This window comes from Populus trichocarpa, chromosome 5 (assembly GCF_000002775.5).
Source record: "Populus trichocarpa isolate Nisqually-1 chromosome 5, P.trichocarpa_v4.1, whole genome shotgun sequence".
Lineage (NCBI taxonomy): Eukaryota > Viridiplantae > Streptophyta > Magnoliopsida > Malpighiales > Salicaceae > Populus > Populus trichocarpa.
Genome location: NC_037289.2, coordinates 4009659 through 4133391, shown reverse-complemented (window position 1 = coordinate 4133391; position 123733 = coordinate 4009659). Strand labels below are relative to the sequence as shown.

General features: G+C 33.7%; 13 protein-coding genes, 1 long non-coding RNA gene and 2 pseudogenes across 20 annotated transcripts; 5 read left to right on the top strand and 11 right to left on the bottom strand.

The window, feature by feature from the left end:
• Positions 1-7640: 7640 nt before the first annotated feature.
• LOC7466848 (2-oxoisovalerate dehydrogenase subunit alpha 2, mitochondrial) lies at positions 7641-11754 on the top strand. Its single transcript, XM_024601610.2, has 9 exons — positions 7641-8023; positions 8814-8950; positions 9089-9266; positions 9584-9741; positions 9815-9914; positions 10076-10187; positions 10277-10416; positions 10518-10703; positions 11259-11754. Exons 1-9 carry the CDS (start codon positions 7766-7768, stop codon positions 11424-11426), a joined length of 1437 nt encoding a protein of 478 aa, XP_024457378.2. The 5' UTR covers positions 7641-7765; the 3' UTR covers positions 11427-11754.
• A 417-nt stretch (positions 11755-12171) lies between these two features.
• Positions 12172-16649, bottom strand: LOC7479141 (SAL1 phosphatase). The gene is made up of 8 exons (XM_002306217.4): positions 16259-16649; positions 14681-14756; positions 13986-14059; positions 13675-13880; positions 13209-13422; positions 13021-13119; positions 12759-12912; positions 12172-12523 (listed from the first exon to the last, which is right to left on the bottom strand). Exons 1-8 carry the CDS (start codon positions 16460-16462, stop codon positions 12360-12362), a joined length of 1191 nt encoding a protein of 396 aa, XP_002306253.2. The 5' UTR covers positions 16463-16649; the 3' UTR covers positions 12172-12359.
• A 392-nt stretch (positions 16650-17041) lies between these two features.
• LOC112327491 (nuclear intron maturase 4, mitochondrial) lies at positions 17042-24704 on the bottom strand. Of its 2 annotated transcripts, XM_024600787.2 has the most exons (6): positions 24657-24704; positions 24328-24485; positions 21315-23868; positions 20962-21062; positions 20023-20085; positions 17042-19002 (listed from the first exon to the last, which is right to left on the bottom strand). In XM_024600787.2, the coding sequence occupies exons 2-3, from the start codon at positions 24434-24436 to the stop codon at positions 21566-21568; spliced, it is 2412 nt and encodes an 803-aa protein (XP_024456555.2). In that variant the 5' UTR covers positions 24437-24485; positions 24657-24704; the 3' UTR covers positions 17042-19002; positions 20023-20085; positions 20962-21062; positions 21315-21565. The 2 variants fall into 2 exon arrangements, with proteins under 2 accessions (XP_024456555.2, XP_024456556.2); XM_024600788.2 differs by lacking the exon at positions 20962-21062.
• Positions 17241-19174, top strand: LOC18099034 (cation/H(+) antiporter 15-like; annotated as a pseudogene).
• Positions 24705-32198: 7494 nt separating the features above from the next.
• Positions 32199-34182, top strand: LOC18099033 (U-box domain-containing protein 25). 3 transcript variants are annotated; one of them, XM_024601073.2, is made up of 2 exons: positions 32199-32594; positions 32978-34182. In XM_024601073.2, the coding sequence occupies exon 2, from the start codon at positions 32996-32998 to the stop codon at positions 33986-33988; it is 993 nt and encodes a 330-aa protein (XP_024456841.1). In that variant the 5' UTR covers positions 32199-32594; positions 32978-32995; the 3' UTR covers positions 33989-34182. The 3 variants fall into 3 exon arrangements, with proteins under 3 accessions (XP_024456841.1, XP_024456840.1, XP_006382863.1); XM_024601072.2 differs by having other exon boundaries at positions 32199-32610; XM_006382801.3 differs by having other exon boundaries at positions 32199-34182.
• A 5081-nt stretch (positions 34183-39263) lies between these two features.
• Positions 39264-43172, bottom strand: LOC7466845 (uncharacterized). The gene is made up of 3 exons (XM_002306215.4): positions 42777-43172; positions 39795-39933; positions 39264-39635 (listed from the first exon to the last, which is right to left on the bottom strand). The coding sequence occupies exons 1-3, from the start codon at positions 43143-43145 to the stop codon at positions 39451-39453; spliced, it is 693 nt and encodes a 230-aa protein (XP_002306251.1). The 5' UTR covers positions 43146-43172; the 3' UTR covers positions 39264-39450.
• A 2486-nt stretch (positions 43173-45658) lies between these two features.
• LOC7479139 (ras-related protein RABC1) lies at positions 45659-49497 on the bottom strand. Of its 2 annotated transcripts, none has more exons than XM_024600843.2 (7): positions 49339-49497; positions 48733-48948; positions 48055-48123; positions 47518-47637; positions 47213-47334; positions 46208-46336; positions 45659-45991 (listed from the first exon to the last, which is right to left on the bottom strand). In XM_024600843.2, the coding sequence occupies exons 2-7, from the start codon at positions 48866-48868 to the stop codon at positions 45884-45886; spliced, it is 684 nt and encodes a 227-aa protein (XP_024456611.2). In that variant the 5' UTR covers positions 48869-48948; positions 49339-49497; the 3' UTR covers positions 45659-45883. The 2 variants fall into 2 exon arrangements, with proteins under 2 accessions (XP_024456611.2, XP_002306250.3); XM_002306214.4 differs by having other exon boundaries at positions 47518-47583.
• Positions 49498-50969: 1472 nt separating this feature from the next.
• On the top strand, positions 50970-52278 carry LOC112327478 (uncharacterized). The gene is made up of 2 exons (XR_002981719.2): positions 50970-51680; positions 52055-52278. It is a non-coding gene; the product is annotated as an uncharacterized LOC112327478 (long non-coding RNA).
• A 2560-nt stretch (positions 52279-54838) lies between these two features.
• LOC7466844 (probable polygalacturonase) lies at positions 54839-59215 on the top strand. Its single transcript, XM_002306994.4, has 5 exons — positions 54839-55633; positions 56340-56460; positions 57235-57409; positions 57720-57790; positions 57913-59215. The coding sequence occupies exons 1-5, from the start codon at positions 55163-55165 to the stop codon at positions 58545-58547; spliced, it is 1473 nt and encodes a 490-aa protein (XP_002307030.2). The 5' UTR covers positions 54839-55162; the 3' UTR covers positions 58548-59215.
• Positions 59216-59713: 498 nt separating this feature from the next.
• On the bottom strand, positions 59714-60806 carry LOC7466843 (photosystem I reaction center subunit N, chloroplastic). The gene is made up of 3 exons (XM_002306213.4): positions 60328-60806; positions 60100-60225; positions 59714-60008 (listed from the first exon to the last, which is right to left on the bottom strand). The coding sequence occupies exons 1-3, from the start codon at positions 60628-60630 to the stop codon at positions 59919-59921; spliced, it is 519 nt and encodes a 172-aa protein (XP_002306249.1). The 5' UTR covers positions 60631-60806; the 3' UTR covers positions 59714-59918.
• Positions 60807-61415: 609 nt separating this feature from the next.
• Positions 61416-63544, bottom strand: LOC112327660 (uncharacterized; annotated as a pseudogene).
• A 4064-nt stretch (positions 63545-67608) lies between these two features.
• LOC7466841 (transcription factor MYB52) lies at positions 67609-69751 on the bottom strand. 2 transcript variants are annotated; one of them, XM_024601101.2, is made up of 3 exons: positions 69351-69723; positions 69016-69240; positions 67609-67882 (listed from the first exon to the last, which is right to left on the bottom strand). In XM_024601101.2, exons 1-3 carry the CDS (start codon positions 69718-69720, stop codon positions 67869-67871), a joined length of 609 nt encoding a protein of 202 aa, XP_024456869.1. In that variant the 5' UTR covers positions 69721-69723; the 3' UTR covers positions 67609-67868. The 2 variants fall into 2 exon arrangements, with proteins under 2 accessions (XP_024456869.1, XP_002306248.2); XM_002306212.4 differs by lacking the exon at positions 67609-67882 and having other exon boundaries at positions 67928-69240; positions 69351-69751.
• Positions 69752-80612: 10861 nt separating this feature from the next.
• Positions 80613-82468, bottom strand: LOC7466840 (probable gamma-secretase subunit PEN-2). Its single transcript, XM_002306211.4, has 2 exons — positions 82116-82468; positions 80613-80960 (listed from the first exon to the last, which is right to left on the bottom strand). The coding sequence occupies exons 1-2, from the start codon at positions 82375-82377 to the stop codon at positions 80800-80802; spliced, it is 423 nt and encodes a 140-aa protein (XP_002306247.3). The 5' UTR covers positions 82378-82468; the 3' UTR covers positions 80613-80799.
• Positions 82469-86971: 4503 nt separating this feature from the next.
• On the bottom strand, positions 86972-88804 carry LOC7466839 (protein ASPARTIC PROTEASE IN GUARD CELL 2). The gene has a single exon (XM_002306210.4). The coding sequence runs from the start codon at positions 88696-88698 to the stop codon at positions 87184-87186; it is 1515 nt and encodes a 504-aa protein (XP_002306246.3). The 5' UTR covers positions 88699-88804; the 3' UTR covers positions 86972-87183.
• A 13058-nt stretch (positions 88805-101862) lies between these two features.
• On the bottom strand, positions 101863-109870 carry LOC7466838 (GDP-mannose transporter GONST1). The gene is made up of 10 exons (XM_002306209.4): positions 109310-109870; positions 108248-108406; positions 107016-107253; positions 106716-106855; positions 104690-104819; positions 104000-104098; positions 103174-103328; positions 102585-102701; positions 102406-102503; positions 101863-102264 (listed from the first exon to the last, which is right to left on the bottom strand). The coding sequence occupies exons 1-10, from the start codon at positions 109318-109320 to the stop codon at positions 102212-102214; spliced, it is 1200 nt and encodes a 399-aa protein (XP_002306245.2). The 5' UTR covers positions 109321-109870; the 3' UTR covers positions 101863-102211.
• A 1494-nt stretch (positions 109871-111364) lies between these two features.
• On the bottom strand, positions 111365-119251 carry LOC7466837 (ABC transporter I family member 10). 2 transcript variants are annotated; one of them, XM_002306208.4, is made up of 6 exons: positions 119105-119251; positions 118799-118982; positions 118607-118693; positions 113371-113496; positions 113166-113288; positions 111365-111741 (listed from the first exon to the last, which is right to left on the bottom strand). In XM_002306208.4, the coding sequence occupies exons 1-6, from the start codon at positions 119176-119178 to the stop codon at positions 111532-111534; spliced, it is 804 nt and encodes a 267-aa protein (XP_002306244.3). In that variant the 5' UTR covers positions 119179-119251; the 3' UTR covers positions 111365-111531. The 2 variants fall into 2 exon arrangements, with proteins under 2 accessions (XP_002306244.3, XP_024456537.1); XM_024600769.2 differs by lacking the exon at positions 111365-111741 and adding an exon at positions 111742-112943.
• Positions 119252-123733: the final 4482 nt, after the last annotated feature.

Below are 123733 nucleotides of genomic sequence, written 5' to 3'. Positions count from 1 at the left end.
ATTTTAAACATTAGAATATATATATATATATACCTAAAAAATATTTATGTATATTTTTTAACGTCTTTCGACCCCTTATAAACATACGGTATTATGTGTACTAGAGCTCGACATTGTTGAAGGAAATGGAATGAGTGGTAAATCAAGAGGAAGATTGCTTACACACGCACCAGAACACCACTATATTGGGTAACTTTAAATATGGGCCCAATCCCAAAAATAATAAAAAGAAATGGCTAAGCTGATAGATGAAAAAAGATAGATTTTTTTAGGTTTTGTTTATTTATGATAGATTTTTTATTTTTTTTAATAAATATAAAATTAAAAAACACATTTATTAATTTAAAATAAAATATTCTTTATTGGAAATGTTTGTTCTTTAGTTCCTTGGTTTTCTAGAACCGAAAAACATCAAATCGAATAAAAATAATAATTTTGTTTGCTTTCTCAAGTATTTTATGGTCATTTCTTTTTATTATTTTTTATTTAAATCAAACAAGAACTTTGTCTTTTGTTTTGAAAATATATTTTTTTAAAAACATGTTTCTAAGTTTTTCTTAAAAATCTTTTTAGAATAAATAGAAAAATGAAAATAAAAACAAAAAAACGATTTTTTAAAAGTAAACACGATTATTTCCACACCATTTCAAAAGCCTTGGATCACACAAAAGCCTATTGAATTTGAAGCAATATTAATTTACATTGTGCGACCATTCCACGGCCTTATGCAGAAATTAATAATTTAACAATAATTAAATAGAATAAAAATTTTTATGTTTTGAATTAAATTAGATGAGATCTCAAGATATGATTTATATTATTCTCTAACACATCCCCTCAAGTAAAAACTCTTTGGGCTTAAAACTTGTATAGACTCACACTACCTTGTGCTTAATTTTAATCAAATAAATAAGAATGATAAGATTCGAACTGATGATTGCTTGATTATCAAAGCTCTGATACCATATTAAATAACCAATTTAACCCAATAATTTAAACTTATGAAATTCTAAAATATAATTTATATTATTCTTTCACACACGCTATATCATAGATAATAACAAAATTTTATCAAACAAAATCCAACTTACATACTCCCTAAATAATAAGTAGCCAATGAAAAAAATCAAATTATAATTTATTAATTTATAATTTATTTTTAAACTAGAGGAGGACATAAATTCTCTTATGCTCAATTTATAGAGAATTACAATTAAAACAAAATTGAAAGAAATATTTTTGGCATATTTTGAAACAAAATAGAAATAAATTCCACTTGGCTATCATTAATTATTTGTACTGGCCAGCCACTTACTTTGAATTCAGGAAAGAGCTAAATTTAAATGTCCAACCACCAAGTCGCCAACCACGTAAATTCTTACATATGTTAATGATTGAACAAATTATAAAGTGTTTTGTTGCTCTGATTATTGATTGGAAATTTATGAAAATTGGGTCTACCACAATAAAAAAAATCTTGTTTCTATATGTTTGGATTCAGATAATTATAATTAGGGATGCGTATATTGCCTGCTCCAAAGGGGGTGAAGACAATTAACATGTTGAAATAAAGTAGAAACAAACAAAAATAATATTCCAAGAAATTAATGACCAGAGACAAGATGTTTAATGTCCTCATGATATTGCCGGAGGAAAATCATCAAGAGAAGAAACAAAGTACTAAATAATTATATTTTAAAATTCACATGACAGTTTAAGATTTCATGAGATAGATTGAGATAGATATATAATGTGGTATTAGAGTTTTAATAATTAAATAATTAAGAATTTAAATTTTATTATTTTTATTTTATTTAATAAAAATTAAGTATAAAATAATATTAGTCTGTGCAATTTTTAAATTTGAAGAGTTTGTACTAGAAGAAATGTATTAGAAAATTATATAAATTATATCATGGGGTCTCCCCTAACAACTTAAATTTTTAAATTGAAATGGTTTTTTGACATAGAGAAATATTTTACTTCAATTACATTACTTTTCAAATTAAGATTAAAATCCACATACAAGCAAATTATAGTTGTTAAACACGGCTCGGTTTAACGAGTTTACCTAGAAAATTTAGGATCTAAAGGCTGATTTGTTATAGATTTTTAGTTGAATTGAACTAGACATTAACCTAAATAACTTGACCAGGATTTTAGTAATCTGGTTGACCTTACCAAACCTAATTCAAACCTAACCAAATCAACATTAAATAATTCTTTTTTAAAAGGAATATAACAATGTTTTAATGAAAATGATTGATTAAATTAACATGGTGATCAGCATGTTAACACAATAATTGAATAACCTATGTCATTTTCCAGGTTAGTGTTAGAGATTAGGTTTGATAACCATAAGAAGAACAGGCAGAACAACATAGTTAATTAGAATATGTGCAACAATGGTAAAGGACCTCATGAATCATGATGAACTAGCTAGCAAGCATATACATTTGTAAAACAAAGTTTTATGTCAAGATTTATGTACCTTTATTATATTTCATGAAGTGATGCATGCTGCTTCAGTTGGCGAAGAAGCCTTTGGTGGTCTGTAAAGGCATATCATCCTGTCTCTGTTTATTCTTGAACTTCTCATCTTCGAAACTGCCGTGTCGTGTGTTATAATTAATAGCCGACGTATCCTTTCTCCGATGCAATCAGGGTTTATTTCATCTTAAAATCTGATATGTATAGTCCAAAGTATATGTTTATAGACCGGATAAATAAGATGAAGCTATGAGAAAATCTAAACGTGTCAAACAAGCTTTTTAATAAAAACAATCACAAATTTTAATCTGATTGCCAAATTAGACTGAAATTTTATCAAAATGTTCTACAAGCCTTGTTTTTGAGAGGGTTAGCTCGCTTGCACTAGCTAAGATCAGAAACATGCCCAGATTTGACGCAAAAAATGCTGTTTTAAAATTATTATTTTTTGTTTTTCCTAGTTATTTTTTAATTTCTTTCTTTACTTTCCTAGTTGTTTTTGGATTGTTTTTCCTCTTAGCCTAGTTCGGTTTAACTTCTATTTAAGCAACTCTCTAAGTTATTTCAGATTTTCATATTATTTATAAAACATAATTTTTTTCAAAAACTATTTTCTATTTTAAGTATAAGCCGGGTCAAAATTCCAGACTTGGAACCGAGGATCTCACAGACATGCTCCCTTCAGGTATGCATGCACTGATATCGATACCACACTCTTTAACCCATTCATTATTGTCATAGTTTTCTCATCCATATCTATAATTCTGGGACATCTCGATTCTGATAAAAAAGAGCATAATCGCCCCCTTCAACTCAGCCAAGAACATTGCTTCTTCAATTTCCAAAGACTGTTTTCCGGAATCCATAAGGTGCTGATTGTTCGGTTTCAACATCAAGCTTGAGAATCACTTTTTTTCCGAAACAAACAAGGGCCCTATCCAGTGAAATACATTATTGATCAATACTCCTGGTTTCACCACTGGCAAACGGGTAGTGTTCTGTAAAACTTCCAGGATCCGGAATCGTAAGGATCCACCTTCAGGTATAGCGAGAATTTCACATCTGAAATCATAAATTGAAATTTCAGAATCCAAAAGGTGAACTAGTTTGTACTCTGTGATTGTATTCCTGATGTAATAACAGCTGCTTTGTACTTTTTAATGATCGGTTTCGGAGCAAGTTCACACAATATGATGAGAAGGAGATTTTGCTGTAGATTGCCATCCATTCTTTGCCTAGCCTAGCCTAGCAATCAGAAAATATAATGTTCTGTAGACAATTTCTCTATCTCTCTTTGTTATCGCTTTTTTTTGTCCTGCACATGTTATTCTTCTCTGTTCAGATTCGGCTTTTCGATTCCTCTTTGCCGTTCGGATTTTTAGAGTTCTGATTTCACCTTTTAGTTTTCAATATTGACTTAATCTCTGTGCTTCGAAGCTAATTTAGAAATCATCATGGATCTCTTTCTCCTCTACATTTAGAGATCCAGCCTGATTAGACCAGTTTATTAGTCAAAACCGATTGGATGGATTGATATTTTCGATGAGCTTTTTCAGGTTTCCTCAGCTATATATATTCTAATGTTTCAGACTGGTTTCTATAGTTCTCGCATTGAAAGTCATAGCTTTCCTTTCCCTTCTCCTTGCATGTTCAATGATATGTTTGATTACAGAGAAAACCAGAGAAAAGCAATGTCATTGAACGTGTCGAAGCCTTTAAACAGGCATCATTGAACATGCTTTGATTAGTTTTAAGAATTTCCAGACAACATTGTCTTGTTAATTGCTTGATTCCTGGTTTTAGTCATACCTGCACTTGTCCTGCAGCATGCTGCGCATGTATTCATTTCTTTCGAGACCAAAACTGAAATGGTGGTTGTGTCATCGGGTTTACCTTGGGGTGGGATGGGTAGTGCAGTGATCAAGTTTAATGACCGCACCTTTTGATTTACGCACAGGTTTTTTTCCTTGAAATATATATTGTTTATTTTTATTCATTTCTTGAGCTCAGAGTATATGCTTAAACATGTACTTTATTCCTTGTTATTGCTTTTCAGATTACTAACTAAAATCAAGCCTCTTGAAATGAGATTAAAATTCGGCACTGGTTTCGCAGAAGGATTCTGATAATGGAGGTGAATTTTCTGAACAAATTGATTCCAAAACGGTTAAGTAGGCTTATATCAATAACTTCAACGTGCATCTTGTTATCACTGTTTTTTTTTTAAGAATTTATTTTTTTTTTATTTTTCTATTCACTATTATTAGGCTTTTTTAGTTTTTTTATTTGAAGAAAATAATTTTTAGATCATTGATCGGCGCTATGTTGTGGGTCAGGTCAAATTTTTTTAACATAAAAAAAAATATTCACGCATTTTTGCTGATGTTTTTTCTAGTACAAAATTTTTTTAAACCGTGTGCAGACTAATTCAATGTGACTCAGTCAACTTGGTGGGTCTAAAGGCAACCCGGATAACATGCAAAAACATAGTTTGACTTAAAATAAATATTAAATATGAAATTTTTTTATAAATATTAAGACCCCATATATTGGATTAATTTGGGTCAACCTAGGTTAACTTGTCAATCTGCTTGCCAACTCATGAGACCATAATAAACTCATGAAAAATAAATCAAAATAAATTATGAAGCTCAATTTTTAATAAATCAAATATTAAATGATTAAATTTTAAAAAATCAATTAAAAATAGAACAAAAAATGACTTGATTCAGCCAGGGTTAACCTGTAACTTGGATCATGAGACCGAAATAACTTATAGAAAGAAAATTGAAATAAATTATGAAGAAAAATTTGAAATCAACTCAGTGTAGAAAGATAAAATTGAAAAAAGATTCAATTAAAAAAAAACATAAAAACGACTCAAGTTAACCCGTTAAATCATGACTCGAATCATGAGACAAAGATAACCTCATAAAAAGCAAACAGAAACAAATAATAAAGCTTAATTCTCAATAAACCTCAATATTGAAGGATGAAATTGAAAAAAAAAATCAATTAGAAAATTTGGAAAAAAAAAATCGAGTCAATTAAGTTAACTTGTCAAATTTGTGATCTAGGTTATGAAACTAAAATCACCCCATAAAAAATAAATTGAAAAACAGTATGATGTCCAGTCTCCAATAAATTTAATGTTGAGGGATGAAATTAAAATTAAAAAAATCAATTAAAAAAACAAAAAAAAAACAACTCAATTCAATCTTAAGCTAATTAGCCAAACTCATGAACAATGTCATGAGATGAGGATAACCTCATAAAAGTAAATTGAAATAAATCATGAAGTCTGATTTTCAATCAACTCAATATTAAAGGATAAATTAAAAAAAAAACAATTAGAAAAAAAAGAAAAAAAACTCGAGTCAATCGAGTTAGTCTGTCAAACTCGTGATCCAGGTTATAAGATTGAGATAACCTCATAAAAAGTAATTTAAAAATAATTATGAAACTCAATCTCTAATAAATCTAATATTGAAAGATAAAATTAAAAAAAAAATTATTCAAGTGAATAGTATTTTGTGAGGAGAGTAATAATAAAATCCATTCTCTTTTAATATTTTGTTAATATGATTTTTTAGTTATATTTACATAAAGAATTTCAAGAGATTTTTAGTAAGTGAGACTTGGAGACTTATTAAATGAATAAGCATCAAGTATTTTGAGATTCTCCTCATGATCATGATGCTTTTGTATCTTTCGTTCTCTCCTACATCAATCGGTATCAAAATATAACGATATTTTCTAGTAGTGGACACACAAAAGTATCGTTGATTTTTTTACTGGAAAGATTGATGCAAATTTTTTTTGAGAAAATAAATATTTTTCTTAATTATTTCTAAAAACTCTTATAGTTTTTTTTGTTTAAAGAAAATAGTTTTTTTCATTTTTAATTTTATATCCATTGTTAATAATAGGGTTTTCTTAGTAACCTTTTTGGCATATGAAGCTTTAATAAATAAACAACAAATATTTTAAAAATCATCCTATAATTATAATATTCCTGGTGTTCGAAGATCTTGACCTGTAATAAAACTCATTATCTCCGCCCGCCTCAAGTCGATATTCACCAATGCTGTCTTTCGAATGAAAAGATGCCTTCGGTGATTTGCCGAAGTTGGTGCGCGTGCTCGGATTACAATGCAGAGCATATTCTTTCCATGAAGAAAATTAACCAGAGCATGCCGTGAAGCCTTCTCCTTCAAAAGAAGTTTCTTTTCTTTTCTCTGAGCAAACGAGGGGGAATATGCCGGCACAGAGTCATGATTCCTCTGCCGGCACCGATGTTTACCCTTGTGAGAGTAGTCTGAATTGAACACGGATTTTCCCTCATGTGCTTCATGTTTAGCGCAGACCTGAGCCTGCATATTTTGAGTTTTTACAGGATATTTGGGATGAGTTTTTATACAAACTCGGCTTCAAGGCACAGCGAAGAAAGAAAAAAATCATCAATTAAAAAATAACTTGAATTAAATTTTCATTAACAATTTATTATTAATATTATTGTTTTCGTACTAGTTATATAATAATTAAAAAATTTATTAAAATTTATAATATTATTTAATAACTATATTAAAACTGAAGAATAAATAAATCTTGAATACCATTTAAAAATAAAGAAAAAGACAGAAAAAAACCATGTCAAGAGTAGCCTTGTCCCTTAAAAAAAAAAGAGTAAAATTGAGACTATATTTACCATCCTGTTTGATTTTGCGTTTCAAAAGTATTTTAAAAAAAAATTAAAATTTTTTTATTTTTTTCTTTACTTCAAATTAATATTTGTTTTTGGTGTTTTTAGATCATTTTGATGTGCTAATATTAAAAATAATTTTTAAAAAATAAAAAAAATAATATTTTAATATATTTTTAAATAAAATGTATTTTGAACCGTAATGATATCTAAACAGAAGATGGGATGTTTTTGAGGTTTTTCTTTTTAAAAAATAAAAAAAGGAAAGAAAATTAATAGCATTAAAGTAAGGTTAAAGGATATACTTGATTGAAATTTCTTAAGACAAAAAGGACCATATTATTTAAAATCACAAAGTAGACAAACCAACATGGATTTTTTTAATCACTCACGTAACTGAATGGCTTTAGCTTACACGTAAGGCACAATTGTCATCAACTACCAACCATCTCCCTATCCTGTTTCCCTGGTCACTTCTCCTCCCTTTAATTACAACAATACTCCCAAGTCCCAAACCTCTCTCTCTCTCTCTTCTTTCTCTCTCTAACAACAACCGTACATTTCATTGGTTTCATGGCAGTGTGTGTGAGACAATCAAGAAACAATGTCATCAACCATGTCAAATCAAAGATGGGTTTGTTGGGTCTCACTAACTTGAGTTCTTCTTTGAACAATGATCACAGTACACTATCTACAGCTTCACTTGCTAAAGATTTGAGGAATCAAAGTTCGGTTTTTGAAAACAAACCGACCCTTTATAGGACTCGGCGTTTTGAGTCCACTAAACCTCATCAAAGGTCTGGGGTGCACAGTAATGGGGCCTACAGTCAGGTATTATAGACCATAATTGTTATGTGATTGTTGTGTTTGTTAGTTATGATGGATTTGTAGAAAGAGTAAATTTTTGGGAGATAATTATTGGAATGCATGGATTTGATGCTCATTTATGTCTTGCTTTTGTTTGTTGTTGAATTACTAGATTTATCTGGGAGTTGATTTTGAGTGATGATATGTAAGGAAATGTAATGTGATTGATGATATTGTGCAAAATGGCCTCAAATTTGTGAGGGGGGCAGTGGTTTTATGAGAAAGGATAGGGTACTCAATTTCTTAGCTAATTCTGATACTATCTTATTGGTTATGATTTTAATTTTTGATGACTGCTGGGTTTTGTAGCACAACAATTGCCAAGAAAGAAAATAAAAAAATATTAATATTTACATTTAATAACCAGCAGTAGTTAATGATTCATCATCTTTGTTGGAGATCATTTTCATCAAATCTCCACGTGTTTTTGCTATTAAGTTTTCAAAATAATCATTGTTAGACTACTGCCTCATGGGTGATGATTATTGTTAGATGCCCTGCAGCAGGAGGAAATGAAGTGGCATTTGATTGACGTAAGATGCATCGGTTAAAATTTTATTACTGCAATAACTTTCATATAGAACTCTTAACATATATTTTAGAACAGACTGAGAACAATAATGATGTAAATTACTTAGAATTAGGAGGTGTCTATGTAGTGCTTCGAATTAGGCTGCTGGCTGGGATGAGTATGATTGTGTGTTTGTGAGCACGAACATGTATATATACTCATGAAAGCTCCCTTTTATTGTAGTTTTTGGATTTCCCAGGGGGACAGGTTGCATTCACCCCTGAAATGAGATTTTTATCTGAATCTCCCAAGGAGCGGATTCCCTGCTACCGTGTTCTTGATGATGATGGTCAGCTGATACAGGGCAGCATCGATGTTGGGTAATTCTGTTTACCTCTTACCCTTCTCTTCCTGGTCCTCCCTCCTCTGGCAAAGGAATGGTGTTTTTGTTTTTTCCTTTTCATATCTTATTGGCTGGAAGGAAAGAGCCTCACAGGCTATTGTTTAAAATAGGTCAGTAAGGAAATTGCTGTAAAGATGTACAGTGACATGGCTACTCTTCAAATCATGGACACTATCTTCTATGAAGCCCAGAGGCAAGGAAGAATTTCATTCTATCTGACTACAATTGGAGAAGAGGCCATTAATATTGCATCAGCAGCAGCTCTTACCATTGATGATTTTGTTGTCCCACAGGTTACACGCACATCCGTACTTGTTTACTTCCTCACCATCTTCTCCAGCATCACCCCAACCCTCTTTTACTCGCACACACATAAACATACTCACTCTAACAATCAAAACATGTGCCTGCAAGCATAATATAGAACATGGAAGGTTTCTTTATACTTGTTAGGTTTTACAAATCTAGATTGAATTTGGCTGAGTTCTTTTCCTTCTTTTTCTAATGTGAATGTGAATCTCCATCCCCTTATAAGTGCTGGCAATTGCCTTAACTAGCAAGCCCAACACAATCTGGTAAAAGAAAATGACTCATTTTCTATACATTGCAGTACAGGGAACCTGGAGTCCTATTATGGCGTGGTTTTACCCTTCAACAATTTGCAAATCAGTGTTTCAGTAACAAAGATGATGATTGCAGAGGCAGGCAGATGCCTATCCATTATGGATCAAAAAAGCTTAATTACTTTACAGTAGCATCGACAATTGCGTAAGATAATAAAACTTTGGTGCTAGTTGTGTGACACTTTTCTGAGTAATTAATTTTTTCTTATTTCCATCAGTTCACAACTTCCGCATGCAGTCGGTGTTGCATATTCTCTTAAAATGGATGGAAAAGATGCATGTGCGGTGACTTATTTTGGTGATGGTGGCTCAAGTGAGGTTTGTGCCTTTTCATTTTAGGGGGGTTAGTATGATAGACTGCCACTACAAATGCTACAAAAGGGACAACAGAGTGATTCTTCTAAGAAATTGTGAATCTATTAATCCCAAGGGATTATGCTTTTGTTTGTCATTTTTCCTAACCGATCAAGCATTTTTAGGGAGATTTTCATGCCGCTTTAAATTTTGCGGCAGTCACGGAGGCCCCAGTTTTATTTATCTGTCGGAACAATGGATGGGCTATTAGTACTCCTACTTCAGACCAGTTCCGAAGTACTCTCCTTTTCTCAGAATTTGACTATTCAAAGCATAAACTGTTTCTATGTCTAAATGTTATCTTGTGTCACTCCACATTTTGGCAGGTGATGGTATTGTTGTCAGAGGGGAGGCTTATGGAGTGCGAAGTATACGTGTAGATGGTAATGATACTCTTGCCTTATATAGTACAGTTCGTGCTGCTCGTGAAATGGCTATACGTGAACAAAGACCAATCTTAGTTGAGGTAGAAGGACAACTGCTTTGCCACTTTTGAACCCCTTTTTTGGGTTTACTTTGAAATTTCTCTTGCAATTTCAGTGTTTCTTTTGATCCTTCTCTCATCAGGCTCTGACATATCGAGTGGGACACCACTCCACATCAGATGATTCCACCAAGTATCGCCCAGTTGATGAAATTGAGTTGTGGAGATCAGCAAGAGACCCTATTGCTAGATTCCGAAAATGGATAGAAAGCAATGGTTGGTGGAGTGGTGAAGCTGAGTCAGAGCTTCGAAGCAATGTGAGGAAGCAGGTAAAACTTGTTTGTTTGAACTGAAATAAAGTTGCTGAAACTCTAAACCGAACTACCATGTCAAAGTTTGCATATGTTTTCCAAGTTAATGAACTATCAGCAACTTAGCTGTTCACTTAGTGGCACAACAAAGCAGCATTTGTTCTTAACCCAAGAAATAGGATCAAGTGACAGTATTTCTTGGGATCATGGCGGTCCCAGAAGCATTCTTAAAAAGAATCTTGAAACTGGAGAACTTTGCAATTTAAATTCACCAATTTCAATTATCTGGGGAAACTAAGCTGACTCCTTACTCCTACAATTTTCCACAAAATGTGTTAGATATTATATACAGAATATAGAGCACCTAATGGTATGTGATGTATTCTTACTTTGTAAGATTTGCAATAATATTCATGTAAATTAGCTATACCACATCATTGAGAAAAATTGTATAACTTTTTTTCTTAAAGTCTTAAGGCTAGTCTCTTGGAACTTTAATAATTTTGTTGTTTGATATGAAAGTTTAAGCATTTCTCGATGATGTTTTCCCAACTCTTGACAATCTTGTAACAGCTATTAGATGCAATTCAAGTAGCAGAGAGAACAGAGAAACCTCCACTTGTGGACATTTTCACGGATGTGTATGATGTTCCCCCGTCCAACCTCAGCGAGCAAGAGAAATGGCTTAGAGAGACCATCAAGATACACCCACAAGATTACCCATCAGACTTTACTCTGTAAACTTGTTCAATTATGAAAGTTGCCCATCAACTGTGAATAAAACTGATCTTTCATTAGGGTTTGATTCTGCCCTTCAATTGATTAGTTAGTACAGCTATATAGTTATTAGATCTGGTGGTGTGGTGAAATGTAAGATCCACATGTCCGTGAGCTCGTCAATGGAGGCATGAATATGTTCAATCCGGTGAATGGTTTGTGGAATTATGTTTTGTTCAGAAAGGAACTCAAATCTTATGCTGATTCCATTTCCATTACGCAGGAAACTTGGATTTAAAGCAAGAATATTTGGCTTTTTGGGTTTGCAATAAAATTTTGCTTCACCGTCAAACCACAACTGTAATTAGAATAGCACAATTATCACTAATCAAACAACATTACATGTTGTTTAAAGAGGCTATTATGAGCAGCGTATCAGCTATCTAAGCATTGAGCTACCTCCTACTCGCAGCTGAAAAACATATATGCACGGGATTTCATGGTTCTGAGTGGCGTGGAGATAGATATGAGTTGACTATTTGCATAATGTTCGAAGGAAAGTATTGATGAATTCTTGTTTGCCCCGTCTCTGCAGGGAGCTCTATCTTGGAGGCTGCGATCGATATGAACCTGTTTAAATTCGGGGAAAAGCCTTTCATGTTTTCATAAGGAAAAATGGCTGGCATGCACAAATTCTAAAGAACGGTCATTTTGTCAAGGCCAAAAAATAGCTGACAAATATTCGTCAGTAAGCTCTTGGAACCCCAAGTTTTTCCAGCTTAGAAGCATCGCATTCATATAATTGCTAAGCATCAGATAATATATTTGGATTCTTAAATAGCAAGAGTTTCGTGCCCAGCAGACATTGGGCAAACATTGGAAGATTCAAGATGTAGAGATGATTCAACTTGCTAACCAACTTAGCAAAGGAAAAGGCAATCATTCATCAGGAAAGAATCACAACGATGAAATTTTCTCCTCAATGGATTCTCTAACAGCCTTTAAAAGTGATGGCATCAACTTCTGATTAGTAACAATGATGCCAGTGTCAAGATCCAGGTATCTTCCTTTTGAAAAATCTAAGGGGTTCCCTGCAGCATCAGTGACCACCCCCCCAGCTTCTGCAGATGTCATTTGACAACAACACAACGTAAACAAGATGTTGGTTCAAATTTTATCCAAAAATTCAAGCACTAAAGGCCTATAACAATATGAAATACCTACACAAATTAGGACATATATGTTAGAGGAAAGCAGTTATTCTGAAGTTCTACAAATTATGGCTACTTCTGTCCTTAAACCCGACTTTGGTGCGTGTGACCTTAAAAAATAATGGCAAGTGAATATTTTCTATACCTGCGACCACTATGTATCCAGCAGCATGATCCCATATTTTTTCACGGTAACCTTTATGTGGGAATCGCAGATAAATGACCCCATCTCCTCTGGACAGAGCGCCATACTTTGCTTGGCTATCAATTCTAACTGGTGGTGCTTTGACACCAAGTTTCTGTCCAGAAATTAAACATTCAGAATTTTGCAACTAAAATCTTTTTTTTTTTCTTTTTTTGGAAGAGTGATAGAGGGAGGGTTGTGGTAGCATGGAGAATGGTCATACTTTGGCAATAGAACTGGATAGATCATGCATGGAGTGTGCTGCTTCATATGATTCAAAGAATGAAGCTTCTTCAGGATTGTCAATAGAGCTGACTTGCACCTGCACGATACCAAGAAGACATTTGATACAAATCACAGACAACCATGGGAATACATGTCATCTGGAAATAATATATCTAGTGCACTGACCTTCACTGCTGAAGAGCTATCCAGTGAATGCATGTAAGTACCACCACCAGCTACAGAGAAGAAAAGGCAACCAACTTCACCAGGCAAAGAATGGTGAGAGCCACCACCAGCAATGGAAGTTATTGGAAGATTGGGACAAGCCAAGACACCCAACACTACTGTCCCTTCATCTAGCAATGCTAAAGCTATTGCATATTGATCTCCTCTTAAGAACCTATATAAAATTCCATTAGCATGATTTAATTTTCCATAGCGAGTTCATTGAGCAAATAAAAGAGGAAAATGACAGCCTTGCAAAAAAAAAAAGGTGCACATTCAATCAAAAGCATGTATGTTGTAGTTAAGAAGCACAACTTCATCCTATTATGGTGTCGTGGATGCCTACTTCTCACATTGCAAAAAATCATGGTAGCATATGCCTTCACAGCACAGTCATTCATTTCAAAAACCAAGTTTCAAAACTCACCCTTTAGTACCATCTATAGGATCCAGAACCCAGTGTCTGCCTCGTGAACCACCTTCAGATTTGCCACAGTCAATGGCCTTGACAACATCATCCGTGGATAAAATAGAATCACTATATGATCCATCACTAGCTAGAATATCATTAACAAGTTTTGTAATGCGCTCTTGAGTTTCCTGGGCACCATCCTTGCGGAGATCTTCCGAATCCTAGAAATATTCCCCAAAAGTTATGTTAGTGAATTTGATATATAAACAATGAAAGAGAAAAGCTTCTGCATGTCCTAGAAAAATTCTAAAATTCCAACCATTTACCTCCTCAGCCACTAATGAAAATAGTTCAGAAGGAAGCTCCCTCTGCAGAACATAACTAACTAGTGCTTGAGAGCCTAGAATCAAAGGAAAGTGTCAAAAAGGGTTATTAACTGCAGTTTCTTTTGCACCAACCTTAAAAGCTGAAAGAAATATATTAAGAAAATAAATTATCCACAGCATAAAGATCTAACAAAAAGCTTTGTTCCAAACACTGAAAAATGGAGAAAATTCAACTAAAACCCAATGCATTGAGACTGTAGAAGCAAGACATTCACATATTCACTAGAAGAGAATCGTTACAATTAAATGTGGTTCTCATTCACAATACAACTTCAAAACAGATAAGAAGTAGCATATGTCAAGGTGAAAAACCACTCATAGATAGTACACCACAACCATCCATAGTAATCAAGTGGATACATCCCAGCTCCTAAAATTGGCACATGAAAATAGAAAATAAACTTATTTATAGCTTGCCACTTGTCTTTTTGAAATTATAGACATAGCTTTAGCAAATATAACATCCTATGGTAAAAAGGAATAAAGAAAAAAGTCAACAGTATAAATCATCAGGCTATTGACTAAAAAGCATTTTTAAGCATGTGAGAAAAAAATTAATAGTCTATCAGTGGAAGGAAAAACAAAGGGTAATGCACATAAGCAACATAATTTCATAGGATTGTTTAGCAACAAACCATAATCAGCAACTGTGACGGGACTTTTATCTGATTTTGATTGGACATCCGATTGCAAAATAGCTTTTTGCACCTTCTGAAGGAAAGCAAAAATATTTGAAATCAGCTATAGATAACAAGAAAAGATATCCCTATACAAGCTATTTAAAAAACTTGTGGCCAGGATGCAAAATGCTCTGAAAAGGGATAAAATCATGTTAACAAGATATGGTTTAAATAATGAAACAATTAATCACAGGGTGACTAACAAATGCCACAAAAATCAAGTTTCATTGGTCTGACAGGGGAAGAAAATTATACAGAACACGCACAGGAAACAAAAACATAAATAAGCAAATAAAACCTTAGGATGTGATTATTTATCAATTCAAGCCCAACATCATGGGAATAATCTCAGAGAATCGATTACAAGGGGGGGGAAAATCCTGGTATATTCTTGGAAGATATATGCTTAAAGCACTTAAGGTGTATTTCAGTATGCAAAAGTCAAATTGCACCTCCACGCAAACATTTTGCCAAATCCTAAATTTAATCTCCACATGCAAAAAAAAAAAGTGTGAGGGTAATACAGGTTCATAATGCATTCAAAATTGCACTAAATGGAAACCAAATGACCAGAATGAAGACAGGCAATGTTCTTAAGTATTTCAATTTTGATTATATTAGAGTACGACAATTGCACTTGATATATCAAATATCTAGCACACCAAAGCTGTGTAGCGTGAGAAATGATAGTGGCCAAGTGGGAAACCTCACTTTGCAGACTGATATATCTTGTCCTAATACAACACTTTTCTAGGTCTCTCCTCATTATTTCCTTTGAGAGTGCTAGCACAAAAGGGTCTTTGTTCAGTATAATTCAATCACATCAACGACTGACACCATTTACCAACATATCTTCGAGTATCCTTCACCACACTGCATTTGTTAAGATTTCCACTGAAAACCATGTAAAATTTTCTTGAAATCACCAGCAACGGTAGTTTATATATTGGTGAATATTTTTTTTCCCACAAAAACACCTCATCTCAATGGAAGATGAGAATCTGTTGCCCGCAAAATGTATAATAAAAAGCATCAGAAAAGCTAACTCCCTCTAACTGTAGCATGCTTTCCATTCAACCGTCTCCATCTCTTCCCTTTTTCCCCCTTTCAGTCATCCATCCAAAATTTCTCTAAACAAAATAAAAATGATCACAAGAAACAAAGTTTTAACCAGAAAATAAAAACCAAATTCACCACAAGAGTAAAAACATAATCAAGATTCTGGGTCATGCTCCAAGTAAAGAACTTTATACCCCCCAAACCCACCACACAACAACAACAGATATAACCCAAAAAGGAAAAAAAAATACATGGATTTCAAAATTTTCAAAATGAGGGCATCACTCAAACAACAAATTCAGCATCTGGGTCATGCTCAAATAAAGATCTCACACTGCAAAACCAACCAACACAATCTTTCAACAACGAAAAACACAATACAAAAAATCCAAACAGACCCAATCTCAGAACAACGTACCCTCTAGGCGTACACAAACAAAGAAAAGCAGGAAGAGGCAAAGAAAGGGACCGTGCCTGGCAGAGTCGGGCAGCGAGAGAGGCAGCTTTCTTGGCAGCAGCAAGTTCTTTATCGTAAGACATCGAAGAAAATGCTGTTAGAATAGAGGGTTTCGTTTTGGTTTTGTTAGAGAAAAAGAGGAGAGGAGAGGAAACAAGAAAAGGGTTTGTTGTGATTGTGATTTTGGGTTTTGCAATAATGCTTACAAAATTTATGGACATCCCTGGTAGATGGTAGATCCCTGCTCACTCCTATTTCTTTATCTTGTCTCTGCTCAATATTTAATAAGAGAGTAGTTTAGTTGGTGTGCATGAGTGGTAACCACACGACCACCATGGTTGTGTTTTGTATAATTGTAGCATACTTGTAACTGATCATGTCGGATAACCTTGAGTCAAAGATATCATATTTGAGTTATATCCTACTAACAATCAATCTTCTTCTTATTTTCTAAATTAAGTTTTTAAAATATTTTTTTTCTTAGAAAGTGGGCAGAATTTTTAACATAAAAATGGATTATAAACCGTAAAAATTGTCTTATGGTACTTTAAAAAAAAAGATTCAAGTTTTAAAAGTTGGTATAAGAAAATCTATTAAGTTCTTTTAAATATACCAAATCGTTTGAGGAAAAAACTTAGGTAATCCAACGATATTTCTCTTCATCGAACCAAACAGATGGGGTAGAAAAACCATTCCTTTACTTCAATGAAAAAAATACATTATGGAGATTTCTTATCTATTCATTTATTTTTTATTTAATAAGTTATTTTTAAATTAACTTATACTCAATCAAAACAAAATTAAACATTGTAACTCCACAATCATTACATTATTTATTAAAATGGTATAATAACGATTTAGCCTCTTCACAAAATAAAAAAATAAAAAATTCAGTACAAGCTATTAAAGAGAAGTATTTGACATTTTGACTTGATATGGGATGCACTTAAAATAGAGTTCTCTTCTACCTGGTTTAGCACCACGAAAGAGAGCTTCCAAATGGGGCGGGCAGCCATCGAAGATGAACCGTACTACCTTCTTCTTTCTCTTTCCCTCCATCCCATCTTCCACTCTTTCCTCATTTTCACATACATGACAAAAGCAAAAGGCTTTCTTTCTTCTTTTCACTTGCCTCTTCATCAAATGCAGCAACTTTACTTCTCATCTCAAATCTTATGTTTTGCATATGTACAAAAGAATTCAGAGATAAAACACAGATGACTTGCAGGTCTTAGATGATGAGTCCTCTGCAATGATGGTGATTGTATCTGTGATTATTACTGCAATTATCACGCCCACTGTAACAATCATATACAGACCTGGGAGGAGGTTCCTGATTACAAATAGAGAACAATTCAGAGGTCAAAACCAGATGCAGAGTTTAGGGTATTACTATGTGTACACACTCATCTCAACGTCCCAACAATCAATAATCTCTTGGAAGCCTCCCACCCAACTAAAAGGTCCCCCATGTGTGTCTATGTGGTCCACCTAGTTGAACTCACTGGCCGTGCCTCAGCAATGCTTATAATCCATAACACAAGAAAATCTGGCCGCCCCGCCCTCAACGACACCCAAGCTCAATCTGATAACATCATCAATGCATTCGAGAATTATGAATAGCAAGATTGTGTTTCTGTGCAAGCCTTGACTACCATTTCCTCTTATTCCACCATGCATGAAGACATGTAACTTGGCTGAGGAAAAACTGGTTGCTTTAATTATCATCCCTTTCCACAAACAGCTAACAGTTGATGGTGGAATGGAAGTCACCAACCCAGCTTTCAGAATGGTGAACCAAAATGTATTAGCCAAAACACCCTGCTCTATTGGGATTCTCGTAGGGAGAAGGCTAAGTGGGTCTACTTATTTAGCCTTAAACCAGGCATCTCACCATATAGCAGTACTCTTCATTGGGGGCACATATGATAGAGAGGCACTATCATATGCATGGAGTGTTAGAATACACAAGAGTTTGGAAGTATGTTGTTGAAGGAAATTTACAATAGCAAGAGGCTGCTGTAAAACAACACTTTATATGCTGCCAATCTGCAGCTGCTGCTGCCAATGAAGGCAGCTCCTTCTACTACATGTTTAGTGTCTTTGTTGTCCCCCTTTGCTCTCTCTAAGCCTCTCTATTTATAGCTGAAAATGGGGGACAAACTTCCCCATTTTCAGGCACAATTTCTGCCAAGAATCTGCCATAATTTCTGCCATTGACATGCAAATTTTCTGCCACTAATATGGAGGATGTCTGAGCATCCAGCAATTAAGCTCACTGTGATGAGGTTCATTCCAGGTGAGGATGCAATAGAACCTGACGACTCTGGAATGCTCACCGTGGAAACAGAAAATAAAAATGAGAAGAACCTTGATGAAGAATATGTTAATGAATTCAGGATCCAGACTGCTCATGATGGGTCCATACGTTACAATGAGAAGGTGGTCAACAATGGTGAGGAAACAGTGGCAGCAATGAGGTCAATGGACAATCATCACGACTTGTTCATAGTGGGTAGAGGACATGTGATGATTTCACCAGTTACAGCGGGCCTTACAGATTGGAGTGAGTGCACAGAGCTTGGTGCAATTGGGGATTTGTTAGCGTCATCAGATTTTGCAGCAACAGTTTTGGTTCTGGTGGTACAACAGTGTGTTGGGTTAGAGCCAGAAGGGGGGGAGTTAGGAACACCTCATGCCCCTGCTCAACCAGAGGAACAGTTCAGCAGCGTGCAGATGGTGAATAGGCCAATGAGGCAACCTGTGTTCAACACATAACCCCAAACACCACTTACTTAGTAATGCGTCATATTTTCTAAAGGAAACAGAGTCAGAAAATATAATCTGGATTGTAGTTTGCGAACACTGCCAGATATAGTTTGAAAGTTTTCTTACTTAGCTTTAACTCCAACTTTTAGCAAGATATATATATATATATATATATATATATATATATAAATTATTTACACCTTACAATAGGAATTATTCTCTCATTACATTGGAAGTTACAATTGTGATTTCCAGCCTCATATGAATTGATTTTGAATTAAGTTCAAAGAAATGCTTAAGAGCAAATCATTATACAGATTGCAAAAGCTGGAAAATGAATCGAAGCCTAAAATGAGTGCAGCACGACAGTAAGGTCTCATAGTGAGATTTATGTGATCACATCCATTGAGTTTTACAGTAATCATGTGGGCACTCATTAAATTATTAGCACATAGTTTGATAAAGACCTTTGAATGAAGTTGTTTGTAGCACAAAATTCTTCAGAGAGATTGTTAAAGAGAAAAACTCATAATTGCATCTAGTAAGTGTGAAGGCTTGAGGTAGATTGCATCTCAAAATCACAAATTTCTCATAGCTCTAGTAATCTCATCTTTTAATAAAAAAAATATTAGGCACGGGCATGCTTCTTGAAATCTGTGTGCAAAACTTATGTGCAGATGTATTGTGCCCTCACTGGGGGGGCAATTTGGTGTTGGCTAGTTATGCTGATGTTAAGAATCCTGTTTCATCATGTTATTGTATAATGTCTTTATTTTAACCTGTAATCTTTTATTAGTTACTTCATTTTCAAGTCATATTCTTGTGTTGAACTTAGGTTTTCTCAGTCACTTCATGTCAGGCCAACATTGCCACCCCAGCTATTGAGGTGAAGGTGCTAAGCCTTGCTAGATGATTTACGTGCTTCTCTTTACTAGACTTCCAAGCAACAGCAAATGCAGTGATTAATCATAAGACATGTCAGTTTTATGAAGCACTAGTTTTGTTCAATTACCTTTAAGCTTCATCATCCTCACAGTTTGATCTTTCAAAGCTGGGACACTGAAAACAGCCACCCCTGCACCAAGAAAGGAAAATCTTTTATTTGTCCGTTCAAGAAAGGAATGGAATAAAATATCAACAAACAACATTCAAAAGATGAGCAGATGAAGGAATATGGAAATGATAGCATTGACAAGATTCTGCAGCCTATAAATATATAAGATATTTCAGATGATTTTAAACAGATTGCTCCGATTCCAACTATCTTACAGTTTATAACTCTACCAGCCTTTGACAGCAAAACCACATTGAGAAGTATGACTGAATGTAGTATAAACATAACTGTTTTTATAAAAGTATGCTTAAAATTAGCTCCATGCCAGGGTTCTGTGAAATCCTGTTGTTAAAGACATCACCGAGAATGTGCATTGTTGTGCAAAATCCACGCAAACCAAGTAATAGCACAAATAAAAGGGACATGAAACATAACATCGTTCGGCAAAGCCTACTCCACAAAACTTCACTATCAAATACAGGATACAAACATCTCACTACTCAAAGCACGGTTACACCCAAGAAATCATTCACAAGAAAAAATACCACACTAATTCTTTATGGCTAAAGACTTTGCCTACTGCACCAATTCTTTTGGTTGCCACCACACACCATCAATATCGGAGGCACACATAAACTAGCCACTACACATGCTATTTTTACTACCAAAAAAGGTTTTTCATTAGAAAAGAATCTTTCTTTCATTAGAAAAAATACTTCCAAGTCCAACTTCAACAAGAAAAATCCTTTTCCTAAACACAATGTGTCAACACATTCCATTCTTGTTTAAGACACCACACCATGCAATTACCAATCTAACCTAAACCAACTCACGAATTTAAGCCACAACTCAACATGCATTGGACATGACAAGAAGATGAAAAGTTGCATGTTCTACCTCAGGTTTCAATTTTTCTCCAGTTTTTGCAGCTTAGGGTGTCCACTCTACTGATATAGAAAGAAAACTTGTGACTTTGAAGGAACAGCCGAATCCTGAACCTTCAAGACCATCCAAACAGGTATGATTAGAATTTCATTCTGATGAATGGAGAATATGAACTGCTAAATGCAGAAAACATTGTTGGAATTCCACCCTTAGTACTAGCATAAGATTGTAAAACAGCTGCTAAGCATGTGAACATTTGTCAGCATAGAAAAACTAATTTTACTACTGACATATATAGATCCTGCTCTCAGGTACTCTTTAGAGTGCTATGTATGTGCTCACACACACAAATATCACAAACTTACAGCTATGTTGATGCTTATCCATATACCGCGCCCTCCTTTGTACAAAGAGTAGGAATCTTCTTTGGCTTCCAGCACTTTCTGCATGTTCAAAACATGGGTACATGTGGCTCTTCAAAAAGCAAGCCTAAGGAGGTTCTTAATGTTGGCCCTTAAAGCCTTGATGCCAGCTTCCCTGGTTTCTTAAAAATGATAGTTAATGGCCAGGCATCTATCATTTTTATACCTTATTCTGTTCATTGCAGTGAACAGCTTCATTTCCATGAACTAAAATCAATGGATTGAAGGGATATTTGACCCACATATAAATCCGTTAGATGCTGTTTACACAATCCAATTCGCCTTTTATTCAAGCTGGGATGAATACAAGTTGAAAATCCTGTCTTCCATCCAGGGAACTTCTGTCTTTCCATCACATGAATAGTATAAACACTTGGTGCTGCAGCTGGACACCCCATAACAAAACAACCGCAAGGCCGCGACTGACTCACCATTCTAGTTAATGACAGTAAACATAAGCCGCTATAAGAAATTCCATACATCAGCGCCTCATCATTATCAAAAGCTAGAGAGTGAGGCTTCTCATTTTCCATCTCTTGCTCTTCCTCTTGGGTGGAAGGGATCCTGCTCAGTTCTAAATCAAAACGTTTCTCTATTGCACTTTCATGAACTCGGTACTTTGCTGCTAAAGTCCGAATGCAAGATTTCCTAACTTGATTCCTGATTATGAGCTCTAACTCAGCGAAGTTCTGGTAATCACTAAACCACCTAAGCCAACGACAAACAATACCCGAAAACCAATCAATGATCTGGATGTTGTCTTGTAAAATTAGTTGAATAATGGCACGGGAGTGACCTTGGGAAGAGGTCAATCCATATCGTAACAAACGCTTCTTAATGGCATTAACAGGAGCAATGATCTCCGTAATGGTTTCAGAGGAGGAGCTAGAGCGTGGCAAAAGAGCAAGAGTCATTGCAGTCTCAGATTTAACATATTCCTCTGCATGCTTCTGAAATTCATAAAAGGATTCTCTGAGTTCTTGTGGAACAGCCGGTTCAGCAACATACTTGGACAAAACAAATTCCTCACTCTCTGCTGCTTTGGTTTTAATGTCTTTCATCCATACTTTAAGTAGGAACTTGTACCAATGATCAGTTTCCATTCCAGCTTTGCGGAAACAGGAAATTTGGTTCAAAAGAGAGCTTCTATCGGCTAAATGTTTGATCTCTGACTCCTTAACCTTTCTCAAACCATGAGCTAACCATTTCTTCCCAATCCTAACTGTCCCAACATCCCAAGCCTCTTGTTTCTGCGAAGCAAACAACTTGACTTTCTCTTTTAACTTGTGGGCAGCCCTTATAGCTGGACTTTCTTTCACAGTTCTTCTAATCAAAGTGCCCAAAAAGCAAATTGCTTGAGGTCCAGCACTAGGTAATATTTCTGCTTCACTATCAACATCCAAGTGCAAGCAATTGTGCAAGTAATTTACAACATCAGACTTGAAATCAATTGCAACATCTTTGGATCCAGAAACTGCAAAAAATAACTCATCCATGAAGCGACAAGAATGAATTCTTGAACCCTCCTTACTGCTGTTTTTAATATCATTTCCTTTCAGCTGCCTCCTAAACCAGCTGCGCAACTTGGAGTGGAGCTGCTCTCCACCAAAATGGACATCTGGATTCAAAGCTTCATATTTCATTGAAAGTCTGTGCAATTCATGGTCAAAAACATCAAGGTATATGTTCATTAATATAGGAGACAACACTCCCTCTTGCGGAAGACCATGGCCTTTTAGGTAACCCCCAAATTCCATATTGAGTACCTGGGCATCAAACATGCCTTGGATCATATCAAATAAGCAGGGGTCTTGTATTTTTTCCCCCATTATGGAGAAAAGTTTATTAAGGATGCAGGTATCCAGCTTTCTGCTTATGATCAATGTAAACCACCAGTCAGGGTTAGAGATATCTTTGGTGATGTATTTTAATGCTGAATGATGACCTCGTCCACTTCGACAACCATGGGATATTTTGGAAAAGTAGGGCCTATAAACAACTTCCAAAACTATTCTAATAGCCTCTTGAACAACTTTCAACTTTAACTTTGGAAGGACAAGGATTTCATTTCTTGCACCCTTTGTTGCAATAGAGAAAGTATTTCCACCAACATCAAAACATCCACCGGAGAGCTCTTTTTCCATGGATTCAAAAGATATGTTATCATTATCTAATGCTATATCGACATTCGCATTGATCCGAATACAATTATAAGCATCATGAAGGGTTTCTTGATTTGCAATCACTTTTGTCATTAAATCTTTAAATTTTCCATTAAAATATTGCTCCTTCACCCTCTTTTTTATACGAAGTTCAAGAGACCTCTTAAGCTCCATTCGACTCTTCGCTTTTCTCTCATCAGCTTTGGAGGATTCGTCAACAACAAAAGCTAAGTCCTTCGCTAATGTCATTTTTCCAGTACCCTTATCAATGTTATCATTAACGTCTGCAAGAGTAGAATAGTCTGCACAAGCTTTGGATCTTTCTAAAGGTCTTCCTGTTTCAATAAATACAACAAATTAACAAACTAGAACTTCATGAACAACTATGAAGGACACGGTAAGACAATAGAAAGCCCACCAATTTCTCTTTCATGTTACATACAACATTCAACAACAATCCCTGTTAAGTTTGGCCAATGGAAAATATGTGAAGTGCAACTAACACTGATACTTTTCATAGCCAACTACATTATTCTTGCTTGAGTATGACCGGACAATGAATATGTATATATATATATATATATATATATATATATATATATAAGAAAAGAGAAAACCACTTTACCTATTATTTTTCTACTACATTTAAATCCAAAATTATCACAACCATTCTAAAAAAACAAAACTGAGTCTTTAAACAAACAAAATCAACAAGGGCCAGCAGAAGTATTACAAATCATTCAACAAACAATAGCCTTGCACATCAATTAAAAGAGTAGACTTTAAGAGCTTACCCATATAAGAAAAGCCAAATAACTTGACCCTAACAAGATTCATGTTTTGCAATATTCTGCTTCTGGGCAAGCTTCCTTTGCAAATTCTTGGCAACCAAACAAACCACATTTTTGTAACTATCACTCACGATCACAAAAACTTATCACCTCCTCATGTGCTGCAACAATAAATTTCAACATTCAAGTGAAAATATAAGAATTGTTAGTTCAAACCAACTATAAAAGCATACAAAAATATGAACTGATGAGCAGCAAGTGTCAATTTCTTATAGAAACATTTTATCAAACATGTTGCCTACAATGTTACTAACCCGGGAAGAAAAATTTACCTAACGAGATTTAAATTAGTACTTTAGCGGCCCGAATGAGAAAAAGGAAACAGGTCTTTCTGTAGGAGACTGGAAATATATAGGCTTCTGATGGGCTGTATTTACTGGGCTTGAGCCCTTTTTTGAGAAAACCAAGTTTTTACTGGAAAAAGAATTAAGGGACAAATCAAATGTAAATTTATGTTTGAACATTAATTTATTATTAATTTAATATCAATTTATGTATGAACAATAATTTATTATTAAGTAATTTAATGAAATGAATAAATAATTCTCTTAACAAGCACTTTCTCATGTAGTGGCATTATAAGTAATTACATAGCTGAAAAACCACAACTCCAACGATATTGATTGGTTCTTTTCGGGGAAAAAGTTTCTTTAAGAGGGTAAAATTCACTGCCATGATTGATATTATTGTCCTTGATTGTTTTCTTTTTCAATTCAAAATTGATTCTAAGCACAAGAAGATTAGGTCACCCATATGACATCTTGGGTTCTTCGTGGGGTGTGACATGTTAATTTGTAATATATATATATATATATATATATGAAAATGTTATAACATAAAACTATTTCTACTATCTTAACCAATATACTAAACTTTAATGTTGATACAGTGCTTAAAGTTTATTTTTTTTAACCTTGCTTTATAAGAAAAAAATATCTTTGAAAATTTTTATATACGTGCTTAATATTTTTTAAAGAAAACTATATATAATTGTAGATCTTTTCAAGTTTATATAAGTGAATTTAATTAATGTTGTATATTAAAAATACAATTGATAAGTATTTTTTTTCAAACAAAGAAGTTATGGTTGACACCGTAATTTTAAAACTCGTACTAGACTAGTCGGTCAATCCAAAACTTGTCTGACCCGAGGCCGGAATCAAATCAGGTTTATTAAAAATAAAAAAAAATAGAAAAACTTGAGTGATTGGTTTGGGTTGACCCAATCAAAAACTCATTTATAACATAAATTTATATATATATAAGTAATTTCAAATTAACCCGATCAAAATTTATAATCTAGGTTTTCTCGAATCGAGTTTAAAAACTCTGATAGTTTTTAATCCAAATTTTATGTCTCTTTTGATTTTTGACCAGCCTCTTGCTGCACTAAACAATATATAATTTAATTTAGACAAGTAGTGGCAGTTGAATTGTTCAAATGGCAGACAAGCTAGCGTTCAAAGGACAAATTTTCTTCAAAATTAATTTTATAGTTTTAAAGTTTCATTTAACACTTTGTTTTGTCTTATTGTTGGCCGTCTCTTTCTTGCTATAACCGACATAAGTAAGCAACTTATATCTTCAAATTTCTCTCACAGATTTGGGTAAGATAATTTTGTTTCCTTGAAAGAGGGAATAATGGGCTTAATAATTAAAACAAGGCAAAGGAAGAGTTGTTGGTAAAATTTGTTGTAAATTTATTAATAATATTTAAGTTATAATTTCCTCTCCTTCCTCATTTTTTTTGCTCTCTCTCTCTCTCTCTCTAACCCTTTTAAATTCAACCACCTAACACTTAGTCTATCAAGATCTTTATTCTGATTCATTTTTATTTAGAATTCCTCATATTAAGTAAAAAAAACTATTCATTTTTTGTTCCAACTTAATTTTAAAATGTTAGTTTTTATTTTATATTCTTATAGTATATGTAGTTTGTTTATGTATTTACTTATTTTATAGCTTTCTCCCTTAGAAATTTGTTGTATGAATGTATAATTTGTACATTTTAGGGTTTGTTTGAGATTTTAAAAAATTATATTTATTTGTAATTTGATGAAATTTATTTTGAATTCGTAAATTAGGTGTTTTGTAATGAAATAAATAATGGCTTATTTAATGGTTACGTTTTATATTTTGTCAATTTTATTGTTGAGTTGAAAATTTCAGTAAATGTATAGAAATTTAAATTTATGTAGATAATTGATAATGATTTAATAATACTATTAAAATAGATTAAGTAAATTTGAGTTAAACCAATGTTAACTAATTTATTTAGTTTAGATAATTAGTTAATACATGTTGTCATCAATATTCTATATAGGTTTGACATAAGTAATGAATGATCATTCATAGGTGTATCGAGATTCACCCGAAAGGTTGCGTCAAATGGATTATTGTAATGGAATTGAGGGTTTTATTAATTACGCACTATCTAATCCGAGAAATATTAGTGGAGGCAATATTAGATGTCTATGTAAGAGGTGTAAAAATAAAAAATTTTCTCAATCGAGATGTTGTAACGAGGTTTCTTCTATAAAAAGGGTTTATGAAGAAAACTTGTGTTGGTTTGCACATGTAGAACTATATGTTCCTTACGATACCATAATAGAAAGGATGGTTAGGTCAACTTATAGTTCTAGCAACGTGCATGGAGTTATAGATGACAATAGTAATTCTTATAGAAATATGGTTATGAATGCGATGAAAATTAATCAATAGAATCAAGGAACGTACATCTTGGGTTATGTATAGACGAATTCAATCAATTTGTGTCATTTATTACTCTTTATTCTTGTTGGCCAATGTTAATCATGGTTTACAACTTGCTACCAAGGAAGTGTATAAGGCTGGAGTTCATATTTTTATCTATGATTATACCCGATCCTAATAATCCAGATCAGAATATAGATGTTTATTTTTGACCGTTGATTGATGAGTTGAAGCAGTTGTGGTCATCCAGAACTTTGATTTATGATGTCTTGAGAAAATAAAATTTTCAGATGAAGACAACTTAGATGTAGATTATTAATGATTTTCATGTGTTTGGAATAGTTTCTGGTTAGAAAATTAGCATGTCCATACTATATGAAAAATAGTAAGGCCTTCACATAACAAATAGTGGTAAATCATATTTTTTTTATGACCACCGTCGGTTCTTGCCAACATATCATAAGTATAAAAGGAACAAAAATGACTTATTTGTTGGTAAAGTTACTATCGGATGAAGAATTATATGGCGTGGTATTGCAGTACGATGATATTATGTTTAGTTTTCAATCTAGTAAACAGAAGTTTTCTAGTTTTAGTGTGACCCATAATTGAAAAAAGTGAAGTATTTTATGAGAGCTTTCTTATTAGAAGATCAATATCTTTTATCATAACCTTGATGACTTGCATGTTGAAAAGAACATGTTTGAAAATATTTTTTACACGATTATGGACGTAAAAGGGAAGACAAAGGATAACATAAAGGATATAATGGATATACCTTTGTTTTGTTATAGTAAAAATATAAAATTGGTTTATGATGAGTCATGAGTCGTAAAGCCTAAAGTCAACTTCTCTTTAGACAAGAATGCATAATCACTTGTCTACCAATGGTTTAGAAGTCTATGTTTTCTTGATGAACATGTTTCAAACATATATAGATTGGTGAATTTAAAGGATTGCAGATTGTATAAAATGAATAGTTATGAGTGTTACGTATTTATACAAACACTCATTCAACTTGCTTGTTAGGATTTATTGCCAAAAGGGATATGATATGCATTCACGAAAATCAGTTATTTTTTTAGAAATATATGCTCTAATAAGTTGCATACACAATACATGGAGAGGCTTGAAATGAATATTGTCCAAACAATCTGCAAACTTGAAATGATATTCCCTTTATTTTTTGACTTAATATAGCATTTACTCATTCATTTACTGTTTAAGGCAAAAGCTGAAGGCCCTTTCCAGCATAGATGGATGTATCAATTTGAGAGGTTAATGATTACACATGCATCGTAATAAAATTTCTATTGTCTTCTTTTTTTTAAAAAAATCAAAATGTTCATTTAATTCTATGCAGATACTTGTTCAACCTTAAGAGAAAAGTAAAAAAACAAGGTGCATATTGAGGCTTCGATATGTGATGTTTATATTTATTATCTCAACATTTATCTCGTGTTATTTCAAGCTTTACTTGAGAACAAAAATAAATAGCATTCCAAGGTATGGCAACGGTGGGAAGTGCCTATGAGTGAGAACTTATCAATATTTTATCATTCTGGATGACTTGTAACAAAAAATATTATGAGGGGAAGATATTTGATAAAAAATAAATTAAGACATACACATAATTAAGTGTTCTTGGTGTTCTTTATTTTTTTGTGTTTGATCCATTTTGTTCAAGAATTTTGAGTTTTTGTATTTTTTGGTGTTTAATCTGTTTTTTAACTTTGGTTTTGTTTTCGAGTCAAACCAGGATTTTTGGTTCAGTTTATAGTCAAACAAAAATTTTTAGGTTAACTCGATCGGGCCAAAATCAAGTCAAGGGTCTAAGACCCTGTTTGGTTTTCCATGTTTTTGTTAAAGGTTTTTTTTGGTTTAAAGGTGTGTTTGGAAAAAACCTCTTAGGTCTATTTTGGTAGTTTTGTTACAAGGAAAGATGAGTTTTTTGTCAAACAAAACCTAAAAAAATAAAAAATAAATATTTTTAAAGGTACATATGGCCAAAATTCTATAATTTTCATATATATATTTGTATTTTTATCATGCTTTGAAAAAATACAAGAATCAATCAAACGATATTAAAACTAGTTTATGATTATCCGTTAGAACTTGACTTACATTTTCAAAACACAAAAAAATATTTGTTTCTTTTAATATACAGGATTATGAACTTATACCTATGATGTATTCTCGATATTAAATAAAAAAAGACAATTTATTTTATTTTTTCTGTTTTTATATTAGAATGATTATGTTTTAACCTAATAAGATAAGGACCTCCTTATTGAGGAGAACTTTTCTTAAACCCTAAAAAGACTAACGGTTAGAAAACACAACATTACCTTAGTTTAAATAAGACAAATAAATATGCAGTTTATTTCAGGTAAGGCGTACTAGGGGTGTTAATATCTTCCTTTTATGTAATCAGTCCCCTTACCTAGACTGTAAGACTAGTTAGGTTTCTAGTGACCAAAATATTAGGTGGCAACTCTCATTCCTTTTTTTATTAATAAATGACAAGAATTTATTGTCCTTTCCACCCATATCTTTCCCGATAATCTTGATCCGGGAGGATGATTGTCGCGACGCCGCACACATGCGACAATTATAATATAATATTTCTACCACACTTCAAACCCCTTTCCCTCAACCTAACCCCACCTAAGTTCTTTCTTTCAAGTTATTCAGTGGTTTTTATGCAATATCATAAGATTCATGGTTCCATTACCACGCATATCAGCAAATTCATTTCGTTCATTTTCGCATGCGAAGTGGATGATAAGATTTTTTTATTACATTCATTTTTTAAAATTGTTATTTTATATGAATATGTTTAACTAACAATAATTTTCTCTTGCAGACTATGATTCTTGAACGTGAACCAAGACCAATAGAGCTCTTTGTAGAAACTCACATGCAAAATGATGTCCGTCGAAAAAGGGTGTAGCAGCTCATGGATAGCCTAAATCATAAGTTCGTGATATGTTGGATTTCAACAATTTCTTTTCTAAAGTTATTATTTTCATATAACTATGACTTTTTTTCAGAAAACATCTAACATCTAGTTGCAAGAGAGATATGGGAATAGTCTTTCAACTCATCAGGAACTTGGTCCATAATTATGGTTAGAGGTAGGATCGTTCGATGAACTCCATAGAAATCAAGTTTACAGTATCTCAAACTCTACGGTCGAGGACTTGCAGACGGCCTGAAATGTTTCAACCATCAGATGCTCACAATCAGTTTTGAGCACTCACACTACGGAGTTCCAAGCGATTTTGAACTAACAAGTTGAAGCTCGGACATCCCATCTTGCTACTGAGATAGAATGACTTAGTGCTGAGATGGTCGAACTCTGACGATTATAAATGGAACTAAAATTACATATGAGGGGTACATATGCTCCCCCTTATCGCCTCTATGATCCCAATGAAGACCTGCCTCCTCTTTCAGCCCCTCTCTTGTAGATGAATTGTATTTGAATTGATAAGTTTTTGAAGCTATAATAAACATTTGATTTTTTTATTTGATTTTAATTTCTTTTAATTATTTTTTACATTGTTTATTAGATTTAAGAAACTATTTTAATAAAATTATTGATGATTTTACCGATGGATTAAGTCCGTTGGTATATTCCAGATAGTTGGAAAGGAATTAGTGGAAATGCCACTAACACTATTTAATCACTGACGGTTTAATTTCGTCGTTAATGTTTGAAAAAATCATGATGGAATTACAAACGGGTTTTTTTGTCGGTAATTTGTCATATTCACCAAGGGATATAGCGATGGAATAAAGCGGTTATTTTTTTTAGTTTGATGTGCTTTTTCTATCTGTAAATCCATGAATGATTATATTACCAATAGACTGACCGACAAAATATAAATCATCAGAGATAAGTTTTTCAACAAATAGTAATTATATGTGAACCCGTTGATAAAAGTCATGCCAATATGGGATCAAGGTATAATTATCGATAGAATATTTCTCCGGTAAATTACAAAATTCTGATAGTGAATTTCCTTCTAACTCACATTCATCATCTCATCCCATGATTTTACCCAATGGAAGAAATCTGGATCCCACGAGCTGCTGTAAATTGACAAAACAAAGTGGTAGCATATGAAATGTTGGCAAGTCAAAAAGTCATTGCCAGGACAACTAAAAAGAAATGGATTGATTCTATTTTGCCTGTAAGAATTTGGTCCACCATTTCTTGGTGATATTCACCAACACATATCTTTTTCTTCGTGATATTCACCAACACATATCTTTGTGCCCACCAATTTCCAAGTTTAAAAATCAGATTCCTCAGGACAAATCATCAATTGAATTTGGTTAAAAAAAACATGTTTGAATGCAAGTTGGCTAGCTTAATTAGAAATTCGGCTCACGTTTCAAGAAACCTGATGCAAGTATTTGGGAAAAGGTTGCATCTTTTAGATTTTGATCAAAAGGGTACGTTGAAGTTATGTTTTAAAAAACTTATGGAATCCTTTTGTAATATAATGTGGGCATGCTTTTTAGTCTTTCACCATCAAGATGGTGTTTGAAATGATGGTAAAATTCTGAGAATCCAGCCAATATTTTTTTTCTTTTTCAAATGAGTAATGAATGAACTTCGAAGCCCTTTCCTTTATGTTTTGATCATTCAAGTAGTTCAAGGATTAATGCCCTATGCTTTATGGAGGCCCCCATAAGCCCTACTGATCTTTCCAACTACGATGAAATGATTTAGCTGAGAAAAACAAGCTGTGCAGTGATCAAACAAGCCAGTTCTGTTTTTCCATATTGGAGGAAAGCTGATATTATTATTATTCCATCAGCTAGTGCTTTCCCATATTATTGCCACTCCCGTGAGTCTTGTGACCAACATTACATCTCTCGATCCCTCTCTCTTGTAAAGACACTTCATTTTCAACTGTTGTGGGGTGGATTCAAACTTCAAAGACATCAACAATTATTAGCTTTTTTCTTCATGTGGGTCAGTTTTGACTGCATTGATAGATACAGAGAGAGAGGAGAGAACAAGGCTTGGGGACCATTCCCTATTTTTAATCTATATTATTGGTTGCCATCTCTTGCACTTTCACTAAGATAAGACCCATATTTTTTGGTCTTCCTTGGTGTTTGTTGCTTGTGTTCTAATCTAACTCCTTCAACTAAGATTGTACTTTTGCCCCTCTCTCGCTCGCTCTCTCTGTCTCTCACTCTCTGTCTCTCTCTTATCTATAAAGAAAACTTCCCTTCTCCCTCTTGTAAACCTCTGATGCTGCTGTTGCTAACTAGAGGTGGTAGCGGAGCCTTTTTCTCTCATCTTTCCTTCTTTGCTTGCATTTCTCTTCCTTTTTATTTTCCTCATGCCAATGGTAGCTTAGTTTCACTTCACAATCAACTGTCATTTATGCACTTCGGACCTCAGTATCTGTACTGAAAAGGAAAGGAAAAGAAAAGAGCCCACTTCCACTATGTTTGTTGCAGTTTTTTAATTTGTGAGTGCTCTTTAAGGTTTGTCTTTTTAACACCTAGTTCTTGCATTGTAGATTACTAAGTAATTAGCTTCTTCATTTAAATAATTCCTGTTCACCAATAACTTTAGCTACCATCCATTTGTTAGATAGTGATAAATTTTTTAGCCAATAGTACCCTCTCTTCACCACCAATAGTATCTCTTGTTTTTTGCTCTAGAAAATCATTTGTTTGTTCTTCCTACATGGAAGAAGCAGAAATGACTATACCCCACTTGTTCATGTGTCCAATTAGTCTAGAATTGATCAAAGATCCAGTAACTCTATGTACAGGCCAAACTTATGACAGATCTAGCATAGAAAAATGGCTTGCTGCTGGTAATCTTACATGCCCTGTCACAATGCAGAAACTTCAGGATCCATCCATGGTTCCTAATCACACTCTTCGCCATTTGATTGATCAGTGGCTGCAAATGGGCACTCAGTTTGATCCTGTTTTGTGTACAATTGATTGCTTAGCCTCGTTGAAGAAAAATCTTGAATCAGATGAAGCTACCTTGGAGTACAAGTGTCAAACACTCCAAAAAATCCAAGCTCTAACAGAGGAATCACAATCTGGAAATTCTTGTTTGCTTCAATTAGGCTTCTTGCCTTTATTATTGGAACTACTTTTTGGAAAAACAGAATCCAAACTGTCTCAAGAATGTGTTAAGTTTGCAGAACAAGCTCTTTCTTGGGTCCTAAGATTGCTGTCACTCGGCGAGTACGAGTATTTAAATATGCTAAACGAAGAGTCTAAATTGGAGTCCTTTCAGGTTTTGTTTGATCAAGGAACTGGCAAGATCAAGAGGAGTTTGTGCCAAGTAATAGAGGCAATATCATCATCCTTGGAGACAAGAGAACTCTGTGCTAAGCTTGGCAAAAACCGCAAACTCTTGAAAGGGCTGATTCTTCTTGTTCACCAAACATATGAGGCATCTGACGCCGGAATAAAAGCTATATCTGCACTATGCTGCTTGGAATCAAATAGACAGAATTTGGTTCAAGAAGGTGTGATAAATAGACTCTTGACCTACATTTTCGATGCCGAAAGACATGAAAGAAATTTGGCACCTAAAGCATTGTCAACAATCGAGCTTCTTCTAGAACTAGAGAGTGCAAAAGCGGCTTTGATCAATAATCCTAATGGTATTAAAGCTCTCATTAAGATGGTCTTTAGGTTTTCAGAGCACGAAGGCAGCGAAAGCGCTGTTCGATCATTGACGATTATATGCACAGATTCTTTACAGGCACGAGAAGAAGCAATTGGTGCAGGAGTTTTAACTCAATTACTTCTGCTTTTGCAGAGCCAGTGTAGTGCTAGGACTAAAACAAAAGCAAGAATGTTACTCAAGCTGCTTAGGTCCAGGTGGGATTAGGAACCTAAACATTTGTAAACCACAAGAGTTTGGGCGTTTTTATCCCTACGTGGGGTCTTGTTCCTACTTCCTGGTGTATTGGCTTCATGTGATCTTTGTATAGATTAAAGAAGTCTCCATGTTTCTATGTTATCAGTCATTAAACATTCATTAATCACTCAAAAAATCCCTTTACCCTGACTGGATTCATGTTATGCCAAATTGCATTATATGGATGAGTGTCCTGTGCCAAATCCCTACCTTTCTTGTCCTGGAGATTGATTCGAAAAAAGATTTGAGGCATTATGTAAATTTCCTGGTCATCAGGTTAACTAGTCAATTATTTTTATTAAAATTATCTCTTTTTTTTTAAATATAAATTATTATTGTCGACTCAACAAAATTTAGACCGGTTAATAAAATTTAAAAACCTGGTCAAGTTAATCCAGTTTGATCGAGTTAATATTTTTTTGATTGAACTTAAAATTTAGTATCAATCAAACTTTAGTTTATAAATTTCTCGAGTCAACTTGTTAAACTAAACCGGGTTTAACACCTATACATTTTAGGTCTTGCTTTGTGATGTGGTGTTGAAATATCATTTTCTCCAAATCAGAAAATGAAAATTGCCCCCAATAAACCATTGACCAAGAACTGAAAGCACAGCCTATCTGTCAAAAGATAAAGTTCATGCCCGTGGTTCACATGGTTCAACCCAAAAACAATCAAAGCAGCATTGATGCCAGAGAAAGCTGGCATTGTCTCAAATACATGATATTATGGTAACAGACAGCATCCATGTATCGTTAATGTTGCAATCTGGGAACTGAAATTGATGGGACTGAAAGTTCTTGTCTATGGATATATATTCCTTTCACTTTCTCTGATATTTGTGTGAATGGGGGATAGGATGATTTGCAATTTGCATAGCATGGGTTACAATTAGGTCGCCGAAAGCTGTTGAATTGTCTGCATATTGTTTCATAGAATACTGCTCATTTGGGTTCGCTTTTCCAGCCCATATATCAAACCTTTTCAGAATTGATTGTTAAAAAAAAAAAAAAACATCAATGAATTTGATTGTATAGGAAGAAATATTGACGTTCAATATTTTATGTCTCTGCGTTCTTCAATTCAATCGCATGATTCATAATTGATCAGAGTCGAGCAGATGTTTGTAACCTTTGATTCGCACATCACAAACATCTAAGCGAAGTTGACCGAATGTTGAAACATGTGGTCGAACGCAAAATCAATGACGTGGTGCTTTAACAACAGGCGCATGGACTGCATCGACAGCCTGGATCATTGCAGTCGCGCCTAGCATCGGCCACTCCGATGTATATGGCATGCCAAATGAACTGAAAAGAGTAATCTTCTTGCCTTTGCAGAAGGACTGGCCCACCATAGAAAGACTATTGTAGTCAAGAATCCAAATATTAGTTATTTTTCCCTTTCTTTATTATTTAATTCTGCAGTAAACACTTTTAATGAGTGATCAAAAAGTTCCAAAGAAATATACCCTTTGGTCTAAATTTTCGGCAAGGAAGGAAGCAAGAAAAAGATGGAGCATTTTCTCTTTACCAAGATTCTAAATGGTGAAAAAGAGGTGGAAATTGCACCTCCGCACTGTATCTATAGCTATGCGCATCACCAGACAACCGTCCAAAATTTTGGCTAGATGTCAAAAAGATGGTGCTTCCAATTTCATGAGGTCCACAACAGCAGCTAGCATCCTGTATATTCAAGCAAACAGCAGATTCCTACTAGAACTAATCAACCAAGTAATGCAGAACCCGTAAAAGGGTGTTGAAAGAATGCCTTAAAAGCTGCAGAGGATCAAGAGTGTTGCTAAGGAGAAGATCAGCTGGAAGATTTCTTCTTGAAGACCAAGTCTTTAGGAATAAATTCTGTTTTTATCTCTTGATTTGTTATTAGTAGTTTTCTATGTAATCAGCAGATTTCATTGTTTAATTTTCTGTTAAACAAAAACTCTATTTAAGAGAATCATGCAATTAATAAAGATATATCTTCTTCCACATAACTTGTCTTTCTTTTCTTTACGTTTTGTTCTGCACAATCTGATTTATAGTTATCAACAAATGACAAGAACAAAGGCAAAGTTTGTTATAACATGTGGAGGGGATTGTTTCCTTAGTTCAAAGGCAGCAGTCTGGTCTTATAACCTAACGGGTTATAGCAACATGAAACTACAGTGACAAGAACATGAAAGTTCTCGCTTTCTGCACCATGAATGGCTAAGCTAACCAAGAAATATCCTGCATCATCTATAAAAGGTTTTCCTCCAAGATTTATCATGACGTGTGGAAGAAATTTACCAGGTTGGTTTAAGTATGCATCAAAGCAAATTCCTAGAACTTGTGAATTTGGTAAACCATGTAGCGTGGCTTAGATTCTTACACCTGACCGATCAGTGCACGATGAAACTAATAAGACAAAAGCAAGAAAGACCTCGCATTCCATATGAGCACAGTTGAATATTGCCTTTAAAGTTTGTTTTTCTACACCTCAGAATTAAGGACCACAGCACATGAACTCTTCATGAAGCTATCCAAAGACGTGAGTGGAGATTCAGCCAACTCTATCTTAGACGTCATACTATATGCCATTTTGGAATTCCCTCCATTAGACGCAACCCAGAAATTCCCTCCGTTTGGTTTGGTTAATCTGTGTTGTGCAATGTGTCAAATAATTATATCTTGCAGTTTCATCTAAAATTTAAGATATTGAATTGAGATGGTTCTTTGACGTTGCAGTTTCATCTAAAAATTTAAGATATTGAATTGAGATGGTTCTATGACGTGGTATGGTATCAAAATCATGTTAACTAATCATCCATGAGTTTAAATCTCACCATCTCATTCTATTTAATAAAAAATAAATATAAAATAATGTGAATCCGTATAAATTTTAAATTTAAAAAACTTTCACTTAATAAGATATGTTAAAAAATAATATAAAATTATATCTTAAAACTTTATTTAAATATTTAAAATTTTAAATTAAAACGAGTTGCAAATCACTTACGGTGGTCTTTAGAAAATATGACCCTTTCTATTTAATAAAAAATAAATATAATGTAACGTAGATTTGTGTAAGTTTTAAACTTAAAAAATTTTCATTTAATAAAATGTGTTAAAAAATAATATAAAATTATATCTTAAAACTTTATTTAAATATTTAAAATTTTAAATTAAAACGAGCTGCGGTCTTTAGAAAAGATGACCCCTGGGATGGGTTGCTCAACGTGTTTACAGAACACACTCATTGAAAGGGTCCAGATTCCGGTGCCTTGGTGCCTTGGGTTCAAAATCAAAGACATTGACTTAACTTTGCATTGAACGGTCTATTTAAGAATTTAAGAAGATCTGGTTTGATTTGTCTGGTGGTTCAAATTGAAGATATTGTTACTAAATTCTAAAACATCCACTCTGACATTAAGTTAATTAATGCCTTCATATTTTAACCAAAGTATTAAATAATTTACATACCAACAGAAGCAGCAAGGAATTTACCTGTCCTTGATTTTTACATTACTGTTTTCTGCAAAGTAGAGAGCAATTAAGGGACAGTACTGGGCAGGGCTGTGAGAACTAAAACAGTAAGTGGTGACTAATTATGTACTAATTTCTTAGAAAATCCAAGGGTGGATCATGGATGGATGAAGAGTGACGTGATGGAAACAATATGATCATGTCATATTTATTGCAGTGTTATTGTTTATTTTGACCCTTCAAACTCGTTTCATGAACGATATTTATTGATTATCCAGAATATGAAAAGCTATTAAGCATTGCTTTAGACGAGCATTGCTTTCGAAAAATAGTTTTGCTCAAGGAAAAAACTTTAAAGAAATAAGATTAACAACGAACTAGACACTTTACATGAGTTTTAATTATCAAATTCGAGATGTTTTCTCTATATATTTAAGACACTAGAATAGAAAAGATATAAGAAAAAAACATATTAGCCGGTGATCGAAAAAAAATGCAATTACCTGTTTGAGATTGTGATAGTCATTGCGGTTCAAAGTATTTTTTTTTAGAAATATATTAAAATAATTTATTTTATTTTTTAAAAAAATATTTTTAAAATTAATATATCAAAATAAACTAAAATTTTAAAAAAATTTATCAATTATACTTTTCTATTTTTCATGTTATGAAATTGATAGGTCATGTAAAAACAAGATTAGGGTCTACGGATATGTTAGGATATCTCAACTGGATACATCATTCATTGTACTTGCACTTGACACCCATTATGATGATGAAATGGCTTGTCTTGCTCTGAACTTCTCTTAAATTCTCAGGACTTGTGTCGTTCCATCTCCACAGGGGCAGACTTTTGTTTTTCTACTTTTTTTTTTTAATGGTTAGTTATTTAGATATGTACTAGTTTACATGTCTTTGCTACCCTTTGAATAGGATCAAAATATCAAAACATATAAATATAGAAAAATAATGTTTAGATAGCAAGAAATTATTATTAAATCCAATATAACAGGTAATTATTTATTTAGTTTGAATTTAAAATTAAATTATGTAAATTAGTTTAATATAATCCAATAAAAAAAAGTTAAGATGACATTAATTTTTAATATTGAAACAATAACTTATTAGATCAATTCAAGTTTCACGACCCGTGTCATGAATTTTATTGGGTTTGATGACTTTATTTTTTAAAAACTTATTTTTACTTAATTATATGATAACAAAAAATATATCCTTACAAAATCAAGCACAAATCAAATATTAAGATATTTATTTGAAATCACGATAACTTTATAAAAGTAAACTTGAATAAGTTATGAAAGTTAATTTAAAATAAATTAAATGTTAAAAACTAAAATTGAAAAAGAAAAAGCAATTAAAAAACTCAATACAAATACAAAAAAATAATGAAAATGAAAGAACGATGAAATTAGAAGGGGAATTAAAAGAATAAAAAAGTATTGGAATTTTTTAAAAAAAAAATTATTTAAATATTTAGTAGAAGTGAAGCACCATAATCTTCACCAGATGTTTAGTAGATAGATATCTTGATTAATATGTGAAGATGATTTAAATATTTTGTCACATGAACCAATCAAAACAACTAAATATATTGGCAGATAAACTACTAAATTATACATGTACATTTAATTAAATATTAAATTACCAAAAAAAAAAACCAAATAATTACCCATTGTTTAGATTTTTATCCAACCTAACATAGAAGACGAACATGCCAAAATGATATAAACCAATATTGATTACCTTATAGAAAAGCACACTTACTCTAACTCCATAATTCATATTCATATTCATATTCATATTCATATTCATATTGTTACTAAAACAACTTCGGACAATTCACACTACAGAAAAAGTCATTGGAATGAAACGTCCATGTTCCTCCAATGGCAGGAGGACCCGCACAAGAGCGGGCTAAGAGCTAGTTTGTGTATATAAAACAGGTTACTATGAAAGTGTGATGAACTGCTGCAAAGAACTGACCAGACTTGGAGGCCAATGCTTAGTTTCTTTAACATATGACAGGTCCGTATAGTGAGGATCGAGCATGGTGGCAATGGTGAACTGATTTTCAGCTAGTAATAGGGCATGCTTGTCCGCATACAAGGCTGCTGCAAGAGCTGCATGTATTTCTGTCAAAAAAAAAAAAAACCCAACACTTGTTCATTATGAGAGAATGTTACGTACAAAAACTAGGAGTGAAAGGAAAGAACTCTCAAGGGGGGGTTACATTGAAGCTAAAGCTCACTACTCTCACACAGCCAAGGGAATGCAAAATCCTGGGAAAATACCTGGATATCCCTTCAAAGATATTGAAACGTCCTCCATTTCTGCAATTGCTTCTTCTCTGTTCCCAACCTCATAAAGAGACAGTGCTCTCCCCACTCTTCCATAGTCTGAGAATGCGAAATCTTTGTAGTTTTCAACCATCTGTAAGAAAGTGTGTAAATTGTCATTGCAAGTAACAGCGCAATTATATCACTCATAAATGAAACGAGAATGCATTAATTACATAATGAAGCAGAAAGTATGTAAATGGCCATTGCAAGTAACATCGCAATTGGATTACTCATGAATGGTTACAAGCGTGCATTGCATCATGAAGGCAACTAGAGTCTTGCAATGGAGCCATTGATATCTTGTACCAGGTAAGTAGCATGTAATCTGGATTTTCTTGTCAAATCGAGTGACTAAAAATAAGCAGTGCATTATTGGAGAATGTGTCCTAGGTGGAAGAAAAGAGCAATCACAGCTTTCAGAATCATAAGTACCATTTGTGATAAGCCAAAAATCATGCAGTCCATGAGACTACAACTACACTTTTCCATTTGCGGTTCTGAAATTTGCAAATGGGTGATCATTTCAACATTGTAATATGTAGAACCAATTCGATCATTTTTTTTGTTCTAACACAGCAATCTGGGATGCAAATCTTCAAGCGAATTGTTCATGAAATTGCAATGAGGCGGAAGCATTTCCTTTTTTTTCCTTTTAGGTGGGAGTGTTGTGATAAAGCACATGCATATCACTTCAACTCCTTTCTTTAGGTAAATGAAGAGCTTACAATGATAATCAATTCTTCGCACAGTAAAAGAAAAATACAGGTACCAATGTAGGCGCTGTCAGTATAAATGGACAGAAGCTTCTTACATGCGGTTCCATTTCAATTTAAAGCACAAAGATCTGAGACGGTGCATTAATCTCTGAAATCTAGAGATAAGGAAGACTTCCAAGATACAGAACATTGTAGGGGATGATGATTTACAGTGTTCTGATTCATACAAACTGCAGGAATAAACAGATGTACAGTAATATATAGCACCTAGCAGTTAACATGAAACTTGAGGGAAAATAATAGTTTAGTCTATGTGGGTCTCTAACAAGAGCACAAGCAACTGCAAGGGTCTATCCATCAAGGAAAAAAGGAAACTAAAATCACCGGTGCACGTCCCATTGAAATTCTTCAAAAGCATCAGTTGCCACAATAAGTACATGTGAGGTCTAGGACAAATTAAATCTGAAAACCCGGTCATTCACAGAGAAAGTTTTGTGGAGATACAATCTAGTGCCTTCTATCTATATGATGCAATTAAAGGTCTCTCCCTACCATATTCATGCCAAGATTTCACCTTCTGGTAAGCCCTGAGGTAGAGCCATCAATTGATTGATGAAGTTCTGTTAGTTGAACAGATGCTACAGGATCTTGGCTCTTGAAATGCAGAATTATGTCAAATCAGTTCACAGTGATCTTTGCAAGGGAAATGTGCTGTCATGGAAATTTCACACAAATACAGAACAAAATTCTAAGTTGAGTTTCATAAAAACCATTTAACAGTATTACTTCCTTTGTTTCTTTTTCGATTTTTGGCAATTAGAGATTTTTTTAATGGAATGAGCATAGCATTGCTTAAAAAAATAAAAAGAAACTCAGCCTCCATGTCCTGATGTCCCCATGAGAAGCTCTGAAGAGGAAAAAACATAAATAACCCTCAACCAACAAACAAACTATTACTTGTTAACCCTGGAGCATATTACCCCTAGAAAATAACAAGCTTTCGATTTTGAAATTGAAGTCTGAAGCTTCAACTGGAAATGGCTTGTTCATTTCATCACATCTCGACACAAGCTTCAGCTGTGATAGGGCTTTCTAAGTTTGAGCTTGAAACTCAATACTTTCCTCTCATTTAATCCCATGTGCTAACCAGTAACCACTTCAGAATGAGAGACACCATTTGCTTTTGGGTAGACACCAACTTATCACTTGTTATATGCTAAATACTGGATATTCCCTTGTTTACCTGCTTTACTTTACTTCCTTGCAACCTTACGCATAGGGCTCTATACATCTTCACATTCCAACATTGTTCAGGAAACCAATTGTGACTTTATATGTCAATTTTAGAGCAATTGGTTTCTTTCTGCCCAAAATCCATGGATACAGACTGCTACTTTGGTGGCTTCCTCTAATACTCAACCTTTTACTTAGTCTAAATTCCATGGATACAGTCGATGCTTCAATGGGATTTATGTTTGGAAGCTCAGACCATCCACTTGAACTTTCCTACAACTCCTTGCACACAAATTATCTCTATATCATCTATAACCTACTGTAAAATTAACACACCAAAATCAGAGCGTCAAGCATGTTAACTCAATCATACAGGTAGACTTCAATCCCTTCATCCATGTTTCGAAGAAAATTGTTTCAGAAGACCACTGACATAATCATCTATCTAGTCAGAGTTTTTCACCAAAAACTTATCCAGCTAAGCAAAAAACCCCCCCCCCGGACATAGTTTTTCGCCAAAAATTATCTTAATGACTTCAAATGGCATGTTAGTTTTGAATTACTATAGTATTCTCCCAACATTTACTCTAAGCAGCAAGTTCTTCATCAGTCACAAGAACCTCTCCTAGCTCTCTTTATCAAAAGCCATGCACACTACATCGCATGCCATTTCTTTTTTGACCATCATACCTAATCAAGTTTAATTTGCTCATTCAAAACCCACATCTCCTACTTAGCACCACGCTTAAATTTTTTTCAAGCTTAGAGCTCTTTCCTCACTCGCAAACTAAAGGGAAGGGGATAGGTCTCAAGTTCAATTATCACCATTACCCACATGAGGACCAACAAAATAAACACAAGAAAACAATTTTCTTGACTCCCATATCCTTTGAGAATCACATTTCAATAGACCAGTATATGTAAAATCAAAATACAAGGACCGATCAAAAGTAAAGGCTAAAAACAAAGGGAAAGGGTAGCAAACCAGAGTGAAGTAGAGCAGAGCTTCATTGAAGTCACCTCGAGCCTGCAATTCCCTCCCTTTCTCTAACAACTCTACAGCTTCTGACACTCTCCTGGATATGGCAGTACTGGCTTCCTTCTCAGCTTGGCTTACTGGGTCATAGCTCTCTGCTAGAGCCCAACAAGAGTTTAGCTGTATTCTTGAGTTTGCACTTGCTATTTTAGCACCAGTGGTACTAAGAGGAAGATTATTAGTAGTGGTGGCTGTTGTTAATAATGGAAGGGAGAACAGGAGAAGGCGCCTAGTGGTGGCGTTTTGGTTTGGAGTTGGTGGTGAGGGTGGTGGTGAAGGGAGGAGTAGATTGGAAATGGGTGCTTTACATGCACCCATTTGGTGGTTAGTTTTTTTTGGTGGCAAAATTCCTTCAGTTTCTAATTATAGTGAGTTTCATTTTCTTTTGTTAATTTTGGTCCTTCAAGTTTCAACATGGTTGGTTTTTTATCCCTTGACATTCTGTTTAGCAGATTGGAAATTTTTTTGAGGGAGTAATTTTACACCTCCTTCCTCCTTGTTTAGCACACAAAATTTGGAAAGGAAAAAAATTACGTAACAAAAAAAAGCTAAAATAGAAGGGAGATTTGTTATACTAATTGACATGGATCACTATTTACTGTAATAGTATAATTATTATTTTAAAACAAATCAATGGCCTTTGTTGAGGTAATTTATTTATTTTTCAAGATTTATTAATCATTATCAAATTGATTAATAATAAATTTATATTTTTTTCACTTGTTAAACACGATGAAATTACTAAATTATACTTAAAAGCAAAAAACAAATTAACATCTAGAGATTTTTTTGTCTTTTTTTAATTTCTTAAGTCCACTAAAATGATTCATTCACCCTTAAATCATTTTTTTAAATGGCCTACAAGAGCTTTTTTGTCTTTTCGTTTTTTTGTTATTATAAAGTTAAATGAAGTACATTTGATCTTTTAATAAATATAAAATATTAGTTAAAAGAGAAATGGTTCGTGCGTGCAACACCAACATGTGAAACTCCTTCATGTTATTCAAACAGTGTGTGAAAAGGCTTACAAGGGCCAGACGATAGCTTTCGGGGCCGCTTTTGAATCATCTTAGCGGCCCCCATCCCTCGACGATACGTGTGGCTTATAAACCCCTAGTTTGGCACTGACAATTTTTCTTTTCTTTTTCTTCTTTCTTGACCTTGATTTTCACACCTAAACCTCTAGATTTTCAAAGTAACCCTTCAATTTGTTTTTTTTTTAGATTTGATCCTTATTCTTTTGATTACTATTTGTTTTATCTGAAATGGTTGATAAAATTGAAAAAAATAATAATTTTATCCTCTAATTTTTTTATCTGTCAAATTTGATCGTCATTGTTTTATTGCTATTTGTTTTACTTTAAATCATTTTCTTAATTAATTTTATTTTTCAATTTCATCCCTCAACATTTGATTTCATTTTACTTTTATGTTAAATTTGGTACTTATTCTTTTTATTACTATTTATTTTGCTTTTGTAATTGTTTTTAGATTTAAATATTTTTTTTATTTGAACCTTTAACATTAAATTGGTTATGAATTGAGCTTCTTAATTTAACCCGGTTTAAGATTTCACAAGTTGCGGGTTTGAAAAATTAACCTAAATTTAAGAGATTCATCCAAGTTTTCTTTGTTTTTTTTTTTTTATGCTCATTGTTTTTTCATCCTTCACTGTTTATTTATTTCTTAAATTTCACATCTAATTAATTTTATAACTCTTCAATTTAGTTCCAGATTTTATCCAACCCGAGATCAATTAAAATTCAATCAGGGCCCAATTAGGAAGAGAATAAGGGAAAGAAAAAAAAGATGTAAATTGTTCAACCGGGTTAATTCATTGTGGTGTGTCCATTACACGAGTCGTAAATTTCATGTGTTAATATGTGGTAGTATAGTGTGTTTATCTTCATCTTTTCATTGCACTCTCTAATTTCTTTTTTTACAATGTAGTTTTTTTACAGTTTGTTATTTCACACTAGGGATAAGTGGAAGTTAATATGACAACGAACATGATTTTTTTCAAAAAAAAAACCAAAAGATTATTTGAACAGGGTGACCAGTTCACTAACAAACTATATCAATTATTTTTTGTATATATATATATATATATAATGATCGATTAATCTGATATAATACACTGTTCAAGTTTTTTATCCTCATTTTAAGTATCTCATCACGTGCATAAAAATAAAGAGGTACACACATATTTTTTTAATGCAATAATTGACTTTTTATCTAGTCACGAGCACCGACCTAGTCTAACTTAAAAAACAATGGTAAAGTAGTGTTTGGTACAAGGTTAAAAAAATAAGAGTGAATTGTTGCAAGGGTAATTATTATAGGATTTGTTTTTAAGGGTGTAATGATTTGTGAAAGACAATTAAAAATTAATTTAATTGCCTATTTAATATTATTTTTTTACCCCTTTTGGAGAAAAATCTTATTGCCTTTATTTGTGGAAAATTTTCCAGTTTTCCAAAGATTTTATAGAACAGAAAATAAAAATAAAAAGACATTTTCTAATTGAAAATAAAAATTGTTTTCTAATTCTTCACTTTTTTATAAAATTGAAAAACATCAAAATAATTTTTATTTCAAATTCTTCAAAGATCTTTGCTTGATTCACAATGTTTTATTGTCATTCCTTTTATTACTTCAATTTAAGTTAAACAAGACCCGTGTTTTCTTTTTTGAAAAAATTGTATTTAATAAACACGTTTCCTTCATATATATATATATATATATATATATATATATATATATATATATATATATATATATATATATATATATATCTGCATTTAGACAATCACCATGAGAGGATAACAGCATTTTGTTTCCAAACTTCAATTTGTCATCATTCATCAGAAGAAGTTCAATGTATCAAAAAGAGTGAAAATAACAGCATCACAAGACTACTATATTACATGCAACTTTCAGTTCCTGTAGAGAAAAAAACAATAGAATAAAAACATTTTCTTCAGAATCAGGTGAGAGATCACCATCACCACTATAGGTTAGATATCTGGAAAAGATGAAAGATAATTGAGAATAAATCAGCAACAACTGCTAGTGGATGCATCAGGTTGTGGCCGCTTCTCACTAAAGATGTTCTTTTTTACACCTTTGGAACCCTCAGCCAATAGGCTGGGTGTATCTAAAATCTGCATATGATCATCGTACCAACATCACACAAGCTATTAGCTACTGCATTGTAGAAACAATTTAACAAGGGACAGCAAAAAGAGCATCATGCCGGCACGCGCAATTTTGTTCCCATTATCAAACAAATACAGGAACATACACAGGCACCTATAAGTACAAAGAAAAAATATATAAAGAAAAAAGTAAATAGGTACTTATCATCTTCTGCTCTGTACCTTTAGAACAAGCTCTTCAAAACATTGTTGTACATTAACACGGGTTTTAGCGCTGCATTCAATAAAGAGGCATCCATATTCCCTAGCAAAGTTTATGCCCTCCTTTTTTGTCACCGCCCGATCACTTTCCTGAAATAGAGGGACATCCAAGCACACATGAAACTTCCATAAAACATGTATCATCTCATATTTCCATGCCCGACAAATAAACAAAGATGCACTACCAGTCTATCACCACAGGATGTCTAGTATCATCTAAGCAAATTCCAAGAAAGGATATGAGAGAAGAGGGGCCCATCAATCTCAAATACAAAGAAGACTTATGAAACCAAGTAATTAAAGCAAAACACACGATTAGGACAGGTTCTCTAGAAGAATTCAAGGTACATGGATAAGTTATAAGAAGAGGATGCCCAACAAATACATCCTTGCCACGCGAAAAGAGACAAAGAATGTCTGAATCAACTAACTTGTAAATTGTATAGCAATTCAATTCTATGTCATATGAATGTAACAATAGTAGCCTCTGCACGTTAGCAGTGCTTGTTTTCCAGAACAAAATGAGGACAACAATTTCTTTTCCTCAATGGTAAGAGGTTACTTTTGCCTTAAAAGTTACATTTGGACAAAATTCTGATTCAGCATCCAAGCAAACCACAATTTCCAGCCACCCTGGTTCAACATCTAACATCTAGTCTTGAAATTTTCTGAAAGTATTGTCTTCTGAACTATTCAGAGAAATTTTGAAGCATGAAACAATAACAAATAAAATTTTTAAGAAAATAGACTGAATCAGCCCTCTCTACTCCTCAAAGCAATGTTACTTGTATTAAACCCATAAACAAGAACAAACAGTTAAAAATAAAACCATTGATGATATGTAACATTGAGAGAGGGAGGGAGGAGAAGTAAACTAAGTATAGAACTATCCCTTTTCAACAACAAAATTAAATACAAACTTTAACTGCATCTCTCGAGATAAGTTGTAAACCTCCATCAAATCACCTTGTCAACCTTGTTTCCAACAAGCATCTTGATGCAATCTTGATTTGTTGAATATAGATCAATTTCCTTAGCCCATATCTCAGAGAGATTGGTAAATGTGTCTCGTCGAGTTACATCATAGACTGTTGCAATTAAAATCAAGAATATTGAACAAGTTAAAACTTGACAGCAGAACAGCAGAACTACAACCAACAATCTCACAATTTCATTGTTTTAGGATTGAAGTATCGGAAAATTTCAAAGCCAGATGAAATAGTAAAAATTATCTAAGCAGTTGTAAATATCATAAAAGAAAGGTGAAATACCCATAATGATCCCTTGGGCCCCTCTGTAGTATGAACTTGTCAATGTTCTAAATCTCTCCTGACCAGCTGTGAACAGACATTGGGAATCAGCAGGAGATACTTGGCCAACTAAATCTTTCTCTAAGGAAAGAGAGGTAAGCCAAAACTGTCAAGACTTGGTAAAACAACAAGATCAGGTAACAAAACGGTCAAATTACTAATAACACTATTGCTTGCAACTGCATAAGCAATCCACAAAATTTCATCCTGCTATTTGCTAGCAATGAGACTGGGAATGTTAATGATGATAGAATGCTAAAAAATTCATGAGAACATTTAATGCCAACATCTGAAATATAACCAATAAACCACAGAATAATATGATAACACTCATAAAGACTAAATGTTTATAGCATAAGCAATACTTGAAAATAAATTTGAAGTGGACTGCATGAGATGCAACATGAAGTTAAAGAATAAACATAAAGGAGGCAATGATAAAAAATTGAAACCACACTTAGTGACAAGTAAAAGATTTGGGCACATAGTTGAAGTTACCAGTATCCCATATCGCAAGTTTCAGATTTTTCCCTCCAATATTCACAAATTTTACTTTAAAATCAACACCTGTGTAGGGAAGCAAACAGAGAATAAATTAAGATCTCAAAAAACAAGGACTAGCAAAATCATGGCTTCAAACAACTTTGATGGTCAAGAGACCAGTATCCCTATAATCTTGCTCCCCCAGTGCAGCCAGCGTCTAAATTTTAGGATTTGATGAACAAAATGACATAAGAAATTCTTTGAATATTTGATCCATTAAGAAACACATGGATGATTGATTATGAATATTTCAATAAAAGATGAGAAGTATATAAATCTGAACTCAAAAACCTTCCTAACTGACATTTTAATCAGAAAAAATCAACTTAAGTCACCTATAGAAAGAAAGCAAAAATTTGATTTCTTGCAATAGTTATAGCACAAGCTAACAATTTGAGGTTCTGAATATTAATTTTCAATCCACCAAGCAAAGCCTAAAAGAAACACTGATTTGTAAGAGAATGCTAATCAGCACATAACCATAACTTTGCAGTAAAATCAACGCATGAGAACCTATGTACACCAGCTATATTTTTCAATTCCATTATATTAAAAGCAGATTACAGCAACCTTAAAATCAACAAGCACATAGGCCTGGACGCACGTGTATCAGATTTTGCCTGTGCCACTTACCAATGGTGGGGGAGAGATCTTCAAAGGTGTCAGAAGTGAAACTCAAAAGGAGACTACTTTTCCCAACACCAGAATCTCCAATCATCAACAACTTGAACAAGTAATCAAACTCCGGAGCATTCGAACTTGAATCCATTCAGATATTCTCTCACTAAAAACAAACAGTAACCTATAAAATCCCAGTTCCTCCGACACCACAATGTGCCCTACTTCACCCTATCAAAACACAAAAAAAACCAATCACAATTTTAACGAACACCCCAAAAAGAGTTAAATAAATTAAAACAGGAAATAGACCCACATTCTTATACATTAAAGCAAGAAAAACCGAAATTCTATAAATGAAAATTACGATCAAAGTTTGCATCTTTTTTCACAATATAACACAAAATAAAAAACAAAAAAAGGGCAGATACAGAAATTCATAAAAGACCATGATTGATATTAAAAATAGAAATCCCAGTTCAAAATTAAGAATTTCCAAATCATCCGATCAAACAAAAGTGAAAAGTCACAGAGGCATCACTAACCATAAGCACAAATCAAAATCAAAATATACAAGTAGGTGCGTTATATGACACAATAGAAAATGAGGTATGAATGCACCTGAAAGGTAATGGCTTCTGTAAATATTGGTAAAATTCAGGCGGTGAGTTTGCAGAGAAAAAAGATAGAGAGCTCGGAGAATTATGAAGCAATACGCAAAAGAAGGCGAATCAACTGTTAAAATTTATGGAGGACAAAAAAGGAATTTTGATATTGTGATTTTTATAAAAGAAAATGAAGGGAATAAAAAAAGGGTTTTTTTCCAAGCCAAACACGACCTTGAATGTTAAAAGGATTTGTTTTTAGTTTTTCGTTCACGCAACGATTGCAAATGTTGATTATATTTTAATCTCTATAATAATGCTAATAAATTCTCTAATTAATAGATGTACATATTGTGATCACATGTAATTGTGTCCTTAATTATGATGTGAATATTTATATAAATTGTAGTGAATGAACTTCTGAGTTATTAAAAATAATTTATATGATAAAAAAATAAAAAACAATTAAAAAAACAAATTTCATATAAAAATAAAATCATCAAGCTAATCAAAGCTGACATGAAAAATGTATTACTTGGACCGAGACAAGGTTATCATCATGAAAAAAAACAAAAAAAAACAAAAAAGCTTAATTTTTAAATAAGACAAAACATTAAGGGATTAAATTAAAAAAAAAATCAAAACAAATAAAGAAAAATAAAAAAACGAGGATGACAATTAAAATAAAAAGAAAATGGAGAACAACCTTTAATTTTGGTGGCATGTTTTGAGAGAGAGACAGAGAGAAAGAAAAGGAATTGGAAGAAAAAAATCCAACCCCCGTATAGCCACCACGATACCCCTTACACGTGGTGCCCCCTTGGATGCGACTCCATGTTCTCCATCGGCAGAGTGGTGGTTGGTCATCTTTTGGCTGCCAAGAGGCACTGCTTGAGATGCTTAAAAAGCGTGGACATCTCCCTCATGCCAACAACTTTTCTTCTTCTTTTTTATTTAATTTATCAAAAGACCTAAATGGCTATGTCCCCACGTGATATTAACAAGAAAAAAAAATAAAAAGACCAAAAACCCTTGAATCAATCCGTAGATTTTTTTGCTTCTAAAGGTACCACAATAATCACATTGTGCTAACAAAGTTTAAAAACAAAAAATGCACCTACCCAAACAGCTATATATATATATATATAATTTTTAAGGGTATTTTAGAAATTATATAGTGCAAATAAAAGATTAAAAGACTCTTTTATTCCTTTTTAATCTTCCAATAATAAATAGATCTCGTGGAAAAGATAATTTTATTCTTGAAAGTTAGTTTTTACTATGAAAGCTAAAATGATAAATTTATTATACAAATCCAAGGTAAAGGTAAATTATAAGTGTATGTTCAATCAATTTCTAATCTCTTTTAGATTTCATTTTAATAAAATAAAAGTTTTATAATCTCAAAATAAAATGAAGGTACTCTTTTTTTTTTTGTTTTCCTTCCCAATGCTGAATCTCGTTTATTTTGCTAAAATCCCAGCAGAGACAAGTTGCAACCTATATTCCCTCTATTTTCTAGTATTTTCTATGGATCAACCCTCTTTTCCAATATTTTCTCTCCTTTTCCTTTTCCTTTGTGTTTTTTAGTCGTATATAATATGGTTTGTTTTACGACCAAAATAATTAATTGAGATATGATCTATTACTAATTACTCGTGCACAGTAAAATTTTTCAGAAAAGAGCCTCCGTAAAAGAGAAACGTTTTCCAACTTCAAGGATTGAGATGGAAAAATGAAAAAACCCTTTTCTTCTTTTTTCAATCTGTAAAAATACATCTTCCAAACATAAAGTTCATTTTCTATTTTTTTTTTGGAAAAATAGAATAATACTCCTAACAGGCCTATACATCTTCTCGAACTGGGTGTAAAAGAAGAAGGAAACGCTAGGATTCTAACATGGGACTTCCCATCGATGAAATTGCTGAAAATAAGCACTCTAGTTATCCTTTTCTTTTTTTCTTTTTTCTAATTGAGTCCTAATCCTATGATTGTATTGATTCATGTAATTTCAAGATTTCATTTTTATTTTCTTTTTGATGATTTTTTTTGTTAGTCTGTGCAGGCCTTGCTGAACTAGCAAACTCTTAATTATCGAAACTACAAGCTTGTGATTGCTGGTGATGTTAGTATAGGTGTTTATATATCCTTTTGAGATTCTGCTGATTTGTTTTTATTCTTGATGTTTTTCGGATTTGGGTTTGGTTTTTATTGGCTGGACAGTGTTTTATTCATGGCCTTTAAAAGAAAAAGAAGAAGGAGGAGGAGGAAAAGACTGATGCTCGTGGGCTGATCGAGTTTTAAAACTATATTCATGATGAAACACGGGTTAAATAGCTGGTTTATGCTACAGCAGAGGTGATTGTGCGGAAGGTTTTTTTGTTTTTTTTTTAAATTATACTTTCTTTTAATATTTTTTCTCACGGCATCAGTTTGCATCTTTTCTCTTGAAGATTAGAATAGATAAGATGGCGAAGATGACAATAACGATGACGATAAAAAAACAGAGTAAATTTGTGTGTGTTTGGAATTATATAAATCTGAGAAGCAATTGTTTTTTTCCTCCACCAAATATTTAGTCGCTGGACAGTATTTTATTCATGGCCTTTAAAAGAGAGGGAGGGGTAATGCTGTGTCGCTTGCGTGCCATTGTAGGCAGGCACCATTAGTTTGTTGGCTACTGAGGACAAACACGTTGCTGTTCTAATTTATTTATTCTTGTTTGTTTGAAGATTTGCAGGTCAAGAAATGACGGTGCGAATCGGAATATTTGGTGGCGGAGCAGCTCAGAGAAATCACCAATGGCTGATAGACTGGACACATGCGTTCTTGAGATTTCTTTCGCGTATGAGATGGGTGAAAGAACAACTGGCTGGTCTGACTCTGCGTCATGTTGAGAAAAAAAAACAAAAATATTGATGAGATTGTCGATGAAATAATATTTCTTTTTTGTTGATGTTTATTCTATCAGTAATTTTATTTGTACTTTCCAATACCGATATAAAATGAATGATAAAAAACTGATTTTAATGATGAGATATTTTATAGGCTAATAAAAAGTCATCGGCCATCAATTTTTCGATGAGGATATTTTATTGATAACCTTCTAATATCGACAAAATATTTCTTAAATGAAGATGAAATATCTCATCGGTGTTCTCTAATTTTCTAGTAGTATATGAATGCTGACCGACGCAATTTGTTTCATTAAAAGGAAATTAATTCTTCATGGCTATAATTTCTAAAAATAGTGTGAGAGAAAGTATAGTAATATAGATGAATTATAATTAGGAGGTAGTGGTAATCATTTTCAATTTGGTTTATTTTTTTTATAAAAAAAATAATCAAACTGAATTTATTTTTTTTAAAAAAACCCGAAACCAAACCAAAACCGGTTCAAACCGAACGGTTTCGGTCCGGTTCGGTTTTTTGGACAAAAACCGGTTTGACTCGGTTTTTTCCAGCTTTTTTCGGTTTGGGTTCGGTTCGGTTTTTTCGGTTTCAGCTTATAAAACCGAAACCAAACCGATCGGTTTTTTCAAAATTTTAATTGGTTTAATCGGTTTTTTTTCACAGTTCGGTTTTTTCGGTTATTTTTTTTCCGGTTTTCTCGGTTTAATCTGTTTTTTGGTTTTTTTGCTCACCCCTACTACGAGGGGTGTAGCTCAACTGATTAGATCCTGAGTTTGCTCTACAGAGGTCACCAGTTCGAGTGTTACAAACCTCAGGGCTACCGAAAGTTTACATGGTCGTTAACTTCAAGGTCTCGGGGGATTAGTCGAGGTGTGCGTAAGCTGACCCAGACATCCATGGTTAACAAAAAAAAAAAAAAAAACTGAATTATATTTCATTAACAATTTTGTGCAAAACATTTAAACATCATTGAAAAACAAAAACTTGACAATTCAATAAACTCACTTTAAAAATTAAATTAAATTAAATACTAAGATGACGAAATTAATCTAAAATTTCTTCACATATAATAATAATAATAATAAAAATTAAAAATAGTAATAAAGCAAGCAATCAATAACAAGACTCCCTTTCTTCCCTTGGCAGGCAGGTTGAGTATCCTTGTATATTTTTTGTTAGGTAGCATATTTACATGTTGGATTCTCTGCCCAAGAAACTTGCATAAAGAACAAGCATAAAGCTTTATCTTTCTCCCTCCACCACAAGGAATTTTGACTTTTTTCCCGCATCACAAAAAGTAAACTACCCTTTTGGCCTAAAAGGAACCATATATCATCACAACCCACCTTGTGATCTTCATCGATCAGATGGTCCCACATCCGAGATCATCACTCTCCACGTGTCGCCCATGCATGCAACCTCCCATCGCACCTCACGCACGTGACAACAGGAAATAAAAAAGAAAGATCTACCTTAAAAATAATAAAAAAATCCCGTGAGTAGAGGCTTCTTGTCGAAAATTACACCACCTCCCATGAAAGGAGACAGGAGAGAAGCCAAAAGGCCGTCCTCGAATGACTCCACAAAAATAATCTATCACCAGACTTGTCAATGGAATATTACGTGGCAGCATATTATTGGATGGTTATTATGTTAATTATGGTAACTATGTCTTAATTACCGAACAAACCGGATCTTATTTGCTTCATGGATCCTTGAGACTCACTTCTCAATTTCGTAGTTTAGCTGATTCACTCTTCCTTGTGGGTTACTCGTGCAAGGAGGAAAGTTCATGGGATAAGGCCTATAAATTTCTTTGGAAAAATTTAAAGCTATCCAATTTAATACATATCTATTATTAAATTAAATTATATAAGAATTGTATTAATATAATCCAATCAATTTAAAAGGTCTTAAAACAACATAAATAACCAATAAAAAACATTGTTTGATTTTAAAAAATTTAAGATGAATTTTTTTAATATTGAGATGATGATATATTAGATTGACCTGAATTCCACTATTTAACTCGCCAAATTCATGATTCGAGTTATAAACTTCATTGGGTTTAATAATTCTGTTGTTTGTTTGAACTATTTTTTACTTAATTATATAATAATAAAGACAGACGCTTATAAAATCAAACATAAACTAAATGTTAGGATGTTTATTTGAGATTGTTATAATTTTAATAAAAAAAAATCAAAAAAATTATGAATCAAAGTTAAAATTAATTAAATTTTGAAAGATAAAATTAGAAATTAGAAAAGAGATGGAAAATAAAAAAAGGACAGATGAAAAAAAAGAAGAAAAAAAAAGGAAGAAGCCACGTCGGTGAGTTAACTCCCTAGCTCTTTTAGATATATTCAACAAATAACAGTAAATTACTTCCTGTTTCTAATTAAAAAGAGCTCAGTTTGTTTTTTGATGTAATATGATGATACGTGTTGTTAAAACCATAAGTTTTAAAATATTTACCAAACAATTTTTTTAAATATTAATTAAAAAAACTATAGTTTATAATTTTTTTCTTAAACTTGCCAGTTGCCGAATACACACTAAAAGACGCCACCTTGGCATCATCATACACAACTCTTGTCTTCTGCTTGGTATTAAAATTAGCATAGATTTCCTCTTCTCCTCTTCTCCTCAGTTTCCAGTTTCACATTCCTGTCCGCGTCTTCTTTCCTTCTTACAGCTGCCGCTTCTCTAGCACACGGTGTACAAACTCTTTAACTTAAAAGTATTCTATTTGCCAAGAATAAAATTTCTTCTATATTTTTAGTTTTATTTATATATATTTAGTTCCAAGAAACCAACAAGAATTGCCATTAATTTTACATATATTTTTGCTAGCTTCTTGGCACCCCCACAAAGCCTTTGATTCTCGTGTTCTTGTTTTTTTGGTGTTTGAATAATTTGCATGCATGTTAAAGAAAATGGATTTTGATGAGAAGCAAAGTTTTGTTCTTGGTGGTAATGCAATGATGGTCAAGTTATCAAGATTTTCTTGGCCACCACTTCTTATCTTGATCACCCTTTTAGCTCTTTTATCCTTTCAAATCACATCCAAGACCGTCTACCCGATAAAGATTGCATTTACTTCTTCGACGTCGAAAGACGATATCGTGGCCGATTCAAGAACCTGTGTGGGGTTCTTCGGAGAGTTGCCGGAGAGAAAAGCTGTGATATCGATAAAAGATTTTGGTGGGGTTGGTGATGGGAAAACGTCTAATACCGAAGCGTTTCGGAGGGCGATGAGGTACGTGCAAGGTTTCGGGGAGAGAGGTGGGGCCCAGTTGAATGTGCCCGAAGGAAGATGGGTTACAGGGAGTTTTAATTTGACAAGTAATTTCACTTTGTTTCTTGAAGAAGGTGCTGTTATTTTGGGGTCTCAGGTATTTTGATTTTGATAAAGGATGTTTTGTCTTTTTTCGTTTGTTTTTTTTTTCTGGGTGTTTTTTTATGTGAAAATGCATTCTCTGACCAGCTTTTCCTTCCAATGGATTTCTAAGGTGTCTTAAGCATCCAAACTCCTGAATTAATAAAAAAATTTATTTATGATTTCTAACATGAAGCTTGTGTTAATGGATCTACAATAATTCGATGGTAGCCCTATGAAGATGTGAAGAGAAAGAATGCTTTTGTAGTTGATCTTTTTTGGGTTGCAAATGTGAATAAACTTTGGCATGTTTGAATATTTGTGTAGTAGTTAGGTCACGGTTAATGCTTGCAGCTAATATTTTTTTAGCCCTTTTCTTACAAAAGAGAAAACATGGTTAGGTTGATGCTGATGATGCTAAGGACCCCATTTGAGCATCCATCAAACTGCATGACACTTTGTCTAGATTCTCTGATGTGTACTTTTGGTTTCTCTTGCAAGTGCCTTGTTGCTTTTCTTTACTGCAATTCTGCAAAGAAATAGTCAAAGCATGTGTGATACAAAAGTGAGTAGTATGTAATCGAGTCAGCAAGCATTAACTAGTTATTAGCTTTTTCTTTTTTCTGCTTCATTTTGATCAGTATTATGATAATGTCTTTTGCCAATATCATTTTTTTTTTTAATTTCTGCTGCTTCAATTATGTTATGTTTTTGAATGATAGGACCCAAAGGAATGGCCTATCATAGAGCCATTGCCTTCTTATGGAAGAGGGAGGGAGAGATTAGGGGGGAGACATATTAGCCTTATTCATGGAGATGGCCTCGCAAATGTCGTCATCACAGGTATTCAGCTTGTTTCTTCTACCAGAGTTTGCTTGTATTGAAACATAGAAAAATAATGCTCGTTTCGATTGCATGATTTTTCCGAACTGCTCAGTTCATTTCAAGTTGTCTGGAAACTTCAAATATTTTTATCAGCAAAGAGTTTAGTTGTTTTCTATATTCTCAACATATTCATATGGTGGTGTAATGTCAGTTGAAAAATTTTAATGTGCATAAAGCAAGATAATATTGAACTACTACATTTTCACATATCAACAGAGAGTTTTAACTCATCCAACAAGAGCAAAGTATTTTGAGTTATGATTCTCTTGCTGATGCTTGTGGTGGGAGGGAAAAATTTCTATTTGAGCAGCTAATACAGTTCGATAATATTAGGGGGGGGGGGTAACTCTTAATCATTGGTTGCTAGTTTTGTATCTCCCTCAGGAAACTCATGGCGCTAAACAACTAACTTGTAGCTATCTGACTGTCTGCTTATAGCAGCTAGCATAAAAATAAGCTTCTGCATATACATGAGAAACCATGGAAGAGAAAACAGTAACTAGTTTCTGATTCTGCAGTCTACATTGCATGCCATCTCCTAAACTTAAAAATTCATTTGGCACAGTGAGAATTAGTAGCCATCTGATCTTCTGTTTCTCATGGAAAATATTAAATGACAAGGTGGAAAATCCATAATCCAAAAGCCAGTTTCAGATCATGCTCTGCCGAAGATTCCTGTCTTGCTTGTCAAACAGCTTGATAAAAAATTGACCAGTTTGATTGGTTTTGCAGGAAACAATGGGACAATTGATGGCCAAGGGAAGATGTGGTGGGAATTATGGTGGAACAGAACATTGGAGCACACCAGAGGCCACCTTGTAGAACTAATGAATTCTCAAGACATTCTCATCTCCAACCTTACCTTTCGCAATTCTCCATTTTGGACCATTCATCCAATTTACTGCAGGTTGCTCACTTCCTCTGCTTTTATCTATTGCTTGGTTTCTGCTTCCCTTATGCTGTAAAAGTAAATGCTTTAGTATGGTAGAGAGTTCTTTGCCTATAAAATATGTAATGGTTTTAGACGGCATAAATAATATTGCTGATGTAATTTTGCAAATGGGCCATGTTTTCCGTACTTGCTATGGAGGCTTAGGATAGAAGTATAATAACAAGCATAAGTCCAATGTTTGCTGTTTTTTATCTTGTCATAATTATATTTTCCAACTGGAAATCTTAGTTGGGAACTAATATTATTAGCTCTGTATTTGTTTCAGCAATCTTGTTGTTAAAGACATGACAATCTTGGCTCCTCTCAATGCCCCAAATACTGATGGTATAGACCCTGGTATGGTTCTTATCTTACCTTGTATTTTTTACCTCCCTAGTTTTCATTGCACTGAAGCTGAGACCTGAACAAAAAAGGTAGATTTATAAGGTTTTTCTAATTTTTTTTGTTCCTTTGTGCAGATTCAAGCACAAATGTGTGTATTGAGGACTGTTACATTGAGAGTGGGGATGATCTTGTGGCAGTGAAGAGTGGCTGGGACCAATACGGTATAAAAATGGCTCGTCCAAGCTCAAACATTATAATTAGGAGAGTATCGGGAACCACCCCTACTTGCTCTGGGGTTGGAATAGGTAGTGAGATGTCTGGAGGGATTTTTAACGTAACTATTGAAGATTTGCATGTCTGGGATTCTGCTGCCGGTGTGAGAATAAAAACGGACAAAGGCAGAGGAGGATATATAGCAAATATCACTATAAGTGATATAACAATGGAGAGAGTTAAGATACCGATAAGGTTCAGTAGTGGCTCTAATGACCACCCTGATGAAAGATGGGATCCTAAAGCAGTTCCAGTTGTGAAGGGCGTTTCTATCACTAATTTGGTTAGTTTTAATTCAACAAAAGCCCCAGTATTGGAGGGAATTGAGGATGCACCATTTGGTGGTATATGCATGAAGAATATTAGCTTGCTTGGAGTGGTATCATCTCCTTCATGGCGCTGTGAATTTGTCTCAGGTTTTGCAAATGACGTGTTTCCAACACCGTGTCCTCAGCTGCAGATTGATAACTCTTCATCTTGGTGTTCATACTCTTAATCTTCTTCGGTCAAACTTTATTGAATTTTTGGAGCTGGTGGTTTGCTCTGATTGTTTTCAAGACGGGTTTGCATTGAGAAAATTACAAATAGAAAACAATATTACGGAAGGGGTTGGATTGATCACTTCAGGAATTGAGCATTTTGTAAGTTATGTCTGGAGTGATGAAGCTCGGAAGATGCTGCGTGGACTGCTTGCTAGGTACTGAACTTTGATTTTCACATATTTGTGATTGCCTAGTGCAATTTTTCCTTGCCTAAGTGATTTTCCAACTTTGGATCTCATTGGTCGCCGATGGCAGCATATGAATATACCAAAATGTATATCTGAGGATTCAACTGGCCCCAACCACAGAGAGAACGAAGGACCAGTCACTAGAACCAAAAGAATACAGGAAAATTTAATAGAAGTGACATTTTCCAGTATTCTATTATCGATTACTTGTACAAAACAAAAAATACTAGGAAAGTTTTGTAGGAATTGAGTAGTTGTATTCTAGCTTAAGCTCCATTCACTTGTACACCATGTTTTGTGCTCCAAACTGTTGTGGAAGAAGAGGTCATTTTTGTTCAGATATTATTTCTGACAAGATTTGGAGTCACCACTCCACCTCTCAGCTCCTTCATGGTTTCTGTTCTTGTATTGAAAGAGATAGACGAGTTTCCTCATTGACTTACGTATATCCCTTCACCCGCCCTGGCAAACCAAGTTCTCCTTCAACAGTCTATAGCACTGAAAGTTCCTATAATACAGAAATTCTGATTTCTGCATTTATTTTATAATTAGGGTGATATAACTAGAGTTTAGCGGCAGACTAAAAGGAGGTATTGGTTAGCAAAAATAATGAAACCTCTACTTGATTTGTCTTGTTTACTCAATGAAAAGCTTTGACGTTGATGAACTTGCAGGCTTTATTCCTACTATAAGTCTCACTGTTTAGAACAAATTTGTTCATCTTAACCTAATTAAGAGCTAGTACTAGCAAGAATATGGTGTCTGAATTGATGTGCTGGATTGAGCCATCCAAAAAGTTTTCGCTACCTTCGATGCGTTGAACATGGCTGGCTGAATATGGGAACAAACTTTACCTTTAACCGTTGTGTGATACTTATTATTGGGTTAACAATTTCCCACACCCATCCGTTAAGGTCCAGAATAGAGCCATGTGATGGGTAGTCCAGTGATATTTAATCATGAAAATTTGGGTACAAACACCATTTGTTTCTCCATACACTCTCCAAGGTTGAAGCAATATTAAGCAAGAATCGAAAATATGGGAGAGAATCGCAGAGAAAAATGGAGTGTAAAGTTTGATACATGGAAAACTAGATACATCTTGGCAAACGGAGATTTACAGAGAGCTCTCCCTCTTCACCATTTCCAAAAAACATTGGAACCACACTTGTATTTGTCCTTTCCTTCACACTCCAAAGCCAAATCTTCAGAGATAAATGGCACTTTCTGCAACAACCAAAGGGAGCCTGTTAAATGACATAATCATACGGCCTAATCAACTTGAGATAACTTACAAAACTGCACGTATGAGTTTCACCTTTTGCTTGGCAAGATCTTGGCAGCCTGTGAAGTTCTCGGGGAACTTGCATGTGCCAAATTGAACTGTGTATGCTCTTGCAAAATTTGCTCCACTAGTGGCTAATCTCTTCTTGTCATTCAATTCCTACAACAATATCCCTTCACAATCAACATCACAACAGAAATAAATGATCTGATGCTTAAGAGAATCAATAAGGTTGTGAGAACTGCAGATTTGAAAACAAACCTTGTTAGCTTTGCTCTTTTCAAGGTAATCTTCAATTACTCCAGCATTGGCAGAAGCAGCAGCAGCAGCTGAGGTGAAAAGGGTAGCTGCAAGATAAACCAGTGCAGCTCTTCTTCCTTCACTGGCTTTCATTTCTTTAGAATCAGCTCTAGCCTGTTGGGCTCTGATTATAGGTAATTTGGGACCAGACACAACTGGGGATGCAACTGCAGGCATGGAAACAATCTTTGCATTAAGCTCGGATGATCCAGTGCCTGAGATGGCATAGTTGCATGCCAAAACACTGGAGTTCATGGCTGCCATTGCTTGCAAAATGTGTTATTAAAAAATTGAGAATCTACTTTCTTCTTTTTTAAAAAAAAAAACTTTGATGAGACTAATGGTGATGAGAGGTTTATTGCTTATTTTTGATAAAGGAGTGATGTGGAAGGAGGGGATGATGAATGTGATCAAGATGTGGTTGGAGTGTGGATAAGGTGAGATCACCTAACTCCTATTGGCAAATTTCTCTTCTCATGCTAGTTTTGTGCTTGTGGTCAGCTTGGATTTTGGGCCCACTTTGAAATCAAAATGCGTGTTCGATGTTGTTTCTTCTCTGTTCAGCAAGTTAAGGCTTGAGACACAGGACTTGCCAGCAATCCACCATGAGGAAATTAATCAATTTGGAATATGGGAATTACTGCAATATCTGGATGCTTTAGAGTTTACAGAGTTGTATCTATTAGATACTATCTAATCAGTAACTGCAATCTGTTTCATCAATGTCTCTAATTACCAGGACATATTACTGATATGTAATGGCAGTGTGAAAAAAAAGAGGTCTGGCGACCCTGTTGTCTGAAATGGAAACATAAATTCTACCCATTAGTCCATTGAAAATGGTCATTATAGCACAATCCAATGGAAAATTATTTGGAATCACACACCATGGATCTAAACATGGTGGTCTGCTATACTCCTGCAGGTGTTTAAAATTGACATTCCAGGATTATACCGATTTCTTGCTGGTAATAGATGCATGACTAAGAAACTTCCAAACTCACAGTATTATTTTCCACCCTACGCAATCTTGGTCAATGGTTCTATAGTTAAAAAAACAAGCCAAAATTGGTCAATATTTCTATAGAATCTGTACAAATTTCCTGCAATGCAACCCTAAACAAATTGATAAATATAAATTCGATGGTGGGTTTTTAACCAATATTTGAAAAAAATAAACCTAAGAGGACTCTCCCTATAACCATAGCTCAAGTGATGAGATAATGAAAGACTGAGAATCCTTCCAGCATTTGAAGGAAACCATGGCAGCTACCTCCTTGAACATGCCGAGGAATGAGCAAAAATGTAAGTTTTCTGCCACCAGGCACATGTATATTTCCAATAGGCCGCAAAGATACGCTATGTCTATCTTCAAAACAAAACTACGGTGGTGGCTAAAGAGAATACTGATTAAGGTTGATTGAATATAGATCAGGATTCAAAAAACCTCCCCTACGGTGAACTTTAGAGACTTCAGTTAGTATGACCACATTTTCAATCACAATGGGTCAGAAACGTCGATGAAGGAATCTTTTATCTACCAGCTGATGCTACCTCAACCTTGACAACCTTGGCACTATATGGGCTAGATTGCTGTCCTTTTGACTTGAGATCTTGGCAAAGAGGTGATCCTTATCATCCACAGTAAAAGAATCAGGAATTTGTAGAGACCTGTTCCAGGACGTAGATTCAATATATTTCTCCTTGACATTTTGAAAAGAATCACTTTCATCAGCGCACCTATCTTGAATGCAACTCAGTTGTCAGCTTTATCACTAACCAATCGACTTTGGAGTGCGCCAAGATGTGAATCATCAAATAATTTAGCTTTCAGCTTTACATGAAGCTTCTTGACTTGCCAGGGGCAGAGCTCTCATAGTTGAGAGCCACATTTCTGTCCAAGAAGGAGCAGGAGACAAAATTATGAGAAATAAGAAGTCAGTTCCATTCCACATGACTTGAACAAGCGTGCACAGATCTGTAAGGGAGAGAACTAACCAATCTAGGCACCCAAGAGGCTTTGAAATATTGTATGAATGCAGTCTGATCAACGAAATCGTGAATTAACTCTTCCAAGGCAGATGAGGTATCAACCCCGCCCCAAATGCTGTAAACTATAATTTCTCCCAGAAGTTTGAATATCTCACGCCGAACTTCAACTTCTCAGCCATGATCTAGGAACTCGCCAGAGGGAAAATAATACAGGACAGCCAAATATATCCTTGAAATCCAGACAATGCAAGGAATAGTAAGACTACTCAACAGTCTACCTTTTCAGTATAGATGAAGACAAACTGTATAGCAAAAATATCCTGCCTTATGGGATCAGTTTCTACAATAGAAACATCAATCAAGAATCCGCAGATCTTCCATCCAGGCTCCATACACTTGATGCTCGACCAGGTAGAGCCTTCATCCACTTAGCGACATCCGGCTTTGCCGAGCGACGTGTGATGATCCATGCAGCAGGATGTGCATGTTGTCTCGAATAAAAAAACAAGAAGTGTGCACAACGGATACCATCATTCAATTCATAATGGCGTGGCGTCAACAACCACCTAATAATGTTTTTAAAAGTTCCATAAAAAAGAGTATGCATAGGATACCTTGAGTCCCTTGATGCCAAATGTTGAATTCACAGCAACGAGACTGCGTTGGCCATAACGGATAATTTGCTGCAACTACCATTCTGTTTGAATTCCCAGAATGAAAGCATCTGATTTTGAAGAATCTTGGTAAAATAATATGAATTTCTTATTGGGTTTAACCCACATCTTGATGCTAGCTTGATCATCTAGATCCAACTCATGGGTAGAACGTTTGATTGATATTGATCATCCCAAGTTTCTGGACATACTGTGAAGCAAGGCTGTTGACTTTTGCATTTGAGCCGCAGAATCGCTGAATCCCCTCAATGTGTTTCTCCAAAACATTCTCTTCAGGAATTCCAAGATAAATCATAGACATTGTTTACGGTTGAATTTCATTACAAATATATGGAAATGTTTATAGGCTCCAGGACCAATTGCATCTCTGTCAAGGAATCCATGGCATCCAAAACACGATTTGTTTGCATGACACCTTTCATTATATATAATTAGTGCCAGTGATAGAGGCGCTTCACTATAAAGTGGCACGTACAGCCACGCATGGATTGAGGCCTTGCAGCCAGGAGCATAACCAAGATAATTTTCAAAGTGGGGTTAAAATTAAGATAATTTTTTAGGAGTTTTTTTTTTTGTGTACTTTAGCACTTAAAAAAAGAGAGAATAAAATAACATAATATTAAAAATACTTAGAAAATTAGCACAATTTAGAGAATAGTAGATGTCGTGATTCCCGAGTCACAAATGTCATTTGCGCCTCTCTTTAATTCTAAAAATAAATGGACACAATTTACTTAATAAAAAAAGATGAGAGAGGAAAGAGAGGAAAAAAAGAAAGATCTTGGAGACACATTGAAAATCTGATTACGACAACGTTGGTGATGTTGGAAAGATATAGATGAGACGAATCCAATGACACCAAGAAAGATTATGAACAGTGACCGGAGTGGGTAACATGAGCCATCCAAATGTGTCGGGGCTTATTTGTCTTTGGACTACTCATGTGGCACAGTCCTGTCATACCTTTCTTGATGTCGTTGCATTCGTCTTGTCGAGATCTTTACAATAGTATCGATGATGTCATTATCAGAGCTTTGATGTGCCTCTAGGTCTTTTTATTTATTTTTTGTTTTTTTCTCTCCTCTCTCTTCCTTGTAATTTTTGAAGAGATAGGAGAGAGAAAAAAGTAAAAAAAAAATCCTGGAAGCACACTGAAACTCCGACGATGACATCATCAATACCATTGAAAAGATCTCAACGAGACGAATTAAGTGATATTAAGGAAGGTTACCAATGGTGACCAAAGTGTGCCACACGAGCCGTCCGAAGGAAAATGAGCTCCGACACATTTGGACGGCTCATGTGGCCCACTCTAGTCATTGTTTGTGACATTTCTTGATGTTATTGGATTCATCTTGTCGATATCTTTCCAGCGATAGTAGTAGTGTTATTATCAGAGTTTTGGTGTGTCTCTGAGGTATTTTTTTTTCCTTGTTTTTTTTCTCCCTCTCCTCTCTCATCTCTTTTTATTGTAAATTGTGTCAGTCTATTTTTAGAATTTGAGAGAGTCGCATATGTTATTTGTAATTCTCTAAATTGTGCTACTTTTCTAAATATTTTTTGTACCATGTTATTTTATTCATTTTTATAAGTGCTAAAGTACAAAAACACTCATTTTTTAGGGGTCAAACTTTTTTTTTTGTTCTTAGATGCCACACCTATAAAAATTTAAATTCCTTGTGGGATCTTAAGCCCCACCTACCCCATATAATTTTAGATATTGAGATGATATGAACACCAATACCTTCCAAATGTAAATGAAAATCAACATGAGAAGTTATCTACAAACTTCATACTAGTTTATAGTGTCGTGGTATATTGTGATTGGAATAACAAAACTTTGAATGTAAAAAAATTGTTCATGTCATAGAAAATTATTTGTTATTATTTTTAAATTCATCCTAATAGGTTAACTTTAAAATCTCTTGACTGGACTTCTTGTCTAGTCTAAGTTTAAAATTAAACCATGTAGAAGTTGCATCGACTTGACCCAATTGATTTGGTAGGTCAAAAAACAACCTGGACAACTAGTTAAAACATGGTTTGACTTTCATTATTTTTTTAAGATGACCATTTATAATTTTTAATATTGAAACATCGACATATTGAACCGAGCCAGGTTTCATGATTTAAACAGTCAAATTCATGATATGAATGAAGGACTCCACTAGGTTTAAAAACTTGGCTTTTCTTAAACTATTTTTTTCTTAATTATACAATAACAAAAATAGATATTTATAAAATTAAACACAAACCACATGTCAAGATGTTTGAGATTGCACTAACCTCATATAAAGTAAATTAAAATAATTTATAAAGATAAATTTAAAATCAAGTAAATCTTGAAGGATAAAATTGAAAAAAAATAACAAAATGAAAAAAGAGGAGGAAATGCAAAGGAAAAAAAAACAAAGAAGAAAAGAAAAAAAAAAACATCCCCTCTACTATTTATGTGAACAATAAAGAAGGTGAATTGATAATTTAAGTTTTTAGATGTAGTAAATAATATCAACATGAATATGCTTAAAATGTTAATGGCATCATCATCATAATCATAAACAAATGATGGCAAGACATGAATGTTAAGTAAGTGGCAATCTAAAGCAGTGCGGTTTCGTCTTGATACATTCTTTCATTTTATTGCTTAATATATGCCTATTCAACATTTTGTTTTGTTCTTTATTTTTTTTTTACCAATGGATCACTTTTTTTCTAATAATTGTTTTGTACTTTTTTTATAGCCAGTACAAAAATAATAATATCTCATAAATTCTAATTAATTTGAAAGTGATGATGTTCAAAAATCTATCATGCTTAGAATTGAGATTTTTTTATGTTTGATCAATGAGTAATCATATGTTCATGTCAATATTCTATTTTTCAGAGTTTAAGAAGTGGATTGGTGGTAGAAGACCTAACAACTGCAAAATAATCTTTTTGCTGGGGGTTTAAAGACACTCAGATTATAAAGTTAGTAACTTTTAAGAAAGATATTGAAAAAAAATTAGAGGATGAACATTAAATTTTAAAAACAAGAATGTTTGTTTTTATTTTAGTACGATAAATACTTTGAGATTTAAAAGTATCAGTCTTTATAGAATAAGATTTGTGAACCCTTTACCTGGGTGGTTCAAAGGGTATTTATAATCTCTGAACCTTGTCGTTTTGCTGAAGTGGAGGGGTTGAAGAGTCATTTCATCATGATAACATTAATGATAAATAAATATTTCTTACACAAAATTAATGAGAGACAAATATCCCTTACACTATATTAATGAGATGTAAATATAATAGAGCCTTAGGATATTTTTATACACCTATGGGTGTGGGGAAACAAATATCTCTCACATTATTTTTTTTATGTTAAAAGTTATAAGAATAAACAAATAAAGCCTTATGACCCAAATTGGTTCCTATAATGACCTCTAGACCTTTAGCCCTTCGAGCTTGGTACACTACCAAGCCTACAGTTAATGGGATGGCAACGAGCCAAACCTATGTTTGATTGGGCTTGGAACGCAGTCAAGCCCAAGGTTGATGGGTTAAGAGGGTCATTAGATCTACGCCCCAGTTGGCTTGGCGCGCTACCAAACTTAAGGGTGATGGGTTTGGCAATTCGTTATATCCATGCCCAATTGGGCTCGACGAGCAACCAAGCCTAAGGGCGTTGGATTTGGAAACTCGCAAGATTTATACCCATTTAGGCTCAGCACGGTGCTAAGCCCAGAAGTGATGGGTTTGACAACTTGCAAGACTCATGTCCATGTGGGCTCAGCAGTAGCTGAACCCAAGGACGTATGGTCTTACAGCTCGCTAGATCCATATCCACAGAGGCTCAACACGTAGCTGAATCTAAGGACGTTGGGTTTGGTAGCTTTTTAGATTCATATCCACTTAGGCTCAACACATAGTTGAATTCAACGACGTTGGGTTTGGCAGTTCGCTAAAATTATGTTCGCATAGGCTCAGCATGTAGCTGAACCCAAGAATGTTAGGTCTGATAATTCATTAGACCTATGTTTGTTTGGGCTCTGTGCGTAGCTAAACCTAAAGATATTGGGTCTGATAGCTCGCTAGACTCATGTTCACTTGAGCTTAGCACATAGATGAACCTGAGAATATTTGTGTTCGCTTGGGCTCAACACGTAGCTGAACCTAAAGATGTTGAATCTGGTAGATCATCAAACTTATGCCTTCTTGGGCCAATAGCCATGCCAAAAAACATTGGGCTTGAAAGCGAGTTAGACCCATGTCATCTGGGTCTGAAATTCTACCAAGCCTAGGGATGTTAGGTATGGATGTAAGCCACATTCATCTATCATTGATCTGTCTTTAGATCTTCTAGACATGGACTTAAACTCAAAATTAATTTTTTTTTAAATATTTTGATTTTCTCTGTTTCTTTTTTCAATCACGCATTCATGCAATATGTTTTGACAATAATATGGAGCTTGCACGACATGCACAAGAAGTATGTATGCAAACCGTGCTTGTTGCCATAATATTAAGTTGCATGAGTAATTACTTCACTTTTCGTTAGGAAAAGAAAGAGATGAACTATTCATGTGCTAAAAAACGAGTAAATTTCACGTAGAATTCAGTACTATCTAATTTCAAAATCCCTGTAGAAATACACAAGAACAACTATGAGAATAGCTCCCATTGATCGCAACTTTACAAAGGAGACATTGTCAAGTAATTAACTTAGCCATCCATTTATGCAAAAAAAAGCAAAACAAATATTTAGTTTTTGGATATATATATTTGAAGGATACCTCATATGTCAATCAGCCTGCAGAGTGCTCTTCCAGCATTAATTATGTACGAGAATCTCTATCACTGCACAAGGCCTCAAAGGCAATATAACAGTAGAAATTATAGCACGAACAAGAGAATTAAAACACAATTAATTTATCTTCACTCCTAATTTATGGTGGGGTTCAAACTCAGAAGACTATAAGGAGCAGTAACTCAAGAAAGAACAAATTAGACATCCATAAAGCAAGATTCAGGTTTCCATAAATAAATTACTCTCTTCTTCTACTACTACTACGACTACTACAATATTATCTATGGATGACAGTAAGAAAACAAAGCCCTTACATAGGAAATATCTTTTGCAGATTCTACCTAATTGAGAATTACAACTGACACATTGAAAGTCCTGAATGAGGGATGAAAACAAAACGTAGCTGCCACCTCCTGTTGCTTATTCTGAACTCATCAAGCACTCTGACCAATATTGTTTAACTTGGAAAATGAGAAGATGATACCCATGATTATGCTCATCATGATAATCAAAACTCAAGTTTAAATTATATCTTCCATAGCTAAGAGATCCCCACACCAAGAAAGTCTATAAAGGCAACGTCCTGGTTCTTAACTTGACCTCCATGATCTCCTTGCTCTTGCTGAGAAGCCATTGGCAATTTCCACAATGCAGCTGAGTCATGATGATCGCTATCGAGTCTCACTAGCTGGCTTTCGATAATCTTTTCTTTATTGCTTCCATAACCATCACCATAACTTGTGAATGCAAAATGATTATTAGGGACAACTTTCTTAGCGTTAGGGATCTGTTGTCCAACAACATTTAGGTACTTATCACCACCATCAATGGTAGAACTAGGATGGTAAGTACAGTGAAGAGATTCATTCAAAGCAAGTGGCCCCCCTTTAGGATATATTGAAGAAGAGCTTGAATGAATATAATCCTTTCTTTTTGCATCAAAGACATCAAAACTTAATGAGTCATTTGTGATGGTTGAAGCACTAATGTTAGTCCAAGAAGGAGATGAATTTGTTGAGGACATGGGTATCTTATTACCCGCTCTTTCAATAATATTATTCTGAAACCCTAATTTAGAACCAAAGTCAGGTGACCCTTGTGGCCTAAAGAACCCGAAATTTCTACCAGGATTAGTACTGCTATTTCTATGGTGATGATCACTAGGATATTGGATTTGGAAATTACTTCTCTTACCATGGACAGTTAAGCAGCGTTCACGCTTCCTTCTTGCCATAACAACATGGTAATGATTCTTCACGGCGTTGTCGGTTCTGCCAGGGAAGAGCCTAGCTATTGAAGCCCATCTATTTCCTTGAATGTGATGAGCTCTTAGGAGCCTTTCTTCCTCTTCTTCTGTAAAAGGCCTTTTGTTGATATTTGGATCAAGTTGGTTGTACCATCTCAATCTACAACTTTTCCCTACAAATCAAGCAAAAGAAAAAGAAGCGCATATGAAAATCCCATTTCTTAGAACTTGAGCAATGATGGGAGAAAGAAAAGGAGAGGTGATTTCTTTAGCTCCATCTTACCTGATCTTCCTTGAAGATGTTCAGCAATGAAATTCCAATTATGAGGACCATATTGATCAACAAGTTGCCGAAGTTTCTCATCTTCAGCCGGCCTCCAGTGCCCTCTATGACAACTAGTCCTCCCACTATCACTGCTTGAGCTACCCCTAAAATCTTCCATCACATGAAGCTTAAACTCACATAAATATTCTAACACAACTGCAAAATTATGGCAGAAATCACCCCACACGAGGAAGATCTTCAATAAATATAAGAAGATGAATAAGCAGAGAGAGATGGAACAGGAGGGAATTGGTTTTAGGGCTACAGATGAGAGGTCACTTTTCTTATATACGCAAGATAAGATATGTATAGATACATAAATATACATGTATAAACACTGGTTTTTTGACCTTAACATCAAGGTTTATTAATATTACCACTGGCCTATCAAAGTATTTACCCTTGTAATTGACTTCCTTAACAGCTCTCACTCCCCCACAGACACTATACACTCACATATATGTATTTTTTACCATGAAAATGAAATTATTCTATTTGGTGGGCATAAGCATTGATTATATATTTAGCAAAGTTAGAAATATTTTGTTGCATGCAGTTTATTAGTGGCTATTTAAGAGGAAAATATTAATTGTTTGTCAGAGGGAAGTTGGTGAAGAACTTGCTGTCAAATTAGTTTGAGATGAGGCTTTCTCTTTTATTTATATGGTAAGTTACTAAGGTCATCTTTGTTTTGTAACCATATATATATATATATATATATGAATGGAGATCATATTGGCTATAGGTTTAACAACTTGCTTATATATTCAATGCTTACATTACTGCAGTAGCAAATACACATGCAGTCACATTCATAACATGAAACCCTCATCAGAGACATCAAAGCTCAATGTAAATTATAGGGAAGTAGCAATTAGCTTGCGAATCACCCAAAACACACAAGCCAGCTTTCATCCAAGACAACAACATTGTTAGTTAATGGCATGCCAAAAGATAATTAAACGCAAATATATATATATATATATATATATATATATATATATATATATATATATATATATATTGTCTTTCCATTTTAATTAGTGTTTTATTATTTTTTTTCTTAATTTTCAGAAATTCTTGAATTAATTCATTCCATGTTTGTTAATTTGTTGTAACAAACTATACTTTTACTTTGAGTAAAGTGTAAGAATAAAAGTTTTGTTAAAATATTTCATTAATAATGTATAGCTTCCGGAGGGTAAACTTAACTAATTTGTGATGTCAAATATTATTTTCACACCTAAAGAAATTTTTTATTTACATGTCGTTAGGTTAACTTTCATTTACTAATACTAAGTCCATCTTTCTGATTCGATAAGAATAAATTATTTATATAGTGATTATTAAATCTAAAAAAGTTGTACATTTTGTAGTTTAATACAATAACTTTTGGATAATTAGAAAATACTGATATAATATTCTATTGATATATAATGAAAATTTCGCTGGTATTTTTCAATGCCAACGGAATACCTTCATCATAAAATTGTTTGTTAGGGTTTTCAATTTTGTCAGTATTGTAAAATACTGACGGAATTGCTGACAAGATATTCTGTTGGCATTGGAAATAATATTCCGTTGGCATTTTTGTTGATATTTTTATTTTTCTTGTTATATTTGTTATGTCCCCAAGCCAACAATTACTCACAATAAACCCTCAACCACAATAAAAAGCATCTTTAAAAATTAAAAAACCAACAAATATTTAAGATCTGTGAGGAACTTTTCATCTAAATAATGCTAAATAGATTACGCAAACATATGAGTTTTCACAATTGAAAGATTTAAGTAGAAAATTCATATAAATAACACATAACAATGAGATAGGTGTACCCGCACACAAATATATTTTTTTTTAAATTGAAATGAGCAATACATTAAAATAACTCAATAAAAACAAATAATATCATGAGATTAAAAAAATACATAAAGAGGTCACCATTCCATTTTCTTATTCATTTACCTAAAATGGACTCTATCGAAGAAAGGATGCCGCCAGATCTATTATCTTTAGTGGTTGAGCTATCCGGGTACTTACTAGAAAACAATGAACATATAATTTAAATATTGAAACATACTATGAAATAAAAATTCAATTATTGATTAAAAATGAATAATAATTAACATACTAATCACAAAACATCATCACTTAACCATTTGAACTATCATTAGTAACATCAGTATCACTATCATAACAACAACCACCACCACTTCACCACCACACAACTATCGAACACAACATCACCACAACTACCATCATTATCTCTTTATTAATAATCATCATTTTATTATTATCTCATCATAACTTTTGTACACCTTAACCAATACTATAATAACTACCACTCTATCATTACCGCCGCCGCCACCACCAGTTTTTACATCATAACCACTATCAATATCACCACTACTATAACAACCATCATTATTACCACTGATACTATTAACCACCATAATTACCATTACAAATGTTATCATAATAACTACTAACATCACCATCACAATTTATATTATAAACATCATAAATTTTTATATCATATTATCATCTATAAATAATAACATCAATTAATACCCTAATTGTTATCAATTACATATTAATTTTTTTAAAATTTTCAACAAAACTCATAATTGACAAAATTAGTTAGGACCTGACTAGTTATCCATTATTTATTCAATTCAAACTTATTTAATCTAAATTAATACCTTTTAATGATTATTAATTCCACACAAAATTATTTTTTTCTAAATTTTCAACTTAACCATAAAATTGACAAAACAATAATCGATACCCATTAAATTAACCATTATTTCTTCAATTCTAACACACCTTAAATTCATTTTTTCCAAATCTCAAACAAACCCTAAAATAAAAATCATACATTAATACAATAAATTTATTATTATAAAACAAGTAAAACACTTAAATATACAAGCAAACTATAAATACTAAAAAATAATTTCAATAAATTAACTTAAAAAAAATAAGTGAGTTTACTTACTTGGTGGAGTGAAACTTGATAAGAAATGTAACTGGGGGAAGGAAGCTAATGCTACTAGATAGAGGTTGGTTGTCGTCGGCGAGTTGGGTGACTAGATTTGTGAGAGGGGCTACCAAAATTGTTTACTTGGTGGAGAAAGAAGGTTGATATGATTGTAAAGTGAAGAAGAAGAAGAAGAAGAAGAAGAAGAAGAAGAAGAAGAAATAGAGGAGAAGAGAGGACTACTAGGTTTTAAATCTTTTTAAAATCATCGATGAGATTTTTATTGATAATTTGACAATTAGCAATGCCAATAATTTTTTTAATTTGTTTATTTCATTGTCGTTTCTATAAAAAATTACTAATGAAAATTTTCCATCATAATTTTTAATAATAAACATGATGAAATATTTTATTTCGGTGTTTCGTTGTTGTTTTTTTTTTTTTATTTTCTAGTAGGGAATGTTTGAGGTTGGATAGCTAAAACAAAAGTATATATACTCCCTCTTGAACTTACTTGCGAACCCCCTCATGTTTAAGGTTTCTATACAATGTAAACAGTTGCAAGAAATAAGGCAAACGATAATTATATATAAATCACAGGAATATATATCAACTTATACAAGTATTTTCAAATTAATTACAGGGACGTATATATACGTATAAGAATGTATCTACTTATTAAGAAGAGTTTTTGACCGAAGACCTAAACTATTTAAGCTCGGATATTGGATATTCACACGGATCATACATATACCTCAAATTAAGAACGAGTTATTCCATCAAAGATTGATTGCATAAAAGAAAAAATCAGAAGAGAATTTGACTAAAGATCTAAAGGGTGCACAATTGCTTCTCACAGTCTATAATATATAATTCCACCAAGAGAACATAACATAGATTTCTACATTAAAGCACATGTCGGAAAATCAAGTTCAAGTTAATTTCTTTCTTGTGGCTGCTAAAACAGGGAAAAAAAAAAAAAAAAGGCACTTCAACAACCCACAGGAACAAGAGGAGCTCGATGCGCCAACAATTGTTGACAAAACCATAATTACGAGAAATGACGAGTACGAGTTATTAGATTATTGGATCAATATGCGTGTAACAAAATTTATTCAAGACAATTATTTTAATTAAAATAATATTATTTTATTAAAAAAAATCTTAGATTAATTGATGACCTGACCTGATTAATTTCAATGAGGTCTAATTAACCAAGTTAATATAATCACTAGAAATCTAAACAAGTTAACCAAATTTCAGCAATCACTATTATTTTTAAGTTCAACTCTGGGCTTTACTATGTACAAAACTACAAATTATAAATCCTGAAGCTTTGAAGCTTTGCAAGTAAGTACTGTAGAAGAAGAATAATTAAGAAGCTTCAATTTGCTACACGTGTGGTCATCTGATTAGTATGTTTCTTAGTTTATTCTGTCAAGAACACATAAATACTTTCCGATTATGAATTTTAATTATCAATGATTTAATTTCTCAGTCTCTCCTATTATCCTCATCTTTGGATATTGTTATATATTATATCGAGTCCTTGACATTTAGGCATTCTCTGTGTAAATTAACACATTATTTTATCTCTTAAACACTGCTCGTTATATTCATGCTCTTTTCAATGTCTCTTGTTTTTCCAACACCAAGGAGATCATCCCGTTAGAGGTCACTCCCATCTCTCTTCACCTCACAAGAAAAACGGTATACAGTTTTACCTATAAAAAATATAATTTAACTGATCAAGTTTTAAATTTGTTCTTTAAAAATCACCAGTTTGAGTCCTACAAACCTCAAGACCACTAAAAGCTTATATGATCGTTAATTTCAGGATCCATAAGATTAGTCGAGGTACACACAAGCTGACACGAACACTCATATTAGTATAAAAAAAAGATACACAGATTTAGTGGACTGTGTGGAGTACTCAAAGTAATTTTTTTTGACACTTTCTTTACCCTTTAATTTTTAAAACTTTCTTCTCTAAGAAAATCAAGATGTTGGAATATATTCCAAACACATTGAAAATCAATTTTATTAATACCCACCATGAAACAAGTCTTGGTTAAACATTTACCCCAAAAAAAGAAAAGAAGAGATGAAGAGTTTGCCATGTAAATAGTTGATGCAATTTGTGGCAATTGTTGATAATGAGGTAAAAAAGGAAGGGGAGAACGCAAGGTAGCATGTCTTAGATGATGCTAACATCTATGTAGATGGAAGGTCAAAAGGAGGAAACAAGTCCATGTTCTATTATACAATGTTGATGGTGCAAGCAAAAAAGATGGATAAAGTGATTTCTTAACTGACTAGGATTTTATAACCCACGAAATCGAACTCTTCTCCTCTTAACTAAATTGTCTTCTCTCTCTCTCCCTCTCTCTACCGCCATTGATTTGTCCACATCGCGCATTTCCTAGATATCCCCTTGAGAATTCATTAGCATTAGTGATCAAGAGCTGCCTAGCTAGATAGGTAGCAGTTTTCTTTTACTTTTCTAGTCCAAATATATATTGGTCAATCTTGTCCGGTATGGTGGAATTTGGGTGATTCATGAAAACCCTTTTGAACCTAATCCATCAATTATAAGTTAACCTTTTTGTTTGCTACCACGTATGCACCTTTGCATTTCACACACAATTACTGAAAGCTGCTTCCTGCTTCTTAATTTCAGTTTAATTTTCTTAATTTCCTCTTTTTTTTTTCATAAATTAATAAATCATGTTATTAGTAACTTGAAAGGAACCTAATCCAGATCATATAGCTGCTTTTCATGGTTCTTTCAGTTTGCTTTCTCACATAGTTTTAGCCTTAGTGGGATCATTAAAGTATACCTGCAGGTTTTCACTTGGGACCTTGAGAATTTGCTACATTCTGCATCATCTTCTCCTTTTCTTCCTGCTATAATTAGCAGCCTTTCCAAGGCCCCATGTGTTCAATTTGTAAACAGCATTTAATTCTTAGGAGTTGTTATTTGAATGAGCATTTTTCAATGCCCATCATGATTAAACAATTTGAATCAGATTCATGAGCTGTGCAACAATTAATATTCTTTGGATTTCAAATAAAAGATTCATTCATAGTTGATAAATTACTGCCCTTCAAAAGGGATTTGTGGTCTAAATTTCTACAAGAGAGTCCATTAATTTAAAACTAGATTTAATTTCAATATATAAAAATTGGCATAAAAATACCTTGAGCACCAAAATTCTAATTATATATTAGAAACATATTTATACATGTATAAAATAGTAGCACTTAATTCTCGGTGTTAAATTAATCTGTTCTTAAGATATAATCCAGAATATCATTTATTTATTTTTTATTTGGCAACACCTAGCTAGAGTTGGGAATTGAAAAGAAAAGAAAAGAGGAAAACAAGTGGTAACAAGGTTTAAGCAAGCAAGCACGACATTGTTGGTAACCAGTATAAAATAATAGTTTCAAAAAATTGACACGAAATTGAGTATTGTATTATAGTCTAGCAAGTAATCATATAATCAACTAATTAAATTAGTTGAAATTAATCTCAAATGGGTGTGTATGCATGCATTCATACACAAACATGGAATATCATGAGTAGATAAATCAATTGATCATTTATGTTTATGAAACTAAGAAAAACATGCCTTGATATTACTTGAAAAGGAAGTTTTTATTATTGCTTTTCTGCCTAATATATGAAATGCTTAATTACAATGAAGAAATATTAAGTTGTTGATTGTTTGCTTAATTTCCACACGCATATACATTAGCTAAAATATGGTATATATCTGCAAATTAAGCAACGGAATGATCGATCTTCAGCTAATATATAATAGTTGATTAATTAATTTATTCAATGAATTTGAATAATATTCCCTTCCATATGTTTTGCTTCCTACACAATTAATCATACCATTTGACTCCATAGTACTGCACCAAATGATCATTTATCAAACTCTCAAGCTGTTGCTAAACGTATTGATTTAATATAAATTGGTGCTAGCTAGTGACATAAATCTATTGACAAAATATATAATACATGGTATTTGTTTTTAGTGCTAAAAATACTTGGCTAACTAGAAGAAAATGGGTATTTAATTTGTTTACCAAAATGGGTATTTAATTTTAAATATAATTTTTTTTTTTGAAGTAATGTTGGATCCCAGTGAAAAATAGGTTACCTTACAGAAGTGGGATTGTTTGTAACATAAACATTCTCATTAATTAATGGGGCCCAATAGAAAAAACAGATATATAGAGAGTTGTGCATGATTTAAATTCTTCCTTCTCTTCATGAAGCTGATGACACAAACAAATTAACCACATTTGTCTATGTTTCTCCTTTCATGAAAGGCACAAATTACCTTAGCCTAGCTAGCTACCACACCAAATTAATTAAAAGTGCCCAATTAAGCAACATATCTTTCCCATTTCTCTTACTGTTCTTCAGCATCTCAAGCTAGCCCATCTTTTCCCAACCACACTGTTTGTGACATCCACAAGAACTTTAATCCACCACCAAAAAAAAAAAAAAACCATTAATTTTGACCAAAATATTTACTACTGATTACCCTCCAACAAAACCCTATTATTACACTTTTCGTGGCAGGCACCTTTCTCAAGCTAGCTTCCATGAAAGCTAATAATCTCTTTCCTGAAATTGCAAAATTCTCTCTTCTTCCATCGTATTTGATACAATTTGTCACATATGGGAATGCTGGCCTCAATAAAATTATGTATTCTACATGCTTGGAAGTTGGCTTTATTCGAACATGTATAATCTCCTCCAAGCTAGTATTAATGTCAGCCAAAGATCATGCCTACTTATGGTCCCATCAAATTAGGGTTCTCTTAGAATTTGGAGGATGTCGTTTTTTTCACTTCTTCTCCTTCTTGCTCACATTTTCAGGCTTAGGTTTAGACATTGAATTAAGGGTGAATATTTTCGTATCTTTCTCAACCGCTCCTTCCCATTTCAGATTTGTGATGATATTTTGTTTTTCCATTTTAACAGCTAAGATATTCCAAATATCTTTTTTTATTTTTTTTATTAACAGATGTAGATCGATACTGACGCGTTGAGAAGAATGAGGAAGGGATGCTGCTGGTATTTTGAATCGCCAATTTCATTGAAAATTAAATCAACCAACGAATTAAATCCCTCTTAAATTGAATCTTAGCTAAGTCAAGAAACATTTCTCCCTTTGAAGTGATATTGCTAGTGTCAAATCACTTTCTCTACAAATATTTTTATTATAAAAGAGAACAACATATTTATCGTTAAATCCGTACTTTTCTTATCTGAGTGTCTTATATTTTTTTTAATTAACGTGGGTGTCTGGATCAGCTTGCGTACACCTCGACTAATCCACGGGTCCTGAAGTTAACGACCATGTAAGTTTTTAGTGGCCATCATATCAGCAAACACAGGGCTCGAACCTGAGATCAAAGGAGAAACAAATCCCTTGATCCCAAGCTATATATCATCACTGGGCCGCATACCAGAGTGTCTCATCTTTAAAAACTATCTAGGTTGCTAATCTTTTATTTTTTTCACCTGTTAATTAATTCATTAATTTCATTAAGTATTGATGTGTCTGTTAGCTCATGATATGAGTATTCATAAGGAAGGGAAAAGAAACTCTGATATGAGACAAAACATGGACAAATGTTTTTCACTTGTTTTTGAATCTATTGATGTATTTTTTTATTTGACTGTTTAACCTTCAATTTATCTATTTAAAGTAGTAATTTTTTTCTTTTATATATCTGTTTGAGTGTCTGCTCTAAACTCACTCTTTGAGGTTCTGACATGCCATCTTGGACATGCAACAAAATGTGGGCTCTAATGAAAAAGATGTGAAGAATTAGAAAAATTGAAATTGAAAATAAAAAATAAATAAAAAGAAAAAAAAAACTACAAATTGAAATTCAATTTCTAGGCATCAAATACTTGCATCTTGAAAATCAAATAATTAATCAAATTTAAATCACTATCATCCATATCTAATGTCAAAATCCACTATTGCAACAACCTCCACAAGATCATTGCTATTTCAAATTAATGGTCTCAGACAGTCCCCATTGTGGACTTTACGTTCATAAATTTGGTTGTTCCAAACCGAAAGGCAATAATTTGAATAACCCAGAAGATAATCTTGGTAGATTTTCAAAGTTCATTCCAAAGTCGGTCTTCTAGATTCCATGTTCTTCATTAGTATGAGTCAAGGCATTAATTTACCGTGGAAATAAAATTATTATAAATGGATCCTTCAAAACACTTCAATCACAAACAGAATGTTGCAATATATGTATAAAATACTCCAAATTTGTTGAAAACAAAAAAACACAATCATCTAGATGAACCAACCATCATCCATACAACCCCACCGTGAGAATATCTGAGAACCCAGCTGCCGGCCGGTGATGTATCATCCTGATGTTGCTTAAATTTTTCGGTTGCCACACACCACTAGCACCGTAGATGCTATGATTAGAAGAATACAAGCTTTATGAAGTGGGGTCCCAACAGAAGATCTTGATCAAAAACCAACACTAGGAAAATTGGTTTGATGTCTATTTCTCTCAGTCCCTACATGCCTACAAGCTAAAACTAACCCCATTTAATCCCTGCTAAAATACTACGTAAGAAAGTGACATCAAAGTTATGCAGTTGGTAGGTCTTTTAGGGTTGTCTCTTTCGATTTGTTTATTCACATTTGGTAACAAACTACACCATTGTTTCATTGTGCCTCAAGTAATCAAGACGCGTGCTTTGGCTCTAAATAGAAAATGACAGCAGAGCCACTACACTATTTCATAACTGATGTTCAAAATTAGTTATTCATGTTGTGGAACTTTTGTTTTCATGTCCAAGAAGCTTAACTTAACACGGATTTCTCATCATTCATTTTGGGCGAACTGCATTTTCAATCCAATGTAGAAAACTACAAAAGTTGAAGGACTAAAAGGAAATTATTCCTTTCAAAATACACTCTCTTTTTTTAAGTTTTAAATATGAAACTTGACCGGACAGTACAAGACTAGATCACAAGCTATCTATCCCATGGATGAGCTGGAATCGAGACCACAAGGAGAGCCCTACAAGCAACGGAACAGGTAGGCCTTGAGAGGTAATGACAGCAAATGAAAAAAAAAAAAAAACAATGAGGAAGAAGTCATAGAAAATCTTTTCACTACTTTTTACTGAGTTAATTCGCAGTCATACTGTTCTTCAACCATAATTCAATTCAAGATGGTGTTTCGTACAATGACAAGGGAAAGCTGTGGCAGGCTATTAAAGCAAGGCACCATATTCGGGAATGTGCTTTGCTGATCCCCTTGGACTGAGTTAAAGTGGCCTAGTATTGCTTCCATGTTGAAGAATAAGTCAAGGAATCTGTTCATTGCTTATGGTGGTGGTGCTTTGATGCTTAACAAGGTTGGTGATGATAGGTGCTGCTTCCTCCTTCGAGGTTTTGCCAGCATCTGGATGACAGAGGGTTAGGTGACTAACTACCCTTCCCTTTTCATGCAAACTGCTAAGTTTAGTGCTTAATAACATAGAAGAACACGTGTGAAAGTCGTTCACCGTGCTGACGGGAGACTTCACCATATACGGGTATTTCCCAATTCACATGTCCCTATAGCATATGCCTACTCGGTAACATGAATCCCATTGAGTAATGATATCCTAAATCCATTATCTTCGAAGTCATCTTGAAATTTTAACTGTCCAAAGACCTCCATGCCATTCTAATTTTGAAATTTCACAAAGGTTTTACTCTATGAGATTAAGGGGCTTAACACTAGTGTTTGATTTCAATGTGGGATTCTTAGGCTGGAAGAGCTGGATAGACTACAAACAGTAGCCCAAGAGAGATAGAAAGGCTAAGTTGAGAGGGAGCGAGACAAGAAGCCCGGAAAAGCCAGAGAGACTATAAGCAAGAGTTCAGGAGATAAGAAAGACTATGAGAAGATGATTGCCAGAGGCTTATAAAGAGGTTAACACTGGTGTTTGTTTTCAATTTGGTGTTCTAACAAAACCGATCAACCACCGCAAACCGGAAAAGTAACGATAATTGAAGTTACTGCCATTGCAGTTTATAAGTTTGGGACTTTCAAATTGTAGACATAAATAGTCCACATATTGTTTACGGAAAAAAATCAAAATGTAAAATAAGAAGAAGAGTCGAAACTAGACACATAGCTTTTCTTTATTTAAAAAAAGAAATATAGGCTAGCAGCCTCACCATAAACTTTCCTTCATTTACTTGGGGGAATAAATGCTTCAACATAAACTGTATTGTTATGTAGCAATTTAAATTGTTCCAATAACATAATATAAAGGAATGTGTTCAAAACCAGACAACAATGCTTGTAAAGGAACTTCATTACAGATAAATGGTGACATAACAATTTCAAAGAGCAGATGACTAAATCCAACCAGTCAAGCCTAATCTGTCAGCAACATTATACATCACTAGTTTATCCCATACAGGGCCGAAGAGTTGCTCTCCTCCAATGGCAAATGTCAAGGCCCATGAACAAAGAACAGTTGTGAATACAGTGAACCCAACTGCTGATCTAACAACATCTACAAAGTGCGAAAGAAAATCTTCAATATAGCCACCAATGTGCAAGAAAGATTACAGAACCACATCGATATTAAGAACACACACACACAAAAAAAACCCTTTGAGATTCAAAATGCAAGCATGCTGTAATACATAAAAAAAACCAGTTTCCCGAAGCACATGATATATAATCAACCAAGCACCGAACCAGTTAAGCCAGAACCACCTATTGCACTCAAACCTCCACTTAATTGTTCAATATTTATCCAAGTGTAAATTTGCTTCTTGAACAAACAACAATAAACCATAAGACGCTCATTCATATCCACATCGAATAAACGGAAACAGCTGCAGTGAACAACATAATCAACAACCAAAACAGAACTCCACAGAAAGAACTTTAGATCATGCTTCACTGGCAAGTTCACAAAAGCACACAACACATTGATGCCAATGCTCCTTCTGTCCTTCACAGATGAGTTTGATGGCATTCTTACTGCCAAATATTTCAGTCAACACAACAGGCTCCTAACCTCAACCAGCTCAAACAAGATAACACAAATCTTTTTTCCAATAAAAACTAGATACCTTGCTCGTCCAAAACAAACTACCAGTTACTGGCAAGGCAGAAAATCTTTACGCTTAGCCAGCTTTACCTAAGGACACAGCAACTATTCGTTAAATCTAGCAAAACCGAAACCTACGAAAAAACCAGGGTGATTAAACAAATTCAACCTACACAACCTTGTCTTCGTGTGTCCGACAACAATTACACGCCTAGCCTATCACTCATTAGAATAAAACGGCCCCAACCTCAATCAGCTGCTCTACACTGTACTCCTTAAAAATCAAAGCACATTCTACTAAACACCACTAAATTTGAGGGAGTTGCATTTCGCAATCTATTCACGAATCAACATTCTACTAAATCAGGTGAAATTCAACGAGTTTCAAGCCAGCTGCATCAATATCAATACATATTCCACAAAAAAAGTAGCAATCTCTCTATTTTCTAAAACTAATTCAACAAGAAAAAATTTCGCCAATCAGTCCGTCCGAGCGTACAGATAAGATGACCTCACACGCGCGTGGCCGAAACTATTAAAGTCATTTCTAGTCCAATAAAAAAGGATCTAACAATGAATGTTGTGGAAATTAGGAATTTTTTTACTTACAAGGGCGAATGCGAGGGAAGGAGCGAGAATTGAAGAGAACAGGCCAGAAGTAGAAGCAATTGACAGCCCAAAGCCAAGGCAAGAGTGCGAATCCGAATTTGTAAAATCTGCGAGCGTAGGTTAACGATTCGTCTTCTGTTAGACCTAGTGGACCATCGATTGTTGGCCACACTGGAGTGGATGATAGAATTGAGTTGGTGTTGTTAGGGATAGGGTTTGGATTCGCGGTGTCCGTGGTGGTGTTCGGTTGTGAAGCTTCCATTGAAAATCAGGAGCAGAAACGACGGTCGTGAAGGTTTAAACGACAGTGCGGTTTTTCGCGCTCTGCCAGTTGATATGTAACGAGAATAGAAAGGACTAGATATTAGATAGTAGATAGCCAATAGAAAATGCGACGTCGTAATAGAAAGGACTGGATATTAGACAGCCGAGAGAAAATACGATGTCGTATCAAACGCATTTTCATGTATTATAATTATAATTATAATCTACAATATACCATAAGAAATTAATTAATAAGTAGCTAATATTGTAAAACATAATTGAATTTTTATACAAACAATGTAATATGTGATAAAATATAAATATTATATAAGAAATTTGTCTGATAGTAATTATATTGGAGTTAAATGAAAGAAGGTTTTAATTTTAATTAAGGAACAAAAATCATTTTTAAAACCATCATGAGGATAAAAAAACACAAACGAATTTTAAAAATAAAATACTAATTTAAAAAGAAGAGATATTAATTTAATAAGTGACTACATGATTAAAAGTATATCACATAGAACCTGATTGCAAAAGGTTTTAATTTTTAAGGAATACATATATTTTAAAAATAATGCGAGGACCAATAAATTATAAAATGAATTTTTATAATTCATAATCTTGGACCAAGCTTGGAAGACAGTAAGAGGATAGTTAATGCAATGTGAAGCATTCAAGGGATCAAGCTTTTCAGCTTCGTTTGGAATTAAAGCTTAGAGTTTGTTTGTAAACGTGAAGTAAATTATATTTTTAAAATTTTTGAATTTTTTTTAATTAAAATAAAAATCATTTTATATTTTTAGATTATTTTGATATATTGATGTCAAAAATAATTTTTAAAAAATAAAAAAAAACTTTATTTTGATACATTTCTAAGCGAAAAACACTTTGAATTGTAACCAGACTCACCACTACTACAATTCTAAACAGGCTCTTAATCACGTATTTCAAAATTTTTGAATTTATTTTTAAAAAAATCTTTAAATTAACATATATTTTTAATTATTTTAATGTATTAATTTAAAAAATATATATTTTACAAAATATTTTTGTTTTAAAAAGCTTTCACCACGTTTCTAAACACATTTTCAAGATATTGATATTGATGAATAATGAACAAGTGAATTTCCATATTTCGATCAAATTTATTGCTGCCATGAAAATGAAAGTTTCCATCCGTAATCATGATCATGATAATTTCCCGTCAACATTAATATTGTGTGGCGACTTTGAGGGTTAATTTACAAACAAGTTCTTGCTAATCCACTAAAATGTAGCATATATTCTCACATGAATGAATGAACTACACATGCTAAATTTTCATGAGCCCGATCTTGGCCGAAGGTATACATTTAATCAAGGTACATTTTTCACTTCATCTATTTCTTAGTTTAGTTGGAGTAAAGGAGAATGTGAAAGAGATACTCACAATTTCAATCCTTTAATTTATAAAAATTTATAGTTTAACTCCTTTACTTTTTATTTTTTTTCCATACTTTTTGAACAATAATTAATCAAGTACAGCTCTTGTCCCTAAATTACCCTTTTCTGTAATATTATCATTATCATATCACAAATTAAAAAAGATATTTTCAAAGTAAAAACATTGGATGATTGATTTTTAAAATTACTAGAATTAAAGTCGAAAAAACTAATTGAGGGATTAGGATTTTTTTTTTTTTTGCTTTTACCTTGACTTTTTTTTTCTTTTAAAAATATAACCAAAGATAGTAATAACTCAATGTTTATGGACTTAATCAACTATCGAGCCTAAATATATATGGACTGGCGAGATGTCAAATCCATTATTTTTGAGCTCAATCAAGCGCTGAGCTCAGACATGTGTGGGTCTGACGAGTTTTCAGACCCACTGTATTTAGGTTTAATTAGGTGTCGAGCCCATGCTTTTTTTAGTTCCGAAGAATTTTAGGCTCTATGATTACTCTAATAAGTCAGAGATATTTTACTATGTGATGAGTAAGAGATATTTAATTTATAATATAACCTTTTTTCTTTAAAAAAAAAAGAAATCTCATGGGCTATAAAAGAGATGAAGTTTTCTCTTAAATGAGGGGCTGAATCTCTATTTTTTATAATATATTTATTTTTAAAATCATTCTCTAAAATATAATAGTTTTTTCTCTAAAACAAATTGACTCTCTTGTATATAATATGCATCACAAAAACTCTATAATTAATGGTTAGTTTGAAGGTAATTGGATCAAGTGGATAAAGGGTAGCTTGACTTGATCATAATCATGTCCAACCATGTCCTCTCAATCAGGTTAGATTTTCTACTTCAAACATTTGTAGATATTTTAGTTTACTTCAAGTGAGATGGAGAAAAAAGCTGGTTGTCAAGGTTAGTGTAGTAATATATATATATATATATATATATATATATATATATATATATATTTTGGTGTTCTGATCCGTTTATGTATATCTCAATTAATTTTTTAATTAATTTTACAGTCTTAAAATTAAGAAATATATACAACTAGTTAGTATAGTAATATTTATCAGCTGAGTAGACAACTCGGAATATTTTCAGCTTTGCACGATCGGTCCCCATGGAAATGACACAAAAGCTAGCTGGCTGAAAACTGCAGCAAAGCCCTAATACCCTTTACTTTGATAAAAGCTGAAAATGTAACATGCCCAAGCAAACAAATTTTTATGTTACTGAACTTCACCATCTGTGTACTGTACATCCTTTTTCTGTCTTTATTTTCCTTTGTTCGTTCCTTCAGCTTTATTATTCTTAGAAAACCCATCACATGCAAACAGTAACCATCTGCTTACTTTATTGTTTCTTTAAGTATTTTCTGTAGTAATTAGTTCTTCTCCTCCATCACATCGTCAACCTGTCATTCTTTCGTTGTCATTCACAGTCATATCCTCTCTCCCCCCATCACATTGCTTGCAAATATTAGTGGGTACTTAATTGTATTTATGGTCAGTTTATACATGTAAAGAAACATAACAATTAGTACACAAATGGAAGGGAGAACAGAGTAGCAAGCAACGGTGGCTCCAACCTGCCCACCGAACCCCTCGGAGGGACATGGTAATGGTCATATCATAAAAGAAAACGATAGTCAACAAAGGAAAATCTAAGAAAAAAGAGAACAGAAGAAGAAATAATGATTGATTGTCGCAGTTAAATACAACATAGCTATAAGAACTGTCCCGAGAGTTGGCTCGGTGAAAATTAAGTTAATGGGTTGATATGAATGAATCCATGTTTCAATTTAAAGAAAATACTTGAAACCATGTCTTTCAAGTTAAAAAAAAAAAAAAAAAAAACTTCGTCTTTTAACTGATTTGATCTTGGTGAAGCCACAAATCAACGGGTTATCATCCGTTTGTATTATAACTAGAAAAAATAGTACTGACAGAAGAATGAGCTGTTTTTTCTTGGATCCTTTCTTAGCCTTGCCTTCTTGTTTCTTGATTCTCTGGGCTGTCTAGCTGTTCGGTGCAATAATTTAAAGAGAAATTCACATTGGTTAGGACACGTTCACATTGACATTTGCCTGAACATTAAATCTAGTTTGTTGAGTCATGGCCCCAAATGGTGCGCCGAATTCCCACAACCATTGGATTTGTGGGTTCCAGAATCCAATGGTGGTGGAGTTTGGAGAAATTTTAGCACTGCTCTTAATATCGACCGTTAATATAGCAAAAAAAAGTCAAAAAGATTGGTTGCAAGTTGGACCGCATACTACCAGAATTTCAGGGATTTGAAGACAGTACAGATACATTGAAGGAAAAGGCTTTTGAGGGGAAAGGTCTTAGTTGAGACATGCACTGACAAGACGAGCCACTCTTGTCAAGCAATGTTCTGGCGATGGGGTGAAAATATTGCCAAAAGTCCAGAAAGAAATTTGGAAGTATATCCTATAAGATGCTAGTTTCTGAGTAAATCTTAGATTACTTTCATTGATTCCCTCTTGCTTTCACCCATTTCACCGCAACAAATCATCACTTTGGCGGGCCTCTAAAGTGCTTGCAAAGCACTAGGAGGAGGGATCGAGGGGACAAAGCAATAGAATTTACCACTCGAAAACGCCATCTCCCATCTGCTGGCTAGATGAGAAATGGGAATGCGGTGTAGCAGTCATATTGAGCTGTTCCAATCCTTCGCCTAGCATGAAAAGGGGCTAAAGTAATGCAATGCTCCCATATCTATCAAAAGAAGGAAAAAGGTAACACCTTTGTAAAAGACTAAAAGTCATTGCTTGAACGCACTCCGACTTAGGTTACACCAGGCAGACCAAAGCCCCCCTAGTGATGCCTTCACATGCCCACCTTGGCAGTGGCTCCCTCCCTTCCGATCCCTCATGATTTTAACACTATAGACCTGTGAACGAGAAAGGGAGAGGAATCTCTGTGCGTGTGAAGATGGGAAATAAAGGTGTTGGGCAATGAACACACATCAGTACTGTTAGGGCCATTCCCACCCCCTTTTGGAGAGTGCGGAATTATGTCTACTGGATCCTACCATGGGTGGCCTAACACCCTTGTAAATCTTCTTTTCTGCTGATGATGCTCTTGACCGCTGGCAGATTTCAGCTGGGAATGTCTGACTAGTAAACACTCTTTTGCTTAATCTTTATTGAATCATGTACACGCACGCTTGACAGGGAGAAAAGCACAGCGTATACATAATACTGCTCTACTAATAGGACAAATATCACAGGATATTAATACATATATCCAGATGTGTGTACTAATTAATACTACGAACATATAACAAATATTTTTGTAACTAGTTAAAGACTAGCAAAATTCCTACTCAGCAAACATTGGGGCCAAAACCTACAAACTCATTAGCTCCATCGACGGAGATTTGAATCCCTTCTTGTTGAATGTTTCCGAGGATGGAAAGTCCTGAAGGGGAAGGAGCAAATGCAAAACAAAAGGTCCCTGCATCGTCTACTGGGATTAAAAAGTTATTTGCTGGAAGGGTTAGAATTGGCCCACCTGAGAAGTAAAATGAGACGGTTGGTACCCGGACCGACAAAAACCCGAATAAGTTATAACAAGTATCAAATATGGATACTCCAGAAGCCCGGGGGAGGTTTCCGGTTTGGTCTATGAAAGCATCACGAAATGCCTCGTAAGCCACCGTAGGAAACCGAGTCACAGCCGTCCCGGTGTCCATAACAACACCTCCATTTCCCAGCTCGGTTAATTCGAATATGTCTTCTGATATTGGCACCTTCATATCTCCAACTCCAAGACCTGAAAGCCCGATATAGTAATAGCTCGGTGAATGTGGGTTTCGGATCAAAGGAATCCAGGCAGCTCCCACGGGCATTGCTTCAGACCCGAATTCCAGAAATCCATTTGAATTAGTCACCCTACTCACTAAACAATAACTAAATGCATTCCCCCTTTCCCTACTCAATTGACCCACAAATGACATGGATCCTCCTCCAAGACCCAGTAACCCGGCAGCACCAACAAACATGCCTTGGTTCATATGCCCGCATCCGATAGCCACATTTTGAACCACGGTTCTTCCCAATGTAAGTGTTTCGAGGGCAAGAGTCCCTTTTGTGGACGACCCATCACCATATGACACCTCGTAGCGACATCGACCCGAATTACAACCCGCATTATCAACCTGGTCACAAACCGCAGAGCTACAAGACACCCCCATAAAAGAAGCTGAGTCCGCCGGGTCAAACAGCGGGTCGGTTTGATGATAACATTGGGTGCAAGGTTTACATTGAACCCATACAATATCACTACCTGAATCAATGACCATGTATTGACTTCTTGGTGGACTTCCAACTCCTATTCTAACAAAATATTCCCCACTACCTTGGTCCATGCCTGACACCACCTCCGACCCAAAATCCTCCACCCCATAGCTGGCGGTACTGCCACTTGAAACGCGGCGGATAAGGCTAACCACCCTCTTCACGTCTCTTTGCATGCGTGCATGAAAAACGTGGCTATGATTGTGAAACTTGTTGTTGAAGGATACCTTGTCTCTGTGGACAAGTTTCAGTTTCTGCTTTCCCTCACTTCCACTATCGTTTGGAATATTCATGGATAGTTCTTGATACAGGGATGGTTTTAGAGGCCTAATCTTTGTTTCTGTTATTGCTTGTTTCACGTTCAATAATTGAAAATCAGGGTACGAACTAGTTTTGGTTTTGGCTTTGGTGATGGTGTTATGATGAGTGGTGGCGGTCGATGTGGTGGTGGTGGTGGTGGTGGTGGTGGTACATGTTACAAGATGTAGTAGCATCGCCACCACCAAGAGAAGTAGTGCTCGAGAGGCTGACATGTTTTTCATGTTTGGTGTGTTGTGGACCTTGGGGTCAGAGGCTAATAGCTAGCAAGCACTTCTTGCTTTGGGGAACGAGAGGGAGGGGAGGGATTTATTTGGTTTGGGTCATGGAAATGTGTAGAGAGAGAAAGTATGTGTGTGGGGTTTGAAATAATTGAAGTGTCGGGTTACTGTATGTTTCTTTTGGAGTTATGTTTTTAGATTGATTTTGTTAGGGTAGTTTTGTTTTGTTTTGAGAAGGAATTAGTGAGAGTTTGTTGTTGTGTTAATTTTTTTTGTTTAAAAATTTTAATAAAAACTTATAAATTATAGATTTTTTATTAAAATTTCAAGAAAAAATTTTTGGTGCAAAACTATGATATATATATATATATATATATATATATATATATATATAATTAAATATTTTAAATTTATAATTATGGTAAAATAAAAACTGCATTACATAATAGAAAATAAACATAGCCTTAATGGCCTTGAATATCTTTTCTACTTTTAGGAAAAGGTGATACATGATGTATGATGACCATAGAGTGCATCTCAACCAGCTGGCTAGGGCAGCAGTTTTGTATAGAAATTAAAGTAATTTTTCTTGATTAATTATCTTTTAGAACTTTTTCCCTTCACCCCATCACCCCATGATCATCCTTCTTACAAAATTTCACTACCATACTCATGGCAAAGGTAACTCACGTGTGTATGATTGCAAAGTTTAATTCATTTATATGTGATAAACTAATCCTTGGTTTGTAAGCGGTAAAAAGGCTTATTTAATTAGTTTTATATGCATAATTTTTACTTTTATTTATAAACTTATTTTTAACGAACCTAAAAAATTTCTTATAACCCTTCTCTCTTGGGCAAACCCAAGAAAATAAGCATGCTCTAAGTAAGGGCTTGACAATGTACCAAACCCCGGGCACACTGGGTCTGCACTAACCAGACCCAGATATTATTGGGTTTGGAAGTGTGTTAAACTCTTAGCATGCTTATGAGAATGTGTATCATCTCTTGGAATGTCCAAGGAAATGATCATCCTTCATTGACACGCCTAAGAGAATAAGGTAATGTGGGTTTGACAAACATGTCAGACTCAAGGCACTGAACTTGGCATTCTGCTAAGTCCAAGGCACTTGACTTGGTAATTAACCAAGTCCACAATAATATGGGTCTGACAAACATGTCAAACCCAAGATACTTGAACTTGACATTTAGTCAAATTCAAGGTAACGTGGGTTTGATAAATATAGTAAACCCAAGGCATTTGAACTTTGTAGTTAGCCAAGTTCTAGACAACGTGAGTCTCAGAAAAATATTAGACCCAAGTTACTTGGACTTGACAATTAGCCAATTCCAAAGTAATGCGTATCTAGCAAATATGTCAGACTCAAGATACTTGGACTTGGCATTTAGCCAAGTTCAAGGTAACGATCATCCTTCCCTTAACACACCTAAGAGAATGATCATCCTCCCTTGAGCATGCCCAAGGAAATGAGGTAATGTGAGTCTGACAAACATGTCAGACTCAAAGCACTTTGACTTGGTAGTCAGTTAAGTCTAAGACAACATGGTTCTAACAATCGTGTCAAACCCAATGAACTTGGACTTGATAGTTAGCCAAGTCCAAGGTAACACGTGTTTGACAAACATGTCAGATTCAATGAACTTGGACTTGACAGTCAGCTAAGTCCAAGGTAACACGTGTTTGGCAAACATGCCAGACTCAAGGTACTTAGACTTGACAGTTAGTCAAGTTCAAGGTAATGACCATTCTCCCCTAGCATGCCGAAGGGAATGATCATCCTCTCTTGGGTTTAACTTCGGGGAAGAACTCAGCCTTAACGAGCTTAACTACTTTTGACGTCTTGTACCCTAATTTCCCTACACTTTTTAGATGTATAAAAGTCTTTTAATGACCCATCATATTCTCATCAAGCATTAATATACATGTAAAAGATATTTATCCCTAATTAAATGTTATTAGGGTACGTAAGATTACACTCCAAACCTTCTTCTTCACAAAAGGACAAGACTCGTGGGTTTTAAATATATTATGAGACCTTCAGAACAATGATTCACAATCTTTATTTTCTACTGCATTTATATTTTCAGAGCATTTCTCTATATAATATTTTTGTATTTTCTCTCTCTAAAAATATATTTATTTAAATATCGGAAAGTCCCCACCTCTACCAAAGAGGATCTTTTACAGGTACTAGTTACAAGTTATTTTGGCCTATCAAGCACCAAGTATAAGTTATTAACTATCTTGACTATGAAGAATGAATGAGATTACTATAATTAATTAATTAACTGATTATTCAACTCGAAAGCTCTATTTCTAGCTTAATTGGTTTTTTGAAATTTTACCTTATCACTTATAGACATAACGCAGGACAGCTGTGGCCATCTTAATTATGTGATCTTCACTCTGGATGTTATTATTTAGTAATGGAACTTGTGGTGGCAGTAGTGGAGCTTGCATAATTTCATCCCGATCAGAGATTGCAAGAAACCTATAAGGGTTAACATAAGTGGTAGAGTAATTCTCCCAAGTCATCAGACGTGGGGATTTGTTTCTGAAAAAAACAAGAATTTTTTTATCGAGCAAAGCACTGGCGTGATTTGGCGCACCAAATTACATTTATACAACATAGAATGGATTAACTACTAAAATTCAAAGACTTTTCGCTAAATCATGATGCTTAATCAATTAAAAGCTTTGTTATTATTCTTCTTGATTGATCAGAAAAACAAGGTCTAATCATGTTTCCAAGGAAAAGCAGGTTGTCCAGCAATACTCTACGTTAGCACCACATATTAGTATGATCTTTCCTACAGAGGAACTAGGTTAAAAAAAACAATTCTTTTAGCCCATCATGCATTTAAATCTTCAACATATCAAAATGTAAAAGATTTTTACTTAGTAGAGGAAAGTTATTACATGCATAAAGATCTTGTTGACTCCCTTCTTTTCTGTGAATGAGCTGTCGAATTATCCCAGCTTTGAAAACGTTATTCTCTTTTGTGCTTTTCCTTGTCATTTAATCTAAAAAGTATGGGAATTCCATGCCTAGCTCTATGGTCATTGTATCGGGTTCAGTTCATACATGACAAGGCCAGCAGCAGGCATTCTTCTGTGTTATTGTTATTTGCTTCACGAGCTTGAGTGGAGGCTTAGAAGTGGGGGGAGAAATGTATTATAATCACCATCTATATAGAGTGACCAAATTTTATAGTATGAGCCTTTTTGGAATGGAAAAAAGAAAAGAAACCCAAGAAAGGAAGTATAACAAATATATATATATATATATATATGATTAAACTAACAAAAGGGTGATTAAACACTATAATTAGTGATGTTTCAACCCAGGTTAGCAAAAGGTAATCTCTTTTGCCTTTATTTCTTTTCATATAAATCCAAATCAACCAACCATCTCTTTAAGAATAACCTTCATAGGCATAGCCTTTTCACAAAGTGAATACCACCTTGTTTATTCAAATTCAGGATGCTACAATCAGCATGTGTGCATACAATATGCCTTTGGTTTGTAACTAATGACGATTTTTTTTTGTTGGAGATTACATCTTCCCATGGCTTTAAGTTCATGATCCAAGAGACTCTATTAGGTGAAAAGGTAGCGGTATGGGGTGTTTGAGAATATGATAGCAGTTGTTTTTCAAAGTGTTTTTCAATTGGAAATGCATTAAAATAATATTTTTTTTATTTTTTAAAAATTATTTTTGATATCGACATATTAAAACAATATGAAAACATCAAAATATATTAATTTAAAGTAAAGAAAAAAAATAAAAAAATTTAATTTTTTTTTAAAATATTTTTAAAAAGCAAAAAAAAATATAGCCTATCAAAGACCATTTTACAACTATTATCAAGGAAAAGCAAGAGGTTAGGAACTCAAATCAGTTTTGATGTGTGAATGCTTAAGGTGTTACCTGATCTTACTTTATTTTTTCATATGATAATAAAGAATATTATCGATTTTGCTTACATGTAAACCAAAACTAATCCCTTCCTTTAATGATTTTAAAATTGCACCCCAAGAGAGAGGCCGTCTTATATATAACTAGGGGTGCCAATTAACAACCCTCAATTGGGAAAATTATTAAAAATACATTGTCTTAGATTACTAAAAATTAAGATTTTTGATTATTTATCAAAATGCCATGTTGAAAGTATAATAAAATTAATGAGGGTGTTATGTGTTGTTTTTCTATATAATAAAAAAGAAAAAGAAAAAGAAATGGAGGAGGGGCCAGGAGAAGGGGTTGTATGTCATTTTATAACTTAAATATTATCAATAGATTCATCGACGAACATATTTCATAGGTAATTTTATTTGTAATAATAATACATCGACATTGTTTTTTTATTTATTGATTTCTAACTGTAATTTATTCGGTAATATTCCATTGATGAATACAAAAAAAAAAAAAAAAACAAGATAGTATTTCTTTGGTAAATATCACTGTAATCTTTTGATGGTATTATTTTTATCTATATTTCTGTTTGTTTTTAATAATTTTTCTAGTTGTTATTAAATTGTTTGGGTAAGTTTATTAGTTTTGTCTAGAAAATTAATTAAGTACTACTAAATGAACATTAAATTGGCTTTTTTCTTTCTCCCTATTTCAAGCATTTTGTCTTTTATAGGAAACACAAAATTAATCCATCACTTTTCTTTTAAAAAACTAGTATTAAATAACACAAACGAATGTGTTTTTCTACTCTAAGAACTTAAAATTATATATTATTTTGCCAAAATTTATTCATGTCTTATATATATATATATATATATATCACGCTGTACACTTTAAGTTCTTGAAAAATTCATACACTAAATAGTAAAGGTCTTCTCTTCTTTTTAATTCTCCATTTCTTTTTGTTCTTTCAAGTATTTTATTTCAAATTAAAATTTTAAAATCTCCACGTGCAAGAAATAAGGCAAACCTTGACTATTAATTCAACTCTAAAGATATTACTTTTATAAAACATAATTTACTTTAATTATATCATATAATAATATAATTAAACATAAGCAAAAGTATATGTAGTGATCATGACACCTAGGATGCTGATATGTTCAATTTTTGGATTGAGGTGAATAATGTGCTATCATACACACACAGTGTCTTGGTTTTTAGTGATCTTCCATGTATAGATTGTTGTACTCATGTACAATGAACAGAAACCAAATATATTTTGAGTTATATATAAATATTGTTTTTAAGAATATTTTTTTAATATAAAGTTATATTTCAGGATTTAATAAGTTTTTCCTTTAAAATAAGAGTTGCAAAAACAGCTAGACCATGATAAAAAAAACAAATATCAGCAAGCCTTCCAAGAAAAATAATTTTATTTTTTAACAACTACTTTACAACATCATCTTTTAATCGAACATGTTGATTTTTACTATTAAAAGATTTATTCTTAGGCCCCGTTTGTTTGCTGGAAAGTAGTTTTTTTTTGGAAAGTGAATTCCGGGAAAGTGAATTCTGGAAAAGTATTATCCGATGTTTGGTAGTGTAATGGAAAATAAGTTGGAAAATATTTTCCAGTGTTTGGTTATGTCATGGAAAATGAGCTGGAAAATAGCTTATTAATGTTTTATTTTTCTCAAGTTTATTAAAATAATAAGGAACAAATCTTACAAATTAAAAAGTTGAATGAGAATGAAATTGAAAAAAAATTTAATTTCATAAATTATCTCAAATAAAATAAATAATAATCAAAATAATAGAGATCAAATCTAAAAAATTAAAAAAAATAAAAGATGAAGAAATTAAAATAATAATAATTAACATTTCATAAATTATTTCAAATAAAATAAGTAACAATCAAAAGAATGAGGACCAAATTTGATAGATAAAAAATTTCAATAAAAAAATAATAAGGAAAAAGCAAATAGCAATTATAAAAATAAGGACCAAAGTTAATATAAAAATTAAATTTTAAGAGATGAAATTGAAAAATAAATATTCAAAACAAATTATATATAGCAATCAAAAGTTTAAGGATCAAATTTGATATAATCAGCAAAAATTGACATTTCTAAATTTTTCACAACTTCCGGAAAGTGTTTTCCGCCCAAATTTTCCAGGAAAACACTTTCCTGAAAACCAAGCCAAATTTTCCTTTAACTGGAAAGTGTTTTCCGTTTACCAACTTTTCTAATGGCAAACAAACACAGGAAAGTTTGGAAAGTGATTTCCCGGAAACCACTTTCCGGAAAACAAACACAGCCAAAAGGGAAAACACTTTCCTGGAAACCAAACCAAATTTTTCCGTTGACTAGAAAGTGTTTTCCGTTGACCGGAAAGTGTTTTCCGTTAACCAACTTTTCTAATGGCAAACAAACATAGAAAAGTTTGGAAAGTGGTTTCCCGAAAACTACTTTCCGGGAAACAAACATGGCCTTAGTAATTAGTATTGTCACTTGGCAATCACAATACATGAATATAAAAGATGTTGATTTTATTTCCAATGAAATTTCAGTTAAAAAAATTCTCAAACCAATTAGTTTTTTTTTATTATTATTTGAAAGCTATAAATTCTAATTCCATGGTGGATTGATCTATTAGTAGGGGATGTATATGGGTTGCTAGGTGTGTTTATTTAATTTTTGTTTATAATTTCTTGATTTCTAAGAGAGTTGTGGGCATAGTTTTCAGGCCCGGCCCGGTCCAAGGCTCAGGTCCCTGGTTTTGATCGGGTCATCCGGGTCAATTTTTTTTAAATCAAAACGACGTCGTTTTAATAAAAAAAAAATAAAAGTCAATGGGTCGCAACCGGGTTTTTGACCAGGTCAACCCACTGGGTTTTTTCTTCCTCTATTTTTTCTTCAACCCAGCTTGGTTCCACCCCCGGGCCGAGTTTCAAAACTATGGTTGTGGGGATGAACATTGTTTATTTTTGTTTTAATTGTTTTTGAAGACATGACTATTTTTATAAAGAGTCATCTTTTTAGTTTAACGTGGGTGTCCGGGCCAGCTTGCGCGCACCTCGACTAATCCAACGAGTCCTGAAGTTAACGACCATGTAAGCTTCCAGTGACCATCATTATAAAGAGTCATCTTGCAATCAAGAGATATTATGTTTGTGTTAATTACAAGGGTTTAATTTATATAGAGACACACACATTACTATGAATTATTATTATAAATTGGTTTATAATTGGTATCTTGACATTTTAGCTCCATCATATATTATAAACAAGAGGATCCCTAAATGATCATGATCCAATGTCGTGAATTCTAAATGCTCTGTCACTGCAAGAAAATCTCTTTGTCGAAACTAATATTGGCACTTGACATTAAATGCCCAACACACTGTTATGACTTGAATGAACTCTCAGACCATGTTTGGGCAAAAGTGTTGTGGACCCAGACCAAACATTATCATTATGTCCCACTGGTTTTATTTTATGCTCCTGTGGGGATTGTTGGTGTATTTTAAAAGTATTATTTCAGATTGTTTTGATGTGTTAATATTAAAAATAAAATTTTAAAAATAAAAAATTATTTAGATATATTTCAAAGCGAAAAGTATTTTAAAAAATAATTATTATTGCAATATCAAATTAGCACTAAATCAATACATGTAGGATGATACCAAGACCAACCATGAACCCACCAGGAGCATAGTTATCGAATCCAACTCGGGGATTGAACTGGTTAAGAAGCCAGGTCCCGAGTTATATTGAAAAAACACAACTTTTTTTCTTATAAAAAAAATGGTTTCAAATCATAACTAAGTTGAAATATTTAAACCAAAAAGTATTTTTTTATCCCACATTGAAAAAATATAATTTTTTTTTTATGAACATAGAGTATATATATTAAAAAGCTTCAAATCCCACATGAATAACTTTTTTCCTGTGAACATTGAACATATATATTAAAAAGTTTCAAATAAAAATAAAATATTTTTCTAGTATTTATATAGTGAATTTTGAATAGGGTTAATAACCAACTAAAAATATATATATAAAAAAATGGTCTTTGGTTAGGAGAAAAAAACACATTTGAAAAAAAAATATCTCTACCGAGTTTTGCCGGGTCACCCGAGTCACGGGTCGACCGAGTTTTTGCTTAGTCGGTCTTTTACCTTACCCAGATCGATCCAACCATCAAAATAACCAGATTTCAAATTGACCCACCTAATCGGTCTGATTTTAATAATTATAAGCACGAGTTGATGATATGATCATGAGTCTTGACCTAAAAATCATGGTAGCAATTTCCCCAGTTGGGGTCACGCGTACTGGTGCAGGCAGGGCATGCATGATATGAAGGAAGTTGCGTTGCCCCAGACCACAACATATGAACAATAATTGCACATCATGATGGAGTCCCGAGTCAAGATAATCAGAGCGAGGACTCGAAACAGTGACCACTAACCAGGCAGCTCAACCACCTTGTAAGTGATATATATATATAGAAAGGAAGTATGCAGAGCTGACCCTTGACCACTTTGTGCTTTGCAAGCTGTTTAGAACTTGGATTCTGATGAATGGAATTCAATTCCTGAAAAATGATCAAAAGCAAATCCAATTCTGATTAATATTAAAATTTATTTTTCAAAAATACCCTCATCTTCCTTCCCTTCTAAATAATCCACATCAAGAAAGCTGCAACAACTACTACAAGATAGACAAATGGTTAATTTTGGAAGATGGAAGAAATGTGAGAGTTAGTTTTTATTATTTGATGCTGTGAGATACTTAACTACTATCTTCTAATATTTAAACCCAGTTTTTTTTTATATTTTAAAAATATTTTTATGTTTTCATATTATTTTGATGTGCTGATGTCAAAAATAATTTTTAAAAAATAAAAAATATATAATTTTAATATTTTTAAATATAAATTACTTTAAAAAATAACTATTACTAGAATTTTAAATAATAAATATAATTAAAAGCATAAAAAGACAAAAGAAGTCCTCTGCTTTTAATATTTATCGTCCTGCGGGTTATGTAGATGGTTACAAATTACAATTACATACCTCTCCTATATCACGAGTACTAATTGATTCAAAATTAAAACCAAGAACTTCCAATTTCGAAGTCCAGGGTTTTTATGCTTTCTTCTCTCATATACATAATCAAACATTGGTAGGAGTACTATGCATTAATTAGGTTAATTTAATACACCTTTTTTTTTTTTAATGTGAATGACTTATCTTATAGAAAGTTAAGTTTCTTTTATTGCTGCATCACAAGTCATTATGAAGGATAAAACTCCAATAAAAGAGACCAACATTAACATCAACTTTTTCTCATAATGGGTGCATGGATATGTTTAGTTCAAAAGAAAAGATTGTTCATAATCCGGTGTTTTAACTACTCTGTAATGGCGCGCGGCTGACCTCATTCTTTTTGGCAGAATTCTACCACAAAATCATGTAAGATTTGTATCCAAGTGATTATCGAGGCTTACAAGGGATACAAATTTCTTATCAGATCATATATTTCTAACAACTATTGGCTCCTAGCAATTTGAGATTTCAACTCATCAAGATTTGGTGATCTTCCTCTGAAACGCTTTCCAGCTTTATCAAGATTAAGATTCCCATCACATCCATGCTTACATCAGTACTCCACGGATTTATTATTTTCAAGTAGAACGGTATTCATCATTTCATACACAGGCGTGCTTAGGGCTTTTCATAGATATATAAAGGAAAAACTAGAAGGCGTACGTAATTGGGTCTTAGCTGCTGAGATTTCCAGGCCTGGTTCAGTGATATACCCTGCTTTAAACAGCTCTCAATCTGTGTACAGTACTACTGTGATATGTAACCTTTTGGTACTGCATAATACCAATAGTGTTCCGATCGAGGAGAATGGTAGACAGCCTCAGGCCATGCCCAAAGGATCATATCACTAAACGATCTTTAATTTACACTGAAAACTAATCTATCAACAGCAACATTTCAAACTTAAATATGATTTGAAAATCTTGAACATGCCTCTCCACCTTGCTTGTTGTCCCTCGAAAATGCGTTCATGGACAATGAAAGGGTGATTATACAAATGGAATAGAAGAATAATATAGTGGAGGGCATGCCCAAATTAAGAGATAAATCAAGATACGGAGGATATTCATTTGTGTTAAAGAATATATAGCCACGACAAGGTCAACAAAAAATGATAGCATAACCATCTAGGTGGTGACCCAGTGGTAAGAACTTGGGATCAAGAGGTTTGCTTCCTCTGTGGTCTCAGGTTCGAGCCCTGTGGTTGCTCATATGATAGCCACTGGAGGCTTACATGGTCGTTAACTTCAGGGCCCGTGGGATTAGTCGAGGTGCGCGCAAGCTGGCCCGGACACCTATGTTAAACTAAAAAAAAAAAATAGCATTGAAAATTAAGAAAAAAGACCTAGGGTTGCTGTGTCACAAACACAATAAAAAAAATGGAGTTGGAGTGAAGAAATGTTTGCATCTTCACAATAATTTGGCCATTATTACTACCTAAAAGTTGCCATTATTTTTAATTCATCTGTCACTAAAGTTTTATTATTAATTCTTTTTTGTCTCTTTCTTAGCACGCCCCAATAATCACACCAGGAATTAAAGGGTATTGGTTTGTGTTAACACATGCAAATGCGTGGGCGTTAAGAAGGTAGAAACTAGACCTTGACACACGCATGGATTAACACATTTATATATTATTCTGCCATATACCTCCTTGAACACTACTGTGAGGCCATGCTTAATTATATCACTTTATTTTAAGTTGTTTTCTTACATAATTATTTAGCTGATCAACGATAATTATCCTGTGAATCATGAAGTTGATGAGAATATTTGATTCATGAGAAGTTAATTTGCCTTACATTTGTTAACCAAAATGAAGGTTTATTCCATATTCTTATTCTAAACTATGGATGAATTCTAAGTTGAATGCCTAGAACAAAAGGCAAATTACAAGACAAATTTCTTTGTTAAATTCCTTTTCTTCATTTTTGGGGGGCGAGCATACACACACACCGTGGGGGCAAAAAAGTTATAATTCCTAACAATGGCGTTATCGTTTTGTTCTCATTAAATATATTAAGGATATAATTCTCAAAACCATAGTGCTACTTTCCTGGCTTTATTTGAAGTCCATGGCAAGTTTCAGTGGAGATGTTCACCTTTCATTTTCAAAGTTTTAAAGTATTTAATGAACTAAAAAAAGGGTCTAAAAAAAGCCTTCACCTTTTGCTCTATAATGGTTTCTACACGACAATTGAAGTGCACAATAATGTAAAGCTCTCTAAGAAAATACGTAAATTTATTGGCTTAGTGAGAATCTCTCAAGTGTCCTCTTAGAAAATATCTGCATTATTACTACTGAAATTAGCTTAAATTATTCTTGTGATGACTCGTTAATAGCAATGGATCATATATATAATTCTGCAAAACATCGAGAGAAAAAAATTCCTGATGAATTACAAGAAGTGCAGATTATTGATGGAGTTTTAAAGTAATTGTTGTTTTTCACTTTGATTCTTGCGGACTTGTTTTTTCTCTCTAGGTTTTTCTTTAATGAATCTCTCTGGCATATATATGAAAAAAAGAAAAGAAAAAACCACTGAAAGTGAGATAGCTGACGTTTGCTTCTCCACGAACTAGCTAGAATTTGGAGAACACCCGTAAAACCTAACATGGCTAGCTAATAATTAAATTCTCAATGATCCATTTTTCTTAATTGTTAACCAGAACAAAATGTTGATATATATATGGTGCTGTTTTTGTCTTGTTGATCAATTGATTAGAGGGAACATGATACGTTTAAATGGAGCCAAGCCCTATATATCATGATCTATAAAGTTCATAATCTTCAGAAAAGACTCTATCACTTATGTTCCTTGATGAAGGTTTTTCAGAAGATCAAACACAATAAGGTGGAACTCTCTTAGTTGAAAATCCAAGTTTAAATCCCGGTTTGATCCATCAGAATAATATATTGTTAGTGCTAGCAAGGAGGAGAGCTACTATTTGTAAACTTCTGCATAAATATATAGAAACTTGTAATCAATAATGTATACGACAAAAGGGCATGTGGATAGAGATACTGTAGCCATTTTGCATTGGGACAGGGGCGATTCAGGTTGGAGTTCCCTGTCTCTGTGGAAAGAGATTTTGAGATAAATATTTTTCTATTCAAAATTACAGATTAATCATCATTATCTAATCCACATAAAAGATAAATTATTATCCAGGGGAATAGAAATAGATTGTGAAATAATTAAGAGATGAATTTGGAACGATATTATTAAAAACAAATCGTTTGCTTGCTTTATATATATATATATAAAAAGAGTGATTCAAGTCCAAATACTAACCTAAGCAATCTCTCCACGACCATTTTCATTCATATGCAGTGTGGAACATCCATGAACAAAAATCTTTTTGTTAGATATAATCATCAAAATGAATGAATGCAAACGTTCTAGAGCCACCACACGTACAAGATTTATTTATATTTATACACATAATGTTAAGTATGAAGGTAGATCCATGGAGTCAGAGAATATCTTATTTGTGTTTATATATAAATCCATTGGGTATGCTTATTGATCTCCACTTTCTATCTCAATCGAGATAAAAGGAAATTTATGCCACAAAGAGCCTGAAATTCTTTTTATTATACTTTACATACTAAAAGTGTTGGGATGCAATGCACTTTATGCTTATTTTAATATTTGTTTTATTTTAAATTTATGTTTGCAATTTTTTGGTTTCCTAATAAGGTTATAATCTTCTCGATCAAACATCCTGAAATTTAATTTATTCTTGATTTGTATATAATTTTATAAGTGTTTATTTTTGTTATTGTTTAATTCGGTAAAAAATAATTTTAACCTACATTCCAGCTGAGAGCTGAGAACATAGAGGATACATTCCAGCTGAGAACATAGAGGAGACAACAAAGGCATTAAGAGCTGAGCTTATGCAAAACTGCCATTATGCAGGGCTTGAAGATATGATACATCAATGAAAATTCAACATTAACATTATGCAGGGCTTGATTTAATTTTTGTCAGTAGTTGCGTAATTGCTAGATGGGTAAAATGTGTATCAGTGACATTCTTCATAAATATATTTTCCAAATTTTATATGAAACTTGTATTTAAAAAGAAAAAGAAAAAAGCTGGAAAATATACTATGCCATTTCATATCCAATAAAAGAATCTATAAGAACAACACAGCAAGTACAGGGACAAAACGAGGCCCTATAAATTATACATGATGGTTTCTGCAATACAACAAAACTAGATGCTCAATGCATCGCAACAAAATCCTGTGATCTTGGTCAAAATGGAAGTTCAACATGAAACAGCACACCTGAAAGAAAAAGATGTGCTGCCATGTTTTCCTCATCAAGGGAACTGCTCAACCGATTCCCAGGTCTATGATGTATGCCACTGGTCAGATGCAATTCAGTCGATTGCATGTCTCAATCATGTGTACAACAAATACAACAAGTCGGGATAGTCAGCTCTAAGATCTCTCTCGCATTTTGGCTCTAGCAAAAATCACTCCTGCCAGAAGACCTACAAAAGTAATTATTTTTGTTAGCTCCAAGTTGTTCAAGAGTGCCTGCACATGTACACCTTCTACAGGTGTGTTGTGCGTGCATGCTATAGTGCTTGTGCATTTCTTGCTCTTAAGCAAGCTAAACGAAGAAATGTTACCGAATAAAATGCTTGCTGAGTTTTGCAAACTGGTGGGCACGTGAAACAGAAGGATGCCGGCGACAGACAGAGGAATCTTGTTCAGTGACCCCACAAGACTGCAGATTAAGAATCATGGATTAGAAGTGCCTCTAATACATCTTTCTGTAATTGACTATTGTTTATTTTTTAATCCTTACCTATATGTGGTAGCCCCTGTTTGATGAAGAAACCACATAGAAGTGAAGCTAATTGCCAGACCCAAAAAACCACTTAACGTCACAACCAACCAAAAGGTAGGTAACCTCAAAAGTGGTCTGCCAAAGGATTATGACATTTAATTAGAAACTTTCAATAATCCATTAAACGAATACACAAATTCAACTGAAAAAAAAAAAATCAATTTAACTAAGTTTGAGACCAAAAATTTTCTCTCTATTCATTATCGAAGATAATTAAAGAAAAATGATACATGTATTCTTCAAGTTGACAAGAAGTTATATGCAAGTTCTCAAAAAGAAATCTAATCTAGAAAATTTGACAAGACCAGAAGAGGGCAAAAACAAAATAAAAACAATAAATTTAGCAACAAGTATGAGTCCTAGGTACACAGGGAAGAAGGTGGTCAGATGATGATTCAAAGCTGAAATGGCTAATTAGGCCCTATGAACATCCCGATCATGGACAGACCAAAACACTCATATTCATTGTCAGAATATAAAGTACACTTTCACAAACATAAAACCAGCAGTAAAGTATGTGAAATGGAAATGGATAAGAGAAACTCACGTTCTGGAGAGATAGTCCACTTCATTGAAAACAAAAATAAGAATAAGCCCCAGTGGCAAAGAAAGGGTATTATTTAGCATAACCATTGAAAACTCATTCAAGTTTCCAGATTTTGTGACTTGCTTGGCTGTATCCATAACCCTGCGTAGAGTCAGCTGTGGCAACAAAATCAAAGAAGCAGAAAATCTATCAGCTGCAGTTTAGAATTAAAATGAAACATGGCATGTTAACTGAGACAGCTGATAAAGGATAAGCGTATCAAATGCATAAACCAACTTCATTCTAAGCATCAATATTTCCGAAATGAAACATACAAAATATAGATGTATCTATAACAATCCTTTCGAGCTTGCTACCAACCAAATCAATGTATATCAGCCTGAGGCTTGATGGACCAAAAAGGAAAAAATCATTACTGAGTAGAACCTAAAATATTGCTCGTGAATATCTTAAGTAGGAAGTTTTAACTACCAGAATACAATCTTATATATTATGTCAAAACAATATGTATGCTTTGGTAATATAGCAAGTAATGAAGATCGATAAGATAACTTTTTTAATTAAATTTATATTCCTGTGAAGAGAGGAGAGAATTAAAGTTGGTTACTCTGTAATTTGGTAATTATTGCTCAAATATTCTGATTCACTTGCATCTCTAGAAAGAGATTTTATGCGAGAGAATGCACTCATAAGTGTGTAAAATGAAATATGAATATTTAAATCCTGATAATATATAACAAAATGATATAATATTTTAACAAATTAAGCTAAAAAATGAAGGGAAACCAAAGTACAGAAAGCAAAACCTCTAAGCTATGTACTTTACCGAATAAGATGCTGTTAGGAAACAGTTAAGGATCTGCCACGCATAGCCAACAGCATGGAAAGAGAGATCAGTAATTCCTCCAGAAATGGCTGATATAATCTGCACAAGGAAAACAGAAAAAATGAGACCAAGTGAAAAAGGCCAAATTGGAGAAAAACAAGAACGATTACATGCATAACATGAAAAAATATATCCCATTCATTCTATGTCAATGCATTAAAATTTTCATAACTCAATATAATTTGACCCAAATAATTCAACGAGTCACATATCCTCAATGCCAGAGTTAAAACATCCATTCATTTCCCCCTCTTATCATATTCACAATTTTATCCACGCATCCCCAAATCAAAATACACACACACATACACAATGCATTCAAAGTCTCTCTCTCTCTCCCTCTCCCTCTTATACATACATATTCCAGATATTCTTTTGTTAGACTCAATATTTTAAATCTTTTTAAGTAAGCATTCCACCATCAGTCCAAATGTGATAGCTTGTACCCATATGGCTGGTATACAAGAATAGATAGAATAGATAGGAGAATAATACAGGGCGATGCTATTGATGAGATCAACAAGTCAACATCAAAGCTACATTACCAAGCTAACTGTATCATTCTAGGTAAGGTACTAATTCTTAAACCAACTAAATCCGAAAACCATCTTTGTAACAAAAAAAACATACCATTAAAAACAGAGCAGCCCATACTCTACTGTCATGGTCCTTTTGGAATAGATACATTTCACCAAGAGCAGTTATGACATTAGTAACATTCTTCAGGACTGTGACCATGGCAACATTGATGTATTTCAAACTGCAGAAAGCACAGAATAGCAGGAATCAATGTAATCAGTAATATAAACATAGCCCCTAATTTATAATTTAAAATTCAACATCCAAACACAAGCAAACCAAAATTCGAGATCTCATAATTGGGAATGTAAATAACTATGCAAACCTACGACTTCTAGGTTTCTAGAAGGTTGCATCACATGTATGTGACTGCAAGTTTGAATCCAGGTTATCGTTTGTTTACCACTGATTCTAGATGCCTGATTCATTAAATACTGTTGCAGGTGTCCAAATTATCCCCCTAGACACTAGAAAAGTATTTTCTACTACATAGATTAAAGGGGCTAAAGTGCCACTCTCAAGATAAATTATTTTCTACCATTTCGAGGTGCATGTGCAGTAAAATATAGATTTTTCAAGATAAAATATTGATTAAAGGAGCTGAAGATGAAACACACGAAGCACAAGTGCCATTCAAGAAGTCTGACACTTTCTGAAGATGAAATGTGATGAAGGAGATTTTTTCCTCACATGCAACCTTATGTTAATGGACATAACTTTCAATCTGATAGTTGGATTGGGCTGAAATTTTACTTGGATATTCTAGAAACCTTGTTTTCTATAGAGTTGAAATTTCATATATCAAAGGCTGGAAAGGCCTTCAAATAATAAGGTCCAGAAGTTATTGTTTAGGATTTGCTATGTTGATTTAGAGTTCTTTTTCCTATTTAATTTAGATTTCTTTTATTATTTTTCCAGCTTTGTTTAAGATTTTTATTGCTTTTCCTTTATTTTCAGGTTTCCTAATTTGTTTAGATTAGATTTTAGGTTTATTTAAAGAGTTGTAATTCTCTTAGAGAGGTAGACTACATATAAAATATTCAACAATAAAATTTTGAATTAGGTTTCTAAGTGATCGTTTTTTCAACATAATTTTGTGTTCTTGTGCTTGCTTTCTGTATTTCTTTCTTGTGTTGTTTCGATCCGTGTCAAAATGCAAATAGAAAATGATTAGGCATCCTCTCACCTATATATCATAATTAGTAATAAGCATGCAACACAAGGAAACACTAATTTCAAATTCAGAATAAGATAGCACTTCAGGAATTCCAGATTCTAGAAACAGAAGTCATCTTGGAAAAAGTTCAGCTTCTAAACTAATAGGACTTCAGCAAAACATGTTAATTAATCTCCAATAGTCAATGAGAATGGGTATTTGTTATGAGAAAAAAAGAAGAAGACAAGCTGCAGTTTGGCATTCCTGAACAAACCAATCTGAAAATCTCAGCCTAATGTTTGAAAGATACCGATGGAGTTTTAAGCATATGATATCCATGGAGACCAGTGTATGTTTCTTTCTTCATTCAAGTTAACAAACGTGAGAACATAAGTGAGAGCCTCTTTACTCTTCATGTTCTTCTGAGTAACATGTTTTACTTCAGTACTTTCTTCTTGGAGATTTGCATAACAAAAATATTACATTCATCCACTCAAAATAGAAAGGTTTCCTAGTCATGTTGAGTGTTGTAACATGCAAAACCTTGAAAGAATTGCCTGTCAGTTTACACACTGCAGGGTATATGAAATATAAGACAGCAAACCAAAAGGTCAATTTATAAAAATGAAGATTCTCGCTAGTTTTATGCAAAATAATCAGCTTGTATCACTTAGCTCGATACTGAATCTAGTTCTAGGTAAATCGTACTTCAAGTCTTGCTATATATATATATATATATATATATATACACATTCAAGTGATAGGATGCTGATAGCATATATGACATAAGCTGGTGAGTCATCCGGACAGAAAAAAGTCCAAATACCATTTAGAAATCCAAATGTCCAAACATTCTTTTTATTAAAATGAATGCACAAAATGGCTATACAGAAAGACCATAAAGCAGAAAAGATGTCATACCTAAACATGCTTGTGATGAGCATCCCGACAAATATAAAGTTTACAGGCAGCCAGACCTTAATCAATCTCCAAGTTAGAGGTTCTGTTGATATTACACCCAGAAATCTCAACGTTGACACAATAATAACTGAGATGAAATTCTGCAGCAGAGAAAACAAAGTTTCATGAGCTTTTAGAACTTATAGATATCGGAGTCTGTTTTCAATTCCTTGAGTTGAATGTGAGCAGGTAAAAACCCAAAAAATCAGTTTCAGACACAAAAAATGACAAGTTGAATAATACACGAGTATGAAAAATTACCTGGTAAAGCATCAATGAAATCCCAGCATTAAAATCATAACTGGAAAGCACATATTTGTTAACCAGTATCATGCTGCAGGAGGAAATGCAATAAGCAATGCCAGAAAATAAGGCCTGATTCTGTATTCTAATTACACCTTTACTACGTGTTGGCTTATCTTTATCTTTTACCAACTTGCCGCCTTCCAAGTCAATTTCATCATTCTCATGAGATTTCATTGAAAAAGAATAAGATAGCCTGTATGAAAATAAAAGAAGATAAGGTATTGAACAACTACTGCAACTCTGATATAGCATTGTTGGTTGCATATCAACTAAACAGAGAAGAGGGAGTAGAAGGAAAGGAAAAGAAAGAAGTAAAAGCCTGTTCAAGTATGAAAGATAAGGGATCCTAAAAAACTCTCACATCACAGAAAGTCAAAAGGACTATGAAAAAAGCAGACATGGACAAATTTATGGTATTTGAGCATTCACAATATCATCAATGAACTATGTTTCAGTGCAACTGTCATATTCTTTTCTCATTTCAAATATTAAGAGGACCTCAGTTCAAGATATGCAGTGTCATAAAGGCTCCACTATCACATAATGGCTAACGAGAATGCACCCCAAACCTCTCCTGCTATTTATAAGCCTCAGTCCAAATGATACAGCAAGAATCATTACACATTATCATTATTGACAACTATAACGATTTATTGAGAATATTTCACTAATGTCTGGCAGGCCTACTCCATTTCCATTGTAGTGAGCAAATTAGAACCTTCACTACAACTTCTACATTTTTCACTTTCTAAACATTCTTCAATTGTTGTAGCCAATAATCTAAGTTTCTTCATCCAATTGATTTGCTCATCTAATCATGAGGGCGTCATCATTATTTATAAGGCTCCAGGAACACACCCAACACCAAGAGTTTCCATGTCAGTATCGACAATGTTTTCAGCAAAGGCACCCTCTAGTACTGAACTATGTGTTCAGTCTGCATCTACACACTCAACAATTCAAGATCATCTTTTCCTGATTTTCTAACAGATTTAATTAAACCCAGTCCACTCAATGATGTCTGGCTAACAAAAAATACATACACAGAAGGAGAAAGAGAGGAATGATACAGGCAGAAAAGCAGCTTGAGCTCTCATTGTCCAAAGTACACAATCTCGACTGATCACTGACATGCAATATCAAGCAATAAATTGAGCAGATAAACTAAAATAATGATGGAAGCATACCTGTTAATTACTTCTCTTTTTAATGGACTTGAGGTCTGTTCCACCACCCCGTTTGACTCGTGAAGTTTCAGGATTCTTTCCTCATTTCGGTTAACCTTATCTGAATCATCTATGAGATTCCTTTCATAAAGAGAATCGGGAGAATCCAAAGAAATAGACCTTCAATATAGAACACAACATTACTTCCATTTCCCCGAAGTTGGAAACCATAGGTTCATCCAATGAAAAAAAAGTTGGAAACCACAGATTACAAAATGAATAGTACATGATATGCATAGTAAAAAGGGAACGAAACATATCATCTCAACAACAATCATTAAGTAACTATATTAGCATTGTCTATTGAGAATTTGAAAAATTCTAGCGTGGAAAGTTCAGTTCTTTATACTATCAGGCTCAACTACTCGAGCATTTAGAAGGAATAAAAAAATATAACAAAGACCAACTAGCCCTCCCATTCATTTAGCTAAAATGTAATTTCTAGTCCTCAAAAAAAGGGAGAGCTAAAGGATATGAATTGTCTCAGTTGTGCAAAATGCACCAGTCTATACAAGGCTAACAAATAAAATCAAGTGACCAACTTCAAAACTGCATTTTATTCCTACTTTTTAAGGAAAAGGCCTCGCAACAAAAAGCTTTGAAGCATTTGAGTTTCTGCTGCATGCACGTATCACTATCAACATTAACAACATAACCCTTAAAAGAACGGCATGATCAGCTACTGTACAACAGGATCAAGGATACATGGAAAAAGAAGAAGAAGCCAAGTTGACACTTCTGGTTTCAATTCGAGATCATTGAGAGCCAATATAGGTGTACCCATCAATAGATTCTAACATCTTTCATTTTCCACAGGTTTCTAGGCAACCAAACTGTAACTTAAAAGCAAAAACTATTACTTCAAGTACCATTGTCAAATACATAAGAATATATAAAGAAACTAACTCTTTTTACAAATTAAAACAACCATCAACAAAATAATTCCCATTTCATATCCAATAGAGCGCAATCAGAACAAACAGCAAAAGTAAACCAAAGAAGAAGGGAAAATGGAGGGATCACCTTGTACCCATTAAAGCTAAAAGTTTGGCAGCTCCATAAAACCCAGAAAAGGCCAAACTTTTAAATTAGAAGACACCAATTAAAGCCCTTTATGAGAAATACTAATTAAGCAAGAGGTCTTGTCCAAAAGAAGGAGAATTTGTGAAATTGAGAGGCAAATTTAGAGACCCTTTAGAGATTAGAACTAGAAAAAGCGAGAAAACCCAAGTTGGGTTCTTCAAACTTAAGAAAGAATTTGGAAAGCTGAAGATGCATATAAGAGTTGTTCAGAGATGGATGAGAGTAGACTCAAAAAAGAAAACTCCTTTTAATACATTAGATTTCAAGATGGATATTTTTTTAGTGGTTTCTTGGTCAAATGTCATGAAAGTGAGAATTTTGGAAATTAAAAAGGAAAATAGATAAGGGGAATTAGGAGAGAAAGATGCAGGTAATCAAGGGTTCTAAAGCAATAATTTATAACACGATAATTTTGGTAGGGGAAAATATGGAAGAATTATAGTATTATGATCTAGAAAACCCACCTAATGAATAACTGGTTTTTTTTTTTTTTTTCTAATGAGGTAGACATTTCTGATGAAATGGTTTCATCTGGTAAGTAACGTTGCAAATTTACTATTTTTAATCATGGCTATGTTTTAATTTCAGACATTGATGCTTAATCAATGGCCACAAGGGGATCCTTAATGCAATTATTCTTCTAGTCTATTTGGATTATGACATTGTTGTTTATCCAACTGTCAAGAGGCTGTTTGTAATTATGTTGTAATCCGTGTTTTAAGAAAAAGTTATTGACATTTTTTTTTAATATTTTTAAATTATTTTAATGTTATAATATTAAAATTAATTTTTTTAAAATAAAAAAATATTATTTTAATATATTTTTAAATAAAAAAATATTTTAAACAACTTCTATTAAACTCTAAAACACTTTAAAATTACAAATTACAAGTTGGTTTGTATGGTTTTAACTTTAATGTAAAAAAAAAAAGGTTTTTAGGCTTTGACCAGTCTTAGGCTTTTAGGCTTTGACCAGTCTTTCATACCGAGTATTGAGAATTCAAAGAAAGAAACTTTACAAGTCAACTTTGGAGGATGCCCGCTCTTGTAATTCATGCAATTGTAGTGTAGACCTGTAGTTGATGATTTTTGGCGAGCCAAGTTCCTACCAAATCACTGCATGTGAAGTGTTTGCCAACCAAGTGGCTCAGCCTATGACTCACTAAGAAAGAGAAGGGAAGATCCACTAGCCATGGTGGCAGGGAAAGAAAAAAATTATTCAATAATGCCCTGCTTGTGGTAGCTCAACCAACTCCTTTAATTAGATACATTTCCATCTTCAACTGTGCAGTGGATGGGCCAATGTCCAAGACTACTGTAGGACTCTTCACTCTTGGCGCCCATCACTGTTATGTGAATGGGTTCAGTGCTTCTGTTTTGCCGACGCACCCAAGTTCCACTAGCTCAATTGGGAATCATTGAAAACATATCAGGTTAATAAATCAAGAAAGTATCAAAACGTGCTTGGCTTTTAGCTTATTCAGATAATTTGGACTGCACATAACAAAATATCAAAGAGTTTGGCTATTGTACAGGAATAATCTTCACCACTGGTGGAGGCATTGCCTGACTAAGAGGTGTTTGTTTGTGTGGTTATTTTTGCATTTGAAGCAACCACAGCAAACATTATGTTTAGTTACGTCAAAAACACAGTTTAATTTTGGTGGGACTCGTGATAATTCACGTTTTGCACGTGATTTTGACGAAGCAGCTCCTGGCTGCTTTTCAAATTTCAGTGTTTACGTGTACAGGGCAATTCACTTGCACTGTGCACGCATACCGTGCATAAGCGGACACCTCTCTGTTAAAAGTATAATTTAATGTTATAATTTAATCTTTCAAGGAGTCTACTGCAGTTCAGTGCATTCTGACACACTAAAGCCGAGGGGCAACCAGTTCCTCTGACAGTCCAGCGAGACACACAACAATGTAATAGGGTTATATCCAATCACGCCTCAACGACTCTTTCAAGGGAATGAACGTAGGCATGCGAGATTGATGGTTGGAACTTGTTTCAGGATTGCTTATTACCATGCTTGGTGTTCCATAAAAAAACAGGACAAGAGAACTGGGGCAATCGGTATATTTGTAGATAACTAGGATCTGAGATCATAAACAAGAGAATTGTTAGGAACCAAAGAAAGGAATTTAAAAGAATATCCTCAAGAATTGATTCGGTTGATGTAAGAGGATTGTCTGGCTTCGATGAAATTCATTATGCTTGATCCATCACCCTGCTTGACAACCTTCCCATTTTCCATGTATAAAGCACCGTCTGCATATTCAAGTTCTTCCAATCGATGGGTCACCCATAGAGCCGTAACATCATCAGATGCATTCAAGGAGTTCTTTACGGCTTTGATCACACCAACCTAGCAATCAATATTTCAATAAGCACTATTTCTTGTTTAAAATGTATAATAATTTTCACAAAAAAAATAAAAAAATCAGAGCTTGCTGCCAAACATAAATGGAGTTCAAGCATTAAGGTGATTTAGCTGCTTTCTTTGATATGCATCTCTCCAGACAAGACATGTACTTGAAGAAGCGAAAGCAAAATATTTGATGTCAAGCTAATAGAGTGCCCATCACATCAAGCTTTCAGCAACTAAGCTTAAACATCGCACATAGATATATAGCGGTTTGTAGACGCAGGTTCTTTCAAAGTAGACCTGGTGAAGTATCTTGTAATGCTGCATTAGGAAATTGGTGCAGTTGGGAGAGGTGTGAGAAGAGAAGCAGGAAGTCTTAACAGATGAGAATGTTGTAGCGGGTGAGAACTTGGTACTAGAAATAGGTGAAGCGACTAAATATACCCAATGATTAGGAATGATGTTGGCTACTAACCTAAGGGGGTGTTTCCTAGTAAAATTTGTGGAGCACAACAGCCCAGAGGAATAATTAGCCAAAAAAGGTAATGTAGAGAGAGAAAGTGTGAGATTGGAGAGAGCTCTCATGTAAAGGAAGAGTTAGAACAAACTAGACGGATTATTTATAGTGGCAGGGATGATACCCGACTGTAGAGGTCAAGCCAGGTGTGTCAATGGTAGGATAGGCACCATGTGTCCTTACGTTATCAAAGCTCATTCAAGAAAGGTTCATGTCAACTCGGGCAACTTTAATAGGTCCCTCTCTAAGCCCACCAAACTAAGTCTCCCTCAGCATCCTGTTAGCCTAAAGATTAGGAAATATTCATATGACTTGGTGACCTCAAAGCAGTCTAATAAGGTTGGCCCAAGGTGACATTCATTAACTTCTCTTGAAAGAGCTTGAGAATGTAGCGATGATAATTTTAGATGCATGACACCTATCTTACCATTGGCATGCTAGAGGCTTAGCAAGATCTGAATGGCGAAGTATCTTACCACTGCCATTCATTACCTCATTAAGGATCCTTCTGCATTCCTTGAGAGCTTCACTCTAAAACCTCACATGCTATGTTATTGTACTCCCCAAATATTCCTAGGACACTCTCCATTTGAGTAGTAGTAGTAGTAGTAGAAAGCATCAGTCCTCATCACTGGAAATGTTCAGTCAAATCCTCCATTACTACTAGTACTAATAAGGTCCTCGCCTACAACAACATTCACATTTGTCAAGATTGTCCACTACACTCTTTGCACCAATCCTTCCTTGAGGTGGTGATGCTAACAGACAACACCGCCTCACCTACCCTACTCTGAAAGAACCTACATCTACAATGTTAAATGCCAATTCCTACCTGACTGCTTCATCTCTGTTATTATCTGACATCATCAATCATCAAAACAGCTAAATTGCACAGCAACTAATATACCTGATCAGTTTCATCTAAGAATGTTGTTAGCTCATCCAATAAGAGCACTTTACATGCTTCAGCTAGAGCACCAGCAATCGCAACCCTTTGTTTCTGACCGCCGCTGAGAGTTTGAACTGGCCTCTGATGAGGGCAGAAGAAGGTGATTATGCAAGAAACATGTAGTTAAGATATGTCTTGAAAGTTATATGGTTCATGACCCTACTTGCATGTAGGCAGACATTCCCACAGCATCCAAAGCTTTTGACACCGTGCACTTAACTTCATCCTCAGTCAGGTTCAACTTCCCAAGGCCAAATGATACATCAGCTTCGACTGTAGGCATCACAACCTGCAGTTAAAAAGGATGTTGCCTTTATCAAATTTTGTAAGTACCAGATCTCATTTTTCATAATTTTGTAGTTACGCATTAACTTTAAAGGCAGAATTGCAAGGGTACAATAAAAAATATGTTAAAGAACAAAATCAGAAATGCAAATATTGGCACAAAGTTTTTTTGTTGTCTGCTGGAAAGCAGGTCATAGAGATAATATAAAATCCAGCAATAAAGTAACTACATTTTTATGGAAGGATATTCAAGAGATGGCAATGTAAAGCATATTTGACACTATTAAATCATGTAGCTCATGAAATTGCATAACTTTTCATATTAAACTGAGTTATCTTTAAGTGGAAAGTGGAAACCGATCAAAATGAATTCTTGCAGTACTTTACAGTGAACCAACACTAACAGAAGCTGATAGGAAAAGTGCCCTTGATAAAATTACAAAAAAAGGAGCTATAATGAGTAAATGAATTTGAGAAGAAATTTCATTCTACTGCCAGATTGAATGTTTTTAGTCACTTCCCAATAAATTTTTTGATGCTATGCATCTTGCAGAAGAAAAACTCCTTTGATTAATGACAATAGGGAGAATATCTCTTCTCATTTCTTCTGTTTGATGTACAAAAGAAAGAACTTGGCAAATATGTCAAAAAGTGTGCTTATGAACCTTGTCGCACCCTTGCGGCGGAGCGCGGCGACCCTTGATTGATTTCGGTTTTGTGAATAAGAGAGTCGCCACCTAGTATTATGGTCACTAAGAACCCTAACTGGTCTTTCAGAGATTCTAAGATAAGGGACTGGTTGCGCAAAGGGAAGGTATTAACACCCCTAGTACGCTATACCTAAGGTAAGCTGCTTGGTGTTTGGTTTGCCTTGTAATTACTATGGTGTTGGTGTTCTTTTAAATAGGTTTCCTAGGATAGGTTTGCTATGATGAATGGATTTGGGTTTAAAGTCTAAAAGCAAGAACTCTTGGCCAATATGGATCATACCTTTAGATATGTCTATAAAGTGTCAAAGAGAACCGATGCAAGTCTCTTGAAATCTGTGTTTGATTCAAACTAAATTTATTATGATAGAAATCGAAGGAGATTCCATGTTCTTTAAAAGCTTATTTTTCCCTTAGTATTTCAAGAGTTTACGACTCGTAAATCACAAGGAAGAATGACAAAAATTTAGAAATCTAAGGAAATTCAGGGCGCTTTAAAAGCCTATTTTTGCCTTAATGTTTCATACTCTCACGACTTGTAAACCGTGGGGTCAAAAATTGAAATGTCTTCAATTATAATCAAGGCTTCTTTCAAGGATGTATGATGACTTATTATTCCTATAAAATTATTCTGGATATTTACCACTTATGGTTTCTTTATCCAAATATTAACAGTGAATAATAACAAGTTATTCCCAATAATATTTTGGATATCCATCCCTTTGGGATTTTTTTATCCAAACATTAACAGTGAATAATAGATGAATTCCCCCCAAAATAAGATTTTTATATTTTTTGAAATATTGACCAATACCCTTTGGAGTTTTACAAACATGTTGTAAAATCCAGAATGCAAGAAAATAATTTTTTTGTTGTGTTTAAAAAATCCATGCAAAAACATGTTTTCGAAACTTTAAATGTTTGTTTTTTTTATATAAAAAAAAACGTTAGGGTATTGACCATATGCAACATAGAAGAAAACATTTTTTATATTTTTTTTTTTTGTCAAAAACACAAGCATCACAGTTAATCGCAATTAAAGACAACAAAAAATCCCTAAGGGAGAGCGGCGACTCCTCTTGGCCAGGAGAGAAAATTAGGTTTAGGGTTTTGTGGTTGCCCTCATTTTTTAACATAAAATTGTTCCTCTGTAAATTTTCTCCTCCTTTTGCATATGGCTTGAGGTTCACTTATATATAAATCTCTACACGTGTTATTCAAGGAAATATTGCAATAATTATTATCTTTTATAACCAGCACCAACAAATCCTTAGATAAAAAATAATTATTGCAATATTTCCTTGAATAGCACGTGTAGAGATTTCTATATAAGTGAACCTCCAGCCATATGCAAAAGGAGGAGAAAATTTACAGAGGAACAATTTTAAGATAAAAATGAGGGCGACAACAAAACCCTGAACCTAATTTTCTCTCCCGACCAAGATGAGCCGCCGCGGCCCTTAGGGATTTTTGGCTTTCTTCCCCTGCGCACCTGAGAGCCCCCCCTGACTCTAGCTCTCTGATTTCCCTCACCAGAATCAACTGAAGCCACCTTCCCCCCTTCTTCCTCTGGCATTCTCTCCCAAACAGAACAAAACCCGAGCCCCTCCATTTTCCTCGTCAGCACAGGCTTCCCCCACAGAACAACCTCATCTCCCCCAACCAGGGAACGGGCAGAGCCATTCCCCGTCTCCACCGACCCATTTCACTGTCAACCACATCAATGTTGTCCTCACTGGAGACCAAACCAACAGTCGTCCCCAGCTCTTCCCCACACATATCGTGAACACCAACCTCCAGCATTCCTTCTCTCCAGATCGCGCCGACCATAGCCGCTTCAGCAGCCGCAAACGGCAGCAACCCACAGGCTAGCATCTCCAGCAGACCTAGTTCACCGCCTCCAGCAGCGACACCCCTCTCTCGTCCGTTCCTCCTCCTTGCCGCCAGTACATGGAACAAAGGAGAAGAAGACGAACAAAAGAAACAGACCTGCAGTGAAGCAGATCCAAAAGAGATCGAAACAGATCTGAAAAAAGAAGAAATAAAATCAACTGCTATTTGTGTGTTTTTATCCTTTTTGCAGGTGATGGGGAACCTCACCGCCAGCAGGAAAGTGAAGAGGGGGGAAGCCATTCCAGATCGCCCGTCCTGTGGAGTTTCTTGCAGCAGCGCGTGAACCCACACGCCGCCAATGACGGTGGTGGGTGAGAACCACGCGTCGCCACTGTTCCTGCATTGCCAAAAGTCTTCCTCTGCAATTCCTGAATATTTTGGGGTCTATTTTGCAATTTCTGAATTGTATATTATGTCGTTAGATTTGTTTTGAATTTATGGTATTTTGTATCATGTAAAAATAATGTGTGAGTGGAGCATAGTAAAAGTGATGTGTGTGCGTGTTTTTTTTTTTTGTCTTTAATTGCGATTTACTGTGATGCTTGTGTTTTTGACAAAAAAAATATAAAAAATGTTTTCTTCTATGTTGCATATGGTCAATACCCTAACGTTTTTTTTTTTATATAAAAAAAACAAACATTTAAAGTTTCGAAAACATGTTTTTGCATGGATTTTTTAAACACAACAAAAAAATTATTTTCTTGCATTCTGGATTTTACAACATGTTTGTAAAACTCCAAAGGGTATTGGTCAATATTTCAAAAAATATAAAAATCTTATTTTGGGGGGAATTCATCTATTATTCACTGTTAATGTTTGGATAAAAAAATCCCAAAGGGATGGATATCCAAAATATTATTGGGAATAACTTGTTATTATTCACTGTTAATATTTGGATAAAGAAACCATAAGTGGTAAATATCCAGAATAATTTTATAGGAATAATAAGTCATCATACATCCTTGAAAGAAGCCTTGATTTAATTGAGGACATTTCAATTTTTGACCCCACGGTTTACGAGTCGTGAGAGTATGAAACACTAAGGCAAAAATAGGCTTTTAAAGCGCCCTGGATTTCCTTAGATTTCTAAATTTTTGTCATTCCTCCTTGTGATTTACGAGTCGTAAACTCTTGAAATACTAAGGGAAAAATAAGCTTTTAAAGCACATGGAATCTCCTTCGATTTCTATCATAATAAATTTAGTTTGAATCAAACACAGATTTCAAGAGATTTGCATCGGTTCTCCTTGGTACTTTATAGACATATCTAAAGTTATGATCCATATTGGCCAAGAGTTCTTGCTTTTAGACTTTAAACCCAAATCCATTCATCATAGCAAACCTATCCTAGGAAACCTATTTAAGAGAACACCAACACCATAGCAATTAGAAGGCAAACCAAACACCAAGCAGCTTACCTTAGGTATAGCATACTAGGGGTGTTAATACCTTCCCTTTACGCAACCAGTCCCTTACCTTAGAATCTCTGAAAGACCAGTTAGGGTTCCTAGTAACCATAATACTAGGTGGCGACTCTTTTATTCACAAAACAAAAAAACCAAAATCAATCGAGGGTCGCCGCTCCACCACGACGGTGCAACAAACTTTCTCAAAAGATGTCAAAATTTAAGATAGATTATTATGGATGCGTGAAGAATTTGACAACAGATTTTTATGGATGGGTGAAAATTTTGACAATGAGACAGACTGTTTATTTCTAAATTTTTGTCCTCCAATGTTCTTTCATGGTGACAAACAGAAGAAGAATATTCAAATTTTCTTCTACCATTTATTTTTCTTCTATCTTCCTTGCTAGCCAGAAAAAGAGGGCAAGATAGTGACAGAAAGTTTATTTTCACTAAAAATATAGCGCATAACATGAGAAACAAAACCACATATTATAAAGGGAGCAGGCATGCCAAACCAGTCAAAATTAAAACAAAAATATAACTAGGATTGGCGCAAATTATAAACAGTGTGGTCCTTGTGTTGTGGCTTTCAGACATATTATAACCCGGCATATCAACAAAAAATGACTGGCAGATAGTAGCTTTAGTTTAACATTTATATTTCTCTAAACAAGAAACTAATGTTAACCTCCACACAGGATCTTTTGGGGAATTATTTTTAGAAAGAAAAACTTTTAAAATGTTTTCCCTTGGTGGATTAATAACAAAAAAGGCAATTGTCGAAATAAGAGGTAGGATACACAATTAGAGGCTCTATGAAGTAGTAGGAAATGGGATTGACAACAGCAGTAATAGATCATCATTAGATAATCATTTTCTAAAGAAACAATGTTGCAGAGCTAATCCAGCTTTGTCACCAAATAAAATGGTGTAAATACCTCAGAAATCAAGAAATGAAAGGGAAAAAAATATATTTGAAGCAAACATCAATGACAGGTATTATACAAGTTCTTCCATGTAAAATAACAGAAAGTCTCTTCTAAAGCGCTCAGAGAAAGGAACAAAATCAGCATGTATACTAGTTTTAAAGGAGGAAAAAACTAACCTGATGGTCTGGATTCTGAAAAACAAAGCTCTTAGGCCTTTTCAGATACAAGGTTCCACTAGTTGGGTTCAAAAGACCAGCCAGAATCTGTCTAATTCACAATATAGAAAACCCATCATCTCTTTCCTTCTTCAGCATCTTAAAACCCAAAATTTAACCTTTTTGAATGAACGAAGTAAAAGTTGAAGTTACCTTCAAAAGGGTAGATTTTCCACACCCATTAGGTCCAAGAAGCATCCAAAGCTGCCCAGATGGAATACTAAGAGAACAGTCCTTAAGAATGGGAACTAAATCCCCTTTCCTTGTTTTGATTGAGAAGTTTAGATTCCTACCTTCAATGGCAATATTATTGTCTTTCTCAATAACGTAATTACTCCTGCAAAAAAAATACAAGAATCAACAACGTAATATAAAAGAAGTAGAGAAAAACAAGAAAATCAGCAAGCCCGCAATCTGTTTGAAGAATTGCTAGAGAGAGAGACAGTGTGTGGTTCGTACCTTGGGGATGGAGCGGAGTGAAGAGGGGGAATGCTGGGAGGAGCAGCAGCACGAAACAGAGCGGGGAGATCCATAGGTAAAACCACTTGGTTTGAGATTATAAAGCATTCTATTGGGCTAACAAAATTAATTTGAATGGGCTGAGTGTTTAAAATTTAATGGGCTATGATTATTTAAAGAAATAATTGTGTTTTGGTTTGATTTTTTTTAATTAAAATTGTTAGATTTGTTTGGTTAAAAATACATGAGATTTTGCAAAAAAACTTTCATGAAATTGGAGTGTTTTGACATGTTAAAAAATTATAGGAACTATTTGATACCCTAATTTTTTAGAAAAATAAGATCAGAAAAAGGAAAAACTAGAACTTTATATTCAAATACAATATTTTTCAACAAAAACAAAAACTTGTTTTTTTAGTAGTTTTATATTTTTTTTTGAATCACAAAGACATGTTTTAGAGGTTATCTATAATTTATAATACATTATTTTTATTTTATATACAAGTAATTTTTATCAATGTAAATTATTAAAATTATTTTCATATTTAGTTAGTATCATAAATTTATTTATTTTATTATAAATATAATATAAAATATATATTTTTTTAAATTAACAAGTATAACATTCTCATGAAATAGAGTAAATATTTTTCAAATATATTATCATAAGTAAAAAATATTAAGATGACTTTGATTTTTTTAATGAAAAATATTTATAATTTAATATATTTCTTTCTTTAATGAAAAAAGTATTATCTGTTTTCAACAAATAATTTTTATTAATTTTTATTAAAAAATAAAAACTAAAAAAATACTTTTCTATTACTGAAAGTATCCAAAAGTTTTAACTTTGATAGGCAAATCTGGAATTGAGGTTATAAAGCTTTATTATATTACTATATTGTTTCAATTCTTAAGTTGCAATTTATTTCACTTGTTCAATGCAATCTCTACTTGGTTTCTGTAGTCCATTAATGGAGCATCGATTTCTTTTTTCTTTTTCTTTTTTCTCCAAGAAACTCTCAATTGAAGCACAAATACAGAAGGAGCTGCAACAAATGCATAAGTACTAGCTTGGTGTAATGTGAAGTAATGTAGATTGGAAGTTTACATTTTCCAAACGTTAAGAGAATGCAAGGCTTGTGGTATGGGTTTTAAAATACTTGAAAAATATATCATCGTCATCTATATAAATGATTTATCATCTATGTAACATATATTTTTATTATTATTTCCATTAATACAAGTTGCATATCAAATGGATCGACAATGAGCTTCATCCAACACACATAATAAATATACTAAAAGGCATGAGAGATTCATAATTTATTTTTAAGTTATTTCTCAAATTCATCTTTTTTCTTTCAAAAATAAAAAAAATAAAATAAAGACTGGTTGTGAGGATTTCAAATTAAGCTCATTGTTGGACGAATAATGTAGAGTCAAGGTCAAATTAAATGATTATTAGATAAATCTACATAAAAATTAAGTCTACGAACGTAATTAAATTTTTAATAAGCCAATTTAATTTTATCATGGGCCAAATTAAATTTTAATTATGTTTAAGAATTAATTTGAATTTGATTGAAGGATTTGATTAGGTGCAATAACTTAATTATTCTTTAAATGAGTCAAATTAATTTTATTAGGGGTTTAATTTGTGAAAAATTAAGTTTGGGAGCCCAATTTGAGTTTAATTGAGAAGATCGGAATTTTAGGAGACCAAATTTAATTTTCACCAAATCAATTGATTGAAATCAGGGGCAAAAGCACAAGATAATTAAAGTTTTGGGGTCAATTAGGGGTTAAATTGAAAAAATCCGCAGTAAAGAACCAACCTGCAAAAGACATCGAACTATAAAGACCAGCCACTGACGCTGGCCGCCAACTCCTCAATCAACGCTGCCACCAACCTCACGTCAACCCCTCCCCGTCATGACTAGCCAGACCTCCAGCTCGGCACCTCGACTCCAAGTAGTGTCGCCCCTCTCCTCGTTGCAACAGGATTGCTTCATGCATAACGAATTCTCGTTCTGCATGCAATATAATTAATTAGCATGGTTGTCAGGCTGAGCCAACAACCATGCGGGCCTGGGCCAGACCTGTCTTGCACAATGCCTTCTTACATGGTGATATATGTTGTTACCTATTTTTGGGTTCCTATAAAAAAAAATACAAAAAAATATATATAAAAAAATATTCGGAAGAAATCCAAAAAATAATAGGAGCGAGAAAAGGATGCTGGAATGCTGAAAAAGGGTCAAAATTGGTTAAGGAGGTTCAAAAATACAAGAATTGAAATTTGACAATATATTTTTAACTGGTGAGAGTCCTGTTGACAAGGAAAATTCAATTTTTGAGGAAGAAAAGTCCAAAATTAGATGTTTGAGATGAAGGTTTAAAGTCATTGATAAGAACCATTTGACAAGCTTTAACTGTGAGCATACAAAAAAATTGATGGCTTTTGAAAAATGGGTGTCACAGTCTAGGTTGACTTGGTTGACCACTGTTGAGGCTTACTGGAGCAATTACAATGTAAACATCATTAGAAACCATATGAAGTTGGTAGAGGAGGTCTATACCTTTTGTTTCGATCAAATCTTGCTTAATTTGAAAGTTTGTAGCTTCACATTCATTTATTCAAAGATGTCAACCCGATCAGCCCAGAATCTAAAACTATAGTGATGGTTGATCAGGGATAAGGTGTTGGAGACTTCTATGGAAGAATTGAGATGTAAACATCTAATTTCATGTAAACAAAGTTGTAGAGGGGATGTTCTTTTTCCATTTGTAAAAAACCTCATGTTATTTGGAGGCTAGAACTCCAAAACAAGCTTTTAGAAGGTGCCAAATCAATCATCCAAAACTGCCAGGGAAGGAGATGAACAGTAGGTGAATGATGCGTCATCAAGATTGAATCCCTAGAAGTTAAGGTTTTTAAATTGGGATCTGACATATTTTACTTTAGTCCTTATTCTTCTAATTGCTTTAAAATTACACCTGTAATAGTCTTATCAACTCTTAATTTAATGCAATTTCATCCCTATCAAACTCAATCATCAACTCCAAAGTTTAACGCCATTTTCATCTTGGCCCTTTTTTAGATTTGTACATTTGGACCTTTAATTGACTATCAAACTTTTAATTTTCTACAATTTGGCCCTTGAAGTCTCACGCCTTTTACGATTTGGTCCTTAGTTTTTAATTTCTTCAATCAAACCTTTAATTGGCTATTAAACTTTATTTTTTTTACAATTAAGCCCCTACTTTGACCAATTAAACTTTTCAAAGTCTAATTTCAGTCCCTAGACTTCAATTTCTTCAAATTAACACCCGAATTTACTCAAAAAAACTAATTTTCCCTGTAATCAAGTCCTCAATAAAATTGATTAAACCTTCCAAAATTCTCATTGAGTCCTTAGTCATCCTAAATTTGTATTTCTTTACCCTAAAAAAATATTTTCACCGAATGGGTCTTTTATAAATCAAAATTGGGTCACCAACTTTTCCTCTTGTCATTTTGGTCCATCACCACTAATATGGGCAATCTTCTGGCTTTCTTCATATGTATTCTTTTGTATTTTTGTATTTTCTTTTTGTATTTTTTTCTTTTCTTGATTTTTTTTAGGTCAAAGATGAGTAACAACATGAAGCACATCTTTTATTGATTTTGTGGTCCACTTAAATACACATGAAAATGTTGATAACAAAACTCCAAATTAGGATGCATAACGCCTCTTAAATTAGGATGCATCTTCTAGAGCACTTTCTTAATATGATGGGATAAGATGAAAGTGCCTCTGTTGAAATATGTTTTCTTTAATACTTAAAAAAGAAATATTCCATCTTGTAAAGTAACTATTGTATGCTTTTCTAATTTTTCTATAACATTTCAAAGAAAACATTTACCTACAAATTGAGAAGAGATTTGGTTAAATAAAGCTTCAACGTGTGTTGACTTGCCTATACCACCCATACCCCAAATTCATATCGTACGTACAGCTGGTGATCCAATGCATGGTAACGACTCCACACTTGGGATCCCTGGAACGCGTAGTCGCAATGAAAATGATAAATTTAAAATTTTCAGGAGTTCCAAGGATCTTATTAGATAAATCTAGAGTTCTTTAGGGTTATATATATTAACTGAAGATTAAATATTATTTTTTACTTTGAATAATTGCTTTAAGGATAGGTTGTCGCAAACCACAAGTCTTCCAAGTGTCCGACCTCTAACGACAATCCACACGAACTACTAGTAAGAAATCTTTTAAACCCTTGTAGGAGATAGGGATTGCTATACCTTAGAGTGCTAGATATTTTCTTTTGTGTTTAAGTGTTTTTGAATTATATTGTCTTGTATTGTCATATACTGTGTAAAAAATAAAAGGCATAATATTCTATTTATAGAAAAACCTAAAAACCATATAAATGAAAACAATATCAATTTACCCATTAAATAATATTACATATATTATTTTAAGATGATTTTATAAATTGATTCAATCAATTTCTTACTTGATTGTTTCTAGTTATAGAAGTGTAATCTACTGAATTAATTACATTTTAGTCCTTAATTTCTAAAACTTATTTCAAATCAAGTCATATTTGATTAATTATCTCATTTTA

What these genes read in the sequence shown, in the direction of transcription:
- LOC7466848 (XM_024601610.2), top strand. Translation starts at nt 7,766, where the DNA reads ATGGCAGTGTGTGTGAGACAATCAAGAAACAATGTCATCAACCATGTC. An exon ending in AAAGACCAATCTTAGTTGAG is followed by an intron (nt 10,417 to 10,517) that starts GTAGAAGGACAA and finishes TTCTCTCATCAG; the next exon opens with GCTCTGACATATCGAGTGGG. An exon ending in GAAGCAATGTGAGGAAGCAG is followed by an intron (nt 10,704 to 11,258) that starts GTAAAACTTGTT and finishes ATCTTGTAACAG; the next exon opens with CTATTAGATGCAATTCAAGT.
- LOC7479141 (XM_002306217.4), bottom strand. Translation starts at nt 16,462, where the DNA reads ATGTCCATAAATTTTGTAAGCATTATTGCAAAACCCAAAATCACAATC. An exon ending in TCGCTGCCCGACTCTGCCAG is followed by an intron (nt 14,757 to 16,258) that starts GCACGGTCCCTT and finishes GCTTTCCTTCAG; the next exon opens with AAGGTGCAAAAAGCTATTTT. An exon ending in TTTCATTAGTGGCTGAGGAG is followed by an intron (nt 13,881 to 13,985) that starts GTAAATGGTTGG and finishes GAATATTTCTAG; the next exon opens with GATTCGGAAGATCTCCGCAA.
- LOC112327491 (XM_024600787.2), bottom strand. Translation starts at nt 24,436, where the DNA reads ATGTGGTTTGTTTGGTTGCCAAGAATTTGCAAAGGAAGCTTGCCCAGA. An exon ending in ATTTGGCTTTTCTTATATGG is followed by an intron (nt 23,869 to 24,327) that starts GTAAGCTCTTAA and finishes TTATTGAAACAG; the next exon opens with GAAGACCTTTAGAAAGATCC.
- LOC18099033 (XM_006382801.3), top strand. Translation starts at nt 32,816, where the DNA reads ATGGAAGAAGCAGAAATGACTATACCCCACTTGTTCATGTGTCCAATT.
- LOC7466845 (XM_002306215.4), bottom strand. Translation starts at nt 43,145, where the DNA reads ATGGGTGCATGTAAAGCACCCATTTCCAATCTACTCCTCCCTTCACCA. An exon ending in CTCTGCTCTACTTCACTCTG is followed by an intron (nt 39,934 to 42,776) that starts GTTTGCTACCCT and finishes ACTTTCTTACAG; the next exon opens with ATGGTTGAAAACTACAAAGA. An exon ending in ATCTTTGAAGGGATATCCAG is followed by an intron (nt 39,636 to 39,794) that starts GTATTTTCCCAG and finishes TTTTTTTGACAG; the next exon opens with AAATACATGCAGCTCTTGCA.
- LOC7479139 (XM_024600843.2), bottom strand. Translation starts at nt 48,868, where the DNA reads ATGGATTCAAGTTCGAATGCTCCGGAGTTTGATTACTTGTTCAAGTTG. An exon ending in AGATCTCTCCCCCACCATTG is followed by an intron (nt 48,124 to 48,732) that starts GTAAGTGGCACA and finishes TTCCCTACACAG; the next exon opens with GTGTTGATTTTAAAGTAAAA. An exon ending in ACTTGCGATATGGGATACTG is followed by an intron (nt 47,638 to 48,054) that starts GTAACTTCAACT and finishes CTCTTTCCTTAG; the next exon opens with AGAAAGATTTAGTTGGCCAA.
- LOC7466844 (XM_002306994.4), top strand. Translation starts at nt 55,163, where the DNA reads ATGTTAAAGAAAATGGATTTTGATGAGAAGCAAAGTTTTGTTCTTGGT. An exon ending in CTGTTATTTTGGGGTCTCAG is followed by an intron (nt 55,634 to 56,339) that starts GTATTTTGATTT and finishes TTTGAATGATAG; the next exon opens with GACCCAAAGGAATGGCCTAT. An exon ending in ATTCATCCAATTTACTGCAG is followed by an intron (nt 57,410 to 57,719) that starts GTTGCTCACTTC and finishes TATTTGTTTCAG; the next exon opens with CAATCTTGTTGTTAAAGACA.
- LOC7466843 (XM_002306213.4), bottom strand. Translation starts at nt 60,630, where the DNA reads ATGGCAGCCATGAACTCCAGTGTTTTGGCATGCAACTATGCCATCTCA. An exon ending in AAAAGAGCAAAGCTAACAAG is followed by an intron (nt 60,226 to 60,327) that starts GTTTGTTTTCAA and finishes ATATTGTTGTAG; the next exon opens with GAATTGAATGACAAGAAGAG. An exon ending in AAGATCTTGCCAAGCAAAAG is followed by an intron (nt 60,009 to 60,099) that starts GTGAAACTCATA and finishes TGGTTGTTGCAG; the next exon opens with AAAGTGCCATTTATCTCTGA.
- LOC7466841 (XM_002306212.4), bottom strand. Translation starts at nt 69,750, where the DNA reads ATGTTAAGGTCAAAAAACCAGTGTTTATACATGTATATTTATGTATCT. An exon ending in ACATCTTCAAGGAAGATCAG is followed by an intron (nt 69,241 to 69,350) that starts GTAAGATGGAGC and finishes CTTGATTTGTAG; the next exon opens with GGAAAAGTTGTAGATTGAGA.
- LOC7466840 (XM_002306211.4), bottom strand. Translation starts at nt 82,377, where the DNA reads ATGGAAGCTTCACAACCGAACACCACCACGGACACCGCGAATCCAAAC. An exon ending in CTTCCCTCGCATTCGCCCTT is followed by an intron (nt 80,961 to 82,115) that starts GTAAGTAAAAAA and finishes CGCACTTTGTAG; the next exon opens with ATGTTGTTAGATCAGCAGTT.
- LOC7466839 (XM_002306210.4), bottom strand. Translation starts at nt 88,698, where the DNA reads ATGAAAAACATGTCAGCCTCTCGAGCACTACTTCTCTTGGTGGTGGCG.
- LOC7466838 (XM_002306209.4), bottom strand. An exon ending in ACAGGGGCTACCACATATAG is followed by an intron (nt 102,504 to 102,584) that starts GTAAGGATTAAA and finishes CTTAATCTGCAG; the next exon opens with TCTTGTGGGGTCACTGAACA. An exon ending in CTCAGCAAGCATTTTATTCG is followed by an intron (nt 102,265 to 102,405) that starts GTAACATTTCTT and finishes TTACTTTTGTAG; the next exon opens with GTCTTCTGGCAGGAGTGATT.
- LOC7466837 (XM_002306208.4), bottom strand. Translation starts at nt 119,178, where the DNA reads ATGGATCTCCCCGCTCTGTTTCGTGCTGCTGCTCCTCCCAGCATTCCC. An exon ending in CACTCCGCTCCATCCCCAAG is followed by an intron (nt 118,983 to 119,104) that starts GTACGAACCACA and finishes TTTTTTTTGCAG; the next exon opens with GAGTAATTACGTTATTGAGA. An exon ending in GAAAATCTACCCTTTTGAAG is followed by an intron (nt 118,694 to 118,798) that starts GTAACTTCAACT and finishes TGAATTAGACAG; the next exon opens with ATTCTGGCTGGTCTTTTGAA.